Source organism: Ptychodera flava, chromosome 12, assembly GCF_041260155.1.
Source record: "Ptychodera flava strain L36383 chromosome 12, AS_Pfla_20210202, whole genome shotgun sequence".
NCBI lineage: Eukaryota > Metazoa > Hemichordata > Enteropneusta > Ptychoderidae > Ptychodera > Ptychodera flava.
In genome coordinates this window covers 33,597,623-33,741,801 of record NC_091939.1, presented here as the reverse complement: position 1 = coordinate 33,741,801, position 144,179 = coordinate 33,597,623, and the positions used below count along the sequence as shown (strand labels likewise).

At 37.6% G+C, this 144,179-nt stretch overlaps 6 protein-coding genes across 11 annotated transcripts; 3 read left to right on the top strand and 3 right to left on the bottom strand.

Annotated features, from left to right (window-relative positions):
• Positions 1-1,677: 1,677 nt before the first annotated feature.
• Positions 1,678-13,854, bottom strand: LOC139145695 (beta-glucuronidase-like). The gene is made up of 12 exons (XM_070717001.1): positions 13,592-13,854; positions 10,042-10,224; positions 9,164-9,339; positions 8,417-8,559; positions 7,324-7,520; positions 6,581-6,721; positions 5,488-5,663; positions 4,648-4,797; positions 4,014-4,101; positions 3,375-3,551; positions 2,303-2,438; positions 1,678-2,022 (listed from the first exon to the last, which is right to left on the bottom strand). The coding sequence occupies exons 1-12, from the start codon at positions 13,838-13,840 to the stop codon at positions 1,895-1,897; spliced, it is 1,944 nt and encodes a 647-aa protein (XP_070573102.1). The 5' UTR covers positions 13,841-13,854; the 3' UTR covers positions 1,678-1,894.
• A 501-nt stretch (positions 13,855-14,355) lies between these two features.
• LOC139145694 (beta-glucuronidase-like) lies at positions 14,356-25,102 on the bottom strand. Of its 3 annotated transcripts, none has more exons than XM_070716998.1 (12): positions 24,812-25,102; positions 24,232-24,414; positions 23,735-23,910; positions 23,042-23,184; positions 22,276-22,472; positions 21,637-21,777; positions 20,426-20,601; positions 19,726-19,875; positions 19,243-19,339; positions 18,617-18,793; positions 17,480-17,615; positions 14,356-15,387 (listed from the first exon to the last, which is right to left on the bottom strand). In XM_070716998.1, the coding sequence occupies exons 1-12, from the start codon at positions 25,028-25,030 to the stop codon at positions 15,257-15,259; spliced, it is 1,926 nt and encodes a 641-aa protein (XP_070573099.1). In that variant the 5' UTR covers positions 25,031-25,102; the 3' UTR covers positions 14,356-15,256. The 3 variants fall into 3 exon arrangements, with proteins under 3 accessions (XP_070573099.1, XP_070573100.1, XP_070573101.1); XM_070716999.1 differs by lacking the exon at positions 19,243-19,339 and adding an exon at positions 19,376-19,463 and having other exon boundaries at positions 24,812-25,036; XM_070717000.1 differs by lacking the exon at positions 24,232-24,414 and having other exon boundaries at positions 24,812-25,036.
• Positions 25,103-25,289: 187 nt separating this feature from the next.
• Positions 25,290-49,601, top strand: LOC139145693 (pescadillo homolog). The gene is made up of 14 exons (XM_070716997.1): positions 25,290-25,398; positions 25,712-25,791; positions 34,365-34,518; positions 35,636-35,745; positions 37,058-37,229; positions 37,675-37,764; positions 37,900-38,016; positions 38,628-38,792; positions 39,051-39,184; positions 39,930-40,055; positions 40,429-40,613; positions 45,379-45,650; positions 48,591-48,767; positions 49,251-49,601. The coding sequence occupies exons 1-14, from the start codon at positions 25,378-25,380 to the stop codon at positions 49,326-49,328; spliced, it is 1,881 nt and encodes a 626-aa protein (XP_070573098.1). The 5' UTR covers positions 25,290-25,377; the 3' UTR covers positions 49,329-49,601.
• Positions 49,602-67,813: 18,212 nt separating this feature from the next.
• Positions 67,814-93,914, bottom strand: LOC139145691 (phosphatidylserine decarboxylase proenzyme, mitochondrial-like). Of its 3 annotated transcripts, XM_070716993.1 has the most exons (8): positions 93,784-93,914; positions 85,883-86,013; positions 83,334-83,536; positions 73,688-73,924; positions 71,139-71,297; positions 70,222-70,366; positions 69,665-69,825; positions 67,814-69,061 (listed from the first exon to the last, which is right to left on the bottom strand). In XM_070716993.1, exons 1-8 carry the CDS (start codon positions 93,819-93,821, stop codon positions 68,834-68,836), a joined length of 1,302 nt encoding a protein of 433 aa, XP_070573094.1. In that variant the 5' UTR covers positions 93,822-93,914; the 3' UTR covers positions 67,814-68,833. The 3 variants fall into 3 exon arrangements, with proteins under 3 accessions (XP_070573094.1, XP_070573096.1, XP_070573095.1); XM_070716995.1 differs by lacking the exons at positions 83,334-83,536; positions 85,883-86,013; positions 93,784-93,914 and adding an exon at positions 77,313-77,592; XM_070716994.1 differs by lacking the exons at positions 83,334-83,536; positions 85,883-86,013; positions 93,784-93,914 and adding an exon at positions 74,090-74,484.
• Positions 93,915-94,080: 166 nt separating this feature from the next.
• LOC139145692 (macrophage migration inhibitory factor homolog) lies at positions 94,081-101,161 on the top strand. The gene is made up of 3 exons (XM_070716996.1): positions 94,081-94,346; positions 100,118-100,293; positions 100,922-101,161. The coding sequence occupies exons 1-3, from the start codon at positions 94,239-94,241 to the stop codon at positions 100,983-100,985; spliced, it is 348 nt and encodes a 115-aa protein (XP_070573097.1). The 5' UTR covers positions 94,081-94,238; the 3' UTR covers positions 100,986-101,161.
• Positions 101,162-130,199: 29,038 nt separating this feature from the next.
• On the top strand, positions 130,200-143,379 carry LOC139145690 (fructose-bisphosphate aldolase C-like). Of its 2 annotated transcripts, none has more exons than XM_070716990.1 (7): positions 130,200-130,335; positions 136,764-136,896; positions 137,529-137,740; positions 138,249-138,464; positions 140,302-140,560; positions 141,398-141,597; positions 142,548-143,379. In XM_070716990.1, the coding sequence occupies exons 2-7, from the start codon at positions 136,782-136,784 to the stop codon at positions 142,638-142,640; spliced, it is 1,095 nt and encodes a 364-aa protein (XP_070573091.1). In that variant the 5' UTR covers positions 130,200-130,335; positions 136,764-136,781; the 3' UTR covers positions 142,641-143,379. The 2 variants fall into 2 exon arrangements, with proteins under 2 accessions (XP_070573091.1, XP_070573092.1); XM_070716991.1 differs by lacking the exon at positions 130,200-130,335 and adding an exon at positions 132,221-132,461.
• The last annotated feature ends 800 nt before the right edge of the window (positions 143,380-144,179 follow it).

Genomic DNA, 144,179 nt, shown 5'->3' with positions numbered 1-144,179 from the left:
CGGAATTTTGAATTTTTGGGGCAACTTTGCGAAACTTTCAGTTTTACTGGGATATCTTTCATTTTGTATTTTTAAGATTTTTTTTTGGTAATTTTATACCTACTGGAACTAAGAGTATATAATGTGGTGATTTAGTAAGCATTTGATATGGTAAACTGTATTTGGTGTTGAAATGTAAAAAAATCCTGGCAGATTTTGAAAAAATTCCAAACAAATGTAAATAAAAAATTCAGCCAGAGAAGGTTTGACAAAAAGAAAAGGTGGAGATTGGGGAAAAAAGAATGTACAATGGATCAGATAAAAAAGATAGTGTACCTCATCGATCTTCCAGACACCATCCCTTATCAAATGGTCCACCCCGATGTATTTGTGTGCACAATTAACCATGCAGTGTATTTTATTTTAAGATGTCAAGTTAGGTAAGGATTTGAAAGGAATAGTCAAGTTCACCACAGTTTAACTTTATCTCTTGTGTCATCATCCTTGTGTAATTGGTTAAGTTTGTAAGTTGTTCCAGATGTGGATGTACCAGCTGTTCTGGAAGAAAACAATGTTTACTTTTCCTGTAGGGTTTCTGAGTTGATGATTGTATGTTGAAATTTCTCCATGTATCTGGTGTATGGGCAAAGTGTAAACATTGGTTGCATGTTACGTACTTCAGTCTATGTCAAATATTGTAAATGAAAAATCAAGAACAGTTTACTGTGTGCTTGTAAAAGATAACATATTTGTCAATACATAAACTGCCTTGCAGATTGATTGTCTTAAATATTATCACAGAAGTAGAAAAGGAAAAGAAACTAATCAAATTGCTGTAACATATTCACTCTCAGTGCCTGTATAGGCCTATACTTAACTATTTTATCATTACATTCAGCTGTTTGTTATATCTTTATCACTCTCCATGGGCCAAGGCACACTTGGGGTCAATGTCATCACTCTGTGCCAGTCTGTGTATGTCAGTCTGTCTGTATATGTACAGTGCCATGTTTCATACAATTGTTGACTTGTTTTGATAACTATATGGGAGCGAACAGTGATGTTGTCACCAGCCAGTTTTTTATCAACATTTTGGCAAAAACCTGACAAAACTTGACAGAGGTATATTTTATAGGGGCAACAAAAATTGACTTTGGCACTCAAAGGGTTGAGGAGCTGTGTTCACATTGATACACACGCAAGCCGCCCATATGATGTTTGTTCTGTATCATTTTGCCTGGAAATATTATTTCACTGAAACTCTCTCTTACAATGGAGGCAACTGAGACAATATTGTTGTGACAGCTTGTGTAACTTAATTCACAATTTTCAAAAAATATAGGTCACAGTCCCTCCAGGAGGGACAGTGATCACAAACACTAAATAGTTTCAGCAAATATTTGAAGACAGTCTACTGTTCAGTGTTATTATAACCCTGTAAGTACAATGAGAAGCAGCCAATCACGTATGGTTTGCCTTTTGCAACCTGGGCAGTTATTGCCATTACACTATTCAGTAACAAAACACATTCACAGTTATCTAGTTTGTGTTTCAGACACACCTACAGTTCACTGACAAAAAAAACCCCAAAAAAACAAACAAACATCAGCACATATATATATAAATTTGAAGCTTTGTTTACTAATTACAAAGATAGTTGTATTTACATTTTAAAAAATTACTCCTTTGTGCAAAATATACATTTTTAATGGTAGCTTTTATTATTACAAGTATAATTTCATTGATATAAGACCTTGACCTATGACATTTATGGCCATGACCGACAAGCTTCCTGACCTAGATCTATGAGTACAATGACTCTGATGAATTTAAGTCTTGACGCTGCCACCGAACTTCATACTTTTACAAAAATCTATTAACCATATAAATTGACTCTTGCATAGTATAATTTCAGTCAAGGATACTGTTTAGTTGTAGCGTTTATGAGAGACTTATAATGTTGTCGGAGGGTGTATGCTGCCATTTTGGGCTGACGCTGTCGTGTGAATACTCCTTTTCTGTTTCCAACTACTCTTGTTGTACCTGATGGAAAAAACCGAGTAAGACACTACTGGAATAGGCTAGACAACAAAATAAAATTAACCATCACTAAACATATTACCAAACAGCCACATGCAACTTTATTACAATATATATCTGTCAGGAACTGGGTTTGGCATAATAATGAGACTAAATGTGATTTACTTCAGCTAAACGTATTTGATTTACTAAGTTAACAGTAATCTAAGATTATGAGTTAACTCAAATTTAACGTAGATGTATAGTCTTGTTTACTGATAAGCTATTGTAGAAACAGAAGTACCTTGAATCGTCATGAAATCTGCAAAATTCCAGACCATTTCTCCAACAAGGAACTCAGATCGTAATTTGTTGAAAATCTTGAAATGTTCCTCCAACACTTCAACTTGATAATCTTCAGTGAAAGCCACATCTGGATCCTGGAACACAAATTGTCTGTTATTATTGGTGAAATTGCGAGTATGACATTTTTATTAACCTGATGCTGTCAAAGATCTACAAACATGGTCTTTCTGATACCCCTGTCAGTAAAATGGAACAGCCCAATTCAACAATAACAGGAAAGATTAGATCACTTAATGGTGATGAAGGAGCTTGGCAAAAACTCTGCTTCATTGATTTCAATCTGTCTTTCGGACTGACAAGTCAACTTGGTTACAAAATGCATACCCCCTGTCAGTAAAACGGAACAATCTCCACCACACAGGACAAGAAAAATTAAATTACATAATGGTGATAGAGGGGGGTTCAGAGGCAAAAAATCTGCTTCATTTATTTCAATCAGTCTTTTGCACTGACAAGTCACAGTTGGTTAAAAGATGCACCAAAATGTTGAGATACTGAAAATTTCCAATTGTGTTTGGTAGAAAATTCTATGACATTTGCAACTATGGCAAACAATAAAATGCAATGTACTGGGCTTCATATAATTCATAATAATATTACTTGCACACAGGACATTTCAAGAAATATCTTTGAAGACAAAGGCTGGTCTCAAAATATGAAAAGATAAATTGTAGCTTTAATAGAACTACGTTTAACAGACCACAATAGTACTACTCCAGAATAAAAGGGACGAGTTTTGTTCCACAGATCCAGTACGCCCAAGAGATCATGTGATGGCGGTACAAACAAACCCATGTATACAAAAGCATACGGAAATATACATACCGGTATTTATGTGCGTGTTTGTGCACACGGGTTCTTGTACCATGGTCCATTCAAATTCTGGGTTTGACCCATTAGTTGAGAATTGAGCAATGAGTGATCCTCATTAAAATGTTTGGTTGAGGTAAATGAAAAATCTTCTGCCCTAAAGGCTACAATTTCAAATGTTCAAGAGAATGACTGCTTACCAAGTGTATTCCAACAATGCTACCAGCACCATACTCAGTCTGTATGATTGGTTTGTTGCGTTTCTTAAACCACTGTCTCAGATTGTATTCCAGTTGAAGCTGTATGACTTCTGTATGGCCAGTGTCAGAGTACCATCCATAATAGCTGTTCAGACATACCACATCAACAAACTGTGTCTGTAAATATGGGAAGATGATGAGTACAGGTCAATTCATACAGTTTCATAACCATCATTAGCATTGGAATAAACACTGAATTTTCCTTTGCAAAACTTCTGACACAGTTGGAAAAATGTGAGCGTTGAAATGAAAATCAATACTGACAATGATAGCACCAATGATTCAAAGTTTGAGAAATCTCAAGCTCCCAGGGACAGAAAATGTTACCGTACAATCATGGGTTTAAAGGTCGAAGGTCAGTGATCACTACTTCCTTTATTCACAGTTTTCAATCATTTTCTTACCACAAGTCTTGGTATGCAAAGTAAAATTTACAGTATGAATTTTAAATATACACAGCAACTTGAAAATACCTAAGAAGTTTGAAAATATAATTGTAATTGGCTTGTGGAAATCTAAATATCCAATACCTATGCAGCAATGGCTAAGATGTAATTTTGGATTCCTGTTGATACTTACAACATGATCTACATCATAACCATGGTTACAGACAAAGGTCACTGGTCTTGAGCTGGGATCAATAGACCTGGTGTGGGAGATCACAGATCTGGAAAGACAGAATGACAAACAAAAGAATTCAGGATAGCTGTCAGGAAGTCCAAAGTTTATCAAATAAAGTCTTCAAAGTTCAAACAATCACATGCATGAAATAATCCAGGGAAATAATATGATCAAAGGCTGCTGATATCATAGTATTAAATATTAGGAAAATTTTTTTTAAACTTAAAATTGTCCATTTCTAAAATAAAGTTTGAACACATCCTGTTATGAAACTTCCTAATCTGCAAAGCATTCATTTCCCGATCATTTCAAGTTAGACATGAAAGGCACATCAGATTTCAGAACACACTATATTCACCACTGGTGGCGCTATAACTTTACATCTTTCCAGCATGATGCTTGTTCAGGGTTGCTTATAATAGTAATGACTTCAGTCTGTGTAGAAATGTGAGTCAAAACCAACCTAGCCAAACAGAAATCCTGTTACAGACATCTTCATAGTTTAGAACATGTCAACAACAAATAATACAGTAAAGTGAATGTGTGTAAAATTTGGACTTTGAACCCACAGCTTAGCGTTTATGGATCTTACTTGAAATAGGCCTCTGCATGGGGGGAATTGGAGGCTGGTTCATTGGCAACTGACCACATGATAACTGATGGTCTGTTTTTATCTCTTCTTACTAATTCCTCCATCACTTCAAGATGATGTGTCAGCGACTTGTTACTGAAATTCTCCGAGCTGAATGCAAAGAAAAAACACAATGTAAAAACTGATCCAATGTTTGCCAACACATGAAGAGACCTGTTTTTCATAGTAACAATCAAAACAAAAAAATCTTGTCCCAGAAGTTGTCGCACATTCAAGACATTTAATATTGGTACATTCTTCAGTTAATTTTTAATCAGATTAATTATCTTATTTCAGTTGAGGTCCCTGCCCTGTTCCCTCACTGCGCCACAGAAAGGGTCAAGTCAAACTGTCAAAAACCTACACTGAAGAAATTGATGTTGAAGATCAAGTGGGGTGAAACAGTTAGACCAACTGCTCTTGATTAAAATAGCATGTACATCAACAGTAAAACCCTAAACTTTTTAATCAAGAGTTGTGAAAATGCAAAATCGTTCTTTTTCATGTACCGTCAAGAAAAAAGATAAAGTCACCATGCAAATTCTCTTTCAGTATGCATAGTACATCATATTTACAGGATTTCAATACCAAATTGGCACCATTTTATAAATTGACTCAGTGAAAAAAAATGTATTTTGATTTTCACAAGAAACAGATGGTGAAAAATTGAAGTCTATATACATTTAAAAGTGACTTGAAACAAGCTTTCTGTCAGGCTGTCCTCTGAAGCATTTCACCTTAACATTGCCACAACTCTGTGCAATCAAGCCAAACAATGGCCAAACAGATTTCAATACTCACTCTGTAATTCCCACTCCAGGACATTCATCAATGACAACAATTCCATGTCTATCCGCCATATCCATGATTTCATCAGCATACGGATAGTGACTGGTGCGGAAGCAATTGGCACCCAACCATTTCAGCAGATTGAAGTCTTTAGCAATCAATGGCAGATCAACTCCTTTCCCTCTGAACTGCAATCAATCAATCAATCAATCAATCAATCAATCAATATTGGCACCCAACCATTTCAGCAGATTGAAGTCTTTAGCAATCAATGGCAGATCAACTCCTTTCCCTCTGAACTGCAATCAATCAATCAATCAATCAATCAATCAATATTGGCACCCAACCATTTCAGCAGATTGAAGTCTTTAGCAATCAATGGCAGATCAACTCCTTTCCCTCTGAACTGCAATCAATCAATCAATAAACAAACATAGTATATTTAGTCTTTTCAATAACATATTTCCCATCACAGATCTCAAGACAAAGTTGCTTTTCTTTTTGGGATTACTCTGAGAATGCTGGCACAATATTAGGATGGTTGGCTCTTTAACATTTACAACCTAAGATATTCCCAATCACCAAGTTGGGGCTAGAGTCATGGATAGGGTTCAAGTAAGTGTTTGGTGAGTGCCTGGGTCCTGCTCAAGATTCGTAAGTGTATTTAACTCTTTGAGCAATGTTTTACCTGTTTTTATCAATTTTTCTGTAATTTTCTTGAAAATTTTGGACAAAATGGATATGTTTTTATTGGCTACAGGTTTTGCTCAAAGTGTGGGAAAAAAATTTGACAATTGTCTGGATCTAAAAAAAGTTGTTTGGATTATAATTTATTAAGTTTACAAAAATTGTAATGGGCACTCCAAGGGTTAAGTCTACATTAAATCCTTTCACCACCAAGGTCTGGCACAAAGCCATTGTTATAAATGGTGATTGTGTACCCTTTTTGAAGAGAATTGGGACGTAAAATAAATATCACTGGACAATATTGAAACCCAACTGTCATCGTACCTCACGTACAAAATCTGATTATAGCTTAGGTGAGTCTATAAATGGAGAATGGGGTGTAAGAACCAGGAGCATTCGTGAAGTCAGTCATTCTTACATCTGAGTCTTCATGTTTTCCAACTCCCTGACAGTAGAATGGTTTACCATTGATCAAGAATTCAGTGTTTGTAGTCTTTACAGTTCGTATGCCTACAGGTAGGCGATATACATCACTGCTACTTCCAGATGTGACCTCAACCTGTGAAAAAATAGGAAAAAAGTTTGTAACTCCCGGTAAGCCTTGAAAAATCTTTTGTCATTTGGGAACAAACTTTGACTAAAGAATATTGATAGAAATACTTTGTCAGCTTGCTGGCATCCGTATTGTGTGCTTGTTAAATATAGTATCATATACACACACAGCTAACACTCTTGGCACAGAGTAGATTTGGAGTATACAGTATGTATTAATCATAATAGGCACACACAATTAGAGTAAAAATAGCCTGCTATCTACTGCGTTTGTCGTTTCAGAAACACTGGTCACATATAATGTAACGGTAACAAGTCCTCTGCCCTTGATATATGTAATATAAAGTTATATTCTTTTTATTTTGTTTTTGTTGTTTGTTTTTTAACAACAGAACTACAGCTATGTACAAAAGACGCCAGCTATCAAAAGCCAAAATCTCTCAATGTGTAACACAGCTAATTATCTTGATTAGCTTCTGTCAGTGTCACGCTTTGGGTCAACAGGTTGTCATGGAAATCATCAGCTGGTACTTGATACTTCACTGCTATTGCTTGGTCATTGGCTTTTTGACATTGTCTAAAAATCTATGGTGAAAACTGTTCCCTTACCTTTAGTGTGTAGAGATATGCTGAATCATTGCTCATTGTGTATGGCCACCAGAAATGTGCCTTGGATACTGACAACTGATCTTGAAGACCTTTCTTACTGGATACAGTCTTACCATCTCTGTCAAGAAGATCAACTTGACAGATCACATCATTTCCATCTGCATCACCACCAACTTTGATGTTATAATTAACAAGACCTAATCCAATCAAATAAGAAATAATTTCACTTCATAACAACAGCAACATTTATACACTTTTAATCATATCAATTGTACTGGATTGAAAAAATCTTTTCAAAATATGAATTTTTCTGCTGATTAGTTCATATTGTAAGTACAATTAAACAGATCTGAAAAACCTTGACTTCAGTCTAAGGTAATTATATCATTATCAATGATGAAGATGATAAGATCCTAATTATGGGTGACAAGGCAGGGTAAATTTATGTCTTTCCACACCAAATCCAATTGGGTATTTTAAATTGTCCTGAATGAGTTCTCGTTTTGTCTTTCTCATGTTTTTACCATCTGAGATACACATTTGTAAATACCGTGAAAATATGGTTATCACAGAATACTTGGCACAAGTATACAATGGCATCATGACAGGTGTATCATCATTCTCAGAGCCTTCAAATATATTTGGAATTTTATCTTCTCAATAACTTGTTTCTTCACAAGGTATTCATACAAATAATGACCGTCCTTTTTAAGGTTATAATACAAATAATAACTTCCTTACAGTCAATTGAACTTTTGATCTCAACACGCTAGATTTTAGTCACTGAAATTTTCGGTTGCAGCACTACAACCTTCGTCAGCAGAATAACCCGATCTCAATGTCGTCATGACATTGAGATCCGCTTATTCTGCTGACGAAGGTTGTAGTGCTGCAACCGAAAATTTCAGTGACTAAAATCTAGCGTGTTGAGATCAAAGTTCAATTGACTGTAATTTTGCTACCAACACAGATGAATTTCCATGCAAATAATTACTTCCTTTTTAAGGTCATAACAATTTCAACTCCCGAGAAAAGCAAACAAATTTACAAGAGGGTATTAATTATGCATTGAGTGTAACAGTACTGTGTCTACCTGTACTTGCTGATATGTCAGTGATGACTGTGATGTCATCGATGTAAACTCTAGGTGTGGTGTAGAGTTTTACTGCTCTGTGAATTCCAGCATAGTTGAAGAAATCCATCTGTAAATCTTGCACAAAGTAACCAGCTGGATACCTGTGGTGAGAAACAGTTTGTCGGTGTACATGAAGTGACTGCGAACTTGATCAATGGTGATACATGAGCCATTTTCTTAATTGATCTTATGTGAAAATATGACTGATGTCTATAATATGTAACAAACCCTGACTGTGTAGAGGTAATCTGATTGTTTATCTTATATTTCCTTACAAAATGACATCACCCAATCAACCTTACGTTGTGGGTGGATCTACAAAGAGGAACAGTTACACCATGAATGTAGGGTCCATACCACTTGGCTTAAGCACCTTTGACATCACAATAATCAATATTTATGCAATTCCTAATAGAAAACACATATACCGGTATTTCATACTTTGTGGCCTTGGCCATAAATGTGACTTTCTCTTCAATTTGCAATGGATTTAAATAATAACGCAGCAAGATCTCATCCCAGTTTGACTGTTTGTTTCTTTCAAAACACTTATTTTCTGTCGACGTGACACCATATCCTAGCTGTTTCTGAAGGATTTCTAAGTAGTGTCCTACACTGTCAATTATGAGTAGTTACAGATACAATACAAATCACTGTTTATATCAAGCATAAAGAGAATACTTAGATCTTATTATTTGTTAGTACCTGTTCCTATCTGACTTATACTTGATAGTTCCAGGTGGCAGGGTGTGTGGTGTGAGAGTATTGTTGACTGCTGCAGTTATTCTGTTACTCTGACCATATACTAATTTATCGGTGACTTCAATTTCAAACGGAAGATGACCTCCATCATGTTCCATTATCTCTTCACCATTCAACCACTGTGGAGACAGTTCATAAAGTTTTATCAGTTTCAAACCATACACACGACCTAGAATGACTGTAACAATATTTGAGTTTTGCAAAGTTGATAAAGTCACACATTCTATCATATCACAATGCAAAAATATTCAGGAACTATAATTGTAAAATATTATATTCCCTAAGCGATAAATCACACCCAGCGAGGTATACCACGAGATTTGACCAGTTCACTCCATATATGCATCCGCTATCGCTCGTGCATATATGCCGTGAACTGGTCAAAATCTCATGGTATACTGTCGCTGGGTGTGATTTATTGCTATTACATCATAAATTCTAGAGTGGAATTTCAAAAACGGATTTTTGCTTACGCTGAGAGCTCGCACGTATGCCAGCCATGGTATATCACCAATATACCACGATTCTTTTCATGTCTCGACCAATCAGATTGCTGTATTTGTGCGTCAATATACTAGAATGATATAATCTCTAATATTACAATGTCTGGAGATTGGTTTCTTTGGACAAAATATTCATAGTCATGATGAACCTTGCTCTGAGAAATTGTTTGGCATTCATCCACAGGACTCCCTGACAAAAACAACACTTTGAAGAGAGTTTCATTTTCACAATTCATATCATAACTTATATATTATTTAAGTCTTGAGTATAATACAAAACAGCACTAATTGTGTTGGCAAGGAAGAGTATGGACTTACCACAATGGTATAGTAGTGAGCACTTTCAAATCGAAGGACAACTCTCTGTTTGAGGTTTTGCCAGGAATATGGAGGATAGAATTCCCTGTCATACCAAACCCAGCCTACAAAATCTCTGAGTGACTTGTCCTGGGTGATATCATTGTAACTGGATGGCACTGGCATGTCAATCACTCCACCTGACTGGCAGATAAAATTGGGAGAAAATAAATACTATGATTCATATTATAAGGTCATTCACAAATTACTGGGATTTACACCGACTACATCGTGAAGTGGAGGTATTGTCAGAGACGTGCTGTCTGAGATGCGTAGTGTCAAGGACAATTTAAGTATTTTAGGGTCATCAGAGTTCACATCAGATGTGCGAGTTGTTGTGTGCACTAAAACAAAGGATAACTGTGATATAGAAGGGAGAATATTTGACCAAATGAAAATTTGATGTGTGTTTCTATGACCAAAACTACCCTATTAAAATCCCTCCATGGCTTAACCTTTTTTGTATTTTTACAAACCACACATGCTTTTGCCAAATTTTACTTTGTTTATGAGTTACCCCTTCTCGACCAGCCAAACACAAATCCTGAAGAAGTACATCTCTGTGGAAACAGCATTTAGGGAGCTTTTTTACAATTGTCAGTAATCAAACGACACAAACCATCAGCTGAGACAATCACTGGGAATCCAGGTTGTTAGTTATTAATTTTAATAAAAAATAGGAAAATTATTGTTATTTATAATAATTTTAATACAAATATGAAAATTATCATTGTCATCATCATCATCATCATCTTACAGCAAAAATTCTAATTAAACAAGGTTTGCCAATCTTTACGTAAAATACTCTTCCCTATATCCACACTTTTCCCAGGGTGTGTATAGGGAAGAGTATGTGGGGAAGAGTACTTTACATAAGGGTTGACAAACCTTTGTTTGAATTTTTGCAGCATGATGATGATGATGATAATAATAATTTTCATATTTTTATTAAAATTAATAACTGCCTGGATTCCCCGTGGGACAATTTTAACAATATTGCAGCTTGCCTTTAAATTATTCCTTTCTTACTATTTACATTATTTTATCATGAAGTGGCACCTGGACAATAAGGTATTGGTTTCTAAAACCATAAAACCATCAGCTGCTTAGTTTCCCTTGTCATTTTTTATGCTTCCGCTTTTTTTTCACAAATTAATCTGTGTCTGATATTATGAAGTCTTGTCCTTTGGATGGATAACCACATATATTATATCAGTGTTTACCATTGGCTTCAAAAAGACATGATCAGATCTCTAGACTTGATAATGTTCTAGAATGATAATCCATGTTACCATATAAAGCTGTACCACTGATCATACACAGATTGTTAGTATTGCTGGGGAAATGTATGCCATCATGCACATTCAGAAAGTTTACTCAATCTTACATCATTTTCACATATGTTTCATGATAAGGAAGAACCGAGAGACTAATTAACTAGCTAGTCTCACTTCTCAAATCCTTTGACCATCAGACAATAATTTCTCATCATTTTTTACTGATACTCTTCTGCTTTTGTGTAAATCCATCTGTTTCTAAAAGTATGATGTTTCATCCGTTGATGATATCCGCATACAGCATTGTATGCCTTTCCCAAGATAGTTTGGTAACTCAAGACCTGACTAAGATACCCACATGATATTCTATGTGGCCATCTACAACTGTCCCACTTGCACTGATTATACAAAGATCAGTAATATAGGTTGGGCAATCTCTGCAATCTTGTACATTTGGAAGTTTACACCATATCAAAATAATATTCCTTTCTATCCATCAAAAACAAAAATCACTGTCTCTAACATTGCCTACACTGCACTACATCATGTTACATTACCAACAAGCGACAATTAAACTTCACTCTTGAAAACAATACTGTAGCACGTCACATTCTTGTCTCATCAGAGATGATCAAACACCTTTACAGCACCATTGTTTGTATCTTTTGGCAACTTTTTGATAGATGGTTTGAAATCAAATGCAACTGTTAGGTAATATGTAAAAATACTTATTAATGTGTGACCAAAGAATGTTGTTTAACTATGGTGACGAACAATACGATTTTATCTTATACAACTAAACAATATTCGAGTTGCAACTCAAATATGGCCACAACACATATGTGCGTGTAAGTGTGTGAATTTAATTGACTAGGTCAAGCACCATAGATTGGAATAATGATATTTTCAGAGACTAAATGGCTTAATAACAAGAACCTACCACAATTCCGTCAAAATTGGATGGTATATCTAGCTAAATGTTGCTTTTACTCAAAATGTACACATGATCTTTTGCATGGATGTAATTGTTAGATATTGAGACATTGACACTCCGATAAGGGCCAAAAATTTACAAGTGGATGTCATATACTACTGCTGATTTTCACTTTTATTCCTCAGTGCCCAAAAGCCAACGATAATAAAACTGATATTAATAGTAACTTTAATAGTCCAATTAAGATAATTGGAAAATTGTTTTACGCTCCACCAAACATTGACATGGAGACAAATTAACAACACACCAAACTGTCATAGCACTTATAAATGACTGCTAAAGACATTTAAAATGGCAATTCCGTCACTGCAGGTGGGTTGGCCACAAACGTGTTAATTACTTCCTCTAGCCTTACAATGCACAGAACAAATGCCTCACCAGCTGGGAAAAGGCATTCATGATTTTGAGTGCAGAGTGTGACATGGTATTTTTCCTTCCTTTCCCACAAATTTGCATGATATTCCAGATTCTTGCTCAGAAATGACGATAATTTGATGTGTCCCCATTCAAAGTATTCATATTTTCAAATTCCATACTACCTTACAACTCTGATATGTGCAAAAAAATTCTTATTGTATCTGAGTCATTATCAGTGAAACAACACTACACATCATCCTCAAACTATCAACTCCATTTGATTTCCCCCCCCCCCCCCCCCCCCCCCCATGTACAGGACTTTGTCGGATATAATTAGAGATTGAACACTTCTGTTTCATGGCGTAATGTGCTGCGTAAATATCCACATATTGTTACCGACAATCGGTATGCTTTTTGACCATGAATACACTTGAGGCAGTCAGACCGCCACGCCCCCTAAACTTTGAGCAAAGTTTGTCAGCAGGGATCTCACAACAATGGATTTCCCATTGGTGCTCAACTCGCCACGAAAAAAGGCCTTGTGATACAGAAATAAAATAAGTTCTTTTAGTTATCATTTTGATAAAAAATGCATAAATCCTGTGGGTGTAAATGAGATCTATCCTGTTTACTTCCAAGCACCATTGCCTGAGCACGATAAGCACAGAAGCACAGTCGTGTGCATGTAGGTGGAAACACGGCGGTAGCAGTGTGACTGTACCTCTATGATATGCAACTTGTAAGGAAAGCGTTTCCTGTCCAATATTCAAGTTAAGTTGAAATCGAACACCGACGGAGAAATGGGTCGTTCGTTTAAACGCCTCTAAATCTACAGCAATATCTGAAATTTCGCTCTGCTCTCGATTGCACTTGTTGAACTTACTTGTGACAAAGCTTGCTTGAACCACTGCTGTTCGAAGCCAGCATTGCGGTTACTCGAGTTGTCGGACCTAAAATTCCACATTCCGGATAAGTCTTTGGTTTCCCTTGATTCACTATCCCTCGGGTACAGCATCCCGCCATGAATGGTGCCATGGCAAACTTCCTGGAAATACAAAGTACAGACTAACATAAAACGGAAGAGGGTTTCCATGTTGACGAGTGACTGTGTTGGAATATACCGCCAGTTCATATATCACATGGATTGTGGGTAATGGATGTACCATTCGCCGCAGGAGGGGTCAGGGCTGTTGAGCCACGGTTTAATAGATCACAACAACAACGCTGAACACTTGTTACGTACACTGGGTCAGTTGTCCTTAGTGTCAGCGTCAACCGAAATGAAACTTTCGGCAATGATGGTGTTTCACTTTCAACTGGAAGCATACATTGGAGACATTTTCTCTCACATCATTATTTTTTCCTAACTTTTATCTGTTAAAATCACAATGGTATCAACCATTTATTTTGTTGACACAGTTGTTCACATCAAGTTGTTTACAAACAACTGACAACACAAGCGAACAATTTAATATGACGCAGATGTTTTTTATTTCTATCTCCTCTCCATACCACAATTTCACACAAAATAGTGAACAGATAGAGGGCATAAGACCAAAGTAATTATTAATAAATTTCTTTGTTTTGCATTCACTCAAAATTTCAAAGGTGGGTGGGGTTAAGATTCATTTACACACACAGAAAATCTTACACACATGTTTTTATTTACTTGAATGTTTCCATGAGTGACATACTGTTCAAGAATCAAAGCAGGAACTTTATTTTCACCTCTGTAATTTAACGTCATATAAGTATGCTTCAAGCATGCAGGCGTTTGAAGCACATTTTACAAAATTTCTAAAAAAGGTTTGAAGGCAAAAAAAATACAAAGCAGTGGAGTCCTATTCAAATACAATGTGTTTTTTCTGTACGAAACCTCAAAATGCCAACAGGCACAGGGACACAAAACAATTACCTCAGCCTAAACTTTATGAATGTACCAGTATAGAATCTTACTCTCTTAATAGCTTTTCTAGAGCCCTGCTTGCTTTCATACAATCATCACTTAACTCTGATTGTTTTGGCTCAGCCTCAAAAACTTGAAATTTTCATAATTTATAGAGGATGTAAGTAGTACTGTTAATCTTGTAAATTTATCAATTCTTTCAAAATATTCTGTTTACTAACGTCACTGAAATTTAATCACAGAAAACACATCCAGTAAAATGATAAAACTAAAAAATGTTGTAATATGCTCATATATTTTGTCTGGATGATATAAATTGTGCAGGAGACAACACATAGCATCAGGAGAAAAGCACATTAATTGCGTTTTTGGCTTTGATAACTGTACATCGTATCTTTAGGAAGTAGATAATGCCACTTTGTTATTGTCCATAAGCTAGCATGAAGCTTGCAAAAAAAGAGTTAGCGCCACAAGGTTTATTTGATCTGAATCTTGAAAGAATTTTCAAGCAAACAACCAAAAAGTAACATGGAAAATCAAATTGAGTTTGCATTGGTATGCATAAAAAAATAAAATAAAACCCTATCTCAAACAAGGAATATTCCAAGTTGCATTCATGCACAAAGCTTCTTTAAAAAATATTTATTGTCTGCTATGTTGAGAAGTAGAATTGATGATAGATAGGTAATGTTCCCTCAGTATGTACGCCGCCATCTTGGGTTGCCTTTGTCTTGTAAACACTCCCTTTCTGTTTCCAACCACTCTGTTAGTTCCTATGGTAACAAAATAAAAAATTCATGAGAAATTCTATCGTTGTAATACAGATTGTGATGAGTGAGATGACAAGGCAACTGATGAATTAAGTTCTCTTATGCTTTTTAAACCCTTTCATCTCCATGGTTTGTTTATAGGGAATTGGGGGTGGACAGATTAACATAGCCATAAGGAATATTCAACATGTCTCTATATCTCTATATATCATTCTCTCCTCTCTCTCTCTCTCTCTCTATATATATATATATATAAAAACAAATTACTTCAAGTACAAAATAATGGCATCTATCATATAGATATATAGATTTCATTACTTTGTACTTGAAGTAATTGTTTATTTCTTTATAACGCTCTGCTTTAGCATCAAGCACTGTAATTTCCCAGGAGGACATCTTACACTTCGATTATATATATATATATATATATATATATATATATATATATGATATATATATATATATATATATATATATAATATATATATATATATAATATATATATATATATATATATATATATATATATATATATATATATATATATATATATATTACAGTGTTGCCGCCAGGACGCGCCCTTGCGACAATGTCCCCCAAACGAGACCCGTTGTCCCGCATTCTTGCGTCCTGCGGGTCACCTCGGGCGCACTTTTGAGCCACTGTGTGACGGTGTCATCTGCAGGTAATATCTGACACTGACGGCGACCTCTGTTTTGCATGTTTCTTTTGAGGCTTCTCTTTACGCACTTTCAGAGCTAATTAAAACCGTGCACTTGATATTACAATTTGCTTTGATTTGTAGTCCAACAGAGCACTGATTGGAGGCAGATACCGCATACTGCTACAATTACTTCCGCAAAATTCAATCGTATTCGGCCACTTGACATTTTTTTGTGAAACAAATAAGTTGCAAAATTCAATCGTAGTCCGGCCACTTGACATTTTTTTGTGAAACAAATAAGTTGCAGAATGATACCAATTTGATTTACGACTGATGCATTTTCTTTTCGTTCGCTGAAAATTCCATTCTATTGCCATGCATCGACAGTTGAACGCCATTTCGGTCGGCAAGTTCAATATGGCAGGACATCAAAAGCGACTCGGAATTACATCATTTTTCACGAGTCCATCTCGGAGTTTGTCAACCGATCGCGATCGGGACGCGATCTGATTGTAACACATGACACAGTGCGATCCACCAGAGTCGAAGAAAAAGAAAACCACGGAACGAAAGTTTCAACAGAGTTGGAGGAAAAATGAAAAGTGTTCTAACTGGTTGGAATAAAAAGGTGGAAAGAAACATATACATTGCAAGATTTGTCGTGAAACTGGCAAGCAAAATATGTTTACTGAACAGTCTGGATGTGAAAAATTTCCGTATATCAACATTAGACCGCTATATGCGCGGTAGTGATCACTTGCAAGCAATTGAAGAAGTTGCCTTGCGTCGAAATTTCGACACCGCCGTCAATCGAGCTCTGTCAGAAAGCGATTAAGAGATTAATGCAGTCGGTTTATTGGTTGGCAAGGAGGACACTGCCACACGAAAATATGAATTACTTCTTGAAACCTGAAATTGCAAGGCGTTCAAACTGTGGATAAGTTGCGGATCGGACAGAATGCAAGTTACACCTCCCGACAAATTGCCCAAGAGATGCAGGATGCCATCGTAAAAGTGATTGCTAATGTTTATGTTGTCCCAAAATATACAAATGTCCCCAAAAATAGACAGTAGCGGGGACACAGTGTCCCTGGTTTAAAAATCCTGGCTGCAACACTGTATATATATATATATATATATATATATATATATATATATATATATATATATATATATATATATATATATATATATATATATATATATATATATATATATATATATATATATATATATATATATATATATATATATATATATATATATATATATATATATATTATCGTTTTCAATCCATAACTTAACCATTCCATTCCCATTCACAATAACCATTATCAATTAAACACATCCACAGGTCATATACCATGTAGATGCTACCAAAATCGGTCTAATGAATATTCATTTCAGTGCAGTATATACCGTATACCATACCTTGTGCAGTCATGAAATCTGCAAAATTCCAAACCATTTCCCCAACCAGGAATTCTTTTCTTAATTTGTCAAAAATTTTGAAATGTTCTTGCAGTACCTCGACTTGATAATCCTCTGAAAATGCCATATCTGGATTCTGTAGCATGGGAACCAAAACAGTATGAAAGAATAATTATGACAAGATAAAAGTCAGAGAAATATGAACATTTTGAACAATCCAGTCTACAATCGTAGTTATTTTTGGATGAACTTTCCATGAATTTTGTATATTTTTGGAAATATGATTTGAAAATAAAAAGGTTGTTTAAGTCTTTGTTGCTTTTTTCCAAAAATGTGATATCTCAAGACACAGGACAAAGTCGGCCATTTTTCATGAATTTTGTTTGATACGAGATACTACTTATATTGTTTGACATGTTAAAAGATACTGAATGAATGGGTGACCATGCATATATTTGATCCCTGTTTTAGACAGGATACACGAAAGCATCGCGAAAATGAATTAATGGTCATGACCATTAATTCATTTTTGCGATGGTTTCATTTGTCTAAAACCGGGGTCGAATATATACATGGTCACCCCATTCATTCAGTATCTTTTAACATGTCAAACATATTAGCGGTATCTCGTATCAAACAAAGGTCATGAAAAATGGCTGACTTTGTCCCTTTAAGAATGTTCCTGAGGGAGAGTTACAGAGTTAGAGTGATTTTCTGATAGACAGGTAGAATTTTGGTTTACTTGTAACTTTTACCTTGAAAACCTGTCCATAATACAGAATTGTCCTGACTTAAGAGGTATCGTTATGGACAGATTTCATTTTATTTCAATATCCCTGCCACATCAAACATTCTGATAAGATTTCATCTGAAACTTTTTTGCCACGATGAAAAAAATGGGAGAAGATCATGGCTTTTTTGCAGACATTTTCAGTCACTGCTGTTTGCTTGGGCAAAAATGGGTTGTACAGAGAGAGAAAAATGGGTTGTACAGAGAGAGAATAAATGGAAGAAATACAGAGAGAGCTTGGGCAAAAATGGGTTGTACAGAGAGAGAAAAATGGGTTGTACAGAGAGAGATTAAATGAAAGAAATAAAGGAAGAGAGAATAGAGCAATTGAAGAAGCAACAGATTACCAAGTGTATTCCAGCAATGCTACCAGCACCATACTCAGTCTGTATGATTGGTTTGTTGCGTTTCTTGAACCACTGTCTCAGATTGTATTCCAATTGTAGCTGTATGACTTCTGTATGGCCTGTGTCAGAGTACCATCCATAATAGCTGTTCAGACATATCACATCACAGAATTCAGTCTGGGCATGAAACAAATTGATGAAAAGAAGGCGCTGATCAATAAATGAAATTAAACCGGAAAATGTAAGATTGTTTAAAAAAAGTTATGCGGGAGACTGAAGAGATGGTTCTGACTTTCTGTCATACTCTCTGCTCAGTCATCCATTTTCCTCCATTCCACATGTACTGTTTGATGTTATAGATCTCATATTTTCATTGACTGACTTGAAATAGTGATCAGGTTCAAAAATATATTGAATGCTTATAGACTCGTTTCAAACATCTCTCATATATGTCCACTTCATATGCATTGACAGATTATTAAGCTTTCTTCATTTTAGATGCAGAGAAGTTATATTGCTACAAAGAAAGAAATAGCTGGGCCACTGAGCAGCATGGAATAGAAAGATTTATGATATCATGTTTCTGGGTGACTGCATGTTGTAGTACGGTAACTTAGTGAACTCACAGCTTCATCAAAAATTCTCTCAATGTCCATGCCACCATTGAATACAAACGTCACTGGTCTAGTCGGATCAAGCTGTTTTGTGTGGCTGATGACACTCCTGAGGAAAAAGGGAAAGAAGAGATTGTGAACTTACAGCAATATCAGAATCATAACCATGGTCACAGACAAAGGTCACCGGTCTTGAGCTGGGATCAACAGATCTGGTATGAGAGATCACTGATCTGGAGGAATGGAATAACATACCATGAAATTCACAGACGAAGCTTTACAGAGTGATAATCAAACAATGAAAAAAATAAAATTGAAACAGCTGTGATGTAACTTGCTAGGCTCAGTACAGCTAATACCATCACACATCATACTTGAGGAAAATTTTTACATGACATTTAGGAATTAATTAAAGACAGAATAATATATCTCATAAAGATCAATCTTTAAAATGAAGTTTGGTGAAATAGGCAAACTAGACTGATTTAAACTCACTTGAAGTAGTGTCTAGCCTGAGGGAATTCAGAGGCTGGTTCATTGGCAACTGACCACATGATAACTGATGGTCTGTTTTTATCTCTTCTCACTAATTCCTCCATCACTTCAAGATGATGTGTCAGCGACTTGTTACTGAAATTCTCCAGGCTGTGGATAAATTGAGAAAATTGTTAAAAGAATATAATTACTTTCATTTACTATTGCCATGGATCTTGTCCTCTCAATCACTGATCCAGATTTATTTCAGATGCTATGTAATTTTCAGTTAAGGTGGAAGATTCACCCTAATAGAACATCACTAATAAGGGAAACCATTTTTGATTATCTATCACCATTTGGGTTCTAGGAAACAAGAAAATATTCTCTCTTCAGTATGTTGAGTATTATTTTAAAGTATTACCATAATTAGCTTTGCAGACACAAGCATTACTGTGTACAATATGCAAATTCAGTTGTCAACAATAACATACGTGATATGATGGACATATATTTTACATTAACAAGTTGAACACTAAACATTTCATGATGATTTCAGAATAGAATCGAAAAAAGAGACTATGTTTTACAAACGGAACAAGAACAATGGGAAATGCATCAAACATTCTTGTTTATGAAACTTTGAAGACCGTCTAATAATGTTTATCCCTGCAGTGCAGACAACCATTCCTATGGAACATTAACAGAATCCAACACTCACTGTGTAATCCCTACTCCAGGACATTCGTCAATGACAACAATTCCATGTCTATCTGCCATATCCATGATTTCATCAGCATACGGATAGTGACTGGTGCGGAAGCAATTGGCACCGAGCCATTTCAGCAGATTGAAGTCTTTAGCAATCAATGGCAGATCAACTCCTTTCCCTCTGAACTGAAAGTAAATCAATCAATCAATCAATATTGGCACCCACCATTTCAGCAGATTGAAGTCTTTAGCAATCAATGGCAGATCAACTCCTTTCCCTCTGAACTGCAATCAATCAATCAATCAATCAATCAATCAATATTGGCACCCAACCATTTCAGCAGATTGAAGTCTTTAGCAATCAATGGCAGATCAACTCCTTTCCCTCTGAACTGCAATCAATCAATCAATCAATCAATCAATCATTGGCACCCAACCATTTCAGCAGATTGAAGTCTTCAGCAATCAATGGCAGATCAACTCCTTTCCCTCTGAACTGCAATCAATCAATCAATCAATCAATCAATATTGGCACCCAACCATTTCAGCAGATTGAAGTCTTTAGCAATCAATGGCAGATCAACTCCTTTCCCTCTGAACTGCAATCAATCAATCAATCAATCAATCAATATTGGCACCCAACCATTTCAGCAGATTGAAGTCTTCAGCAATCAATGGCAGATCAACTCCTTTCCCTCTGAACTGCAATCAATCAATCATCAATCAATATTGGCACCCAACCATTTCAGCAGATTGAAGTCTTTAGCAATCAATGGCAGATCAACTCCTTTCCCTCTGAACTGCAATCAATCAATCAATCAATCAATCAATCAATCAATCAATATTGGCACCGAGCCATTTCAGCAGATTGAAGTCTTTAGCAATCAATGGCAGATCAACTCCTTTCCCTCTGAACTGAAAGTAAATTCATTAATTTCAGTTGGTCACAATCAGTCTTCGATTGAATGTGGTTTTGTATGTGATTTCTTGACTAAAAGTGACAGTAGTTAAATATTGAAATTTGCTTATTCTAAACAATCTGTGAAATACAACACAGTTGTGTGTGAGTGTTCAACATAATATTAACAATGAAAAAAGGTCACATGGAGAATGATAACAAGACAATTAACTATGTCTCTGTCTAAAAAAATGACTTTTCAGCTTTTATAATCATCGGCAGTGTTACCCTTCTCAATGAAAATTAAATTTATTTTCATTTACATCTGAATCTTCATGTTTGGCCACGCCATGACAGTAGAATGGTTTATCATTAATCAGAATCTGTGTGTTTGTAGTCTTCACAGTTCGTATGCCAACTGGTAGGCGATATAAATCACTGCTACCTCCGGATGAGATTGACACCTGTTGGAGAATTAATCAGAGAAAACAATAAAATATTTGATCTTTCCTGTGAACACCTGGAATTGTAATGTTTGATGCAGAAATGATAAAATAGTCACATCTGTCAGATATAACTAGGCTGTCTGTAAGTTGGCATAAAACATTTGATGGATTTGAAGCAGATTTGGATGAAAGGCATGAAAAGAAGAGATTTGGATAAACTGGAAATGGAACATTATCAACAGACCAGGAGTTGAAAGTTGTCAAATATGATTGTTAATTACTAAAAAGACAAAACAGCTTGTGATCAGAAAGGCAGGCCAGTTTGTAAATGAGTTAATGAAGAGGTGATCAAAATGTATATCCCTATGAGCTAAAATAAAGGGAGATTATGCATTTTAAAAAAGTTTTTGACAATGGCAAAGCATAAAAGTATGTTGCTAATTACTCAGAATTACATTGGTATATGTTGACTTTGATATGTTTGACCTCGCCTAAAGTTATCAGAGCATTTCTTACCTTGAGTGTGTAGAGATATGCTGAATCATTACTCATTGTGTATGGCCACCAGAAATGTGCCTTGGAAACTGACAACTGATCTTGAAGACCTTTCTTACTGGATACAGTCTTACCATCTTTGTCAAGAAGATCAACTTGACAGATCACATCATTTCCATCAACATCACCACCGACTTTGATGTTATAATTGACTAAACCTAGTAAGATAATACGAGAGCAAATGTTGATCACCTTAATAATGAGATGCATGATCCAGATGCAGTATCTTCTCTTCAATAAATATTGTAAAAAATTTAGATATCAGAAAACAGTAATTACTTTACCTAGCAATTTAACATATTAAAATTATAGGACTTAAAATAGTGTGATTTTCCTAAATTGACATCATTTTTGGTGTCTTATTATAATTACTTTCAAGAGTAAAAGGGGACTTGTCTGGCATACACCCAAGGTATTATCATTTTTTGACATACTCTTTTTTATTGCAATCAAGTCATTTGTAACAGTGAGCATCACACATATACTTCTTTGGGTCAAATGTTGATGTGTCAATTCGAACTTTTAGTTCTGTTTTGCTGAAAATTAAGTACTATTTTCCTCATGAAACAAAGATAAAAAATGCAATTAACTACATAATACTTCTGACAGAATGAAACTGACATTTACAAATGTAAATAACACCAGGAAATAAAACTGTTGGTAAGGAACTACTCGGTTCAATAATTTACCAAAGTGATCACATTTGATTTAAATAATAAACGCCTACCTGTACTTGCTGATATGTCAGAGATGACTGTGATGTCATCGATGTAAACTCTAGGTGTGGTGTAGAGTTTTACTGCTCTGTGAATTCCAGCATAGTTGAAGAAATCCATCTGTAAATCTTGCACAAAGTAACCAGCTGGATACCTGAAAGACAAAAACATTTCACAAGTAAGATTTTAAAACAGAGCAATCACAGAAATAGAAACTGACTGGTTGACACTGGCTTAGCAACATGAGTTTTCATTTCTTTGGACAATAAAAGGCACACTGACAGACTATAAAAAATAACACATACAAGATTCAAAAGTTATTTATTTTGCTATGTATTGAAGTGAGTTCAACCATTGATTCATTTCCTTACACACGTAAATAAAAGCAAAGCTTTACACGCATATTTCACTGCTCTCGAAAGGGCTTGATTATACTTATACCATTCTCAAGAGGGCGCTGATTGCAAGGGAGAGTTTTCCTGGTCTGTATGCACTAACAGATTGTGAACAATGATGTAAACCTCCAGCAATCAAAATGGACCTCAGTTAGTATTATGACTCGTGACTCGGCTTTACTTTTCTTTTTTTAAGTCTATCGCTTATATTAAACCTATACCCTTTTATCTATCTTTCATTTCAAATGACTTACAGGTTTGTTACTTGGAACTGATTGAAATTATAAATATTTAAATATGTGTGTATACTTGTCTGTATTTGTCTTGTACTCTATAGTTCCAGGTGGCAGGGTGTGTGGTGTGAGAGTATTGTTGACAGCTGCAGTTATTCTGTTACTCTGACCATACACTAAGTTATCAGTCACTTCAATTTCAAACGGAAGATGACCTCCATCATGTTCCATTATCTCTTCACCATTCAACCACTGTGAATTAACATAAGATCAGACATTCAGGCATTCCTGGTGATAGAAGAAAGATGGCTATACTCCCAGAGTGGTTTTAAAAATGCTTTGCCAAAGTTTGCCTTTTGATATCATATTTTGAAAAGATTTATGATGATATAGTTACTGCCACAAAAGTAGGAATACATTGCAGCACTTTTTAAGGACATTTAAAACTAATATACTTAAAAAAAGTTTACTGTATATTAACTCTCACTGATAAATAGGGAAGTTCTTTGTATTACAAACATAGTAAATGAAAATTATTCTTCTCTTTAAAAATTTCAATATTCTAAAACTTACCACGATGGTATAGTAGTGAGCACTTTGAAATCGAAGGACGACTCTCTGTTTGAGGTTTTGCCAGGAATATGGAGGATAGAATTCCCTGTCATACCAAACCCAGCCTACAAAATCTCTGAGTGACTTGTCCTGGGTGATATCATTGTAACTGGATGGCACCGGCATGTCAATCACTCCACCTGACTGGTTGGATGTGACAAATGAGAATGAGATATTATGGGAAGAGCGTGAAATTTTGACAGGTTGTTTGAGTTGAGAGAGAGAGAGAGAGAGAGAGAGAGAGAGAGAGAGAGAGAGAGGGAGAGAGAGAGAGACAGAGAGAGAGAGACAGAGAGACGAGAGACAGGGGGGGGGCGGGTTATTACCTAATTTCCGAAAATTGTAGTTCTTACGTAATGAAGCAATAATGTGAAAGGAGAAAAAGTATTTTCCTCAATTTTTTTCGTACAAGAAATACTGATACACTAACTATATTAATGTAGCATTGATAAGTTGGATCTCTTCACGGAAAAAAATAGTTTCAAAGTTTAAACATCGACATGGAGTTCAGAAAACTTTGAAAGTTCGAAGTTCAACTCACTCGGAATAAAGACTGTTTGAACCATTGTTCCTCGAATCCAGCGTTTCGATTTCTTGATTTGTCAGCTCTGAAATTCCACACTCCGCTCAGATCCTTGGTCTCCCTTGTCTCGGTATCCCTTGGATACAACATCCCGTCCTGAATGGCGCACCCGCATCCTCGGAAGAGGAGGACACTGAGGACAAATGCATGGAGCACCATAACTTTCTGAGTTCCCATAGCTTAGTGCGCCAACTAGCGACCAGACTCATAAAAGTGACTGCTCTTCCTTAGGAGGGGGTGGCCGGTTACGTTTTTAAGGGGAAATTAAAGAATTAAAATTATTGGGGTTTTAAGAATTTTTATGACTTTGAGAACCACAAGAGTATGAGTATAACCTTCACTAGACAGTAATTTTGCCAAAACAACTTTAAACGTTATGAAAATTTAGAGATCTCTAAGGGTGAATGGTATCGCCCGAATGGTTGAAAGAGTTGAGGTCGTTTAGGGGTCACACTTCCGTAAGTCAAAGTGAGGCTGTGTGCACATGTGTTGCGATCAACGATACAACTGGGTAGAGCGAAATCATGGGCAGGGAAAAGAAAAAGGTAAACCGTCCGCATATGTTAGTTTTACGAATCTATTTGTATGTTAGCAAGCCTTTGATTGCTCCGTAGAAATCTACACTATTCATGTCTGTCTCGCTCAGGCCAATGCAGGTCTGCTTTCGTGGTAAGTCAATGTGCGTCACTGTTGCAGATGTACCCATTTCGCTGTACCAGTGTACAGACTTGATAATTAGATCAAGACTGTAATTGAAAATCTTGTGTCTACTCACAGTCCAGTGGTCTACTGTACAAATTCCAACTGTAGTTGATTATCACTCTCAAAAATAACCACAAACTCATTCCTTTTTCTTAGTTCCGAAGTGGTGCAGCGACTGCATTCATCACTCGAAATCAAGCCATCAGACGACTCCAGCTGTCTCTCGCTGATTTCAGGTACACTCTTTCTCACTCTTTTCCTATCCTAGTTTCGATTGCATTTAAAGCAAGTATATACCTGAAAGAGTCCAGGTTATACTAATATAGTCCGTGGGCTGGAGGGCCCACCGTGCACCCCCCCACATCCCTACTTCTTGGGTATTTTTTGTTCTTTAGGACCTGCTGAACAAGAAAAAAGATGTTAACATTGGATATTTTGGATGCACTACCTATCTGGGCTGGTTTTTGATTTGCATGTACCGCAAAAAATGGCGAAAAATGGGTAGGGGTAGGGGTACTATATCCTCCCCTACATTGAGTAAACTAGCATGAAATAGCACAAACCATACATTTTTGGAAAGCTGAGATTCTGCTCTTTATGAAAAACACCAACTTTAGCAAATTAATTTTGTGTACATAGATCATTATCGGACGACTTAAAATGATTTTTTTTGACAATTTTGAAATTTTTTACCCAAAATACCATGTAACAATTGTGATTTACTTGTTATTAAGCAAAATTTTGACAGCTTTTTGTGTTTGAATTATTTATTCCCACATATTAAACAAGAAAAAAAGTGTTAACATTAGATATTTAACTATACACTACTTCTCCTGAGTCAATTTTGAATTGCGTGTATCTGTATGGGGTGTGCAAAAGCTAGGGGTAGGGGTACAACATTCTTTCCTTGATGAAGTAAACTGGCTTGAAATGCCATATACCTTATAGTTTTAGAAAGCTTAGATACTGGTCTTTCTAAATGCATAAAGTTTTAGTGAAAAATATGACGTCATAGAATTGGATAACTTTAAATCGATTTTTTCTGGTAATTCAGTATTTTTAACCGGAAGAAAATACGATAACTATTGTTTCCTCCTTATGAAGCAAATCAAACACATTTATGGATGTTATTTACTAATTGCAATGTGCTGAAGAAGAAAATAAATGTCAAAATTGGGTATTTACCATGCATTATTGTCTCTAGTCACTAAAATAGCAAGTTTTGCTACATTGGTATATCGTGAATGGGCATTTTATTGTTATGCAATGAACTAATGCACAGCCTTAAAAAGAAGACTCGAAAACGTGCACACATAGTCATATTGCCATTTTCTCCTTCAAGTAAATAGATTATTGACGACTGTTTATTGTTATAATTTAATTTTTAAATATTTTTCTATAAAATAATTTTGTTTAAGGCGTATATGGAAAATAGTCTATGCCTCCTTATCTTACTTTATATACAGCAAGCATTACTAACAATCTATTAGGCCGAGGCTAGAGGGGCGTCTACGTGCACCTCCCCCTCACCCCACAGGATAACAAACCTGTAATTTTCAGAAGCCTTGGATCCCTAGAATAAGAAATGGGATTTTAACAGACAAAATATAGGGACTCAATAGCTGTTACGGTCATGTTTTGAAGGGTACCACAAAATCACGATTTTGTGACCCACGTGGATTTTTGTCAAACCTGTCTTCTTGTACGTGATCTGCTGAGCTTACTGTTTAACATGACCTAAGTTATGGGGTATCATTAGAAAGGTAATTTATGTTTCTTGAAAATGGTATATAGCAATATGCAATATCTTCTATAGTTTTCATGAAATAGGGCCATAATTTACCCCATACCCCAAAGTTTTATGTCACAAATTACTGTCAAAACTAATCTAAATTCCACCAATTATTTACCTATACATAATACAAAAGGCAATACTGTGTATGAACTTTGTGTTATTTGCTACAGGTACATGTTAGAAACTTGGAATAAACTTTTAACAGAAAAAATATTGGGATCCTGTAGCTGTAACAGTCATATTTTGAAGGGTACCGAAAAATCACAGTATTACTGACTCGCATTCGTTTTTGTTAAACCTATCTTCTTGTAAGTCTTCTGCTGAGCTTATTTTGAACATGACGAGGCCAATGGGGTACCATTAAAAAGTTAATTTACTCTTCTTTAAAATGATATGTTGCAATATGCAATATCTTCTATAGTTTTTATGAAATAAGATCAAAACTTACCCCATACCCCAAAGTTTTATGTCGCAAATTACTGTCAAAACTAATCTCAAATTCTACCAATTATTTTCCTAGACACATTACAAAAGGCAATTCTTTGTATAAAATATATATTTTATTTGGTACAGGGACATGTCAAAAATATGTGTTAGACTTTAAAGAGACAAAATATTGGTATTGAATGACTGTTACTGGCATGTTTTGAAGGGTACCGTGAAGTCAGAGTATTACCGACTCGCATATGTTTTTGTTAAATGTGTCGTCTTGTAAGTTTTCTGCTGAGCTTACTTTTTAGATAGCCTAGATTATGGGCTGCCATTGGAAAGACAATTTATTTGGCTTTAAAATGACATATTGTAATATGCTATATCTTCTATAGTTTTCATGAAATAGGACCAAACCTTACCCCATACCCCAAAGTTTTATGTTGTATATTACTGTCAATACTAGCATTTAATTACGATAAATTCTATAAAAAACAAACTTTGTATGAAACCTATTTTATTTGACACAGAGACATTTCCAACTATGAAAGATACCATTAACTGGATAATTATTGTGATTTAACAGCTGTTAGCATCATAGTTTGAAGGATAGCAAGATATATGTTGCTGAAACCCGTGAAATTTTATTAAACAAGTTTCCATGAAATTTATCTGCCAACCTTTATTTTATCCGTAACACAGATTATAGGGTATCATTACAAAGCTTTTATCACTCTTTATTTTAGCATATGATAAAGTGCATTATCATCTGAAGTTGTAATGAAATGGCAAAAAACTTACCCAGCCCTTAGTTTTATGTGCAAACTACATCTGTTCGAAAACTTTGCAGTTTGCGAATTTGGGATATGGGGTAAGTCTGGTCCTATTTCATGAAAACTATTAAAGATATTTCATATTACAATATGTCACTTTAAGGCAAAATAAATTTTCTTTCCAATGATAGTCTATAAGATAGGTTAGAGTAAAAAGTAAGCTCAGCAGATGACTTACAAGATGACACATTTACCAAAAACACATACGAGTGGGCAAGACTGAGACTTTACAGTACCCTTCAAAACATGACAGCAATAACCATTCATTCCCAATATTTTGTCTGTTAAAAGTCTATCTAATATTTTTAACATGTCTCTGTAGCAAATAAAACAGATTTCATACAAATCATTGCCTTTTGTAGTATGTCTAGGTAAAAGTTTGGTAGAATTTGAGATAGTAGTGATAGTAATTTGCAATATAAACTTAGGGGTGTTGGGTAAGTTTTGGTCTTATTTCCTAAATACTTAAGAAGATATTATATATTACAATATGTCATATCAAAGAAGAAAAAATTACGTTTCTAACGATACCTCAATAGCCGGGTTATGTTACAAAATAGGCTCAGCAGATGACTTTTAATAAGACAGGTTTAACCAAACGTATGCGAGTTGGCAATTCTGTGAGTTTGTGGTACCTTCAAAATATGACTGTTACAGTTACAGCATCACAATATTTTTTCTGTTAAAAGTTTGTTTCAAGTTTCTAACATGAACCTAAAGCAAATATACTAAATTTAATACAAATCATTGCCCTTTATATTATGTCCCGGTCAATAGTTGTCAGAATTTGAGATTAGTTTTGACGGTAATTTGGAATATAAAACTTTGGGGTATGGGGTAAGTTGTGGTCCTATTTCATGAAAACTATATAAGATATTGCATATTGCAATATATTATTTTAAAGAAGAGTAAATTACCTTTCTAATGATGCCCAACTTGCTACATTATGTTAAAAAGTAAGCTCAGTAGAAGACTTACAAGAAGACAGGTTTAACAAAAATGTATGCAAGTTGGCAGTACTGTGATTTTGCAGTACCATTCAAAATATGACTGTTACAGCTAGAGCATCTGGATATTTTTCTGTCAAAAGTTTATTCAAGTTACTAACATTTACCAGTATCAAATAAAACAAATTTGATACCAATCATTGCCCTTTGTATAATGTCTAGGTAAATAATCGGTAGAATTTAAGATTAGTTTTGACAGTAATTTGTGACATAAAACTTTGGGGTATCGGTAAATTATGGCCCTATTTCATAAAAACTATAGAAGATATTGCATATTACAATATGTCATTTTAAAGCCAAATAAATTGTCTTTCCAATGGCAGCCCATAATCTAGGCTATCTAAAAAGTAAGCTCAGCAGAAAACTTACAAGACGACACATTTAACAAAAACATACGCGAGTCGGTAATACTCTGACTTCACGGTACCCTTCAAAACATGCCAGTAACAGTCATTCAATACCAATATTTTGTCTCTTTAAAGTCTAACACATATTTTTGACATGTCCCTGTACCAAATAAAATATATATTTTATACAAAGAATTGCCTTTTGTAATGTGTCTAGGAAAATAATTGGTAGAATTTGAGATTAGTTTTGACAGTAATTTGCGACATAAAACTTTGGGGTATGGGGTAAGTTTTGATCTTATTTCATAAAAACTATAGAAGATATTGCATATTGCAACATATCATTTTAAAGAAGAGTAAATTAACTTTTTAATGGTACCCCATTGGCCTCGTCATGTTCAAAATAAGCTCAGCAGAAGACTTACAAGAAGATAGGTTTAACAAAAACGAATGCGAGTCAGTAATACTGTGATTTTTCGGTACCCTTCAAAATATGACTGTTACAGCTACAGGATCCCAATATTTTTTCTGTTAAAAGTTTATTCCAAGTTTCTAACATGTACCTGTAGCAAATAACACAAAGTTCATACACAGTATTGCCTTTTGTATTATGTATAGGTAAATAATTGGTGGAATTTAGATTAGTTTTGACAGTAATTTGTGACATAAACTTTGGGGTATGGGGTAAATTATGGCCCTATTTCATGAAAACTGTAGAAGATATTGCATATTGCTATATACCATTTTCAAGAAAAATAAATTACCTTTCTAATGATACCCCATAACTTAGGTCATGTTAAACAGTAAGCTCAGCAGATCACGTACAAGAAGACAGGTTTGACAAAAATCCACGTGGGTCACAAAATCGTGATTTTGTGGTACCCTTCAAAACATGACCGTAACAGCTATTGAGTCCCTATATTTTGTCTGTTAAAATCCCATTTCTTATTCTAGGGATCCCAAGGCTTCTGAAAATTACAGGTTTGTTATCCTGTGGGGTGAGGGGGGAGGTGCACGTAGACGCCCCTCTAGCCTCGGCCTAATAGATTGTTAGTAATGCTTGCTGTATATAAAGTAAGATAAGGAGGCATAGACAATTTTCCATATACGCCTTAAACAAAATTATTTTATAGAAAAATATTTAAAAATTAAATTATAACAATAAACAGTCGTCAATAATCTATTTACTTGAAGGAGAAAATGGCAATATGACTATGTGTGCACGTTTTCGAGTCTTCTTTTTAAGGCTGTGCATTAGTTCATTGCATAACAATAAAATGCCCATTCACGATATACCAATGTAGCAAAACTTGCTATTTTAGTGACTAGAGACAATAATGCATGGTAAATACCCAATTTTGACATTTATTTTCTTCTTCAGCACATTGCAATTAGTAAATAACATCCATAAATGTGTTTGATTTGCTTCATAAGGAGGAAACAATAGTTATCGTATTTTCTTCCGGTTAAAAATACTGAATTACCAGAAAAAATCGATTTAAAGTTATCCAATTCTATGACGTCATATTTTTTCACTAAAACTTTATGCATTTTAGAAAGACCAGTATCTAAGCTTTCTAAAACTATAAGGTATATGGTATTTCAAGCCAGTTTACTTCATCAAGGAAAGAATGTTGTACCCCTACCCCTAGCTTTTGCACACCCCATACAGATACACGCAATTCAAAATTGACTCAGGAGAAGTAGTGTATAGTTAAATATCTAATGTTAACACTTTTTTTCTTGTTTAATATGTGGGAATAAATAATTCAAACACAAAAAGCAGTCAAAATTTTGCTTAATAACAAGTAAATCACAATTGTTACATGGTATTTTGGGTAAAAAATTTCAAAATTGTCAAAAAAATTCATTTTAAAGTCGTCCTATTCTATGTACACAAATTAATTTTGCTAAAGTTGGTGTTTCTCATAAAGAGCAGAATCTCAGCTTTCCAAAAATGTATGGTTTGTGCTATTTCATGCTAGTTTACTCAATGTAGGGGAGGATATAGTACCCCCTACCCCTACCCATTTTTCGCCATTTTTTGCGGTACATGCAAATCAAAACCAGCCCAGATAGGTAGTGCATCCCAAAATATCCAATGTTAACATCTTTTTTCTTGTTCAGCAGGTCCTAAAGAACAAAAAAATACTCAAGTAGTAGGGATGGGGGGGGGGGGGGGGGTGCACGGTGGGCCCCTCCAGCCCACGGACTAATATACTGAGGCAACGATTGAGTTGAATTGAATAGAGTTTTAAGTCAACATATTTCTCTGCAGGCATGCTCTGCTGACTCCGAATTGTAGTGCAATATTCAGTCCCGTATGAATTTGTCCGTGTAACTGTTTTGCCATGGACGTTTCAATAGGGTGACCGGACGATTTTTAAAACTGAAATTTTTTGCCAAAATCTTGATGGCACCTGTTGAAAGTGTTGGTACAAAGTCCAAATCTGAAAAAATAATTTGGCTAATTAGCATGATCACAATTTGGCAGCCTCTGGAAAATCAAAGTTTCCAAATTCTTTCCCTGAGAATATTGTAATGAGGAATAATGAGACAATATGACCAAAAATCGGATCAAATATTGTTAAAATGGCTCAAAGATGACTAACTGTACAATAATGAGTCTGGTGAAAGGTGCATTGATAGTTTCCAAATTATTTCTGTGAGAATATTGTATGGGTTGATGAGTCCCAGTGAAAGAAAATGGAAGATTGTCCTCACGCTGACCTTTGTGTTTACAGTATCATGGATACAAGCCATTGTTTCTAGTCAGAGACAGGTGCGCACCGGTGAAAAAGCACATTGTTCAAGTACGAGACTATTGCGAACTTTACTTCCTGCTTTGGATAAACCGTGGGCGCTAATTTGCGCTGCATAGCTTAGCTGTTTTAGAGCACAAAACAAGTAGAAAAATATCTAAGGTACAATTTGCCCGCATGGCCATTCCTTCCCTCCTGGAAAATGATGCCAAAAGTCATAGCCGTTTCAAATTAAAAATTTCGTCAGCAGTTTCTCGGAAGAAAAAAAGACCTTTTAAGGAAATTTTTGCACTCATCTTGACTTCCTAGTCTTCACAACCTTCACTGTGAAATGCAAGTATTTCCGTTCACGCGATCTCTCATAGTGACCATTCGCGTGCGAGTAGACGACTTCCAAGATGGCGTCCCGTCTGACATTTGTTGACAAAATGTGTTCATAAACTTCAAGATTTTCACGTCATTACCTTGTTCATAGACATAAATGTGCAAAACTGTTGCATACTTAAGGTGAATTTGTACAATTTATCACTACCTGGGTCCCCCTTTATGCCTTCGATTTCGAGCATTCACTCTCAGAAAACTTGTGTCAGCCCATTGTAGGGAATAGGGGGGCTCTCGTCCGGTCACCCTAGTTTAAAAGAATTCCATGGTTTTAGCAATCTGGGTACAGACAACACAGTAAAAGAGGATCACATGAAAACGTCTGAATTTGAATGTTTATCTAGAGAGAACTGGAAGACTGGATTGAATGAAAATATGGATGTAATATTTTAAGTGCTTAAAGTGAGGTTTAAATAAAGCAATGCATAAGATTTTACTTTATCCTTTTATTGTGGGATATTTTCTGATGCTATGGAGTGATGTGTTTATTGCATAATTAACATAACATTTACATAATTATTGTTATGCAAATTAGCCAGTTCTGTTCAGAAATTTCTGGGGAGAACACTATACCGGTATATATACATTATATATATATATATATATATATATATATATATATATATATATATATATATATATATATATATATATATATATATATATATATATATATACACACACATACATACACACATATATACATTGTATATATTATATATACATTATAGATATAGATAGATAGATAGATAGATAGATAGATAGATATGGAGTCTTCCCAGGAAATATAAGTGCTTGATCCAAAGCAGAGATTGCTTCAAGTACAAAGAACATTGAATAATATTTGTGACTTAATCTTCACGCATTCCTGCAATTGGACCATGCAGGTAATAGACTGAGTGCTTTCTTCATGGTCAGACATAGGCAGCTCAAAATTGTCTATCAATAGTGAACTTGAACGGTGTCTGATTATTGCAGAGATACATGAAACTTGTGTCACAGATTGTAACAATGTACACAAGATTTGAGTGTGTGTGTGTGTGTACACACACACACACACACACACACACACATATATACATATATATATATATATATATATATATGTGTGTGTGTGTGTGTGTATATATATATATATATATATATATATATATATATATGTGTGTGTGTGTGGGTGTGTGTTTGTGTGTTATATAAAATTTGTGTGATCAAACAGTTGGACAAGGTCATGTCATAACCTTACATCTGTTTTCAGGAGACTATGTATTCTGAAGGGTATTTATCCCGTGGAGCCAAGGCATCGAAAAAAAGCCAACAGAGGCAGTACAGCTGCCAGAACCTTCTACAGAGTCAAAGACATACAGTTTCTGATGCATGAGCCGATTATACAGAAATTCAGAGATTTCAAGGTGAGTGTAATAAGTATAGATTAATATGAGGTTATTACAAAAATACGCAAAGGATACACGAGAACATTGGCGCAGCGTATCACCCGACGCGAAGCGGAGGGCGATGCGCGGCGCCAATGTCCGAGTGCATCCTTTGCGATATTTTCGTAATAACCTTATTGTTATACATCTTACATTGCTGACTGTGGCATCAAATTGTCAGAGTAGTGGCCGTTTTCGTACAATGTCAACAATTTTTCTTCCGATTTATAGTGCAAATGTGGAACGCTATCTCGGACGCGCTTCTGCAAGTTCTGGATAGTGTGTGTGCACACTACACACGTACGTAAAGAGCGCGCCAGACATGTTCTGGCACTCGTCAAATGAGTCTTTTGAAACCGTTCAACAGTGAACGCGCAGATACAGCCGCAGGGGATGGGGTGCCTTGAAACCGTACGTGTTACGGAACGGGCGTTCCGTACGGCTTTTTTAGCGCACGCAAAATTCTATTGTTCTCGATGGTAGATTTATAATAATTAAGAATTATCAGCTGCAGGTACATGTAGCAGCATTTTCACACGAAGCCAAAAATACTGAAAGAAAATGTAAATGACATGAAATGTATTTCTTACACAATACCACAAGAAAACAGCCAGTCCGGAACAGGTTCCTACAACAACCCGCTGAGGGTGAACGAACTATTTTGTTTTTCACTGAAAACAGAGAGAAAAAGAATTGCCGCAAAATATATGAGTTTCAGGCAGACACCAGTCAAATTGACCAGCTATTATATCATCGAAAGCTTCAGTAAACAGGACACTTGTTACTCGGTGTCAATAAAGTCTCTCACAATATGAAAAATCATATGACACCATGCCAGAAAACTTGTGTGCTGGGGTTGTGGCTTAATGAAATTTCAATTCCCTTACAGTGAGTTACTGCTTGAAAGCAAGGATGCATTGAGCAAATACTTGGATACCTTACTGTAATTGATGTGTGAACAGTCTCAGGCTTTACACCATTAGAATATATTTTGAGAAGCCATACAAGAGTCCACACAACAGGGGAGTAAAATTGGCATTACATTGACACTGTATATTCTTCACCAGCTAACATTTCCTTTCTGATTATTTTTCAGGTGTTTATGCGCAAACTCACGAAAGCATATGGCAAAGCAGAATATGGAGCAGCAGAAAGATTGAGAAAGAATAAACCGGTGTATCGATTAGATCATATAGTCAAAGAAAGGTAGCGTTTACATTCCAAGATTCGTACTGTGACTCTTGCTCACCAAACATGACAGTTGTTTTCTCCCAATATGACATGTGTACCGATTTGATCATGCAAAATACAGATGATGGTTCTGCCCAAGTTACATCAGCTGATCAACTATCCGTCACCTGTGCACTTTATTTCCCATTAACCCTTTTTCTGCAAAGTTCATATTTCACCATCAGGTCAAGTTTATTTCAACCACTAAAGCACAATATGTCCCATTTGGTGCATTTTAACAAAAAATTTAACATTCGAAGACCCCTGAAATCACAGATACTGTAAACATGATTTTTATGGACTAAAACTATTGGAACAGACCAAGCCAAATGGGTGGAAATATGTATGGTTTTGGTTCCGTACCATTTTCACTGAGTTTGCTGATGGGGAACTTGAAGTGATACTGTTTTGCAGGGAAAGGGTCACAGGAACCATACTATATACCCATTTACAGGTCTTCCAATGTCACCTCACTGCATCAAGGACTTAAAGTATCTTCCAGGGACATTTCCCCCTTTGCACCATGTATTCCTGTTATTTCTGGCTGAACTTAATCTAAACTCTGAAATGTGCTTCACAGCCATCTAAATGTTTCATTGTATGAGTCTGACTGATGAAATTTATCAAAATGTTATCATGCTTCTATAACCAGTTTCAGAAGTTGTTCCAAACTTGCCACAGGAGTGGCACTGATTTGTTGCAAACTGCAATGAAAATCAAAGAGTTGTATATCAAACCCATAATGAAAGACACTCTGGAGAGTATACTATCTGGTACACTTCAGATACAGAGAATCATGTTATTTTACCGCTCATGTGACATTGCATACCAGTTGAATAAGAATCAACATGTCTTCTGAAATAAAGACAAATGCCGTCCATTTTTGGAAATAATGAAAGAAAATTAAATTCAACTTTGAACATTTGGTCATGTGATCGTTACTAAACAAGGAATCGGTGATACTGAAATGCAAATGGACATAAATAATTTCAAGAAAATTTTACCACAAACAGGGTTAAATGCACTAATCAGTTCTGACCAGCAATTGGATTTATCATTTTGACTTCGACAGTTACAGTAGAAGCCTACTGTAAAACAACACTATCATTTGTCAGTGTTTGCCACAACTAAACTAAAAGTTCTGATCCTGTAGTAAATTTTTAAACCATTTCACAAAGCGATGACAGAAGTGTGATAATATTCAGATCAATTTCATCAATCATTCTCAAATGTCAACCAGTGTAAGTCAGTATATGCTAATGCCATTGTGGTTGCTCTATCATCACAGATATCCGACATTCATAGATTCCCTCCGAGACTTGGATGATCCGTTGACGATGTGCTTCCTGTTTTCAACATTACCCAGATTGAAAGTTGTTCAGGTAGACCTCATACAGAAGTGCCAACGACTGACTGTAGAATTCATGCACTATGTCATCACAGCAAGGGCACTAAGAAAGGTCAGTTTCTATGAGAGTGTGAAGGGCAGTATTGGAGTATATTTTACTCCGTACCCCAGTGATGTTACCAGGCTTGCCCGTTGCATATCAATGCAATCATATTGTAGGACATTAGAAATGGGACTAGGGTTCCCAAACTGTTGCATAAACACTGTTTACTGGTAATCATTTTCTTCGTTTGTCTTTGAGTATTCCTCTTTCTTTGTAAATATAACTATTTCGAAAGAGCTACATAAAAGAAGCATTGCCAAAACCATAAAATAATCGCAATAACGTCCCTCCCAGCCCATACTGGACTCAAGCAAACTTTGCACTCCATAATGAACGCAGCTACACCTGTCATATCGCTTTAAAAGTTTGGAATTGGTCAAGTAAATGACCCTGCGACACTATCACATCTGCATAAAATCTGAATATTTATTCTACTTGTATATCTTTCCTGCAGGTTTTTCTTTCAATCAAAGGCATTTACTATCAAGTTGAGATTCAAGGCCAGACTATAACCTGGGTGACACCTCACAAGTTCAGTTTTCAGGTAAGTTCCTGTGTGAATACCAATTGAAAAGAATTGTACAAATTTTATATGCATTGACACCCATCACTGTGTGTCATATCTGGCTCAATCTGCTGTCTTTGATGTTTGCTAATGTACAAATTTATTTTCATTTAGGATCCAGAAGATGTTGATTTTAAAGTCATGGCTACGTTTGTCCAGTTTTACTCCACCTTGCTGGGCTTTGTGAATTTTAGATTGTATCATTCACTGAATCTGCACTACCCTCCTAAGGTAAGCTATGGTAATTTTGAAGAGAACTATCAGGTTGTCATGATGACGGACAGTAAAGTTACCGGTAGTATCAAACTCATTCATGCTACAATTGCAAAATATTCAATTTTAGCAGGACATTGGCCAAACTGAGAAGCTAGTCACTGATTTTGGCCCTGCCATATTTTTTCACTAATTGAGTGGTATTTACCGACTGCTAAGTCTCCTTTCCCCAAACAAACACCAATTCATGTAGGTTTGCTACCTAGATAAAACTGAATAACGCTTGGACCACACGGAATGATTTTACAAATGAATATAATCCTGTTGGTCTCAGTTGCTAGACTAGGTCATGACCACCCCTCCCCCCAAAGAAAACGAACAAACAGCAAAACTAAATCCAAAAAAATTATTTTTTGCATGGGAGTCATTGTTGTGCTGTCATCTGTTTGAATTTTTTTTGAACAATGTGCTGTGTAATATATGTATTTTAAAAGTGATTGCTTCTCTTGGTTTTTTGTAGTGAAGTTAGCATTGTATGTATATTCAGAGTGTCTAGTGTTGCCCTTGAATAAAGGGAGAAAAACATGTACCACAGATAACCTTAGAATCTTGTCCTGTTGCTGATACAGTTGGCGTTGATGGAAGGAACCAGCAGGAAAGATGATGACAAGACATACTGCCTAGATACAGAGGATACTGCAGAGAGACTAGCTGCTCTTTCACAGAGCCTAGTAACCGTCTCTAAGGATGCAGCTGTAGATGACGTAGAAGGTGATGAATTCCCTGCGGGAGGAGTAAGTATATCTGAAATAAAAATCAGGCAATTCATGAGCATATTGATGATAAAAACTTTAATTTCATTTTGTTTAATATTTTCGTTAGATGAACAGATATAATTTGTTTATGGTCCTGTTTTGAACTTTGAACTTGACATAAATTGTGAATATTGACATGATGGATTAAACATTTATAATTACTGCGGAAATGATAAACAATGACTATCAGGGTACTCTATTTTGTCAAACTGTCATGACCCAACCTTTGATTTTCAGTCTGAAGATCCAGAACTGATAGAGAAAGCCAAAGAAGAGGAAGAGAAGCTGAAAAAATTACAAAATCTTTTTTCAAATTGTAAAATATTCCTATCGAGAGAGGTTCCTAGAGAGTCCCTCACATTCATCATAAGGTAAGACAATACTTTCAGTCATTTCTCCAGTTCTCATTGTGTCATTTTTTCTGCCACTTAAACTTCAACTTTCACAAAGCTTTGATTAATTCTCTGCCACATTTCTGAAGAATTTCATTGCTTTCAATGGTCTCACAGCGTGTGTATAATGGAGAAATTTCAATGAAGATGTTGGTGTAACAAATATCAGTGAAGGGACAGTGACCACTGGTGGCGCTGTTTTCAATAATATATTTATATTGAGAAAGAACTGTTGACAGTGATGTCATCGGGTTTGTCCTTATGAATTGCTGGTACTCAATGTGATTGTATGCCAGATATTTTTTGTCAACAGTATCTGAGACTAACAGTTTGAAAGCTCTTGCAGGTTTTCTTTCGGTCTTCAGTCTTTTGCCCATGGACTGTGAACATATAATGCATAAAGAGTATGCACAGACACTTGTTTGCACTCATGAAACATTATTTAATTGTACAGTCTTGTTCATTCTGTAAATGCCCTAAAGTGACACCAGTTAATTTTTGTTTTACTATGGACACATATTTTACACATTGTTGGTAGTAGACCTGGATATTTGTGTCGGCCGGAGTTGTGCAGATACACTTGTTTGCTTGTTCCTGATTAATGACACAGTTCTGTATTCTACTCATTAATTGTGGGCAGTGCTAACATCACGGAATATATGCAATTTTGTATAGTCTACATTGTTTGACAAGTGTCAGCATTCCACTTTGCTTTCATCTTCAGGAGTTGTGGAGGTCAGTCGTCTTGGGACAAAGTACTCAGCATGGGTGCTACGTTTGAGGAATCTGACGAAAGTATTACACATCAAATTGTTGATCGACCAAAACAAGACAAGCAGTACCTCTCCAGGTTAGTGCAGATAACAAGGTGCCTCAGTTCATCTCAATTCAACCTGTTCACCCCAACGCCCTGTGGACAGGTCCACAATCACCACTTATAACAATTGATTTGGGCCAAACCATGGTTATGAAAGGTTGAAGGTTTCACAATCAAATTGCATTGGGACTGTTGTTTTCTTCAGCAATGTGAAACATCCATGGGAAATGAGGATGAAACAGTTGATATTGAAATTTAAGATATATAGATTTTGTGACAAACTGATAGAGGATAAGATTTCACTAAAAAAATGAGTATTTTAATTTCACTTGTACATATCATCGATCACAGAAATACAAACCCCCATAATCAAAGTATCTTTGCTCTGTTGTCTTTATTTCTTCAGATATTATATCCAGCCACAGTGGGTGTTTGATAGTGTCAATGCTGGTATGCTCCTACCAGTAGAAGATTACTTTCAAGGTGTGGTTCTACCCCCTCACCTCTCCCCATTTGTGGAGGAGAAGGAGGGAGATTATGTCCCTCCAGAGAAACAAGCACTGCTTGACAAACAGAGGGGAGTTGATTCAGGTAAGTTGATTTCTTTTCCAGTGCGTATAGACAAGATTTTCAAGATGGCATGTTTCCTTGATAACTTTCACAAAACACTATTTTCCCTTAAATTTGTCTTACACCCATGGCTATTCAACTCTTCATTCAGCCAAAGCAAATCAAGGATACTGAAGGTGATCAAAGGGCATTTCACAGTGGACTCACTGTGGTCAAAATTGAGATCATATCATGTACAATATAGTTCTTAGACACGCAATGTCTGACGTCAGGCACCACTTTGGTACATCCTACATCATATGCTAATATATCTTTTAATTGCCTCTTTCGCTCACTTCAAAGCACCACTACCGTAATATTCAACATGGCAGAATCAACATTTGGATGACCAAATGTACAAACCCAGAAGAAAGCCATTTTTATATTATCACAACTGGAAGTTGTGATATAGAGGTGGTTTCAACCGGTGTTTGATGTCGTCCATTTCCGTAAACGACAAAAAGTCAAAAACTGCTGAACAGACTGCGTTGATATTTGATACCGATACATAGACTGGTTCCAAGGTTCCAATTCCGGAAAATGGAGCCAAACGGAGCGCCGGTTAGATAGTTTTGGGAAATTTCTAACCCCCCTTTTTATCTAATTGATTTTAGGGGTCTTTCATATATGTAGTTTTGGAATGTACACCAATCCTGCATTGTGGACTGTTTTATGAGTTGTTGAACAGAAATGAGGTTTTGATGAATGTTAGAAATATGCAGGATGGCTGATTCGAAGTATAAGAGATTTCTATGGTCTTTTGGGCATCAAAAGCATTAAAAAAAACATTTCATAGTTTAGATTCTCACTTTTGAGATGACCCTAGGCATTTGTTAAGTAAACATCCTTGAGTCAATATACAGATTTTGACATTCCAGAGATTAAGTATCCACAACCTCACATGTTACAGTCTTTCACTACAATGGTATGGCCCAAACCCATCGTTATCAATAGAGGTGTGGACCTGTCTACAGGAAATTGGGGTGAACAGGTTAGACAATGACGTTACAAGTTGTAGGTTAGTTATCAAGGTAACACCAGCATAGAGTCCTGAGCATCTGTCCATGTGTTCTCACAGCAAATTACAGGGAAAAAAATTATTTGAGAAGTTTCTCTCCTTTAAATAGAAGTATATTACAATTTAAACCTGTCATGGATAGATTGCTCTCAAATGATCTGAAACACAGTTATTGCCCATTAGCAACAAATCTATAGCAAGATTTATGTAAAGTTCATGAACTTACATAAGGTATTAGACAAAAGATGAGCATGACTTTGCTACTTTTCAACATTTATTTCAATCCGATTTCCCCAGCTTAGTGTATAATTTTGTAATCTTAATTATTGTCAACTTAGCTTTACTAACTTATTCATACCTCATTATTCTTACACTACTGTTATACCTTATAACCACAAAATTTCAAGAGATGCATATATGATTGTCACTTAACAAACAATTTACAAATATGTCTTCTGCTTTTTCTCCGTATACATATACATGTCTCTTTTCTCATAAAAATGAGCTTAAAATCGCAATGTGAAAAATAGTCTTTCAGCTATATGTTGCTCATTGACTTCGTGGTCTGTCTAATTCACAGTGAGTGTGGTTGTTGATAAATGCCGATAATACTAGGCGGTCATTATGTCCAAGCGCCATTGGCGGTATTTTTTAACATAATGACCATAGGTCATTATTAGTCCCCGCGGACGAAGTCCGGCGGGGACTTATAGATTGGGTCCCGTCCGTGTGTCCGTCCGTCCGTCCGTCCGTCCGTCCGTCCGTCCGTCCGTCATCAACAGTTTCTCAGACACTGCCAAACCAATTTTGTTCAAACTTGGCACAAAGGCATAGCACTATGACCTACAGATGCACATCGATTTATTTTGCGATACGATCCAATATGGCCGCCAGGCGGCCATTTTATTACAATTTTTTCATGTACGGAGCCATAACTCAGACATGTTTCAACCGATTTTATTCAAAGTTGGTACAAGGACATTGACCAATGTCATAGATATGCATGTCAATTTGTTTTGTGATATGATCCAATATGGCCGCCAGGCGGCCATTTTATTACGATTTTTTCATGTACAGAGCCATAACTCAGGCATGTTTCAACCAATTTTATTCAAAGTTGGTACAAGGACAATGACCAATGTCATACATATGCACATTGATTTGTTTTGTGATACGATCCAATATGGCCGCCAGGCGGCCATTTTGTTTCGATTTTTTCATGTACAGTGCCATAACTCAGGCATATCTCAACCGATTTTATTCAAACTTGGTACAAGGACATTGACCTATGTCATATATATGCATGTCGATTTGTTTTGTGATACGATCCAATATGGCCACCAGGCAGCCATTTTATTACGATTTTTTCATGTACAGCGCCATAACTCAGACATGTTTCAACAGATTTTATTCAAAGTTGGTACAAGGACATTGACCAATGTCATATATATGCATGTGGATTTGTTTTGTGATATGATCCAATATGGCCGCCAGGCGGCCATTTTGTTATGATTTTTTCGTGTACAAAGCCATAATTCAGGCATATCTCAACTGATTTTATTCAAAGTTGGTACAAGGACATTGACCTATGTTATACTTATGCACATTGAATTGTTTTGTGATACGATCCAATATGGCCGCCTTGTGGCCATTTTTTTTACGACTTTCCATGTCCTGAACAATAACTCAGACATGTATCAAGCAAATTTATTCAAAGTTGGTACAAGGACATTGACTTATAGTATACATAAGTACATTGATTTGTTTCTCGATATGGTCTGATATGGCCACATGGTAGCAATTTTGTTATGGTTTTTTTCATGTCGAGAGCCATAACTCTAGCAAGTCTCAACTGATTTTATTCAAAGTTTGTACCTGGACATTGACTTATGTAATACATATACGTGTTGATTTTTTAAACAGTAAGATCAAATATCGCTGCGTGGCGGCAAATTTGTTACGATTTTCTCATGTACTGAGCCATAACTCAGACATACCGGTATTTCCACCAGTATCATTCAAAGTTGGTACAAGGACATTGACCTATTTCATACATGCTCGTCAGTTGTTTCACGTCATGTAGCAGTATCATGTCAATTATTGAAGTTTCATAATGAGGCTGATATGTCAAGAAATACTGCATCAAATTTCATGAAACTTTGTACAGATGTTAAGCTCACATTGCTTTAACAGTGAAAAAGACATTTATCAGTGTCATTTTAATTAATTTGTAATTGCATATGTAATGAACTTTCCTAATTGGAGTGATATATCCACAAATACAACGTCAAATTTGATGAAACTTGATACAGATGTTGATCTCATAGTGTTGTAAATACTACATTAAACTTTATGAAATATGGTACCGGTTATCTATTAGTGTTAGGATAGAATGAAAAAATGTTTTGCAACATCCTGTCAACTAATTCCCAGTTGACTCATTTAATTACCTTTAGGATAGTGGCCTACATTGGTTTTATGTTTTTCATCACCATGGAACTCATTCTTGGCCATTGAGTGCCATCTGTATCAAAGTATTTTTATCACAGAACCTGTAATCAAAGTACCCATTAGCAAGCGGGGACTGGTGTCATCAACGATGACTTGTCACATCTGGAAGTTGTGATATAGGGTTAGCTTCAACCGGTGGTGTACAGTGTCCATTTTCCGTAAACGACAAAAAGTCAAAAACCGCTGAACAGACTGCATTGATATTTGGTAGAGATATTCAGACTAATTCCAAGGTTCCGATTCCGAAAAATGGAGCCAAACGGAGCAGCGGTTAGATAGTTTTGGGAAATTTCTAACCCCCCTTTAACTAATTGATTTTAGGGGTCTTTCATATATGTAGTTTTGGAATGTACACCAATCCTGCATTGTGGACTATTTAATGAGTTGTGGAACAGAAATGAGGTTTTGATGAATGTTACAAATATGCAGGATGGCTGATTCAAAGTATCAGAGATTTTCATGCACTTTTGGTAATAAAATTGATAAAAAACAACATATTTAATGTTTTAGATTTCTCACATTTGTTATGACCCTTAACATTACAGACTTGATGACATAACTAGCTGCTGGACCTGTTTACTGGCGCATTGATTTAAAGACAAAGATCGTTTTATTTTGTAATAAGGACGTGTGATTTCGTAAACATAGTCTATTAGCCTGGAAATGTGATTTTTGCGAATATTGCTACCCCACTGACAAACAGTGTGGTTTGAAAATGGCTGGAATTCACTACTTCGGGACTTTGTTTTCTGTGTGCATTTACAGACAAACTCCAAACCCGCAGCACCTACCCATTCAGTATTTCATGTACAGGTGTACCCAGAGATAGAGTAGTTTCACAATGTGCCAGTTGTGATCAAGTGCCATTGGCGCTATTTTTATATTATCATGCATATGCTGCCAATTCAACAAAGAAATCTGTCTTTGGCAGCTGAACTGAATTATATATCAGTGTCCTCTTGCTGTCAGCTGTGTTGAGCATTGCTTCAGTCCTCTGACAAAGCATTTCCTGAGACAGATTATTCCCAACCGAGAAGTTTCTCCTAAAGTCTTTGATATGGAAAAAATATGAAACTGGCTTATAGGAACTTGATAGAAAAAATGTACTTGAATGACAGTCAGTAGTTGATTTCTTTTGAGCACACTAGACCTTGTCACTAGACCTTGTCATTAAGACCTTGTCATTAAGACAGTAAAATTGTACTTTCTTTCAACCAGGAATTTCCCGAACTGAGTCCTCCGAGTCTGAAGAAGAGGAAGAAGAAGAAGAAGAAGAAGAAGAGGCAAAAGATGAAGAGGTTGATGATGGAGATGCAATGGAAGATGAAGATGAGGATGAAGAGGGAGATGATGATGATGGTGAGGAGGAGGAGGAGGAGGAGGGAGAAGAAGAGGAAGAGGAAGAAGAGGTTGAGAGTGGTGATGATATGTATACGGAATCCAAAAAACAAAGCAAGGAATCAAAAAAGAACAGAAAACGAAAATTAGAGGTAAAGATTAATTTGTAAATCTTTGTTGCTGAACCTTGTTGATCATCAAATGTTGTACCGTAGATGAATTTCTTTAAGTGTCCCCCATTTAAAAGATGATTTTAACTTTGCCTTTGTAGATTTCTATACACCAAAGATAAACTGATTATAATATTTCCCTCAGTTTTTTTGCCAGTGATTCAGAAGTGTACAATCTGGTTGCTATGTCCTACCGCCACAGCAATTGTTGTAATAAATCCCTCATACCATCAAGATGTTCTTTAAAAAGCGATGTAAGCTGACATCAGAATAAGACCAGGTTGATTGCCATCACCAACTAATACTATGTGGTTGCCCTATGACCAATAATATTTTCCAGATTAAAGCATTGCATAATGGGGAGAGTATCATATAGCCTTTATTTTTACACTCTTTTTCATCTATCATCGAACGCGCAACTTCATGTGAATGTTGATACATCTCATGAATTCATCAGTGTGTTTCCTTTGAAACTTCATGAGTTGATAAGGAACTTCCTAGGAAGATTTCAGACGCCGCCACGCCGCGCTGGCAACAAGTTTACAAGTTTATGTAAACATAAGATACACTGTACGCAAACGACTGACTTGAACGTCATATTCCTAGCTACTTGAATACATACCTTTACATTAGCGATTCATGTGAATTGTTCAAAAACAATGGGCGAAGTTTTAGCCCGGTAAAGTGTATGCTTGAATTTCATTTCATTACGACAACTAAAATGCGAATAACAGATCGCGGTTACAAAAATAGTTTTGGCGGCAAAGTTGAGGGTTGCTGCAACATTGTACAACTGCCGTGCACAGTATAGTACACACTTCCACAGACAAAATGCAACATGGTTTTCCGACACCATTTCTGACGCAAAGACGCATCTGAGAACTTCACTTGAAAGGCGTGACTTGTGGTAAAATTGCATCGACGACCGGAGTGTCTAAATCAACAGCGCACAGTATCTGCTGCAAATACGAGAGAACAGGCTCCCTTAGTGATAGACCAGCGCGAGAACGTACTAAAGTTGTCGACAACGTTCTCCAACATATCGAGCTATACAAAAGGCGGCAGCCAAGTATTTACTTGTACGAAATCAGAAGGTAGCTTCTTGATGATAACGTTTGTACGGCCGAAAACGTACCATCGCTGGTGACAATCCACCGAGCGATATCCGAATACCTGAACATGAGTCGAAAGAAAATATCAAGTCTTGCTGCTGAATCAATGACTCCAGCTATCGAACAATATACACTGGATTTCATAGAAACTGTTTCTGATTACAATATAAATCAAATTCATTGGTTTGATGAGTCTTCGGTGATCCGAACTTCAGGCAATCGTCGTTTTGGACACGCAGAAATTGGAACACCGGCAGTTGAAATACAACGGCATGCATCGAACGCTACATACACGATCAACATCCTTGTCAGTGCTATACGGGTGTCGATCATTCCGATGTGATCGTTGGAACATCAAACTTGCTGGAGTCATTGAACTTTTTTCGATGAGGCTGTTCGAGTTACTGATAATTTTGGAAATCCTTGTTTGGCCGTCGGTGACTGTGTAATTATGGATAATTGCGGTTTCCACCACGCCCGATATGTTGAGCAAAATCTCCAACGACTATTGCAGGCGAGAGGGGTTCGACTGATTTACCAGCCACCATATAATCCCCAGTTCAACGTTTGCGAGCCGTGTTTCAACAATATAAAGAGCGAGCTGAGATCTCATCAAGATTTCGCCTACAGGTTCACTGAACTAGCAACCGCTAATGCCATAGCAAACATTACTCCCGGTGCTTGTCGTTTCTTTGCGAGAGAATGTGGTTACATTTGAAAATGGGACCGTCATCATTCATAGTATCGTCACTACACGCACGTATATTTGTGCCGGGGTGAGGAAATGAGCTAGCGCAATGTTGACTCTCAAAACGAACCTGCGCGATGTTGATTCTCAAAAGGAAAGTTCGAGTACATTTGTTTCTCTCTTGAAATGTGAATCTTTCCTATTTCATAAGAGTGTAAGAACGTTTCTCTGCCCGAAACTGGTGGCGATGTCCCATCCTGAACGTAAATCTTCGCCTTTAAAGTTCCACCTCGGCATTTTAAACTTTCACTTACTAGCTTCCATTCTCATGAATTCATCCTCTTTATGTACACGGGTGTTATCTTTTGTGCACCATAGTATTGGAAGTGAACATTAAACACAAATTCTGATGACATTTTCATTTACAAAACTCATCAGCACCATGGACAAACCAACAAAAGTTTGGAAAAACTCTAACACCGCAGAAAGCATCGAGCGTTTCAGCGACAACTGTGCATGCTCTCAGCGAAAATAATTGTGGCGCACGCGCGTTGTATGCCCCAGCAAGTTTTATTTGTTGGCGCCGACTTGTCTGGCAAGTCTGTAGCAATATTATTAATTACATCGTTGAGGCGAAGAACTCTCTGAGGAAGTTCCTTATCAACTCATGAAGTTTCAAAGGAAACACACTGATGAATTCATGAGATGTATCAACATTCACATGAAGTTGGGCGTTCGATGATAGATGAAAAAGAGTGTAATGGTCAGCAGACACAACTTTTGGCACATTGCGTATTACGGTATCACAATTTGTTTGATGTGTAATAGTTTACCTTTGACCCTTTCACAATAATGGTTTGGCCCAAACCCATTGTTATCAGTGCTAACTTTGGAACTGTTTACAAGGAATAGGGGTACACAGGTTCGACCTTTCACAACCAGACTAAATGGTATAAGCCTGTTGTTTTCGATAATGTGATGAATCACATATGGCTGAACAGAGTAAAGTGAATCAATGGTAATATTTTATGCAATGTACAAATTCTGTGGCAATAACTCCACGTCAGTCTTTAAGTTTTCCAACAGTTCATATTAATACAACCATCTTTGGTTTACTCTCAGGTGCAGAATCTCAGCACGCTCTCCGTGGAAGCTGGTGAGGTGGAACTGGAAGATCCAAAAAGAAGGAAAGACAGACAACAAATGGAAGAGAAAAAGTTAGCTGTAATGATGATTCCAAAGAAGAAGAAGCGTCTGTACAATAAAATCATGTTCAAGAGAAAAATGCAAGCTAAAGAGGTATTTTCATGGTTTATGAAAATTCTAGATTTAAAGATTTCATGTTAGTTTTTGCATGATATACATTTCATTTGTGTTATGCATGAAATGTACAGAATTGACAATATATCTGGAGTATTGTTAAGAAAAGTTATACCAAACAAAAACATTTTATTTCCAGCAGTTTTATTTTGTTTCTTTCTTTCTATCTTGTCTTCTTAGAATTGTGTTTCCTCTTACAGATGCTTTAAACAAAAGCTGTTCATTTTCTTCTTTACATACATATCCGTTCTGGAGAAATCAGAACTATGACAGAATCATTTATGAAATTGTAATTCTGGCTGCTGTGTACATTAATAGTATGGATGCCATTGTTACAGATTTGCATTGATTCTTTGGTTACTGATATCAGATGTTCCCCATTTTTGAAAAGCTTCACAGGTTTAGTTACTGAAAACATCAGCTCCCAGTCCAGTAATTGCAGTGTTTTGCTATTTGTTTCAGGCAAGGAAGCTAACATGGAAAAGGAAAGAGTTTGATAAAACCATGAAGAAGAAAAAGAAGTCAAGGACAGATAAATAGGACAATGAAACCAAAAAACATGACTTGATTAGAGATCAGAAACTTGACTTTACATATTTATAACACTGCTGCTCCTTCCCGATGCACAAGTTCTCCTGTTTTTGATAGGAGAAGCACAATATTTGCAAAGAAGTTGGGAGACAGCAAAATGTTATCAAGCTGGTGTTCAGAATGAAATTTGTTTATGTGACAAACAGTATAGAAACATCATGTACAAGTTGTTTTATCAGAATCATTTGGAAGTAACCTATAGAATTAAAAGACTTACTCCAACTTTTGTCTCATGTACATTTAGTGTGATTATGTATGTCAGATTTTGCAATATCTCTTCAGGGATGTGCAAAATTCATCAAGCATTTTCACTGTACTCATTTTCCATTGAATGTGTGTCGGTGGTTCATTGGATCATAGGAATGAAAAATTTGATGACCAAAGGACAAATTTTGAACCAAAACTCTGACCATTTGATTTTCCAAGCCGTTCTTATTAAATTTTCTCGTCTGATGATAATCTACATTTATGTGACGGTCCAAAGTGAAGTGCCAGTGTCATTGAGTGCTTAGACATCCCATAATACTTTTGCAATATAATAGGAAGGGCAAAACAAGGTGGTGACGGACAGTGTTGAGAAGTTTTGTAATGGGGAAAGGGTCTGTTATGTCAGAGGTTTTGAGTGCTGATGAGATGTTTTGAAGCTGGTGGATGGGCAGGGAAGCTCTGAAATCATGACAAGATTGCAGTCATGAATTGCTTTCTCTTTCCTCTCCTAATTTAATTTTGTTCACAACTCTTACAGAAGTTTGTCAAATATTATATATAATTGCCTGAATACATGGGTTTATGTGCTTGAGAGCAGACGCCAGGAGGGCAAATTGTCTCCTGCTGCGAAGGTACATAAACCCATGTATTCAGGCAATAATATTTTTATTACATGCCTCTTCACAGATAACGCTATTAGTTACATGCAAGGCAGTCTTAAACAATTTTACCATTATTGACCAGCATCAAACATATTTTAACGAAAGTCAAAATAGCAGTGCGCGCATGGATATTTTACATCTAGCGTTAAGCGTCTACTTTGACGTCGAAAACGTCGAAGGGCTTCACCGGACCGGGTAACTATGGAAACCAGTCAGTACATCGTTCACACAGCCCGCTAACTCCCCAGATGTTCCTATTCAAATCAATGCACTGATTTGCGCTCTTATCAAGGCATATGATAAAGATGTTTAAACATCTTGTTACACAATTTATTTGGCAGTTTAAAAAATTACCTTGCTTCCTTTGAATTCCTTGAATTATATTTAATCAATTGGTTTGAAATTTGCATATGTAAACTTGTGGGTGGGGGGGGTGCCTCAAATTGTCATTTTGTGCAAAAATTCTCTTTGTTAGTCCCCACGGACACCGTCCGGGGGGACTTATAGGTTTGGTCATGTCCGTGCGTCCGTCCGTCCGTGCGTGCGTCCGTCCGTTCACGCAGATATCTCAGAGACGCCTGGAGCGATTTCGTTCAAACTTGGTACAAGGATAGTACCATACCTCATACAGATGCACGTCGATTTGTTTCACAATGCGATCAAATTTGGCCGTGGTAGAGGACTTTTTAGTTTTCACCTCCATAGACTCCCATGTATAAGGCAGACCATAGACTCCCATGTATAAGGCAGACCATAGACTCCCATGTATAAGGCAGTCCATAGACTCCCATGTATAAGGCAGTCCATAGACTCCCATGTATAAGGCAGTACATAGACTCCCATGTATAAGGCCAAGAAAAATAAAAATTTAGTTTCTCATCGTATTCATATTGCAAAAAGGATGCAGTGACACAGTTTTTAGTCTCCACAGATAAAGTCCAGGGGCTCATAGATTGGGTCATGTCAGTCCGTGAGTCCATCCACGTGAGTCCATCCGTTCACGCAGATATCTCAGACACTTTGAAAAAATGTCATGTGACCTCGGTGACCTTTGACCTCGAATATACTAGAAACAAAGCAGCAAATTTGATAAACCTTGGTATAGATGTTGATCTTGCAGCATTGTAAAAGCATATATATTTTACCAGTATCATGCCAATTTGCATATTTAAAAAAATTTTGTAATTAGGGTGATAAGTCCAGAAATACTGCATCAACTTTGTACAGTTGTTGAACTCACAGTACTGAAATGATGCAAAAAGGCGTTTAATGTTACAATGTCAATTAATTGATAATTTGCATATGTAATGAACTATCCTAATCAATGTGATATATCCAGAAATACTGCATCAAATTTGATGACACATGGTACAGATGTTGATCTTTCAGCGCTGGTATAGCGTGCAAAACCATTAAGCATTATGTCAGTTAATTGCTAATCTGCATATTCTTGGTAAACTTTCGTAATTAGGGTGATATGTTCAGAAGTTCTGCAGCAAACTTGATGAAGCTTGGTACAGATTTTGATTTCACAATGTTGTAATAGAATGCAATGACATTTAGTTGTATTTTAGAATGAATGTCCAGAAGCACTGCATCAGTGTCACGAAACTTGGTACAGATGTTTATCTTACACTGTTACAAAAGCACACAAAATCATTTAGCAACATCCTGTCAATTATTGACCAATTAACATATTTAATGACCTTTCGTAATTAGGATGGCAGGCCAGATTGCCGTACTTTTTCACCACAAGGGTATGGACCAACCTCATTGTTTTTAGTCCTCTGGGGGACTTATAAATTTGGTCATGTCGGTGTGTCCATACGTACGTCACGTCGTACGTCTGTTCATGCAAATACCTCATAGATGCCAGGAGTGATTTCATTCAAACTTGGTACAAGGATTACTAATAATGTCATTCATATGCACCTTGATTTGTGTTTTGATATGACCAAATATGGTCGCATGATAGCCACTTTTGTTTATAAATCATCAACCATATGGGATCAATGTCATTGACAGTGACTTTTTAAAAAAGAACTCTGTATTTTCCTCATATCAGTAGGCAGAGAAATAATGGATGAACATATATTTATCCTTTTCAATGGCATACTAGGAAGAAAGCAATTAGGTAACAAGGATTGCAATTTGATCGTTTGTAGAACCCAGTCAATTTGAAAGGCAAAATCAGGTGGTGAGAAAGAGCTTTAGGAACTATTGTAACGAAAATAGGACCAGATGTGAGGTTTCCTACAGGGCCCTGGATATCAGTGGGCGGGAGGGAGGGAAGCTATCATCAAATCATGACATCATGGTAGTTGTGAAATGCTTTCACTTCCTCTTCAAATTTTGATTCCGTTCAAAAACTCTTACAGTACATTGTAAAATGAACATGTAAAATACCTTTGGTTTCAAGCAATTTCTCAAAATCGGATTTTCAGTTTTCCTTGCGGTGACTTTCTTCATGTTTGACCAAATAGTTTTGAAGTTTGTGTACGTGAATTTTGTCTTTTTAGCCAAAGCATGTCTGTGTCTAATGTATACCAGTTGATGATGACAATGCACGGAGCAGCTTTTACCGACATAATTTCCTTTAAAACGTTCAAGATCTGTATTGCAAGTGTTGCATATAATGGTAATTTTCCAGAAAGATGACCAATCTGTCTGAGGCAGAAACCCCAAGGTGTTGAATTGCAGATTTTACATATAGTCCCTGGGTCAGACCATAAGCCTGCCATGACATTGGCCAGCAAATGTGCGTCTCACAATGAAGAGGATTGTGCTCGATGTTTCTGGAATACATGAGTGTCTCATACTGTGAGAATAATTGAAAAGTGTTTGGTCACTTTGCAAGATATCAACTGTGAGAAGTTTAAGCGCTCAGAATATAGTCGTGCTTGACCAGTCCCATTGTTCATGTCGGCTAAAATTGCAAGAACACTTTTGTATGCATGGACGTGTTCCAGCTACATTCAAAAAAGGAAGAACAAAAACCTGGTCGCAGAGTCATACCCCGGCTGTTCAACAAACCATTTCATTTCCATATTTGTCCATCATAATATCAAAGAAGCCATTTATGTGGGCGAGGATGGCATTGTGAATGGGCAAGTCATTGAAAGGTGATTGTAATGTCATGGACCATGGAGTTTAAGTCGAAACTTATGTGGGTGGAAATACCTGTTTTGGACTTTCCAACTTTCTGTTAGAAAGGGAAGCTGTAACGTGTACCTACCAAAAGATTCTAATGATTACATTAATACAGGATGACAGTGCCGTAACTGCCGTGGTTATCTATTTTTCCTAGAGCTCACGTGTGCGGAAGTATGACAAAATAGAGGCCAGCCCAGGCAGGTGCGTTAATTAATCAGTGTAACATAATGCTCAGTTGAAATCAGCAAAATTACGTACCGATGTAACAGTTATGCAGGCAGTTGAATTAATGGGGAATTTTTATAAATTGATTTTCTTCAAATCTAAAGGAGCGTATTTTTGTATCTCAGAAATTGTATTGATAACATCAGGCCTGATGAAAGATTATAATGCTTACTCCATCAGTTTCTATCCTCAATTATCAGTTATTTATGGAAGTATTTTTAACGCATTTTATACAAAAATGTGGCGCAAGTTCATGATCTCTTTCCATCGCAATTTGATATTCCGAGGTGACACCTGTACTTGACCTGCAGCAAATAATTAGTAAAGGGTAGCTTCCTATTTGCCATTTTCACAGCATCAAATGTTTCATTTATACAATTGTTATATCTCAAAATAGTACAACTTCAAAGCTTGAAAGCAAAATTAGAGATTCTTTGTAGAAATATTACAAAACTCATTCCAGAAGGTGTAAAGTAATTTACAAAAGTAGTATAAATGCTCTTTTTTGGTCACTCCAATTACACAGTGTGCAAATTGAAATGACACAAATGTGAATGGAGTGTCCAGAAGGAGGCTGCCAAAGATCAGAGATTTCACAAAGAATACGTCGAATACGTACTACATTGTCAATAAGACTATGGGAGTGAAAAATATTTTTGACATTAAAAAGACAGCGTGTTTGCATATTTCATCATCAAACACCACATCTTTGTTCTGGAAATCCCATTTCCTAACTTCTGTACATCGCATAGTTGTAAGTTAGAAAACAGTGAAGTCAGCGATTTTTAGACTAATAGCAACTTTAAGTTCTTTCCAAAAGAGTTGTTGACCATCTTCATTTTCCGTCCAGGTAAAATAATGGGATGTCCTTAAGATCTGCTTCAGCACTCGCGAAGTTTTTCCATCGGGAATTTCTTCCAACAACACCAGGAGAAGAACATTCTTCTTTTCGTCGAACAGCTGAGTCTGTGCCATTCTCATCTGAAAATAACACCACTCACTCTCTGCAAATTTGCATATTTCATCATCACAACCACATCTTTGTTCTGGAAATCCCATTTCCTAACTTCTGTACATCGCATAGTTGTAAGTTAGAAAACAGTGAAGTCAGCGATTTTCTTTAAAACAACATCTATCACTAAGTCGAGGGATAAAGTTCAAACTTTACAAGTTTACAGGCTAGTTATCTCAGCTGGGATAGCACAAAGCTCCAGAGTTGAGTCAAACAGACTGATAAGTGAGAAATCCTTTGGCTTGCAAACTTGAGGTTGATCCGTACATGTGAGAGCGAAGGTATTGATAGTCTTGAAATAAACACTGCTGGAGCGATCCCAAAGTCTGGAAGTACACCTGTCAGTGACTGAAAAACTGTGCCGTTCCCTATTTATACTCAATGATTCGATCTAGAGAATATAAGAACACTCTAGAACTTCTATTGATATGCTAATTACTGTTCTAAAAATTTCTTCACTTGTAGTAAACACGACTAATTAAATTTTCAGAAAGTTCTTAACATGACTAATTGAATTCAAGGTCATGGAGGAGAATGACCTTAAGAATGTTCTGGACTAATTAAACTCAAGTTATGGGTGGGGGAAATGACCTACCTTACAATAGTTTCTTGAAGTCCTTTACTTCTCGGATAATAGGTATCTTTGAAATCACAAAGGATGCATTTTAGTTGATTGACATAATATCAAAGCTTAATTAATAACCAGGCCATGCATCCCAGCTACCTAACTTTGTGTTTTCGAGTGAACATTTTAAATTATTAGTTGAGGCAGTACGAAGAAAGATTATACATTTTTTATTTTTTCCACAGTGATGCATTCGCCGTCCAAAATCTGTGGAATCATGATTGATGTCAAAAATTATTGCTCTTTTTGTACACTAAAGTCTCTGTATTACGTCGTTTTATGCACAGGCGCTTGGTACATTGCTGGGATAATAATCGTATTTAATATGTAGAATGTCTGTATACGACTTGATTATTCAGTAAAAGAATCACCGTACGTGAGATATTAGTGTAGGCCTATAGGCCTACATGTTGACTGGCATTATACCGAGTGGCTTATCATGGCTGCCTGGCTCGGACCAGGCGAACGCACTGCATAATCATCAATGTGTAGAATGTCTACATGACTTGATTATTTAATAAAGAATAACGGTACGTGATATTACTGTACATGTCTGCTAGCTTAACCGAGTGGCTGTAGCCACAGGCGCTTGGCACATTGCTGGGATAATAATCGTATTTAATATGTAGAGTTGAATATTTAGTAAAAGAATCACCGTACGTGAGATATTAGTGTAGGCCTATAGGCCTACATGTTGACTGGTATTATACCAAGTGGCTGTGGCTGCCTGGCTCGGGCCAAGCGAACGCACTGCATAATCATCAATGTGTAGAATGTTTTCATTACTTGATTATTTAATAAAGAATAACGGTACGTGATATTACTGTACATGTCTGCTAGCTTAAAGGTATGGAAATCGATCCCAGGGCCTAGGAGTGGCACATGTAAAACAGTGTGTATCTTTGCGTCAGAGGCGGAATAAATCTATTTATCCAGGAAATCTTAATCCCGACTGCTATGTTTGTACGCACATAGAGCCAGTCGACGTTAGGGACACAAAAAACAACATGAGGAACAAACAGGCAGTGGTTTTGAACAAAATCAATGTACCCGGTACTTCACCGATGTCTGTAACTCAGTACATGAAAATATTCGTAGCTTGACGCACTTTGAACATAGCTCGTATAACAAGTGACAACGGAAAGCCCACAGAACTACGTGTACAACTATAACAGCCACTCATGTAGTTGGCGCTCAGTGAAGATTTTTCGATCAACAACTTTGACGGATGATGGACTGACCTTTTCTACCGCAATTGTTATCTCCCTCGATTCAGCACAAAATTTTCGTATGGACTATTGATGCGGTGTTTACAGTTGTTACGTAGTGGTAAATCCTAGTCGTATTTACGACTGCTGCCTAAACAGTCACTGAATAAATTTTGCACGCATTTACGAGCACTGGATATTACTACCGTTTTTAATCGAAAACCGTCCGTATACGCACATGACAGTTGTGACAAAAATAACACAAAAAATCTGGCGTACATTGTTACTGCATTACTTTGACCAAAAAATCACCCAAATGCCGAACGGTGATCATACAGAACTCTGCTGCAGGTTTCTGGACTAAACGACCCCAAACCGACCGGGTCCCAGTGAACTGTGCCGGGCTCGACGTCTACTCTGTAACCTCCACAAATGTAATAATCTCCACAAATGTAATATCAACCACAATTGTAATAAAATGCACCCATAAATGTAATATCGCCCATAAATGTAACAAAAATCAACCATAAATGTAATAAAAACACCAACCACAAATGTAATAAATGGTAACCATAAATGTAATAAAAAAATCACCCATAAATGTAATACTTGTCAACCATAAATGTAATAAATCTATTTTCTCGTTGCAATTGAGGAATTAGCCCTTAAATATTGATCTATGTAATAAGGAAAGCAACTCCACACATTATTCATTTCTTAATTGTTTGCGTTTAGTGTGTTTTGAAAGTGTATTTTACGTTTCCCTGTTTTGTGTACAGAACTGACTGGCCATGGCTAGACACAGCTGTAATCTGAGTGTAAGTGCAGTCTCTAGAGTGGGGAAGACTGTATAACACTACGATTCTTTAACGCCGTTTTTTCGAAAATTGCCGTACTCTCTTAATCAATCTCCTCAAATTCATCTTCAGTGGATAAATTGTGTGGAATAATCGATAGATTGTCTGTATTCCTATGTTGTCCCACTTCAAGTTTGTTCGTTCACTAGGGATGCCAGGATGTCTAATTTTGTTCTACTGTGTTCAAGGTAGTGTTCGTATTGTTTTTTACTAGATTGAAATATATGTTCTCGTCAACATGTTTTGTGTCGTAAGTTTCTGTTATAAGGTTTTTATATTTCTCTGTTATTTGTTCTGAGTCATCTGTCATAAACTTTGTGTGGTAACACTGGTTGACGAGTTATATTGACGCTTCCTTATTATGTAATTATCAGTGTCTAGAACTGCTGGTCCACTTCCATTATCTAACGGTTTGATCAGTACCTTGCCGTTTTCTGATAGCGTTCTCAAAATATTCTATTCTGTGTTTCGGAAAGGAAAGACCTAGTTTCAGGAAAGTATGCAATAACATTACACTAGTCTTATTAAAGTTATTATTTACTCAGGGCATTGATAAACAAATGATCACATATGCAAGTTCAAGTTTATTACATTTATGGTTGAGTTTTATTACATTTATGGTTAATTTGTTTATTACATTTGTGGTTGCGGGTTGTTACATTAATGGTTGACTATTTTATTACATTTGTGGTTAATTTTATTACAATTGTGGTTGATATTACATTTGTGGAGATTATTACATTTGTGGAAGTTACATACTCTATCAGCGTCAACTCAAACTTTCACTCCAGAAAACTTTACCCCACAAACTGGGAATATACTAAATTTACCTTGAAAAAATTTCAAACTTTGTATCGTATTGAAAAAATCTTACCGGGGCCACGGAACAAATTAAAAAACCAACAAACCCCAACAGAAACAGTGGAATGATCATTAGTGTGCAAGGTCGCTGTATTATATGTCAGGGTGAAAAAATCTAGCTTTGAAATTTCTGGACTGTACAAACGGCGGGGCAGAATTAGACAAGATTACGACCAATGTGTTACCGCCGATGGTACATAACGTATGCTGTTGATAGCAGGTAGTTCGGTGTCCAGTGAGAACACGATTCCGAATATATCACGGCTATTGATTTGAGCTGCCTCCGATCGAAAATTTTCAACACAAAGACATGATATCAATAATTTTGCGAGATTATAAGTACCCGCTGTCTTCTCGCCAAATAGCTGCGATCAAGATCATTATGATAGAAGCAATTGACCGCCGAACACCTGCTTGCTGATCTTATACACAACGTGTAAAAATTGATTATTCCTGCTGAGAAATACGACAGCAAATATTGCAATGTGAATTTCTTACTATCTTCCTCGCATGGTTTTGCAACTGTGTTTATTTTATCACGGTCACTGGACCATTTCTGACGATTTTTACTAACAAAGAATCAGTTCACACTCATCGACGGAACACATTGCAAAGACGTTCACAAAATTTTCATCACATTCATCACATTACCGTAAGGGTCCCCGTTTCAAAGACGTAGGAAATGTATAATGATTTGTTTATCTTGAAAAATCCCGAACTGAAGCCTCTAAATACAAAATGATTTTTCTTCTGAACAACTTCCCGACAACTTTACAATCACACTCTGGTCATCACATGGCGGTTGTAACCGTACATGTGCTGCTGCCAATGGAGTGTCATGTTTCTATAGTTTGTATCGGTTACTGTAAATCTTCATTCTAGTAATTCGCCAAATTTCAACATTTCGCCACTTGGGCTTGAATTCCCACGATTTACCGGAGGTGTAATTCTTCAAAATTGGCGGCAAATTTACATTTTCAAGTCTCTTCTGTTTAAATTCAATGGCAACGCCATTCCAGGCACCCGCATGTCTCGTGAATTCCTATGATTATGCATGAAATGTCTCACGCAAGGTTGGACAATAGAAAGACAATGTAGTCGAACTTTTATCAGAACTGTAGCTGTTAAGTATCGCTTTTCATATTTTCACAGCTTGGATTTAAACAATGGTGTTATGACATTTCTCTTGCATACTATGTATTAATCATTGTGAAACAAGCGTTGGCAAGCTTTCTTGTCGACAAAGTATTGTAAATTTGGGAGTCGGACTTTGGGGGCCTTGGAGTGAGCATATCTCCAGGCTCTCGGAGCTAAGGGTTGCCCCAGGCAGCCATCAGGCTGACCTGGGCAAATAAAGTTTCGAGCGCAACGTTAATTCCTGTATCGCCTGATCTGTATTTTATACTCCATCTACGCGCACTGTGGTCTGAAGAAGTTCCCCTTAATCGTGATTCGAACAGCAAGAACATTCTTTTACGATTTGATATGGTGGAGAACTAAAACCCGGTTGCAATATCGACCAAATGTGGTGTTTGGTCGAGCCTTGAGCTACAAAGCGAGTCGTTCTGCCAATATCTGAGCCGCATGATTCCCCGAAAACGAAGAAAACGAAGCCTCTCACAGCAAAGCTGAATTGAATTTCCCGATAGAACTTCGAGAAGCGAGTCGCTCCCGGACACCTGAGTGAAATTCCCCGGATGACATAAAGGATGGACAATGCAGAATTCAGACCGAAACAAATTACAGGAGAAGGTGATATTTACAGAGGCAAGCTGAATCATTCAACCCAAGGAAGCCAGCGAAGAACACGTCAAGGCAGATCAACCATGAGAAGATAAGAGTATCAACATTTTGAAGGGTGAGCAGATTCGAGATTTGCCGAAGTTGAACAAGAGAACTGTGTATGATCGTTGGAACTGCGTCTTTTGTCTGCGAACTGAATTTGACAATTGTTCGAGGCGTTTTTGTGGTCAAATAGTTAGTATAGTAGACTCGCTTTGATTCCAAATATGTGTATTGTTCAACAGAGAAATCTAATTATTTATACTCGTTTGTGTTTTTATACGAAGCTCATCTACGCGGGTTGGTTTGGGGTTGGGAGTGGGTTTCTTTTTTATTAAGTGAAGATAATGATAGAGCTACGAGAATTACCGACGCTGCAGTGCTACGCGTAAGACGTCTCCGATACGAAGGGTTGGGGGGTTGGAGAGTTGAATAGTTAGTTTTTAAATTTGAACATCGTCAATATGGTAATCGAAATTGTTCTAGAAACGGATCTCACTGGGAGAAACTTTTGATTACAAACTTTACCGCGGACATTGCCCGATACAGCTTGTATACATCTGCTATCAGCACTGCAACACATACATTATTCGTTTATTTTCAAATAACGATGTCATGTTTCTAATTACAAACAAAAAATTGTACTTTCCACTTGATGTTCTTCTGAAATTCTGTACTTTCCTTGTGTATTTTGTGTAAATGTAATATTTTTGTATTCTATCCATATTTGAGACACCTTTTATAAGGCTTGAGGGCAAGCCTTTGTGGGAGAAAGAACGATGTCATGTTTCTATAATTTGTATCGGTTACTGTAAATCTTCATTCTAGTAATTCGCCAAATTTCAACATTTCGCCACTTGGGCTTGAATTCCCACGATTTACCGGAGGTGTAATTCTAAAAATTGGCGGCAAATTTACATTTTCAAGTCTCTTCTGTTTAAATTCAATGGCAACGCCATTCCAGGCACCCGCATGTCTCGTGAATTCCTATGATTATGCATGAAATGTCTCACGCAAGGTTGGACAATAGAAAGACAATGTAGTCGAACTTTTATCAGAACTGTAGCTGTTAAGTATCGCTTTTCATATTTTCACAGCTTGGATTTAAAAACAATGGTGTTATGACATTTCTCTTGCATACTATGTATTAATCATTGTGAAACAAGCGTTGGCAAGCTTTCTTGTCGACAAAGTATTGTAAATTTGGGAGTCGGACTTTGGGGGCCTTGGAGTGAGCATATCTCCAGGCTCTCGGAGCTAAGGGTTGCCCCAGGCAGCCATCAGGCTGACCTGGGCAAATAAAGTTTCGAGCGCAACGTTAATTCCTGTATCGCCTGATCTGTATTTTATACTCCATCTACGCGCACTGTGGTCTGAAGAAGTTCCCCTTAATCCTGATTCTGAACAGCAAGAACATTCTTTTACAATTTGATAGGAGAATCAAAAGACTTCAAATCAACAGTCAAAACGTACGGAAAAGTATCAATATCCAAGCAATGTAAAACAATAATTTTGATAAGGTCAATTTATTGTATATTATAAAAAATCTCCAGACCACTCGGAACAGCGTAAGATTGTGATCTCACTCATTCGAATACTACACTCACACGGTAGGGTAAAATATGGGAACTCAGATCGTTATATACTGCTTCCGTCAAACGAGTCCGCTTATCTAAAGACGGCAAAAATGGTAAAAAAGACGGTAAAATGACCATAATTATTATTGCTTGTCTCTGTAAATTTTGCCGACTATTCGTTAGTAGTTGTCGAATTTCTTGAGTTTGTCCGAAAGCTATTTCAGTGAATGACGTAAGTTTCAAGACACCCGAGTGCGAACGCAATATCGATATGGAGATAGCAAAATCAGTCACAGACAATCGAGGAAGAACATAAGAGTCTATTAATCTGCGATTTAATTCATCCTAGGTTACCATGAAAGTAAAAAAGGTAATGTTTGTGCCCTGGTTGGGAAAGAAAAGTTGATTAAGTTTTCAAAAAAACGTCAGCTAATACTCGAACAATTTAGTAAAAAACTAGCTCAGAAAAACGTATAGAGAAGAACGACATCACCGATCACGGCGATCTTCAGATCTTTTATCATGTTTCAGTCTGAACGGTCATCATTTGATGCTATAATCTATGTCAAGTGCCTCTTTTTGGTCAAATCCGACAGAGATGAATCAATCACGATTTAGTTTCATCGCCCCGACCCGACAGGAAATAATGAAGCTCATGGGCACCTGTATACATGTAATCGTGGCATGAACGTATCCAATGCCCGTCCACTGCATGAGCCATTGACCGTGCATCGCGAGCAAACAACGGTTTTGGATGTCCCGAGAGCATTTTTTTTCGCAGTCTGTGAGCGGTTGAGTGGTTTGGTAGGCTGCATACATGTAGATCGGAATCGAGTTGATTTCGGCGGAAAACAGTTAGAAAGTAGTTTTTCGTGCTCCGTCCAAATTGGATCCGCATGTTGCCGGTTTTGTCCATGGTAATCAGCAGAGCTGTGGTGGGAGGCCGTGTAAACGCCGGGAATACACGTCATCGTACGCAGAGCTATGCCACAACATACTTCCAAAGGCGATCTATCGTAAAATATCGTACTGCAGGTCAACAAAAACATCACCCATTCATAGGCCTACAGGTACACATATCAACGAACAAAAAGGGAGAGGCAATCTGCTTGAAACCATGAAGTAGTCCGTTTGTGTCTGAATTCATTGAGGCGCGTGTTCAGTAACCGTTGGTCAAGTTTTACGTTCAGTAGTAAGAATCGTTTATTCATTGTTGACATCGTAATCGATCCGATGTAGCCTACACAACAAATGTTTGATCGTTTGCACCTTTGCGCGTCCCCTCGTGATTGGCAGCTGTTTGAATGCTTTCATCTATTGTTCGTTGGACGCTTCGAACACAGCATCGAAGCAGTTTTGGCATAAAAAATCAAATTAAAATGGAAAAAATGAGAGAATTTCGCCAACAGGGTGATGCCACAAGTATTCACAAAACGTAATATGTTGGAACAGAGCTTTAATGTACACCATGGTTGTTGAAAGATCCAGATTTTCGGGAGCATTCGTTGACGTTGTTACCATGTGCCACTCATGTTGGATTATGAATCCCCAGGGAGATAGGGGTATTTATAGGCTCGCCCTGTCTTTAATTGTGTTTAAATCGAAGATGATAGTGTCTATGTTACTGAGATGTCGCAACGCTTTATTTGGAAAACATGTAAAAGCGTTTTGATAGAGGTTCAATGATGTCAGGTTTGTGAGATCTAGGAACAAGTCATCTTCAAGTCGGGCTATGCCGTTATATATGAGATCAAGCGTCTGCAAACTGAACAGTCCACGAAGCGATACCTTGGATAACGTAAGATGGCGGTTCATGTCAATCATGTACAGCTCTTTTAAATTTGCCAAAGGAATAAAAAGTCCATCGGGAATTACCTTGACAGGATTTTGCGAAATGTCCAGCGTTTCCAAGTTCGAAAGGTCCTTGAAAGCCGTTGGAGCGATGGCAGAAGTACGATTCGTCTGGAGGTTCAAAAGTTTCAGTTTATACAGACCATCGAGAGACTCAGAACCGACGACTTCGATGGCATTGCTCATGACGTGAAGGATCTGCAGTTCTTGTAATCTGATGAAGCTGTGTGCTGGTACAGATGCAATACGATTGGATGAAAGCTCCAGATATGTCGCATACGACGGTAACTTCTCTGGAATGTGGCCCAATCTTCTGTGACTACAATCAACATGTGTAAAGTTGTAGACTTTGCATAAAGTCCCCGATACGGATACAGATTGGTGAAGTACCAACACAAGCAACAATGTCGAGAAGTAAAACAGCATTGGCTGTTCTGAAAACATTGTTCTTCTAGGGGAAGCCACAAGGAGAAGACTCACTCTTATACAAATCATACAGCAGGCGTGTTCAGCTGACAGCTTCAAAAGCCAATACAATGTATGAAGTCTGGAAACAGAAGGTCCTTTTATATGTTTGTCGTAATCTTGCATGACAAAGAACCGAAACTTTAAGGCGTGTTTGATCATTAATGGCGCCGGGGGTGTTTGTCAGACGACATCTTTTGAACTCCTAAAAAACATGTGACTAAATCAGGAAAGAACGAATAGAAATGTTTGGCGTTTCGAAACAAGTTAGCATGCATGTCCTTATCTACCTGTGTCACACATGATGCTGACTCATTGTAGCATGTTATGCGATTTTCCATACGAATGCTCTCACTCCCAGAAAACATATCGGCAACAATATTCACACACTTTCTAGCCGGGCTCAAGACGCCCGCATAAACCGCCGCGACATTAACTCGTATGTCCCCTAAAGTTTAAAAAGATTGAGTTTCAAAGCAACCTATTTTGCTGTATACTGCAACGAGAAAAGAAAGAAACACCAGCGCTCTGACAAAACGTTGTACCATCTGTACTAGACTTTTTTCTGAGAATATGGTAAATGTTCATGATATGAATTTAATCAATAGGCCACTCAGCTCAAACTTTCAGCGTAACTAAACCTAGGTATGACCACTGTGTCTCACAAGTCTGATTACAAGACCCATGAGGTAGGCCCAGTGTAAGGGTTGTGCCTACACATTGGCCAGAGAGTTGAGGAAGAAAACTGAAAACTCGTGGAGGATTGAGGAAAGCGCCCCCGTGCAACATATCTTACAACTATGTCGGTGGATAGATTGAATAGACTCCTCTCCCACTACCTCTTTGTCTTTGTCAGCCTTTCTAAATTACAAAATCTACACTTCTTGTAATGGATGAGAAAATTAGTGAACTCTCTACAGGTAGCATGTGCCTCAAAAGTTGAAGATTTGAACTTTTGCTCAAACTTTCCTTGATGAAACCCGAACATTTCTCTCACCAAATCAAGAATAAAAAGGTCAGAGTGCAAAGTGTGAAACAACTTACCTAACATGTACCAATATTGAAGTTCAAAATGGCTGCCATCCCCGTGTGTATTCCATGAGTAAATAGAATTTTAAATTTTCAAAAAACTAAAACGATATTCTGCTTTACTCCCAGGGCTTAAAAAAGTGGTCAATCAGAAAAAGAATTTTAAAAGCTTGAGATTCCGAATATCTGTCCCCGAGGCACATACTTAAAAATGATCACAATTGTTAACAAATCACTGATTAATCGATGCATGCTTTGGAAGTCCATTTTCAAATACTCAGACATGGTGAATTGGGGAGGGGGTAACTTTCTATATGCAATCTGGAAAGCCTTTTGAAATATTGCAAGGAAAACCTACTTTTTAAAGATATGATACCTGTTTAACCTTGAAAACAAAGTTCACAAATTTGTATCATCTGTGTAATAAAATTGTGAACTGTGTTCAACTGTCAATCCACAATGTCTACAAAAAGTAATCATGAATCATGGGGACAGTAAAGACCGATTTTTCAAAGGTCGATCAACCCTCAACCTGACCATGTCTGGCCTCATTTCAAATTTTCCATATTGCATCCCAACGTGACATAGAAGTCCCCTCCTATATTCAATGCAGCCTATTAAATATAGATATTACCAACACGATTGGAACTAATTTGGATAATTGGATTTTCATAATTTGCAAATTTCTCACAAGTGTTAGGTGCCATATAGCTGAATGTTGCAATATTGCAAATTACTCATAAAAACAAGTGTGTAATATAAAAAGAAAAGCAGATGAGATAACATTCGTAGTTAAAAACTATCTACTGTTGATTGACCAATCAGAGTGCTCAATTCAGGGTGTTTTATTTACTCGTAAAGCCTTGGTCACCAAATTCCAGAAACGAATGACAGCGCCGTAGTAAAGTACTGTCCAATCAAAAGTGAACATGTCATATTCTGTAGACATCTGGTACGTTTTAATATTCAAATTTGGTAACACAGCGGAAACCAGCTGCAACACAAAATCTGGTGTGCCCTAGGGCATTTATAGGATGTTCCATTACATTGGAAGGCTATTTCACAAATAAAAGTTTTAATTCATATCCTAAACATGTTACATTGACAAAGAGGACGGTTGACGTAAACACATTGAAAACGAAAATATATCAGTTAGGGGCGATAGTTTTTAAGTCGGATAAAACCCTCGTACTCGGGCTCTTCTGGTATATAAAGTCCAACCCTACGATAAAATGTCTCAGCCTGCGGCCTGGACATTTTATCGTTGGGTTGGACTTTATATACCAGAAGAGCCCTCGTACTCGGGCTTTATCCTATACATAAAATCGACATTACTTCACCATCCAATTATCCCAAATTAGTTCCAATCGTGTTTACCCTAACTGGCATATAGAGACCAATTTTACTTGAGTTGTCACATGTAACCGGCATATAGAGACCAATTTTACTTGAGTTGTCACGTGTAACTGGCATATAGAGACCAATTTTACTTGAGTTGTCACGTGTAACTGGCATATAGAGACCAATTTTACTTGAGTTGTCACGTGTAACTGGCATATAGAGACCAATTTTACTTGAGTTGTCACGTGTAACTGGCATATAGAGACCAATTTTACTTGAGTTGTCACGTGTAACTGGCATATAGAGACCAATTTTACTTTGAGTTGTCACGTGTAACTGGCATATAGAGACCAATTTTTACTTGAGTTGTCACGTGTAACTGGCATATAGAGACCATTTTACTTGAGTTGTCACATGTAACTGGCATATAGAGACCAATTTTACTTGAGTTGTCACAGGTAAATTAGGGTTTTTATACAAAACCAACATTCTATGGCTTTTTGAACACTGACAGTGATATCAAAGTTGTCTACAATGTTGTCTACTGGTTGCAGGTTCTCAAGGGCAGGACCTTATCAAAACATTAATACTTCAGATTCTTTGATGATCACTTGCACCTGATAATACCCGGAGGTGCATTATTGACAACACGGTCAAACCAAAGAAAACAATTGGGTGGACACCGTGTGCCAAAAGGAATGCATTAGAAACATGGTGTGGAAGCAGAAATAATCAAAAAGGTGTATATCCAAACTTGTGTATGCTGTACACAAACTCCATGCTTCTTAAAGGGGAAGTTCACCAAGGATTATTTTTACATATGTGCTAGCTTTGTGGTCACTTACAAAGGAGAAGCTATTTTTGCCATTTATAACTCATGTGATTTTTTACAAAAACCGATAGAAATAGTACAGGAAGTTGCCCATGTACTTTGAATCATGGGAAAAAAGCTTCAGGCTTGAAGCTTGCATCACGTAATATGGAATGACAATTTAAGATTGCTGCAGTGAAGGAAAAAGCTGTTATCCTTATCTACCGGTATATGAAAGCACCACCTATTTCATTACAAATGCTTGCACGAGGTCCAGACTTTGGTAAAAGTGTAGGTTCAGCCATGCATGGTGACAGAACTTGGTTTTAGTACAGAACATGAAATGTTTCACAAATGTTTAATCTTGTCGGATCTGATATCAAGCAGAGTTCATCTTGTGCACAGTTGTTTCAAGAAGTTAAACAACACAAACTAACTTCATCCAGCAAAGCAAAATTCGGGAAAAAAGGTCATAAAAGAGAGAGACTTTGTCCCTTTACTGAACTATCATGGGATAGTTCCATGCTGGACGACAGCCTTCAGTACATCCTCAATTTATAGTATCATCAACTTACAAGAACTTGTTACAAGACAATCATCCCAAACTTTCTAGGCATACAAGCCTTTTTAAATTCAAAACAGTCCGGTTCTTGTACACGCACTGGTAAAACACACTTATACAACAACACTGACGGCAGCATTGGAAACATGGCATGCTTAATAAAGAATGTATCTCCTCAACCCCTAGAAAAGCAAAACACTCATGAAGACGGTATCAAATATTTTTATTACCTTCTTTACATATTTAATACTGTAATAGTATCAAAATTATTGGGCAAAACAAAGAATTCACCACCAGCGTGTCCATTCAGTTCCACATCCTTCAAATTATCAACCCATCTACCTGTGCAACATGGCTATCTCTCAAATTCTTTGCACTTCCCGAGAGAAGACATACACAATTTATTTTGTATTTCCACGTTGTCACCAAAATAATCAGGAAAATGCAATGTCATGGAAAATGGTAAAACTAAATGAAACTCATCAGATGTCAAGTCATACTCTTCTCAATTCAAAATCCTCACACAAAATTACAAATTCTGCTAGATGATATTCAAAATTCAGCTAGCAGACATTCTCAAAACCTGTTTATGATTGGTCCCTTCAAAACCTGTTTATGATTGGTCAATCATATGAACACGTCTAAAAGCCAGATGATGATTGGGTTGATTCAAATTGGTACTCAAGATGTTTGTTCTGGAAGCAGAGTGGCTTTCGAGTTAAGAGGTCACATATCTGTAACATCCATGCTTTCCATGGTTGATGTAACCAGACCTTTCTTGAAGCTCTTGTTGGGTGGATCTCCTTTAAATACTATCATCCCTGTTGTCTTTTGATCCAACCCGCAGCATTTACAAAGCTGTGGTTGGACTGTAACATTCAACAATAGGGGTGACAGGTCAAAATGATGGCTCCTTTACACGTCTCTCATAGCACATGCGTCTGTTCCCATCGCTGGGTCCCTGCTCCGAAAGCAAACTTAAATCAATAGACAGCAAGTCTGTGATTCAGAACTGTCCTTCTGGGCATCAAAGTACCATGAGACCTGCAAAACATACATCCTCATGATGTAATGATGATTTCTATCTTTCTGCCCTAGTCTCAGGTCACCCTTGAACTGTTGACGAAAGTATTGCTTGTTTTGAAGGTTTGTTTTAGCGCAACAGCAAAAGGGTGATACCCTTTTTATTTGTTTCAGTGTTTTGGTCATTTCTTCAGTGGCAGCGTCTACAGGTTGCCAAGTTTCTCTCCAAATCTGATTTTTTGTCCAGGCTCAATATTAAATTCAAAGTCCTTTGGCGCTTCAAATACAAGGACTATAGTTGAACCCAGATTAAACTCTCCGAGGGGCTCGCCTTTATGCATAGGTATTCCTGCTTCTCGGTGCTTGCACGCTAGACTCCTGTCATGGAAACTGTTCTTGTCAAACTTGCCTACCATATTGGTCGATAATTCCTAAAATTTGAAATAGAAATGAAAAACGATTAATTTATGAAACAAAAGGAATCAGACTTTCCACTAATGCAACAAGATTTTGATGATAAAAGTAATCTTTTGATTACAGGACAGAGAGGCTGTTAACTGTTCAGCTTTAAACATTGTTTTGCATGACAAGCAAGTATTTATAATCAATTATCTAGAGGAAAATGACTTGGTGATATTTGATCTAAGTTAAATGTCTGCTTATTTGGTGAACTGCGACTGATAAATTGTCTGGATGACTATGCATCTATGAAACTTCCATGTGTTACAGTTTGCCATAGTTAACATCTCATGACTGAAACACGACTACATGACGGCCTTCTGCAAAACCTTTCAGTATAGTTTCAAAGTACCAGTTGCAAGCAACGGTGATTTTCATATTAACAATGGGAAAGAATCAACTTAAAACAAACTGGTTCCATTGTATTTGCGTTAAAGTAGAATATCACAGATGAATGACAGGTTTTTCACTCAGTGGAAAAACAAAGGCATGTAGAGTGTTAACATAGGAAAGGTACCGATAAACACACAATAGAGGTACACTACAGTAAGGAATATGTGCCTCCCTGTTCTTACCTTATCACAGTATATTCTGATTGACCCGACATTGGTAGCACCAACAGCAGCCATGGAAAAGAATCCATGTTTCCAGTTTCCATACAAGACCACTCTCTCATTGTAGTTGAACAATCCTTTGATCCATCTTGCTATGCCCGGAGACACTGAAAATAATTCACCTGGAAGGTGGGAAGATAAAATATTTTTGAGCTCTAATTATTTGTTGCAAATCGTGTAATTTGTCAACTGGAACCGATGATCAGCCATGCATGTAATGCCATTTGCCCTTGGCAAAGCTTGCAGTACCGAAGTCTAGCGCCCTCACAGGCCACAATCAAGCAACAAGTGTCACCGGTTTTGTTTCTTGTGAATAAGTATTGAATTTCATGAGGATGTGGTACGTACATATGTCCTTTATTTTCCTCTGCTCTCATTGATGTTGCAATCAAAATATTTTTAACACTTAAAGTGGATCTGAATCTCTTTGCATCTTTCTTGACTGGCTAAAGCAAACAATGAACTCTCTATCACTACCAGACTGGCTGCAATCTAGGGGTGTAAGCTTTATCACCCACCTGGAAAATGTCTTCTGTATGAGATGTTCCAATCTGTTGGTGAGTGAAAGCGGTGATAGTCTCCCGGTGCAAGGTAAACAATACAGTGGTACAATTCATTGCCAGGCTGAACAGCTACTGATTTGTGGTATTCCTCATCTGACACCTGCAGTTTACAAAATTTCATGGATTAGTATTTACCACATTTTTTCTTGTAAAAGTTTTTGACAAAGTGGTTCACAGAAAGATATTTGAATGCAAAATGATGGAAAAATAGAGTTCAGCTATATTTTGTACATTTACTTCTGACAATCAGCTGGGTCATTTGATTAACATTACTTAGCCATTTACCACATTTTTTCTTTCGAACCTAACGCCATCACTTTGGGAAGAAGAAATGTCAGTTCTTCCAAACAGCTTTTGCTACTAATGCATTACTTGCGTACCTAAACCTTTGCAAAATACACTTCAATTCAAAACAATTGTTCTGTCCAAAAATGAATGGCAATGCTCTACAACATCAAGTGATAGCCATAAGAAAAGTTTGCTACAGGAATGCTTTGTTCATAAAATAAATAATGTAAGTAAATAATGTCAATCAGACCTAAGTTTCTGCTGGTACAAATTGGTTCATAATATTGATATATTCATCAGTAGGTGTTTTAAATTTCACTTAATTTTTCTTAAGCATCCATAAAATTTTCTAGATTCCTACAACATCAACTACAGTGCAATAAATGCAAGACTTGCTTTGATGGGCTATGTCATATGGTGAACAACGTTCGGATTTAATACCATCTTTCAACTTCAGCAAACACAGAACAGGAAGAGAAAATTTCTGTGTGAGGCATCAGAGCTCTACGTCAAAAAAGTTTCCATAAACCTATTGCAGTAAGCATTTATGTTGATAGAAGCTGTGATTATATTCTGCTACTTGCCTCTACATCTGCCGAGTAGCCTGGTCCAGAGTACTGATTGTCAGTCCATGTGTTTGGTCCAAGAAACACTTTTAATGAATAAGATACTCCTTTTACTTGTTCTACATGACTTCTTTCAACTTTGCCAAAATGTAAAATTTTGCCATCGGCTGGACTCACCTGCAAAAGACCAATGAAGAATGTTACACGTTGCTAGAACTGTACAGAAGAGGTTGAATAAAATGTGATCCATGATCAGATTGCAAATACAAGACAAAACCTTTTAATAGATGGAAAAATATTTCTTAATTTTGAAAGTCTCTGATAGATTTTAATATGTAGCTGTTTTTTACGTGTTTTTTTTAAAGAAGGTGTTGCACATATGAACTTTTTGTATTCATATTTTTCTGACAGATGCATATACTGGACAGTGTTAACATGTTCCTTCATGTTTTTCCATATAGCTTGTGCATAATGAAAAACAACAGCATATTTCTTTTTCAAACCATGTTGGTGGCGCACTTCTATTGCCATCTGTAGCATTTAAGATTTTTTTGTGTAAAAAGGAAAATCATGAAATAGATCAAATCTGGGTTGGTCAAATCCGTTGAACAGATTTTCTCTCTCTCCAAACACATCATTTTCCTTAGATGTATGGGAATGTGTTGATACAAGTATCAGGTCATTACATTGATACAGCAGAATAACTGAAAACAATGCTTGTATAGGCAACTACAATGTCATGCAGGTCACGCCTTTTGTTTCACTGAACACACAAACTCAATGAACTGTCATTAAATTTGTATGAAGCTGGCAAATATTCAATAGACTCTTTGTAAGGCATGTCAGCATAGAGTGGCCATCTGTAATACAAACACCATATGCTTCCTAACACAATATGTGTTCTTACTGAGTCAATAGGTTAGACACTATACTCATATTAGTCATGTTTTGTAATTTCAAAATTTGAATGATTCCTGACATTTTTCACCACAAAATGAAATATTTCTGTAAAGTCTGGTTATGTATCACTCCCATGCAGGCTGTTCATCCCAAAATCCATCTATTTTCCTCATTATTTTGATAGAAACTCTGCTACGAGTTCTTTCCCCTGGTCAATGACACCTCATCTCTATCCCCTTCCCCCTAACTGATAATTATCTACTGATCTGATAAAACAAAGTCTGACAATTGTGACTAAAAAAGGTCCTAGACCTCTGGACCCAACATTTGTACTTTAGACAGCCCTAAAACTGCATCATACAATGCAAACTACAAGGTGACCTTCAGTAAGAATAAAGATGTCCATTGAGCACGTTATGTACTTTGGAATGTGATGCAACAGTACAGTAGACTGTGTACCCAAGGTTATTAGGAACAAAGTTGACACATATTTTTTGTCTCCTTCGTCCTGTTACATGCTGTCATCACCTGAGTCCAACCTCAGTTGTTTACAAAACAGTCTTGTGGTCATTAGACTTGCAAAGACCTAAGTGAACCCTGTAGATGTGAAATTTATATTTTTGAGTGAAAAGAGACCATTGCACTGATCTGTAGCGGTCAATAGAAATTTATTTTGTTAACAATGAAATGATCGTCCTTCCAAGATATTCTACAATGTCCACTTGCACATCAAATCTTAATACTTTTACATGAAGAAACTTATCAATACAGTGGATCTAATCTACATGCATGGGCATATCTGGTCACAATATTCTTCAATAAGAGTTCATTGCCAGAATGCCATTTCTCTTTAATGATACATTTAGAGTGACATTAATCTTAGTGCAATTTCTCTCCTACTTTTTATTCCCCTTCCAACGATATAATTCCTGATTTTGTCATGACTTACTAAAATCAACATCAAATCAATGAAAAGTACTCTAGCTGCATTTTACTATGTGACTTATTTGCGGTTAACCTGAACATGTGGTATAATAGGAACATTTTGTTTCATACAATGATATTTTTAAAGCATCCAGTCATTGCATGTACAATGAAAAAATACTTCAATCTCCAAATGTTTCATGCTTTGTACATCAACACTAAAACCTGTCAACATTGACAACTTTCAATCTATTAGAGTATTAGAGAGAGTAACCTCTCTTTGCCAGTAATTCACCAAATCTGAAATTCTCTCCTAATTGACTCTTAGAATGCATAAAGAAAGTATTTTCGAAGCAACAAATACACAAATACTTTATAACAAAACCATGAAGCAGTTGACATTCCACACTTACATGTACTGGAGAAAAAACTTTGTGACATCTTTCTCAATTATTTCTAAATGAAACAAGATTTTAATAACCCTATTGATACAGCTTGTGGAGGCAATCTGTTGTTTACAAATTTAGGTTTTGTAATATGCATAATAGAGCCTGCCAACAAATATAACTCTCCAACTGAAAGCTATTTTTAAAATATACAATTATAGACATTTTCAAGGATATGCGGGAAAAACAAGTTATTAATCACTTCATGTTAGTTCAACGATAAATACTATATTACTATATTACTTACAAAGGCCTAAAACAGAAAAAATAGAAACGTTTGATGTTTTCATTACTTACAACACAGCGTTCTTTATCCACAGGTCGAACACTTGGCTTAAGCTGTCTGCGAAAAAATTCTTGTAAATTTTTGTAGTATTTCAGGTCTTCTATGGCTGCTTCAGATATGTTACAGTTGAAAAGCCAGACGTAGAGTTGATATATGGGCATTCGAAGCCATTCAGGCACTTCAACATTGTTTACCTGTCCCCAAAGCCGTGAGAGAAAGCGCAATGGAATTTTCCTGTAAAGGTTTAGCTACAGAGAAAAAAGTACAGAAATAAATCAGTTACACATGAGAAATTTCAAATAACTAGCACACTATTGAATATTCCTGTTGAATTCTCTTCCAAAATGGCCATAAATATAAATAAACATCTATTACACATAATTTGTTTTTCCAACCGTTTGGGCCAATCTTACCCTTTGCTTGTCTGTACCTCTCACTGCTATTAACAATATCTTTAACTGTCTGGCAGAGAGAGCTGGTTTGGGACCAAGTCCGTGCCTCCACTTTTTCAAACGGTTCACAGGCAATTTCAGCACTGATCGATTGAGTTTCAGAGACTTTGGTAATTTCATCTTCTTTGGAGTCATTCTACGGCACCATCTTGCTGCCGTCGACAGCGGTTTCCTCCAAATTTTCATTATGGAAGAGTGTCACACATTTCAAATTTAGTCACATTATGAACACAATTTAGCATGTGCGTCAAAGTACTATTCTTGATATTTTAAAAAATAGTCATAAATGACACATATGAACAGTTGACAAGGACAAACTCCGCCACTGTTATGTATTTATAGAAAGTCTATAAAAGCAATTCAAGCCCACACAATCAAAGATCACATAATTAACATACAATGTGAATTCACCACAGACACTGGAAAGCTTCACAGATCTATTCACCTTTAAAATTTCCCTGCAAAATTACTTTAGCATATTTAGAATATCAACATAGAAAATTCAATATCAAATGAAATTCTGTAAACATGGCAGGAGGTTACAAGCTCTCTTTACAAAATGTCCCTCAATACAATGAAAAGTAGCCGCCCCTGGAACACAATGGACTAGACTGCTACATAGGTTTCCTGGTTAAGTGCATTGTGGGTGCAAAGATATATCGGGTGATGTGTGACATCACAACTCCTCTGACCAGAGCTTCATGCATACATAATTAATAAGTCTACCTAAACATCACCTGATTCTTGAGTTCACTGTAATCTAACATGCATTACATCAGACTATAGAAACCCACACATAGCAGAAAGCATACAAATACAAAATAAATTCCATACATATTTCTAACGGTGGAGAAAAGCAATTATCAAAATTTGAGATTAGGAACTTATAGAAAAAATTTAAATTCATGACCCCTAAAGAAACCTCAGACACTGTGGAAACACTTCGTATAACTTATCAGATACACACAAAAACAGCAAGTTTGTTTCCAGTTTCAAATACACCATAATACACTGAGACATGAGTGCATAAAGATAATTATTACTCAGTAATTTTATCAAAACAAGTCTGATCTAGTTCCTGTTATAGAAATTAGTTGTTGAAATTAATTCCGGTGATAATCTCAGGTTGGTAAAATCAATCAAAGGGGACAAAGGAGTTTCACTGATAATTAAACTGGATACAAGACTAGAATAAGTATTGCTTTGATTGCATATTGAATCTGCCTGCACTCCTCCTGATTTGCTGGGAGATATCCAGCCTGCAGTTACTCTATCATAAGATTTACTGTTCAAAGTTCAATAGAGATATCCAGCCTGCAGTTACTCTATCATAAGATTTACTGTTCAAAGTTCAATAGAGTAAATCACGGGACAAATGCATGCACCATGAACGTCTGATTAGTAAACAGGTTTGAGGTTAAGGCAAATCAGAATGGAAACTATTACATATCAGATATGACCTTAAGATAAGATACTTGGTGCTGGCTATGACAGATTGAACCAGTAAATCATGAACAAAACATCAATCTTCCACATATTTTAGGATCCACATGTTGTCTAGGAAACTAGGTACTCTTCGCTAGATATCACATGTCGTGTAACCTGACAAACAAGCTTGCCACTACATTTTGAAACACACTCCTTTACTTAACAATATTGGCCATTTTGATGGCAGCTTCTCTGTGGTATTCTGCAACATCTGTTCAAGACTGAAAATTGTTGACAAACTTTTATTCATTCATCGAGGAATACAAGTGAACAGACCGAAAAATATATTGGTTACAGGGCAGTGTGTGCAAATGCTAGTAACAAAGTTCATCCTGGGATCAGAAACAGTTGAACAAAAACAACACACAACAACGCTGATATTGTTATCCTCTGTCACTAAATGCCATCAATTACACCAACCTGTATCTCCTGATCTATGGACAGTTGACAGAAAATGTGCAATCTGTGGTTCCCTAGAATGATACATGTTCAAAACTACTTCCTTTCCAGCTCCTGTACTGAAAAAGCTGAGAACTTTATGACCTGCAGATATACCTAACCTAGGAACAGTAACTTTGGCGGATACATATACTGAGTGGGTCAACTCCTGGAAGATTTTACATTCTCTCACAAATTTCTTTGCTTCAAGATAAAAAAAAACCCAACTGTACTGATCTATCATCCTGTCAAATTCTGTACTCAAGACTGAACATGCTATGAGAGTGGTTTTTCAATGTGTTGGATGGTAAATAAATAAAATACCAAATTGTTTTCCTTGATTGACACAACATAAAATAATAAATACTGGTCAAAAATGTATCCTGGGGCCTTCAAAGAAGTTGCAGGTATTTCTATAATTCACAAATCACAGATTCTTGTTCGGATGAGTTATCACGTTGACAGCAGCTTCACTGTTGACAGTAAAGATACAACTAGGTAACACTATGAAATGTTCAAATAATTACAGCAACTTTAAAAACCGGTACATAACTTGAAGTTTTACAAGTTTTGCATCCTGGTTGCACGTTACTATCACTAGCACCACTCATCAATTCAGTTAAAACCACCTGATCAGAGCAAACTGTTCATCATACAGATTTTTTTTCATCATTGCACCTAGGGCTGATGCAGTAGTTCAAAACACCCAACGATACGTGGAATTTTCCCTAGCACGACTTGAAAATGCTACCTAACCAAAATAAGGTGAACGTAAAATTCAGCAGTTAAAAAATTACATTTTTAGACTCGGAAACCCGAAAGTCGAAAACGGTCATATAGACCTTTGCGAGAAAAAGGTCGCTGTTTGGGTTGAACTTCATAGATTGACAGTTCCTATGAATCTGCATGAAATCCGGAAAAAAATTAGTGTAAAAACTCATTAAATATCGAACATATTTTAGCTGAGCCTTGACTTTGGTGAACGACTGAAAGCGGTTGACTGGAACCGGTGGGACAGGGCTACCTTTTTCGGAAATTTCCGTCTAGATGTAGGAATCATCTCGAACGAGGATGCAGCAGCCCTGCATATCGTATACAACCTACAATATTTCCAGTCCCGTTACAAGATCATCCCGCCTCCTCCTCCAGGGAGCCTTGCTTACGAACCGGTGTTGCATGACTTGGATGGTACAATTACAGTTCATGAAACGAACGACTTTGCAAAGGTGAAAAAAACTGAATATGTTAAAGCGCGAACCTGAAATCGTGACCATTCCCATAAGTTCCATAGCTTGAGTACGAGTACCGTCGGCAGCACGCTCGTCAAGGTAACAGCAACCGTCCACAGGTCTGGGAAAATGTACTCGATCAGCGATAACTCCGTCATCATGCAGTAATACCTAACCCATGAGCGAAATGTCAAAATGTCAAGAAAACACTTAGCGAACGGCCGGCAATTTTGACAAGAGCCCCTTCCGATGTTAACGCCTTCCTACAGACGAGAGAAGCAACGCCGCTCTAATCTTATTTTCCGGTTGACAGTCTGTGATGCTTTATTTTGACCAAGGCGTTGTACAAACTAACCGACTGAGGGCGCACTCTAATAGGTAACGTCGCGTCACATGCGTCACGCGTCAGTTCGTTCACACTCACACATGACTTGAGCACACGGAGAATTCTGGCTCGAATTTTCATGTGCATACTGAACAGAAGAGAAAATCAATAGAAAAGGAAACTACACAAGTAGATAAACCAAAAAATACCGCAATTATACGATGTCGCTTAAATTTGATCAGAATTGGTACATACCAGTATGGGTACCAAAGATCAACAATAAATGTTGTTTCTATCTGTTCAGTGCAGGAAAATTCTACGTTGATGTTATGACAATGATTTCTGCACAGTACATCCAGAAAACACAAGAAATATTTAAACAAGAAAAACAAGAATGACAAAAGTAATTAAGGTCTGAAACTTTAGGTACTGGAGGTCAACTTTAGCAACATGCATAGCAGAAAGGCAGCTAGCCCCCTTACTGCCTTAGTTTGACCATAGACGGTCTTCCTCCCCTCTACTGACAGTCTTCCTCCCCTCTACTATCTATGGTTTGAGCAGGACTGTTAATATGTAACAGTTCAATGACAGTGACAGGAAATTTTATTTATTTATTTATTTATTTATTTCACATTTCACATCGAAAGGACTCAAGTCACGGTGGAGTAAGCTTATTTCAAGCCTGTTTCAGAATTTCGCTTTTTCTTACCTCATTTGCACATTTTTGACACTGATGTGTTCATTTGAACAAATTCACATCTCAACCCCTACATCTACCTGTACACCAAATACTGAGACGGTAGCTTTGGCGGTATGGGAGCCTTTGTGTGTGACGGACATACATCCGCACATACCACAAATATACAGACATTTAGACTAATCATATAAGCTCTTTTTGGTATTTATATATAAAACCAAATATGACCAAAAAAAGGAAAGCTACATTATACAACATAAATCGATAAAGTATACCACAGGGTTCCATGGTGGATAACCATTTTTGAATATTGTTAGTCTCAAGAAGACACATCTAATAGTCCGCTTTCAGCTCAGTCATGTGGCTAATATTGCATTACATGCTTACTATTTCTGAAAATCTGACAAACTAATGAAAACCATACACTAACACCATCACCATCATGTAGTTTATTTCAAGCAGCCAGACCGCAATACATGTTTCCAGTTTGAAATTGAAACATGTAGACAATAAAAAACTTTTAAATACTTGAGCTTTACACTGACTTTCAGTATTGCATTTCTTTTGTCATTTCATGTGTTTTGAATAACCATCATCATTTTTCGGAAAACAGTTCATTGAACTGCTAATCAAGTAAAAGTTGATTCAAGTCATTTGCCATAAATATGAAGCACAAATAAGACTGCAAAAAGCTACAGGAAAAAACTACTTATTTATCAAAATAATGCTGTCAGAATACATGTAATACTCCTGTAAGTCCAAATGTCATATTTGTTACGCAACTTAGCTAATGATAAAGTAAAACATTGACTATACTACCAGTAGTATTTGTCACATATTAAATGAAGGTCATGATGTAAGCTGTTGGCACTCATATCTTTTCAATGTTTAACCATCATTGAGATTCTCTTGTAAAATGTGAGAAAAACACACACTTGTTATATTGGTATATTGCAGAAAGAACTACTTGTTACAGCTTAAATAATGGTTCAACACTTGTCAACGTCAAAGCATTCATGCTTATTTCATCAGATTTGTGACTGAGGTTATTTGATGATGGTGAGGTCATTAGAGTTAACTAAAGATACCGTATTTCTTTCCTAAAGTAGCTGGTTTACAGAAGCCAAGATCATTGATGAGATAATAAATCACAGTATTGTGGGGAAGTTATTGAAACCCTTGGTTCTGCAATGGATGTCAAAACACACCATTGAAAATGAATGATACATCTAAGATGGCCGTGCTGTTGATACATCCATAACAGTTTATGCCTGGTACGTATAACATTAACCAACTGTCTCCTTGCGGTAACGGCGGAAGGTATGACAACATCATTTTACACAGCACTGCTAATAGTGGAAATAATAATAATAATAATAATAATAACAAGGCAGTATTGCTGAAGGCAATGAGTACTTGGGCCGTGATAGAGTAATTTTGAGGACAATATATACTACTATTCAAATATGGTCTTGAATTTCCTCCTGTCAATTAGGCATTTGATTAACTGGTTATCACTTTTCTTTCTTGCCATGGATGTGAGTGAGAAATATACGTAATACCAGACTGACAAAAAAAAAATCGCGCCTCGGAAATGTCGCCACTTATCGCAGAATGAAAATTGTTACATTTCTAGTATCAGGCCATAGGAAGTAAATTCTTTGTAATGCATCCATTCACAATTCGGTTCCAGGGCAACTCATACAGAAAATTAAACAATGCCTAGTTAAATGCAATGCATAAGGAAAGATTTGACTTAAAAAGCGTAAACGTGATGTGTATTGTAAATGCCGTGTATTTTTCATGAAATCTTTAAAAAGAAAAAGACGTACAACAAAGGACTTAGTTTACTTTGCCGTTTCGGTTCAAGCGAGGTCGCGACCTCAGAGAACGACATTCTGCTAACATTTTAGTTTGTGTTCTGCAGCTCCAACTCTCAATAATTTATCTCCTAATATCATGAACGTATGACTTGCACCTGCAGTATGATAGTCGCTCCATGCCGGTATGCCCCCTTCAAGCATTTGATCCAGCGTGACTTTGAAAAGTTTCCTAGGACTATATTGTTCACCACAATAAAATTATTTGAAACGGCGTTGAAAACGATTTTGAAAATTGTGCTTTTATCGGCGGTTGAACTAATCTGAAGTGTGAGAATGGCGAAAATGATATCAAAAAATACACATTTTTTCATGCCCGCAGCCCGCAACCCGCAAAATAGCGCATCCGGTTGACCCCTAGCCTTGCGTACGATGCTATGTGCTACAGCTAACACACAGCATCGTACGCAGGGCTAGTTGACCCCAAGTGAAAATGTGTTCGCGATCAAATCTTCCTATATTTTTTTCAGAATTTTCGACAAAATCATTGCTTCTTAAATCTTTTGTAAAATATAAAATACTAAAATAAAAATGCGATGTGCCATGTCTCCAGATTTCTAAAACATCGTTCGTTGACCGTTCGACGGAATACTCATTTCGCAAACTTGTGACGCAGTTGAAATTCAATACTGACCGACAAATAATCTTAATGAGACGAGATCAGTCTAGACCCCGTTCTAGACATCCTCCAAATTATCCAACCATTCGCGTTAGAGTTCAGCTCGCTTAGAGTATCATAACATTCTTCGGCCTTCGTTTAGATCAACCCTAATCTCTCCCATTTACGAAATAAATACACAAGCTACCTCGACAAAACTTCGTGCACCATCCAGGACCAAACGCACTACAAATCTGTCTTGACGTCATCATCTCCTTACATGGTAATCGGCATACCGTATTTTTTAGCAAAGGAGACACAGAATACGTCGGAGTATTCAGTTTCAAACGTATTACATTGTGTGATGTTGTCAAAAAAGGTAATGTTACTGCAGTGGTATAAATTACAAAACACAAAAGTTCAAATCAGTTTATTTTGGACTGGCTTTACCCAACATTTCATATTGTTTCTTATGCCAGATTTGACCACGTACTTACTGGCGACCCCTTTACATGCAAATTTTGTGTCAAATGGTGTGTTCTCCTGGAAAAACAAACGTACGATTTCTATATGAAGGAGGCGAAATTTGCCCTCAAAACTCGAAACCACCCCTTTATGGGGTGTACCTAGTTATTTTGAACGAGCTTCTCGAATCTGCAGCTCTATTTCGAAATGATGGTCTGGTTTTCTCAGCTCAAGGATAAGTGTTCTCCACCGCTGTGGGCATTACTATTCTCAACTGGGGGTACAGTTTCCAGTCGTAATCTTTTTTCATTGTGTCCGGGATTTAAAACCTTTCCTTTTCAAACTTTCACTTTGATTACACTAGTCCACATCTTGTCAGTGATTAAACATGTTTCAAGTTTAAATGTTAAATTCTGGTCTCGAGCCCTCCTGTTCGACCAAACTGAAATTACCCCTCCCACTTTGGCTCGTCCAGTGGGTGTAGCAAGGGTCGTGCCATCGCTTAGGAAACGGAGGGTGCATTAATTGTTGCATTTCGATGCACATTTTGATTATATTCAGAAGATTTTGTGGCAAAAACTCAGATAGAGAAGCATTTATATTCACATCTCACTTATTCATGACTGGCTGAGAGCAGCACTTCCATTAAGTTAGCATCATTACGCCATTTATTATGCCAAGAAAGATGAAGTCAAGACATTTTGCCCTCCCTGGTCTCAGCCAGAAATGGTTATACCTTACAGAGTTTTTTCCCACGGAATGAAAACAAATGTACTTGGGCTGAGGCCCAAGTACAATAATTTATTGTCATATATATACGCTATTGCACATACAATGAAATACATCTTGGTTTTGCGAAAACAAAAGGTCAGACAGTGAGATAAAAAAAACAGGGAATAAAAGAGCAATACACAAAATAAAAGAAACAGAATAAAAATAAACATGTTAGAATAAAAGCGCCGACTTCAGAAGTACAAGTGTAGGAACTATGAGAGACGAGATGTGTGAGCTCTCACAGTACTCGATTTACATTCATTTAACATGCGAATTGCTGTAGGGTAAAAACTGTTTAGGGACCGATTAGAACTTGACTTGATTGAACGGTAACGTTCACCAGAACGCATAAGTTGAAACAAATTGTGTGCAGGGTGGTACTGATCATTGACAATGGAGACAGACTTTTTGAGAACACGGTCCTCGTAAAGACTGTCTAGCGATGGAAGATTACAACCAATAATTTTACTGGCGGTACTGACGATCCGGTTGAGTCGTTTCCGTTCATTCATTGTGATATTGCCATACCAGACAGTGATTGCGAATGTCAAGACACTCTCTATCACTCCGCGATAGAACCTAATCAACAAGTTCTGACTAACACGAAAACTCTTCATCCTCCGCAGAAATAATAAGCGTTGCTGGCTTTTCTGAACTATGAAATCAGTATTGGTTTCCCATTTCAAGTCAGCAGATAAGTAGACACCAAGAAATTTGAAAAAAAATCACTATTTCCACTTCGGTACCATTTATAGTAAGCGGCGTAATTTCTGATGGATTTTTACGAAAGTCCACTATTATTTCCTTTGTTTTCTTGACATTCAGTTCCAAGTTGTTATTGGAACACCATTTAACTGTATCGTCCTCTTGTTTCCTATATAATGATTCATCAGATTCAATAAAACCGCCAAGGGTAGTGTCATCGGCGAATTTTACTATGAAATTGTTCTCCTCAGAACTCACAGCACAGTCATGTGTAAACAAAGAATAGAGTATCGGTGACAGGTTACAACCCTGGGGTGTACCGGTGTTTAGAACGATAGAGTTTGAAAAGTTACTGCCAATTTTCACGACTTGGGAGCGATTCAACAAGAAATCGAGAATCCATTTACAATTGAGGGATTGAAGATACAAGAAGCTGTGGAAGGTGAGAATGATGATAAGCAGAACAGCAGCTGAATGAGTCACAGCGCCCTCTATAGCTCAACGTCAACTAACAACATAATGCACAATCCTGCAGATATCCCATGATTTTGGGTCAGGTATCTGCCCCTTAGATGTATTCTATTTTAAAATCAGCTATTTCCTCACCTGAAGTTCACTTGCCAGAAGTTCTTCAGGATTTTCAATTTTCTGTATTTTACGCCTCTCCCTGTCTCGTATGTGTCCGTACTGTTGATAGCATATGTATGCAAAGCCCACACCCAGTGGAATAGGAACCCATTTCAATGTTGAAATGTAACTCCTCAGACCATTGACTGATCTGGCTGTCCAACTTGAGGACTTCCTTGACCCTGTCAAAAAATTCACATGAATAAAATGTCATTACCATGACATGTATGTATTAACAACAACAAATTATACCATAAACATTGAAATCAAAATACTGATAAATAATGTATAATGCAAAATGTGAGGTAGATATGAAATTTCTCGCGATTCGCAGTAAAGCGGGAAATTATTGTCTTGTCAAGATGTCACATGCCAATGTGGGGCCAATTAAGACGTTTGAATGTGGTTCAGTACCGGTGTTTTATTGTTATTATGGTGTATTTATAAAGTTTTGAGAGCTATGTGATTTCAGTCTAGCAGTGCTTCTCTCTGTGCATGTTTAGTTTTTTCTTAAAGTGTAGTTATAAACGACATTAACATTGCAAGGTTTATTATTTTCCCGCTGTAGTTATTAATTTTTTTATTTTGTTTCGACCTTTTTTCTGTCATGTCAATATTACCGTTAGAATCTTGGTCCTATTTTTCAAGATTATACCCGACATCTGTTGCCAGTATAAGTATTTGGGTACAGGTTTCCAGAGTTTTTCCTAATTTTGCTTTGTATTTAGGGTTTTACCTCTGGTTTTTCCTGGATGGCTATATGCCCTTTTTTGTAGTTCACTGAGTGTTTTTTAAACAGGATAGTTTGTTATTATGAGATTTGCATGATTTCCTTATATGGTCATTTATTTCTTGTTTCTTTAAAGTTATGTTTTTTTCAATAAATGGGGGAGCTTGTAGTCAGTAAAGGAGCACCACATCATCCATAGTATGTGTGTAGTTTGGTGTTTCTTATTTGCATAAGAGTTGGGATAAGATAAATATTCTACATTGGAAAGGAATCATTAGCATAACATTTTAATACCCACACAATACTCATAAATATAATTTGCATAAATAAATACAAATCCAGCATACATCTCACACTAAGGGATGAAAAAGGGGTAAAATGTATGTATATGGACTTTCAATCATGGCACGATTTTCAGAGGAATTTCTCTTCGACAATATTTTAAAGGTGTACCATCACTGCTGCAATGTGGTAACAGGTTGTAGCACTTGAACTATCTTGATTCATGTATGGGAAATTCAAACATTTTATCGAACTTGATAGCCACTCTCTGCTCCATAGTGACAAATATGGAGGTGATATTTACGTATGTTAAATCTGAAATTGGTTGATTGCTATTATCCTTTGATTGAACATTCACATGACTAACACTTGAGACATATAAATACACGAAACAAAATTGAATAATATTTGGATGCTATGCATGTAATAAATTTCTGACATTTGAGATTTCAGTTACTATCAGACGACACATTTACAGATACATTGGTTTCTTCTCACAGGTTCAGATATGCGCCCTCAACGAAAGACTGTAAAATATATAAGAGACCTGGTGTGGCCTTGGTGAGGTCATAGGTGGCTGCGGAAGCATATACTAGTATACTGGCAGTGTGCAGCGTCTCAGAAGGCTATATCTGATTGGTCAATTGTTGTCTAAAAACACTTAAGGAGTCTGAAAACTGGGACTATATTCTCTCTCTGATTGGCTGTATGGGCATTATTGAATGAGGATGATGGGTGTCAGCTGACCAACTGATAAAAGAATTTGAGATGCTTCTCATAAGCCTACCATACAAGATACAGTCCAGAGTAAGAAAGTTGGCTGAGAAGGGAGATGGAGTGAGAAAACATATTGCTGGTGTCAGCCAGGTTTTTCAATCAAAGAGAATGATTCAAATTCAAGTACATGTACCAATACTTATATAAGGCTTTGGTCATGTTGTTGTTCAGGGTCAAATGTCGTTGTTCATCATTACATTTTGTCAAAACTATTAAATATATACCAATGTATGGCTACAGCTGCCACACAGAGAATCTACCACTTGAAAAACTTCAGGAGATGATGATGAGTGGCCAAATGACAAGGTAGAGAACAAGCGGCACTTTGTCTTTTCTTTTTGAGGAAACACACAAACAAACAAAGTAAGGGCAGTAGCATTTCTGCTGGTGAGGAAACTGTCAAGATATCCATATCTTGAAAATGGAAAACGGGTGATATAACTTACTTTTTAAAGGCTAAATGGGAAATGTTCCAGCTTTGTCTTTTGGTCATTGAAATTCAAAAGAATGAGAAAATTTTAGGACACCTTGCAAAATGTGTGCTATCGACAAAAAAGATTTTCTGAATCACTCAAGAGAGGAATAGTATACTGTAGAATTGTAAATCAATGCAGAAAAACAGTAATAATAGTGGAAAGTCCTTAAAATGAGGTGCTGAGAGGTTAGACTGAATTATAGAAATAGAAGTATTCTTGAAGAAAATTGTAAATTAAAATAAAATCTGTATTTCTTCACTCACCATATCTGACTGATTGGTAAGAATGGAAGTATTTACTGGTTTTGCCATTAAACCTGAGATTTTGACACATGGCACTGGTGGCGTTTCCAGAGAAGAGGCCATGGATCTGATCACTATGGCTACCACACCTCCTGAAAGGGAAAACAATATTTATGAATGACATCAAAAATTAAGTATGATTATCACCCTGAACAAGTACCTCATTAGCAGCTCATAAGTTACCCCTATTATAGGCTGCTAACAAGTCTGGGCAATAATTTCTTGGTGATCAGTAGCATAAAACTAATTAGGGAGGGCAGTCACCAGCTATGAATTTTTTTTTTGAAATACTATACAAAAATAGCCAGCGTGTAGCACTGCGTACGATGCTGTGTGTTCCTGGGATTATACAGCCTTCCATCACAGCCCTGCTGACTGTCATAGACAAAACCTGCAACTATACAGTCCTAGTTTGGACCGCGCACAAAAAACTACTTTTCTAACTACTTTTCAGCTGAAATCAGTTCGACTCTGATTAATGCCTACCCTAATGACTCAACCGCTCATCAGTGATTGCAGAAAAATTGCTCTCATGATGTCCCAAACCGTTAGTTTGCCAGCGATGCATGGTCAAGGGCCCAGTGGCCAGCCATTCCTTGAATGAACGTATCTAATGGCACGGCGAGCCACAGCTGGGCTCGGCCCTTGACCATGCATCGCTGGCAAACTAACAGTTTGAGACGTCACGTAAGCAATTTTTTTTTTTTTGCAATCTGTGAGCGGTTGAGTTATTTAGGTAGGCATTGAATCAAGTTTATTTCGATAGAAAGTAGTTAGAAAAGTAGTTTTTTTGTGCGTGGCCCAAATTAGGACTGCAGTTGCCAGTTTTGTCTATGGCAGTCAGCAGGGCTGTAGTGGGAGGCCATATACCGCCAGGAACACACATACACAGGACTAGCGAGGGTGAAGCTGTGGGATTATGGCCTTAGGCACACACATAACACTTGTTAGGTTTGTGTGATAAATGTTCTTCAATTTTATTAGCAAGAACAACAGCTGAACAACCAGATGCTGTACAAAGACCTCGACTAGACTGCCAGCGTACTCATAACACAGTGTGTAGTATGCAACCTCAGGCGCGGGGAGTGAACAGTGTAGAATTAGAATAATAATAATAATAATAATAATAATTTATTTATTGCCATATGCATTAAAATACAATGGAAATTGATTTTTCACGTGCGCATCAGTGAAAGAATTAAAAATATCATAAACTGGAATAAAAATACTAAAAATAAACACTCGTTAAAATACAAAGACTAAAAATACGAAATGTGAAACTAATATATTACATTTGATTTAAAATTCGAACTGCTGATGGATAAAAACTCTTGCGAAAGCGTTCAGATTTTGTTCTGATGCATCGATAGCGACGCTCAGAAGGTAAAAGTTCAAAATATTTATGGGCTGGATGATTTTCATCATTAATGATAGATGTGGTTTTCCGAATGGTCCTGGAAAGATAAATTGATGGCAATGAAGGTAAATCTGAACCAATGATCTTCTCTGCAGTGCTAACGACTTTTACTAGTGAATGAAACTCTGCAATAGTGATATTTCCAAACCAGACTGTTATAGCATATGTTAAAATACTCTCAATTGTAGTGCGGTAAAAGTTAATCAAAATGACACGACTCATGCCAAATTTCTTCAGGCGTCTCAAAAATACAGGCGTTGCTGAGCTTTCTTATTAAAGACTCTGTATTTGTCTGCCAAGACAAAGCATTAGAGAGTTGGATTCCAAGATATTTAAAAACAGACACAATTTCAACCTCACTGCCTTGAATCACGATGGGAATAGTTGGCTGACTGACTTTCCTAAAGTCGATAATGATTTCTTTTGTTTTACTGACATTGAGTTCAAGATCGTTTGTATCACACCATTCCACTAAGTTAACGATTTCTTTTCTGTAATTTGACTCCTCATTATTATTGATCAATCCAACTGCTGAAGTATCATCTGCAATTTTACCATTACATTTCCCTCAAACATATTTGTACAATCGTATGTGTAAAGTGAATACAATAAGGGACTTAAGACACAACCCTGAGGAGCGCCCCTGTTCAGAACAATACAAGAGGAAAAACGGTCACCAATCTTGACCACTTGGGGTCTTTGGTACAAAAAACTTAAAATCCACTTGCATAATGAAGGATCTATTCCTAGATCAGACAGCTTTGCAACTAATACTATGTTCAGACAGGGAAAAATTGAAACGCTTCTGCAACACTATTTGTGATTTGTAAACACAGGGGATTAATAGATTGAGTCTGCTTGCGTCCACATGTTTAAGACGTCTTAATGCGCCCTCTCGTGTTCAAAAGGTGTGCATGGCCAAGCATTGTTTGTAACAAGATGGCTAAAATGGACGACCTCGTACTGGCTGTAAAGAATGTGAAAGAGGCTCCCCACCTAACTATCCAAAATGTTTTTGTGTCGAGTTTGTTTTTTATTCGTTTCTAAAATGTGTTCCTACATTCTTATCCGATTGTTTGTGTTGATAAAAATGTTTGTTTCGCCTCGCCATTCGCTTTTCCCATACAAACAAAACATTACCGTACACACTAATCCAAACTTCCCTACAAATATCCGAGGCGAAACAAACAGTTTTATTAACACAAACAATCGGATAAGAATGTAGGAACACATTTTTGAAACGAATCAAACACAAACTTAATGACTCAATCGAATATTTTTGTTCCCAATTAATAAATAATAGACAATCTCAATTCTCGGTTTATGGCATTTTTTGTCGACCGATAAAAGTCTTTTCATCTTCAATATTCCATTCTAATTTCACCTACGGTATATAATATCCTAACCTCCTGTGACTTTCCTTCTAAACGTTGATTTGCCTTGTGCACCAAAAGAGATGCTGTATTTTATGCCAAACGATGAAAAAATATGTGAAGAAATAACCATGTATCAGTCAGTACGGCATGCGAAACCCGGACGGCCATACCGATTGGGGACAGAGCAGAGTAGATCGAAACGCAAAAGGGGTGTTATTATAGGAAAGGCGGTGACTTATTTTAAAGCTGAATAAAATGCTGTCTCTGGTTGTGTAAGTCTGTTGATCGAAATATATATTTTGTTCCCAGTTGATTAATCATGGGGGATGGCAGTCTCGATCTCCCCTTTATGGTTCGATATTTACTGACTCGTTCCCTCTCATTTTTGTCATCGATGAAAGCATTTTCGTTTTCCATATTCAATATTACTTTGACCGATGTTACATCCTGACCTATACTGTCATTAGTTTTGACCAACGTACAAAGACGTTGCCCATGCGTCCGGTTGATGAGATATTTTGCAAAACGGTGAAGAAATTGGGGCCCGGGAGACATCGATGTCAGTCTTTCCGGACTGTTTACATGTAGCTTAGGGGATATCAAAGGAGATGAATCAGTTAGTTGAATAAAACATAACTTTTCGGACTTATTTTATGTCAATTTTGTCAATGTCGGACTTTTGATTCGATTGAGAAACCAGAATCACCTACAGAGATGTCTATATTAAACACGGACGCACAATTGGGAATAGTTTGTTGTGCTACTGTCGGTCTCAGTCGTGGTGTCTCTTCCATAAAATTTCGAAGCTATAGGTCTACACTTGTCGTTTCGATTCACAGGTAGCGGTACACCGATGACCAGATATTGTACCGTTCTTAAAACTAGTCTGAGCAATTTTACGACACTGCACTATTTGCCATCGTGTCTCCCCGTGAACGTCCTTGAACCTATGGACGTGACCATTGTTTTACTGTGCCCATTAGAGTGTAAACGGGCCCTGCTCGTTCCCAGCAGAATACTTTTTAAAGTTCTGTACATCAGTGTACACTGTGTGTATAAGCCCTAAACTTATGGAAAGGTATTAAAGAATAAAGGGTCGTTACAGTTGCTAAAATTGCGAGAAAAACGGCACTTTTTACTCAAATAGAATAGTCCTATCCACAAGCGCTATTGTTTTAAATCACGTCCAGGGTGTGCTGTTGATTTTCATTCTTTCGTGCAATTTCATTCGTTTGGAGCACATATCCTTTCATTTGACCGCTCTGTGGGACTCTTCTGGATATGTGTTTTGGATGAAAAGAACTCTACAGTGAAAGACATAAACTTCGACGGTCACATAGGTATACAATATCGATTCGATGTGCAAAGATATGCAGATTACAAGTTATTTTAGGAGTTCTCAAAACCAGTAAAAATAATTCTGCGCGCCACTTATTGATAGTTTCTTCTTGTGAACGTCCTTGAATCCGTGACCGCGACCATTGTTTTCGAAGTGTTCGACGGTCGATGATCGGTAGATTAATGAAGATATATGTTACTGAACTATCGTGTGATTGTTTAATAGCATGGTTAGGTAATAGACGGTGTAGTCTGTAGAGGCGATACGGCGAAATTCCACGGCCCAAGGGAGCGTACATCGCATGGTTTCTTACAACGAAAGAGCCGTCGGTTTCCATAGCTACTACGTGAAATCCGGCCTCACCGATGTCCCGGGCCGATGTCCCTGTCCTGATTCGGAGAACAACTTTCAAGCTGCGTGTTGAGGTTCAGATGTCCGATTTTTTCATATTTAAAAGGCTTATTGATTTACAGAGAACGCCCGTCTTGTTTTTAGCTTTAACTTAGCACATGATGGCAATTGAAAATTCAAAGCCAAATAGCCAGTGGGAAAAAATTAGACGACTCGCTCTCACCAGCGGTCGAGGTCGCAATGAAAAAAAATCGAAGTCTCATTGCTCCGCCATGTTTATTGTTGGTTGTACGGCCAGTCTAAAGTCACAGACTTTCTTCAAGGTAAAATTCATATAATTGCCATACCGCGAAGTTCCCTGTGCATTTCAATATGTCTATTTGGAAGCAAAAGCGCCACGGACATTCGATCGATGGTGATGAACTTTCTCCAGGCCGTGACATGTCACCAGTTACGAACTTTACCGGTTTTCGATACGAAAGATGCAATATATTATCAGCGTTGTTCACGTTGTGTTTTGAGTTTGATATAGAATATAACAGGAAAACACTAACGATTAGAGTGACGATAGAGACCATGCCCGATATGGAAAAATTGACATCGACTACTTGCATTGAGCAGTGACCTGAAACTTCAGACTGATAAATAAATGTCGACAATATAAAACATTGAAATGCCGGAGAAGAGAGGGAGAGAGAGAGAGGTTTACGCTGTCGCGAACTGATTATACTCTTTCGGATTTGACTTCGGTTTAGACGATACACAGACATCGAAAATGTACACCTACTTTCCAGAAATTCGACTAATCTTATAATAAAGAGTAGGACAAATCCAAAAGTGTTGGTTGAAGTAAATCTTCAGATGTTGGTTTTCTAAAGTTAGATAATACTTACAGAAATATGGTCGTCATAGTCTTCTCTTAAAAACTATTATCTTCAACACCACGTTTCTTATGATGGGTGATGTCATTTTTTATTATTTTTACAAACTTTCAATGCATCAAACGCCATAAGACTATCTCATCTGCCTGTCAAGGAGTTACAATATATTTCCAAGGGCTGGCACACGATGTCAACTTACGTGTCGTCCGTCGAGCGGCCGGTTGCAGTGTCACAGATTGTTCCGTCTGTAATCGCGGCCACTTTGATTTTGATGTGACACCAACATGCGTTTGAGGTTTTTTTGTTACCTAATTTGTCGACCTCACAAAATTTCACAGTCCATGCTTTGAAGCAGTCTCAACATGGCAAACATGTCTCGCTTAAATTTCATCCTCGTCGTTCCAAATTAAATTCGACCACTAAATTATTTCGGCAGTTTTAATTTCCTATTAATTTGACGTTTTTCAAATCGTAATTATTTTTTTCTGGTCGAATTGGTAGGGTTTTTGGTAGCAAGCTTATCTCTTCGTCGGACCAGTATACCGCGAGATGTAGTACTGTGTTCGGCAGCCATGGCGAAAGAAAATATTGTATGTTGGTTGTTGTTTGTTTTATGTTACAAATACCTGTCGCGTGAGGGCGTTTGAAACGCTTCTGAAGCGGCTCAGTCTGTCCACACAGCGATTTGCGGATAGAGTTAATCCCTACAACGGCTCTGGTCGGGCCGACTAAACCGTCTCAAATCTGAAACGCTTCAGAACCACTTCGGAGTGTCCACACATAACTTTCTGTGTCAGTATTGGCCCAGAACCGTTTCAGAGGCGTTTCAATGGCCTGTGTATGAACGGCATATAATTTCAAAGGCGATATTGTATTGAAAGCTGAACCAAAATCAATAAACAGAATTCTGGCAAATGAATTTCGATTATCAAGGTGAGCTAATACAGTGGGAAGTACAAATGACACAGCGTCCTCAATAGAGCGGTTGGCACGATACGCAAACTGATATGGATCAAGAGATTTTGGCAATATGGACTTGATATATCTTAACACTATACATTCAAAGCATTTCATAATGACAGATGTAAGTGCAACGGGACGGTAGTCATTCAAGCACTTTGGTTGTGATTTCTTTGGAACTGGAATAATGATAGAGTTTTTGAAACATGAGGGTACGATGCAACGGGAAATGGATGTATTGAAATATCAGTAAAAACACTCGATAACTGATCGGCACAATGACGAAGGGCGCAAGACGGAATGCCATCCGGGCCAGCTGCTTTGCGAGGATCGACCCTTGAGAAGCACATTTTCACATAAGACTCTTCGATCGTAAAAGGTGGCTGTTCCGTGGCAGTCTCCAGGGTTAAATGAGGCTCTGTTTGTTTCTTGTCAAAGCGGGCATAAAACTCATTCAGAAGATCTGGAAGATTGACATCGCTATTCAAAATACTGTTTGATTTCTTCCTGTATGAGGTTACTGCGTCGGTAACTGGTCGTTTCGGCACCAAGTCGTTTCGGCCCAAGTCGTTTCGGCCTCGCAATTTCCGTCCCAAAGTCATTTCGGCACCGCAACCCAAGACGTTTCGGCATCCCTGTTTCGATTTGTTTGCAAACTATTTAGTAATTGACTGACCAGTCATATTCGTAAGCGTGACCTTTGCGTTCTGACCAGTACTTTTCTGTGCATTTGTGTGACATTTGCCGTGCTGTTTTGGAACCGCTTTCAAACATTTGCCGTGTCGGCGGCTATTGCTATCGATAAACTTGTGTCACAGATTTAAAAACGATATGAAGTTTTTTTCTTACGGTCTCTTACTATGTTCTCACGAAGTGAAGCACGATGTACATGAATGTTATTTGACACTTACTTTTTTAGTGCTTTGATTTGCAACATTACGCTCCAGCACTAGTTCCCTCAGATAGCCCTGAGCAGTGCCGAAACGTCTTGGGTCGCGGTGCCGAAACGACTTGGGGCCTGAAATCGGGAGGCCGAAACGTCTTGGGCCGAAACGACTTGGTGCCGAAACGTCTAGAAACCACTGCCTCTATACCTTGCCACACGCGCCGAGATTCTCTTTCTTTAAACTGATTCTCAAGTTTGCTTCGGTAGTGTAGTTTAGCTGACTTAATGGTTTTATTTAGAACAAGACGTGCAACTCCTAGAGTCCAGAGACTTGCGTATAACTACGTTGATTTTTATTGTATCAGTATAAAGGGACCGTGGTATAACGCACAGGTACCTGACCGTCGCGTCGGTACGGATTTACAGTAGAGGGAAGAGTGAATCAGTACCGATCGCGAAGCGACGGGTCAGGTGCCTGTGAATAGCGTGATATAACGTACGAGCGACCAATCGGACAGACTAGTCTGTCAGCCGACGAGCGCCCGCGGAACACGTGGTCTTTATCTTTAATTCGAATTTCCCTAATATCACTGATCAGTTTTAAATGACCATACGTCCCCTAAAAACATAATAAGGGGAGGACTTTACTTACCTCACTAAAGCACGCGAAACTATAATGGGGCTCGCCATGTTTGTTTCGTCACATCGACTACGAACTATGACCTCAGCAATGTTGCCAGAAATAGGGCATTGACCATTTAATTTCTGGGGGTAGGGATAGATAATCATTGGACTATACTGAGGAAGATTTTCTGACTTTTGAATTTCAATATGTACTTAAATAAAATTTAGATTTAATATTTATCTTTAAACTTAAGGGCAAGAAAAAAACTAGCTAATTCATATATTTCATTCGGTAAAGAAGTGGACCATTCTATGTTTGAGCCCCTCATCTGAATACACTAGTCTGAAGCGTGTCAAACAAGGACGTCGACCGGACATTGGCAGTGCATTGAATAGCGACAGGTCCGATCTGCAGCTTGGTAGACAACCAAGAAGTGTAGATACTATTCTTCGAATTTGTACAGCCAATAATATCACGCCAAAATGCCAATGTGTACAGTCACTACCAATTTACCAAGGGAAAAAATTGCAGACGACTTTGCAACTTCTATGTCAGCCCTTCTGGCGAAAATCCTGGATAAACCTGAACAGGTCAGCGCATCATAGAATTAGAAAAGATACCATGATTTGTGTTCGCAATAGCCGTGCGTACGATGCTGTATGTTCCCGGCGTTATACGGCCTCCCATCGTATAACGCGGGGAACAGACAGCATCGTACGATTAGGCTGCGCCTTTGAGTAGGTATTCGCCTGACAGTCCCCATAGGGGGTTGCAGAAATATCCATCCCCAGGGGTGGGAGCAAAGAGTAGGGTCCTGGTCTCAGCACAGGTTTCTTCTTGCTATGGTTATTTATAGAGCTTATAAACGACAAGCGAGGGTATTTTGTTGCTGGTATAAGACCTCTGGGGTGAAATTAGCATATTTGGCGGGAAATAACCACCTTGAACACACCAGCAAGGTATAACAGAAGATACCTTGCTGATTTGTTCGTCATTGACTATGTCAAAGTTAATCTGGTGATAATCTCATGACAGTGTCCACTGATTAGTAATTTACCCTTACTTACTTTGGTGCATTAGGGGCCATGGATAGTTAAAACATGCGCACGGTAAACAAAAACTAAGTGCGTTTGTCCTCCCCCTCCCTTAAACCATGGATGTAAAAAATAGAAGGATACAGGACAGCCCTATAATCCCTTTCACACCTATTGTTATTTCTTTGTCTACGCTGGTCTTTGAAGTTGTGGCATGGTTGCCGCGATCAGGACGGCTCGGACACACCCACTTCACTCACAATATCGTGTACATCAAATTATTGTTGCCAAATTCATAAAAAAAAACTTTCAAACTTGTGAAATTGCTTGTGTTGAATGCCCAGACTGAACAGAGCTCAAACAAACCAAAGACTGAGAAAATCGACGCATATTTGACCAAGTTATGACTATTCTTTCGAACCGACTTGGATAAAGTCCCCTGATCGTAAAATTACTCTAACTTACAAAGTATCTAACCACGGAGTCTGATTTTTTATTAATTAGGAGGTTCAAGCTATGAACGCTTAAAAAATGTTTGTCCTAAGTGCTGGTTCGCCTGGCCGTTGAAGTTATCGTATTCTAAAGTTGGGCTATATTTGCGGTACGCCGATAGTTCGTCCCCATAGGATTGCGTGCAAATGCGTTCGTCGTTCATGCCATGGTTCACCCGTTTGAAGTCACGTTTCCAGACGTTCAAAGACACTGCTGAAAGAACTGTTACGCCAAAACTAAAGTCATATATATAGACTTTCCGGTCTGGTCATGTTTATCGATCAGAGTACCTGGCCGAAAATTCCCTGGTGATTTTTTCGCCGAAGTTCATTGCGTCGCGTCACCATTCTGCATGGGTTGACGCATTGTTCAAGAAGGGGAAAGGTTATTACACATGCGCAGTTCTTGTTATACCGTGTTTACAGGAGACAGAAATTGAGCCAGGAGCTATGCAGTCGATTGTTTTCCTCCTCAATGAGCTGCATATCATCGTTAAGATAGAAAAAGGTCGTAGTATTGCTACAACAACATTACTGGCACGAAAGACGCTATTTTTACGCTGTCTGTGGTAATGCACGGAAAGACTCGACGTTTACCGATGACAACCCGAAGGCACGCTATGAATAAAATAACACGCTAATCCCGTTACGGGATTACGAGATAACGAATCGGCGGCAACTATCCCTTGAACAAAGGATCAAAGGACTGTCCTGTATCCTTCTATTTTTTACATCCATGCTTAAACGAAAGTTTGGAAGAGTGAAAATCTAGTCAAGCCTCATTCTGTATCTGCATCCAACAATCAGTGATTACGCTATCAAGCATAGTTGCTTCCGACCGCCCCCCTCCCATACGCCCTCTAAAATCAATCTCTGTTCAGTGCCAACTCAACAATGACGCAACCAATAGAATGAAATGAAACAGTGCACACAAAATTATTGTTACGTTATTTTACTCGTGCACCCACTGCTTCACATGTATGTCAAAAGAATGCTGGTGCCGGTGCCAGTGCCGTAATGGTCTGGCCAAGCAATGTAGTGCGATATTTTGCGATATAGAAAAACATGTAGTGAGAATGAGATGTTGCGATAGGAAAACTTGTAGTGCGATTTTTGTGCACGGTAATCAAAATACAGCCAAATCCCTTCCTCCTCCTCAACACAGAAGTTGCCTTTACAGTGCACGTGCTTTATAATTATCCACAGCCACTTAGGCAATCAAGCACATCAGGTAATAGATGCAACACAGTGACAAAACTTCAGGTAAGATTGCCAAAGGTATCCTTTAGTGAAGGAGAAAAACAAATCGTTACAAAACAAGTGCTAATATAAGACCACGACATCGAAGGCTGGTAGTATAAATCTTTATACTATCATACTCAAATGTATAAAAAAAATAAACATTAGCACGAAGAACCCTGTGCTGAGTCCAAGACACCCCTATTCCTGCCCCTATCCCTGGGGACGTACATTTCAGCTACCCCTATGCAGTCCAATGACTTGAGAAAAGAGGTCGGGCTCATACACATCTGGCCAACCCCTATTACAAAAGACTTGGGCTTGAGATCGAGTCATGGGTCCGTGTGCTGCAGTGATCACCTAGCCCGGCCATGCATAGCCCAAGTACGATGTTGTGTGTTCCCATGCAGCTTATAAGGCGTCCCACCACATTGAGGTCACATAATGCTGGGAACACACAATGTTGTACGCAGGGCTAATTGGCCATGCAGAGAGCTAGCTAGCTCTGCATGTAGATTTGTTGCATGTTGTCGCAAGGTTTTGCCTACCTTTGGTTTGACCTGTGCCGTTCAACCAAGAACGCAAGTTACTGTACTGCAGCAACGTCGCAACAACAACATTCAGGGTTGTATGGTTGGAGGGTCAGCTCTGCATGCGCATGCCACAATGCTGGCAGGGATCTAGGGTGGGGTTTTGCAATTCGCCATGCGCAGAGAGCAGCACAGCTCAATATATTGTGAAGTAGCCACAGGCACTTGGAGTTGTCAATATGGTACACAGAAAGACACTCCATGCTCCCATGTGCTATACCATGGAGGTCTCCATGGCTGTACCTACCAATGTAATTCATACATGCACATATATGATATAGGCCAATCCTGTATCCATCCCAGTGGCCATCCCAGTGGCCAGGGATGCCCATCAAAACTAAAAAAATGTCTTCCAGTTTTCTCTCAGACAGAAAGTATAGCTACCAGGGTATATCTCCTCTCCTACACTTATCAGTGTATGTATGGCAGTTTTGACAAATGATTAAAGAGCGCCAGAGCTTTCAGCAAGAATTATCTCAACCATTGCTTGACAGACTGAATCAGTCAGCCATTTTATTCCTGTCTCTTTTTTTTGTACTTCCATTCCATGACATATACAGGCTGTAAAGTTTTATCGTAATGTACATGGAAGTGAACGAATATTTGGTCTCTAGCAAAACTTTATTATCATAAAAATATGTTCTTTTTTGTCAAAGAGGGGTCAGATGTCAAAAGTGCTCACCATACAAAAAATAACAAGTCATCTAGCAGGTTAAGACATGTTGTAGATATTTTTTTGATAGGAAAGAGTCCACATCAGTGAACATGTGCTTATATCAGTTCTGGCTGTTACTGCTGGTGGCATACACCATTCATGCTTCACTTTGCCTGATAACTAACAGCTCAACTGCCCAGACAAATGTTCTGCTTGACCTAAACAAGCAAATATTGCCCAAAATGTAAGTTTGCAAGTTTTATCATTTCAACATATCAGAGTAAGGTCACCCCTAGGAACCTGCATACAAATCAATTACACAAGGAGATGCTAAGATGAAGATTTTTGATATTTTTTAACCAAAAAGGCAAAAATTGTCTTCATACTGTTCCAACGCAATCTGATTAATTGTTTCAGTGGAGGAGATTTTTTACAAATACGCAAATTTCACCATGATTTGAACAAACCTGAGGTCAATCCAAGTAACCCACACCAAGTTTCAAACCGTTTGGTCAAGAGGTTACAGAGGAGAAGATTTTTGACCAAAAACAGCAAAAATTGGCCCAAAAATACAAACATGAAAATTTCAGCACAATTTGAACAAACCTGACTAAGGTAACCCCTAGCAACCTGAATACCAAAATTCAAAAGCAAATGGACAAGCAGTTTCAGAGAAGAAGATTAGAATTATTGTCCAAAATGGGAAAAATTGCCCCAAAATACAAATATGCAACTTTTCACACAAATTGAATAAATCAAATTTAAAATAGATCACAGTAACCTTTATGTCAAAGTTCAGAGCAATTAGACAAGTGGTGTCAGAGAAGAAGACGTTTTGACCAAGAATTGGAAAAAATTGCCTCTAAAGTATAAATATCCAAATTTTGACATAATGTTAACAAATGTTATTAAGGTCACCCTAAGGTTGCCAACTTGCCACCCAACAATATTGCCTTTAATTAATACAGGAGGTTACAGGACCATGGGCACAAAACAAGGGGATTACTGATGACGTACATGTAAGCCGCATTCTGACACAGGCCTTTTGAACGGTGTCGACAATGTTGTTTTGAGAAACTACAGTAGAAAAAATGTTTCAGAACAGTTAGCAACGGGTGTGCAAGGGCAAAGATTTACACCGGCGTCAGCAGTCAGACCTGAAATGGCACAGAGGCAAATTCCTCAAAACAGTATGTGAGAATGCTTGACAGGGGTGTTGAAAGCCCTCTCGCGACAACATTTGTCTATATAACCACCTCTGGTGTTGACGTTGTACCAAGATACTCCACTATTTCTGATCAATTCTTCTACAGAACTACTACAAAACTATCTCCATTCACCCAGAAAAAAAATCGCGATTTGAATATATCTAATTAATTGAATATTAACACCGCTGAAATCATTCAATGGTCCAATTCATAGGACCATATGAAATTTACGCGAGACATGTTGTTTTTATGTGGAGACTGCCTCAAAGCATGGATAATCTAACTTTAGCAAACTTGTGAAACCAACATCTCAAGAGTAACTTTAACACTTTTGGTTTTGTTCTACTCTTGTAATACAATTAGTCAAATTTCGGTAAAGTATCTATACTTTTTCGATATCTGTGCAGCACCTATATGTGCAACCGACACCACATCCCAAAAACCATGATCAGTTTGTGGCTGCATATACCTCTCGCTTTCTCTCTCTCTCATAACAAGTCTAGCCATTTGATGTTTTATTTTGCCGACATTTATTTAACAATTCAGGGTCACCGCTCAATGATGTTGTCAATTTCAGGTCTCGGGTATGGTCTCTGTCATCACTCTGTTTTATTCCGGCCGTGTTCAATATCTTGCTCTCAAATGCAAATGCTGGTAATATTGCATCTTTTTCTCGCAAGCCCAGTAAACAATTGTCGTGGTCGGAACTAGTTATCACCATCGAAAGTCTTTAAACAATTTTGCTTCTGAGCAGATGTATTTACACTCACGGGCAACTTCGTGCATAAAACATGGAATGGCAATATCATGAATTTTTGATCCCCATGCAGTTTATCTTATTAATCATATTCTATACTCAACGCATGAAACCAATTCATGGATGTATCGGTTAGGAGGGAAAAATCATTACTTAGCAATGCTTTAATTTATATAATCACTATTTTCTTATGCTTGCCAGTTCATATATGAGTTTTTTATGTATAAGGGAATTGTGTGATGCAGATATCTTTAGGGTTATTTCACCCCTTTTGAGTTCACCACCAAAGATCTGAATAACTTCCCTTCCAGTGAATTTAAAGATTTCCTGGCAATAATCAACCATCTTTGTTTTTTCTTGTTTGTCTTGGCTGATGTAATCATGCAGAGAGTAACTATAATAGTACACACTGGCATTCTCGTCAGCTGCGCTGGAAGCTTGGACCCAGCCATGATTGTCCAGTTGGGCAGCATTGACAGGTTTGGAGAGAATAGAAACAACCAGAAGTATGCTGATGACATATTCAAGTTTGTCACAGAGAAGACAGGGATTCCTTTCAGCAGGTAAGCAATGATGAAATGAGCATTTGAATCACTTGTACGATATGAAGCTCAGTCAAAGCTTGAAAGACTTTACGACCCAAATGTACATTCTTATACAGGCATAAGGAGTCATAGGAGATATTTAACACAAATCATACAGTCTTTCCTCTTCTGTAAATGTTCTTAGGCAAAGCTGAGACTATTTATCATTTACTTAGGGTACTTTAAGTCAATGTATTTACAGTAGTCATTATTATGTACATTCACTATGCAGAAATACAGAGTCACAGACTCACTGGTACAGCGTAGTTAAGAAGATTCTATTGCCATATGACATGTGGAAATAAAGGACATTTTTTTCCTGTCATTATTTCTGAAAATTTCAAAATTTGATTTTCCCCCAGAGACTTAATATAGCTGCCATTTTGACTTCCAAATATCAATAAATTTATTTGAGGTAATTCAATTATTTAAAATCCAAAGTTTGCATGTTGATGGCTGACTTTTATCCATGATTATAAAAAAAATAGGTTTGAACTTCCCTTCAGGAAAATTTGAGTGAAAGTTACAAATATTCTGTTTCATGGTAAATATTCCCCTGCAAGTGTCTTTTTTTGACCAGAAACTTTTGTCTTTCTCGAATCCACAGAATCAGAGTAGTATTCACTGATATTCCAGGATATATGGTAGCAGGTCTACCAAGTGATCAGTAAGCCAAGAACACATCAGAGGCAATCTGCCAGTAACCAACTTCCACACCACATCTTCCATCTTACCGTTGGTCTGACAATCTGTAAATGGTTTAATCAAAACTTTGGAATGAAAACAGTAGTTTTAAATATTTTAGGGCTATTTTATTAAATATTTAGAATTTCAACATATCGAAATGTGAAATTTTAACGAGGAATGTCAATGTGTAGTACTTGCCAGATAATCTGTAATTCTACATATGCTTTTAGACATAGATTGTTAGCCGTGTGGGTGTGATATTTTGCTGGGTATGGTAATTATGAGGTTTTTAAGCAAAACCTGCTACATATTTTTAAAAAGAGCATCATGGTCAGTGACAGCCCAGCAGTAGCACTGTCTGAAATGCAGAAAAATCACAAGATCCAGGGAATTTATCGACTGTTGTTTTTAACAGCTATGCCACTTACAACATGAAAAACCAAGATGTAAATTAATAAAATGAAGATTATGAATAGACTGATATCAATTCCATTGAACCTATGGAGTTATTAAACCAATTTGAGAAATTCAGGTATCGTGGTGAATGAACATCGTTTAACCCCCAGTGTACACTCAGTGTAGCGCATAAATGCCACAGTGTATAACGATCAACAAGTTTGCTGCCACCCGCTAAAGTGGGCTACAATCTTTGAATGGTGAAATGCAAAATTTGTTCAAGCTGATAAAACATGTAGGTCAACACAGCAGTAACTCACAAGATTGACAACAAGTAGTGTTTTCTCAGGTGATCATGTTTGCAATAAGGCCAGGAAGAATGAATATCTTGTTCCCAGAATCACCTCTTCTACTTTAGCTGATTGCAAAAAAAAACACCATTTGAGGTTGTGGAAAATACAAACTTCTGCACTGCAATTATTCTAGTGGTGTCGGTTATGACTTCGTCAGTCCCTTGAATTTTTCGTGCCAGCTGGAATAAGACTTTTGCATGGAGTCGGGCAGGGTAACTATAAAAAAGTTGAATATAGAGTCAGCACATTCACCTGGTATGCAATTGGAGTTGACTTTGTCTTTAAGTTGATCAGTTTGTAAATTATAGACTCCAAGTCATCAGTAGCAATGTAACTAGTGGGAGATCCATCTGGTTATTAGTAAAAAAAACACAGAAAATTGCCCGCTGCCTCTGTAGTTTAGTTAAAAAATCAAAGGAACGATGTTTTTTTCCTCTGGTACAAAAATAAGGCATGTGTAGTTTGTAATTTTATTTTTGCATGTTACACATTTTCTCATTATGTGACAAGTTTGTCATTTTAATAAACTTCCTGAAATTCAATCTGCTGGACTCGTATTTAATATTAACAATCATTATCCAAAATCATACGATTACGAGCTCAATATGTATCAGGAAAACAGAATGAAGAGCTCTGCAAAAGAGCAGTTTGGTTTGTCATTCCAACCGTCCTTCTAAGGTTCTGTGTATTACATTCTATCATTCTGTATCTAAGATCCTGTATTAGTGTAGAAAATGGAGTTTGTGGAAATGTTATTGTTCACACCAAATCTATATTTTTGCCAACAAGAGTACTGACCAAGGTATGGTTTGTACAGCTGGCAGACAGCGTAAAACATTTTCGAAACCAGGACGCAATGACTAAAGTGTTGAATTCGTGGCCTTGAACGCGACAAAAGTGTTCAAATTACTGAATTACTGAAATTATGATAATTAACAACTGAGTGTGTCGTGCACGTATCAGTAAAAGCCAATCATTCTCATCATTCTATCGTTTGCTTCATTTCGAATGTCTTTATCTGAGCTATCTTAAGTTTTTGAAATTAAAAAAGATGTTGACTTCATCAAAACGAAATTCATCAAAATGGCTTTCTGTAATATATTTTACGGTAAGTGAATGTGTCCTGTCTACTGATGTAAAGAAAATCTAAACCTGTACGTGAACCGACCAACTAATTGTCACGATCCCGATCCTTAAATTAGCAGCATTACAGGGTTCACTCTTATAAATAAACAAACTCGTGTGTTTTCTGTTTTATGTTTTGGCTAAGGTAAATATTCTGAACATTTCGTGTTCTTACATGTCCAAATAAAATAAAGGAACATACATTCAGCGGAAGCTACGAACCGATGAATGGATTTCCGAATGATTCGATTGCCTTCCACTGAATAGAGTGCCTGTTGCCTAAATATGTTCAACTTCAACGGTTTTCTGTCAAATATTCGATAGATGGTGCAAGCAGACACATGTCACCGTCACGTGACAAATTATTTACATACTTCCACTTTACAGTCTAAACCACAGCTAGGCAAAGTCCAATTTAGATCGTCCTTGAAAACATTAAAAAAAGATAGGTGACATAATGCCTCGTTGCAGAACCTCGTTTTGTAGATAAAATTAGGAAGAAATGGAATTTCCCAAGCAAATAAACTGAGTCGAATACCAAAAGAAGAGCAGTCGTACAGTTGAAAGTGGAACATGTCGACTAATAATTTCTTTTCATGAACGTGTATGATGAACCCTGTCAAGTAAGTGCCTTTTTGACATGGAGGTGTTACTGTAACATTGGTCATTCACTTTGACATCATTAATTCTGTATTAAGGTCAATGATCATGAACGATGTACGATAGCGATACAGAATGTGAGAAACCTAACAAGTAAATAATTATTCTGGTGTTTATGGTCTTGGCCGTTGATATGAGCGTTGGCGACAAATACGTCATTACTACGGAGCGACACTAATGACGAGTTTGCATTTTAACTGCATGTAAATAACATGTACAGATTGTATATAGGAGGTGTCTTTAGGCCTACGAACACAAGGGCAAAAGGTAGAGGGGAGCAGGGAGATACCAGGTAGGAGAAGGGACAACACCTGGCAGGATGTAACTTCTTGGTTTACGATATAAACGGTGTTAACTTTGAACACTTTGAGCCTCTACACTGTCTGTATGCCGACGTCCTCTCGTTGGCTTTCCCCAAAGGGAGACAGTGAATTGTAAAACAAGGTGGAGAATCCGATATCGATCTCGGTATATAGGAGGTGTCTTTACGAACACAAGGGTAGGGGGCAGGTAGATAGCAGGCAGAAGAAGGGACAACACCTGGCAGTATGTAACATCTTTGTATGAGAAATACACGGTGATATCTTTGAAGACTATAAGCCTCTACACTGTATCTAGACGTCGTCTCCCTAGCTTTTGCGCGAAGGGAGACGGTGAAATGTAATACATGGTGTAAGAAATACACGGTAATATCTTTGAAGACTAAGCCCCGACATTGTTTCTGTATCCCGACGTCCTCAACCTAGCTCTTCCCCGAAGGAAGACGGTGAGAAGTAATAAAGAAAACAAAGAAACACTGAACTGTAATTTGGTTCCTTTTAAAAATAAGATTCAAATGAAAATGCCTTACTTCGTTTGAAGCTTAACTGATTATCAGATGCAGTTAAGTAGTATTCACAGCTATTAAAAAAGAACATTTTAATAACTTAAATGTACGCTAGTCAAAGCAATAGGTCCAGGAAAGATCACGTGTCTTATCTTTCCCAAGTGGAAAAAGAATAATACTGATGGGTTGTTAGGAACTTAGCCATACACCATCATTTCAGAAAAAAAGAGCAAAGTGTACAAATAATTTGGAATCAGCATACGTTAGGCACTCAAACCATGTCAACCATGAGATTTATCTGATTTAAGTTAGTTTTCGAGTAATTTGGCTTATTTCCTCAAAACTACTTGGCTAACAATTTACACACAGAGTACATGCCAGTGCTACACGAACATTTGAACTGTGTATTGAATTCTTCAAAGAGTTCATCAACTTACCGAAATGGACATTCCACATTGCGATATGCTGGCTACCATCCGCATTATTTTCACATTTACAGCTTACCATACCATTCGAATTTCAAACAAAAGGAAGATGGCGAAATGTTTTTTTTTCTTACTCCAAGAGCTTTGAAAATGAGCACACATCAAAAAAACTTTGTTGATTTTAATGTCCCTGGCCGTGGTCTTCGAATTCGTCCATCCACCAAATTACTTCTTGGTAGGTGTCACATCACAAGGGCATAAGGATAAACTATGGTTATCGCACCTTTTCCATTTCTGCTTTATTATGATGGAACAAGTTTTCCTCCGATGCCCGCTGTCTTGCTTGGTCATGTGAGTCTTTTAAACCCATCTTCAAATTTAAAATAGTAAAGTCCTTGTCTGCAATATTTATCATTATCATTTGCAGAGCTCTTGTAGGTTGGGAAGTCTGACCCTGATATTTAAACAGTTGTTTCATCCCCTTCAGAGTGGCCACCATAAACGAACTTCAAACATCAAATTCTAAAACCCTCTTTCTGGCAAATGGAAGTATTTTCTGGCAATAATTGATTTGTTTGTCTTGGATGATGTAATCATCAAGAAGATGAACATTATGCTTTATTTTGTATTTGTTTACAATCCAATGCAATATGGGCATTCTATACTCAACACATGAAATCCATTCACGGATATATCGGTTAGGAGGGACAAAACATTACAAAGCGATGTTTTAATCTTTATAATCACTACTTCTTATGAATGCCAATTCATGTGAGTTTCTTAACGATGCGACTCAGGTTCAAAGGTCAATTTTAGCAATTTTTTTTTTATTTCAAATTTCGAACCACTGACACGTGGTCTTTCTTTTGGGGAAAGGTGTTGGGTCACATCGTACCGGGAAATTCCTGAAATATTACTAAATGGCAAACTATCAGCTACACCGCGTGCCATTATTTCCCTTTTGTCTTAACGGTCGCGGATTACCGACCACGATATCTTTGATAAACACGCAGAGATTATGTATAGCCTTTGCGGTATAGTGCGCATGCGCTAGATTCAACGTTATGCTCAGCGTTTTGAACTCCGCATGTATCGGTACGGCAAACACGTCGAGCAGACCAAAGCCGGCGCTCGCGCTCCATACCGTCGAAAAAGCAAGCGAGGTCCACAAAAGCGGACCTGAAAAAGACGGCAACGTGCGCAAAGGTCGATTTAAATGTAAAACAGTCCGACTTTGGCTCATACTCCCTGCAATAACGATCAAGAATGCAGTGAAGAGTCAGATTTGGCCGAGGACGCAGACGATAACGGAGACAACTATGAAAGTATTTGACACGCTGTTTTTCGAACATATTAGGCTATGCTGATTGCATACCCGAGTCCAAAAATTAGCCTGAGCGAGATGAAACTTCTGTTAGTTGCGATAATTTTATCACTCTTGCTGTACATGCTTGGTGTTAGTATCGTGTTCTTTTAATTTTATATTTTTAAACTCGAGTTTTCTATCGTGCAGTCTTTTCGTGTCTGCTGAGAAACCTTGAACAACACCGTACCCGACAACAAGTGACATTTATGTCAAGGAGTTTCCCAAGCCAGTGCAGGAGTTCATACACTCATAATGTAGAGTCACAAGAGCAAGTTCACCGATCTGCTAATTTTTCGGAACGAAATGCAAATATTTTTTTTTATTTCATGCCTTTTCTTTCTTTAAATATAACCCAAAAATTAAATTACGTCAAACATGAATTGCGAGGGTTCACAAATGATTATTGTGTGCGTGTTGTCTAAACTTATCAATTACCCGCAGACTCCACAGCTGCTAGCTGGACCTCAACACTGAACGTAAAACAAACCCGGCTCAACTTCTAGAAGTGCCGAAACTAGCAATTTTTGCTATATGAGGTCAGTCATCGAAAGTTTGACTAAAAGTAAAAATCTCCGAAATAATTATGTGTGCTCTGGTATTGCGCAAGTCGAGTGACTCCACTGTAGACTAGTCGATACTCTGTCTCTCGGAACACGCTGTCGATGACAGCCTGCACTGTTTTACGCTACGGCGTGATTATTATTAGTTTGATAAAATCGGTACAAGAACACATAAATAAAGTTTGAAAAAATAACACGAGTCAATCTCTCCCGTCGTAACGAAGGGCGACAAGTTTGCAGTGCGGTGCAAAAGCTAAGAAAATACGACAGACATTTTATGTTGTCAAGAGTTACATGTGTTCGTCTCATCTTGTATTGAGGTAGGAAAACTAGCAAGTGACGTCCCGTTCGCACAGTGTCGGCGCTAACATGAACTTGACAATCACTTTTCACAAAGAACATGCATAAATTGCCGATCGCGAGACAGGAAGTAGACAACTTGAGTCAAGAACAAGTGAATGCCCGACGCGATCGCGCGACGACAGCACACAGGTCTCGATCTGATAGACTTTTTTACACAAGTTTCGACGTCTTCGTCTTGACTGTGAACACTGGTAACCAGATTGTAACCGTTGAGTTAACAGTATACAGTTAATATGCTAGTTAAACGTTCCAAAAATGGATTAAATCGCTAAGTACCCCTCTGTGTTTGTTGTGTAAATACCACCCACTGCTGGCACGAAGCATTTGCCAATTCAGTGTATAATTTCTTTCTATTTTCACACGATCTGCAATCCTAAACATATTCACAATTCTCAAAACTGACTCTAAATACTTCAACTTATTCCTGGTATAAGAAAATTCGCAGAAAATAGTGCGCGAGTCGGACTTCTTGGTCACAATGTGTGACGCATAGGTCGTTTACACAAATCGTCGATTTTCTCAGTTCCGTTTTTGGCAGTGCGTACATTATTCAAATAAGTATAAGTCGGCGGCGCCTGGACAGACTAGCCTGATTTTTCACCTGTGGACAGTGAATGAATATATCTGAAAGACCGTGTCTCAGATTTCCGATAAAGGGCCTGGAAGTGAAGATATCCTGACAAACGTGAATAAAGGCCGATAATTTATGCAAAAAACGTCAAGTTGACACTTTGAAGGTGCATTGTGCGAAAACAAAAGCGAATTTCAAAAATCGGGGACACGGTTTTTTGCCCAGTATACCCAGCCGTCGATTGCCGTAAACAGATCACCAAGGCCGATTGGAGATTTGTACTTACACTTTTTTGAGTAAAAAAACTAAAAAACACGTGTTTTTGAGTAAAACAGCCGTATGCGCACTGTTTTTGAAAAACTAACAAATTTTCTGAACTCTTCGGTGACCGAGCAGATAAAAAAAGTACCACATGTCGGGTGTGTGACCACGTCTTCTTTGTGAAAATGAGGATTGAAAATAAGTGACAATGAAACTGAGTCGCTACCTTAAGTATCAGTGAAATGTGTGATGCAGATGTTTTTAGGCTTATTTCTCCCTTTTTGAGTCACCAGCAAAGATCTGAATAACTTCCCTTCCAGTGAATTGGAACATTTCCTGGCAATAATCAACCATCATTGTTTTTACTTGTTTGTCTTGGCTGATGGAATCATGCAGAGAGTATCTATCATAATACACACTGGCATTCTCGTCAGCTGCGCTGGAAGCTTTGACCCAGCCATGATTGTCCAATTGAGCACTATTGATAGGTTTGGAGAGAATAGAAACAACCAGAAGTATGCCGATGATATATTCAAGTTTGTCACAGCGAAGACAGGGATTCCTTTCAGCAGGTAAGCAATGATGAAATGAACATTTGAATCACTTGTACGATACAAGCTCAGCCAAAGCTTGAAAGACTTTAAGACCCAAATGTACATTCTTATACAGGCATAAGGAGTCATAGGAGATATTTAACACAAATCATACGGTCTTTCCTCTTCTGTAAATGCTCTTAGGCATAGCTGGGACTATTTATCATTTACTCAGAGTACTATAAGTCAGTGTATGCGCAGTAGTCAGTATTATTTACATTCACTCTACAGAAATACAGAGTCACAGACTCACTGGTACTGCTTAGTTTGGAAGATTCTATTGCCATATGACATGTGGAATTAAAGGATAGTTTTTGCTGTCTTTATTTCTGAAAATTACAAAATTTGATTTTCCCCAGAGACTTAATATAGCTGCCATTTTGAGTTTCAAATATTAATAAATTTATTTGAGGTAATTTGTTTATCTAAATCCAAAGTTTGCATGTTGATTGCTGACTTTTATCCATGATTGTGAAAAAATGGTTTGAACTTTCCTTCAGGAAAATATGAGCAAAAGTTACAAATATTTTGTTGCACAGCAAATATTACTCTGCAATTGACATTTTTGACTAGAAACTTTTGTCTTTCTCAAATCTACAGAATCCGAGTAGTATTCACTGATATTCCAGGATATATGGTAGCAAGTCCACCAAGTGATCAGTAAACCAAGAGGCAATCTGCCAGCACCCAACGTCCACACCACATCCACCGTCTAGACTGTTGGTCTGACAATATGTAAATGGTGCTAGGGTTTAATCAAAACTTATGGATGAAAATAGTAGATCTAAATCTATTCTATTAAATATTTGGAAGTTAAACATATCAAAGTGTGAAATTTTATCCGAGGAAAGTCAATGTATAGTACTTGCCTGATCATCTTTAATTCCATATATGCTTAGCTGAGCGGGTGTGGTATGTTGCAGGGTATGGTAATTTAATTATACCCTTCATAAGCAAAACCTGCTACATATTTTTGAATAGAGCATCATGGTCAGTGACAGCCCAGCAGTAACACTGTCTGAAATGCAGAAAAATCATAAGATTTAGGGAATTTATCGACTGTTGTTTTTAACAGCTATGCCACTTACAACATGAACATCTAAGGTGTAAATTAATCGAATGAAGATTATGAATGGGCTCATATCAATTCCATTGAACCTTTTGGAGTTTTTATACCAATTTGATAACTCTAGTTGTTGCACAATGGTGAATGAACATCGTTTTACCCCAGTGTTGTGCATAAATGCTACATATATAACGATCAACAAGTTTGCTGCCGCCTGCATAAGTGGGCTAAAATATTGTGTGATATGTGGTAGTGATTGTACGAGCGTGAGTGCTTTAGATCTCTACAACGTGTGGAGTGGTTGCAGTCAGAAAAATGTAACAACTTAGCCGGTTATTGAACCACTCTTCTTTAAGAGTGGGGATTTGGCAGAGCGGTTCCGTCTGTTGCCTCTCCACTAGGCGACTGGATGCCGTATGTTGTGAGTTCAAATCCGATTGAAAACAAGCCTCTTAGAGTGGGGATTTGGCCGAGCGGTTCTATCTGTTGCCTCTCCGCTAGGCGACTGGATGCCGTATGTTGTGAGTTCGAATCCGATTGAAAACTAGCCGTATTTTCTACCCTGGGTTGATAGCTCTGCTGGTGGACAGAATTGTCCCCGAGACTGTCTTTCGCCCAGTTTAAGCGATGTATTCATTGCTTCGATAAAGTTTGTGTTTGCGATGTGTGATAGTGAGTGTACGAGCGTGAGTGCTTCAGAACTCTACAACGTGTGGAGCGGTCGCAGTCAGAACCAGATATGAACTGAAAATGCTCACATGTTTCATCAAATATTGCTGTTTTGTGTACATTTTTAAACCTTTGCTACATTTTTGCAACTTCATTGAAAGTGTTCATGATCAACATCATGAACAATGTTCACCACATCATCAGATATGCAATATACATCAAATCAGGTCCAATAATCATTATCATTCGAGGTAACTATGAAATTTACCAGGTCCAAGAATATATCGAAATGACAAAGGCAATGGGTCATCTTGACCACGAAATTGTGGTTACCTGACACGGAAATGCAAAATGACTTTCAATATTGATTTGTCTGGTATCACCAATGTACATTGCATGTTTCACTAACTTTGATCAAGTAAATTCTGGTATATATCCCTAATTAGGAAAGTTCATTAAATATGCAAATTAGGAATTGGCTGAAAAAAATGCTAAATGACTTTGAATAATGTAATCATAGTGTCTTCAATGTACAAAGCAAGTTTCGTCAACTTTGGTCTAGTCAATCAACTTGAATCAAGATATATATCCTTCATTAGGAAATTTCATTAAATATACAAATTAGGAATTTGCTGATGTAAAAATGTTTAATGACTTTCAATAATGTTATATCATATTATCTTCAATGTACATAGCAAGTTTCATCAACTTTGGTCGAGTAAATTCAGATAAATATTCTTAATTAGAGAAATTCATTAAATATGCAAATTCGGAATTGGCCGAAGTAAAATCTTAATGGCTTTGAATATTGTTGTATCATAGTATCTTCAATGTACGTAGCAAGTTTCGTCAAGTTTGGTTGAGTCAATCGATATATATCCCTAATTAGAAAAGTTCATTAAATATGTAAATTAGGAATTGCCTGAAAATGCTTATTAACTTCCAATAATGCTATATCATAGTATCTTCAATGTACATAGCAAGTTTCGTCAACTTTGGTCAAGTCAATTCAGATAAATATCCCTAATTAGGAAAGTTCATTAAATATGCAAATTAGGAATTACATTTAATGTCGTCCCTTGATATATTTCACAGCTGATATATGTTAATGTGATCAACATTTGTAGCAAATCTCATCAAATTGTGTGAACACGTTCTCAATGTATATCCGTTTTTTCTAAATCATTAATTATGCAAAGGAGCAAAAAGTATGCAAGCCACACCTACTAAAAACTAATCTGTTCTTGCCATTTGCTAACTGGATCTATGTACGAGATTTTATTCTGATCTAATCAGCAGTTTTTGAGATATTGGACCAACAGAGAGACACAAAGACAGACAGATAGACAGACAGACATCGCTGCGACATAAGCTCACGTGTGTGAACACGTGAGCTGAAAATGTAACAACTTAGCCCGGTTTGAACCACTCTTCTTAGAGTGGGGATTTGGCGGAGCGGTTCTGTCCGTTGTCTCTCTGCTAGGCGACTGGATGCCGTATGTTGTGAGTTCGAATCCGATTGAAAACGATCCTTTTAGAGAGTGGGGATTTGGCAGAGCGGTTCTGTGTGTTGCTGCTCTGCTAGGCGAGTGGATGCGGTATGTTGTGAGTTCGAATCCGATCTAATTACTGCGAACGTCAAAATGAACCGGAGACCAACTTTGATAAGCCCCTATCAATTTCCCTCGCAATCTTCCAATATCCCTTGGAAAACACCGAGGTACTTTGGTCTGTATATACACTGCGCCTGCTGTGCTATCTCCATTCGATCTCCCTATGCAAGCTTCTGCATAGATCAAACCATTTTGCGCCAGTTTACAGCTATGGCTGTTTGATATCAGTGTATTCAACGAAGCTCATGGCACACTTGTTATATACCACAAAACAATGGAAACGCTGGAGTTCCCGAGACAGAATCGTTAGGAAAATGACACGTTTTTCCAGTACTTTCTTGATCCTTTGACCCTGCCCACCCCCGTCACCTAAATAGTATAGTTCATTACGCAGTAACGTCCGCCATTGTTTATTTTCATTCACGGACCACGATGTTAGTTGAGTGTTAGTTTTCATTCTCTGGACATGAAGTGTATTAGTTTTAAGCAATTATCCTTTCATCTGTGAAGAGTTTTACTGGTGACTATTACAATTTTCACTGCTATGTTGTTGTTTTCACAAGATGCAGACTGCTTTTCCGTGCAGTCAATCATCGACAGGTTTTCTACTCTCTATGTAGTCCATGGCATGAGTCAATAAATGCCAGTTCACACGTGCACTATGCTGCTGATCGGCACATGACGTCCTCATGTCAAGTTTTAGGATTTTTTTGATGCTGAAATTTCACCAAAATGCCATTTCTGTATCCAGAGATTGTGTAATCACTTTGATTTAAAACAGCGATATAAAACACTGTGTCTGTTAATCTCGGAAATTTTGGCTAAGTTTTGCTGTCTTATCTATGGTTGGCCGATCAGTATGTGCACAGGCTGCATTAGGGCCAGTATAGAGAGATCAGTGTATGCCAGTTCATAAGATCGTGAGAATATTTTTTTTTCTGTCGACGTCAGTTTGCCTTACAATGGATTTTTAGGCAAGAAAGAGCATCATAGAAAAATGGTTAACATGGCGTTTCCCAAACCAGTATCGCCACAGAAATGCATCGCATGCTCAGCACTGTGAACGATGTCATAATGAAATACCGGAGAACTGGGCATTTCCACGAGTAGAAGTTCACCGGCCGGCCGAAAGTCAAATCAGGGCCTCACTCAGTACAACGACATTGTCTGTCACTAGATATACCAACTGGCTGTATCTCAGTCGTTCCGTGTGAATGTTTCTAATTTTACCATGGAACTCAACCTGTACTTGAAACATTGCCATTGCCCATCCATGTGCTCTCACACTGACATTTGTTTACTTTGCAAGCTCATGGAATTTACTATTCAAGTTTGGGTAAAGTATGTCATGTGACATGACTGCATACGGGAAATACTTCACGATAACAGGATAAACGCACGTAACAATGCAAAACAAGTTCTGTGAAAAATCGAGTTTCAAATTAATATTACAATTAAAGGTCTTAGAATCGCATGCTTTATTTCATTTCTTGTCAACCACTTTGGGCTTCAAAATGGTTTCTTCCGGAAAGGGAGCCAGAAATAGAAGGGAGATCGAATGGCGGTAACACAGCAGGCGTCTAGTATGTTTATTGGCCTGTTTATCGGCAACACTGACCGAAGTACCGCGGTGTTTTCCAAGGGATATTGGAAGATTGCGAGGGAAATTGATAGGGGCTTATCAAAGTTGATCTCCGGTTCATTTTGACGTTCGCAATAATACTAGCCGTATTTTTTACCCTGGGCTGATAGCTCTGCTGGCGAACAGATTTGTCCCCGAGGCTGTCTTTTGCCACAGGGTAAAGGAGGCAGTCCCCGGGGGTGGGGAGGGATGGGGTTCTTTGTGCACGCACGGGTTTATTTTATTTTATTTATTTTGACTGTGATACTTCAAGTACAGATTTTGACTCCAAACCGTCTGACTTCTTCTTTATTACCTACAAGTCCTCATCGCCTCTCCAACTTTTGTACATAACACTGTAAAAACTTGCTAATCGGCTATCCGTATCAGCGGATTAATTGATTAAGTCAACACCACAGCCGTCCCACACACAGTAAAATACTTCCAGGAAGAATGAATAACTTGTTCACAGAATCACCGTTTCTACTTTAGCTGATTTAGAAAAAAAAATGAAGTGGTGGAAAATACAAATTTCTGCATTGCAATTATTCCAGTGCTGTCGCTTATGGCTCCTTCAGTCTCTGGAAGTTTTTGTGCCGGCGGGGAATGAGACTTTTGCATGGAGTCCTTAGCAGTGTAACTACCAAATCTGCCATTCCGTTCTCTGTTGAAAAGGAAAAAAGTAGACATTTCAATATGTAATCTGCTATGTCGTGATATCATGCTTGATAATTTTGTAAGCTCCTAAATTACAAGTAGTTGCTAACTTTGGTAAAATTTTACGCATGACTGTATACAATCAGACCAGATCGAATACACCGACAAATACTTCTCTACGAAACTTGAATGAGACTTACTTGAAAATAATCAGTGCTGGATTTTTTTCTCCGTTAGCACGTGCACTCAAAGCCACCGTGAAACCTTTCTTCTTGGCACGTATTGAACGCTCCCCTCTAACGTTGTTGATTGATGATGGGCAACTGTCGAAACGAACCATCGTTTCATCCATGTTACCGATGTTATACATGGTATAATCGTGCCGACGTCTCAGATCGTTTATATCTTCTCTGAATGCTGTCAGATGCTCTGTGTAGTCTTCTGGCAACTTCTGGGAGTCATTTGTACCTGAGAAAAAATACACAAATCTCAACATCAGTATCGGATAGGCATGTCGAGTTAGGCATGGTTAACTGAACATACAAGACTTCTACAATAAAATAGGCTGATTCGGTTTTTCATAGCTTTGCTTTGCCTTGTCTTTTAAGCATTCATTTCTCCGTTTCATTTCTAGTAAAATGCGATCTTTTCTGCTCAAATCACTGTAATGATTCTTACCCTTTCGAATGCCAACGTGAAATCGTGCCTTCCATCTTCTCAGCCAGCCGTCGGACGCCTTGAAATCGAGATTGAGAACTCGTCCCCGCTCAGCTGCAAAGGACTGTAGCATTGTGTTCGTTACGACTCTGCCCTCGACTCGCTCTTCGTTGAGAAATTCGAACACTTCGTGGTCGATTTCAGAACTAAGAGGGGGGCGCCCGAAATGGATCCTCCTTTTCTTCTTCTGGCCACCAACACGAAACTGTTGCAGATCGTTGCGCTTTCTCTTCCAATCGCGAATCTGGTTTCGACCAATCTTGAATTGAAGAGCTGCGACATGGAGACTGAGACCTTTATCTTCGATGGTCTTCAAAATATGAAGTTTCTGCTCTACGGTGTAGCTTCGTCGGATAGATTTCATCTTCTTGATTGTCGGGAATTGTACGCAATGTGTAGTCTTTTTGAAAGATTTTACGATACCAATGATATATATATTTTTCACTGGTTACTTATACGGTAAAGTTGAACGTAAGAGAAAACTTGCAGCTATTCACAATGATTACAAAAGATAACTTACCTGATAGAAAACTGTCGAAAAAATCTTTAAAAGCACACCATTTAAAGAATAACTTTTTCATGTGCCGCAGTCTTTTGTCTCGATAGTATGAAAACAAAAGTGTAAAAGTTGAGCGACGCAAGTTCAAAGCTTTGTGTCATTCACACATCCCAAATTTTCTATTGATGACGGCGACAAAAGGATTCTGGACATCGTCTGAGGATCCTATAAAAATGCGTCGATTTATCGTAGACTTTATTTTCTGACAAGTCATTAGACAGTGCACAATCGTCATGGGCAAGAAAAAAGTAATTATTCAAAACATTCTCGCTGTCGGCATGCCTTACTACCGTCGCAATCAGCTAGAACTTGGTTTGCCGTATGAACTTCGCCGTGATGCAGACAACATACACGACCGAAATGCTGTAGCCGTTGTTCAAGATGGTCGCAAAGTTGCAAGTTTGAAGCGAGATGCAGCACGGTTACTTTCAAATATCATCGATCGTGACTTGTCAGTCAACAAGAAGTACTACTTGAAGGCAAAGAAGAAAGCATTCATCCATTCTCCAAGAGTTGGCATGGCACAGAAATGTCACGTCGGTTTTTTGGCGAATGATGCGGCCGTACCTCTGCAAAGCAATTAGTCCGAGGTACTGTTTTCACTGTACATATTCAGTAAAACAGACAAAATCATGCCGTTGACCAAAAAATGAAACGGCCCTTTTTAGGGCCACAACAGTCTCCAAAAAGAGAACTACCGATACCCAAACTTGTTTGTGTTTGTGTGAGTGTAAACTGTGGTTGTTTGATCGTGATGAAATGAGCGAATCGTACTTGATCGACACGTTCAAAAACCCGACTATCGTAATGTTCATGTTATGGTAGCCAAATGGCATCGAAATATTCGATACGTACTAGATCAAGATGTTCAAAAATCTGCTTATTTTGACGGTAGAAAAATGACAGTAACGAAAAGACGACATTGTACTAAATCGAGATGCTAAAAATCCGACTCTTTTAATGTTCATTTAGGTAGCGAAATCGAAGTGTAGTTTTATCGCCAGGAAGATAGAACCGTTCCCGATTGACACGTTCCAACACCAAACAATAGTGTGCTTGTTTTGAGTTTGATACTTCACTTTGGCACTCGTTTGTGACTTTGATAAGCAGCGCAGGTGTCGCGGATATCCTTGTCTCATTACATGACAAAGGCTCTATTGTTCCAGTCAGAATACGGGTGTACCCCCCTGGGGGGTCTTATAAACGAACTAACGGCCAATTACGAATCGATAAAATAATCCTGGGGGGTCTTATAAACGGGCGGGGTCTTAGAATCGGAGGAACACGGTATCAACAAGTTGAATTGTGTATTTTCACGTGGTACAACGCAGTTGGAGTTGCCTATGTCTTGAAGTTAATCAGTTTGTAAATAATAGACTCTAAGTCATCAGTAATAATGTAACTTAGTACCTGGTAGATCAACCAGGTAAGTAAAAAGAGGAAATCGCCTGGTGCTTCTGTAGTTTAGTTATAAAAAATCAAAGGAACAATTTTTTTTTCACTGGTGTGAATAATCATTTCAGTCATTCTGCTGTTCCACATACTCATGTGTACTTTGTAATTTATACTGTCCAACACAACATTTGTGTCTATTTTCACTCGGATATCGTCACCGTGGAGCAATGAAAATGCATCATATTCATTTATCTTGTTGGAAATATTTATACTCAAGTCAATCAACCAATCAATCAATCAATCATCAGCACTTTATTTCCCTAGTTTGGTATGTACAACATATCAGAAATACATTTACGTTTGTTCTGGGTTTTGGCTGACCGGCGATTTCAAATTACAGAGAATCTTGCTCTCCAAAATGCTTACCACATTCCTTTAGGTCGTAGGGATCCTAAACAAATGTAAAATCTAATGTGCTTTAAACAAAAATATTGCTAATCGTAGGGTTTTCGTCTCATTCACTTTGACTGTTTATGATTTTAAACATTTATATAACTTACGTTTGAAATGTGATTTATCGATATTTTTGTTCGAACCGAATGTTTTCACATTTTCTTGTTGATCACGTACTTGTTGCTTTTGATTACAGACAAGTGCAGAAAAAGATTATATTGAGGAAGAAACACTCGAAAGCATCAATCATGATTGACCAATGTTCCCTTTCAAATATAGTCCTCTCTAACTGATATCCATGGCCTCTGTAAACAAAAACAAATCACACCATTTGCGTCCAGGTATTGCCATTTGCCCTTGAATTTGTGTAAAGTGACTATGATTCTGACATACCTATGATTTTATTTCAATGTCGTTTTGTCATTGAACTGAACCAAAAGACTAGGTGATCCTGCTTTAGGAATTGTATGGGAATATCTTATTTCCAAAAACCCGTCACCACATTACTAACAATCAACAAGAAAATCCGGCTTTGCTTCTAGATAAGGTCGTTCTCTATCTTAATTGAAAATACCTTTTTTCTGACAGAGGCACCGATGTGGTATCAGTAAAGATTTCGATGTATTCTGCTCTAAAGACTGTTTCTGTATTCCTCCCATGTTTTGTATTCCTCCCATGCTTTGTAGAAGTAAAATCACACTTGTAGTCCATCAAACAAAAGAATATACTTGGTATGTCTTTACTAACACGAGAGTTATCATATTTCAAAGATTTTAGTGATCAAGTTTATTTTTGAAATAAAAAAGCTCATAGATAAACAACTCATGGTACGATGAATAAGCTGGGTGTTATTGAGAAGTTTAAAAAGGAATAATTTGTGATGCGCAGATCATAAAAACATTTTTTTCTATCAAATATGACTGTCTATGTGTATATTAACACAAATGATAGCATCAATACGATGGATAAAATAACTAACTCTTTAGAGTAAATACAGTAGTTAGGGCACTCACAATTCGATTACCTACTGTATTTCGTTTGCCTAAAGTTTATGTCTCTCACTTGCAAAGGTTCTAATGACGTCTTTGAGCGGTATGGTCCATTTATAAGATGGATTGGTCATCAAATCTGTTGGCCGCTTCTACTCTAAACAGCAGTGCAACAACCTCAACGTTAACACAGATTTGAAAGAAAAAAGTACTAAAGCAGAGTATTTATTCTGCCTCTCGTTCAGCAAAGCTTTGCGGAGTGATTTAACATGTTATCAAACGTACCCAGCATGCATATACAGTATGCGGGAGTGAAAGTTTCCCTGACGGTTTAGTCGTGCAAACCCATAAGAATACCTGCCATCCATACTCCTGCCATCTAAACTCCATCCATTGAGTGCCAAATACATATACTTCCTGCAACCATTTCTACTGGCTATACACTTTGCTAGTCCCTAGCAATTTATAAAATCATTGTCAAACTTAGTTGTACTTGCAAGTCTGCCAATTGATCGTATGACGAATATAATATGAAATTGAACTTGTAAAAGATGTTTCTTCCTGATTTCCCTGAGCCGTTGGCAGGGCAAAGTATAGACTGAATGTGATATTTTATTTGCATTAAACATTGGCTGATATGCATATGCATATTGCAAATGCCAAACAGAGTAGAGATGGTAATGAGTATAGATAGCAGAACAGCAGCGCATTGGTTAGAAGCGAGAGTTCTAATCTGGTTGGGTCCTGCAGCTGCACGCTGGGAGGGTCCAGTAAAGTATCTACTATTCTTCTGTTAACAGCCAAGGAAACCACGCCAAAATGCCTATGTGTACTCTCACCACCAATTTACCAAGGGAAAAAATCGCAGACGACTTTGCGACTGGTATATCAGCTCTTTTTACGAAAATCCTGGATATGCCTGAACAGGTCAGTGTATGGTACCTGCAGTACAGTACAGTATCTCAAGGTTTTGCCTGGGTATGAGGGTCGGATCGGAAAACTAGATGTACGACCCACATAACCACGCATGTATGTCACGGTTAAGGCATGGGTCTAGACTTTTGACATCTCAGATTAGGTAATTCAGTAAATTTTCGATCTGATGAACTCAAAACTTACGGCACAAAGTCACCTATAGCGAAGACAACACAGACAAAACCGCTCGGCCAAATCCTTATCCTTGAAAAAGTGGTTCTATAACCAAGCTAAGTTGTTACAATTATTCTGAATGCGACATTTCCACACTCACACTCACATACTCGCTATTACACATCGCATGAAAACTTTATCAAAGCTATGAATACATCACTACTTACCTGGATGAAAGAAAACCTGGGGACAATTCTATCCAGAAGCAGAGCTATCAAGCCAGGGTGGAAATTCAGTAAATTTAAGGATCAAAATTTTATAAAGTTCTTATCTTAATGACTTGAAAGTTGGCAACAATATATTTCTCAGCATGTATAAACGAAATTTTCGAAAAATTTTAGATTTTGATCGTGTTACGTGACTAACAGCTAATATTTTCCCGCCAAAATTATATATGGGAATTTATTAGAAAGTTTGACTTCAAGACAAAAGTTTATTTAAAGTAATTTGTTAGTTGATCGATAAAGTAGCATAAAAGCTCATGTAAGAACCACTGAATAATTCAATATAATTTTTTACAATTTTTTTACAAAAAAACTCTCCAAAGAACGTTTTCTTCAAAATCCTTAAAAAGTCGAGCAATATCTTACATTCAAAGGACAGTTTGAAATATTTGAAATATATGTCAAATAATTCAATTCGGGATATGGTGTCTGTTATTTTAAATGATAGTTACTTTTTCAAAATATGCAGAAAAACAGGCAAAAATTTTGAGCTTAGAAGTTGAAATTTTACCTCGTTTTAAATGTATGAATTTGGGCAAGAAAATGTCCATTCTTTGTCTCGTGACTATATCTGTAAACATTTATCACATTTTATCTGTTAAATATAACAAAAAAGTGGTTGACCAAAGTTCCTGTCAATTTTGACAATATCCCTCGAAATGATACAGTCTGGTATGTTTTCTAGAGTGACCAATTTGCACAGGCAAAACCTCTAGCTGCAGTACTGCAGCTTCATGTAGAGTTGCTCCAGTACTATTCCTCAAGGTTTTGCCTTCAGTTGGCTGCCGTCCAACCGACAACCCAAGGCAAAACCTCTAGCTGCTGTTCTGCAGCAGCGTCGCAAAATGCAGGGTTGTTTTTGGTCGGATGCACGCCGCAGTGCTGGCAGAGAGCTAGCGTGTGGGGTTTTTGCAAGTCGTCGTGTGCAAACAGGGCACGTACTCTGCTGGACTTAGCAGTGAAGTGGTTTTGACAGTTGATTGAAGACAGCTAAAGCTTTAAGCAATAATTCTCTCAACCATTGCTTGACAGACTGAATCACTTAGCCATTTTATTCCTGTCTCTTTTTTACTGCCATTATACAGGCTGTCACGTTTTATCGTAATGTACACGGAAGTGAACAAATATTTGGTGTCTGGTAAAATTTCAATTTCAAATAAATGTGAAGTTTTGTCAAGGACGGTCACGTGTCAAAAAGTCTTCACCATACAAGATATAGATACGCTGTGATATGTTGTGATATTAAAGATATGTTGTAGATTATTTTTGAATGGGAAAGAGTCAAAGTGGTACTTATTCAACTGACTCGACAACCAATGGAGATTTTTGATTTTGATTTTTGAACGTGTTCTGCCTTTCCTTTTCATGCATTCCCATTTATTTTTATCCAAATAATTTCATTTCTACATTATTTTATTTTCTGTTATAGTTTTTTCTGAGATGAATTCTATATACACCAAATGCATCAAAACACATTAACGGATGCATCGATTTTAGAAAAAAGAACAAATAAACCATTATTGTAGCAATGCTTAATTTCTTCATGTAAGTCTCTGATGTAACAGGGAGATATCTGATGCAGATATTTTGAGGTTTGTTTTACCCCTTTTGAGTTTTCACTACTTAAGATAATTCAGATATTGAACTGGATGACTTCCCTTGCAGTGAATTGAAACATTTCCTGGCAATAGTCTACCATCTTTTTTCATTCTTGTTTGTTTTGGCTGATTGAAATCCTGCAGAAGATAAACATCATGGTGCACACTGACGTTCTCGTCAGCAGCGCTGGAAGCACGGACCCAGCCATGATTGTCCAGTTGATCAGCGTTGACAGGTTTGGAGAGGATAGAAACAACCAGAAGTATGCCGATGACATATTCAAGTTTGTCACAGCGAAGACAGGCATTCCTTTCAGCAGGTAAGCAATGATGAAATGAGCATTTTATCACAATGCAAAATATTATTTTGGCCCGAGATTATGATCCGAATGCGCATGCTTGTACAGCCACATGAACACATAGGAGATATGTGACACAACACATACGGGCATGTCTCTTCTGAAATTCCCTCGAGCAAAACTACCAGGGTGGTTCTATGTAATTTTACTTCAGGTACAAATCGAACGTTTTTACTCAGTATTTAGTCACAATTACAGTGGAATTTGATCGAGTGTCCGTTTTGCCTTGCAGAGCTCGACAAGTCTACATGTTGCTTATCATTAGAAAAGTAAACATTTGCAACAAATTGAGTCTTTTATGCCGTTCATACACAGGCCATTGAAACGCCTCTGAAACGGTTCTGGGCCAAACTGACACAGAAAGTTATGTGTGGACACTCCGAAGTGGTTCTGAAGCGTTTCAGATTTGAGACGGTTTAGTCGGCCCGACCAGAGCCGTTATAGGGATTAACTCTATCCGCAAATCGCTGTGTGGACAGACTGAGCCGTTTCAGAAGCGTTTCAAACGCCCTCACGCGACAGGTCTTTGTAACATAAAACAAACAACAATCAACATACAATATTCACTTTTGCCATGGCTGCCGAACACAGTACTACATCTCGCGGTATACTGGTCCGACGAAGAGATAAGCTTGCTACCAAAAACCCTATCAATTCGACCAGAAAAAATAATTACGATTTGAAAAACGTCGAATTAATAGGAAATTAAAACTGCCGAAATAATTTAGTGGTCGAATTTAATTTGGAACGACGAGGATGAAATTTAGGGAGACATGTTTGCTATGTTAAGACTGCTTCAAAGCATGGACTGTGAAATTTTGTGAGGTCGACATAATAGGTAACAAAAAAACCTCAAACGCACGTGGGTGTCACATCAAATCAAAGTGGCCGCGATTACAGAGAGAGCGATCTGTGACACTGCCATCGGCCGCTCGACGGACGACACGTAAGTTGACATCGTGTGCCAGCCCTTGGAAATATATTGTAACTCCTTGACAGGCAGATTAGATAGTCTTATGGCGTTTGATGCATTGAAAGTTTGTAAAAATAATAAAAAATGACATCACCGATCATAAGAAACGTGGTGTCGAAGATAATAGTTTTTAAGAGAAGACTATGACGACCATATTTCTGTAAGTATTATCTAACTTTAGAAAACCAACATCTGAAGATTTACTTCAACCAACACTTTTGGATTTGTTCTATTCTTCATTATAAGATTAGTTGAATTTCTGGAAAGTAGGTGTACATTTTGCGATGTCTGTGTATCGTATACACCGAAGTCATATCCGAAAGAGTATAATCAGTTCGCGACAGCGTAAACCTCTCTCTCTCTCTCTCTCTCCGGCATTTCAATGTTTATATTGTCGACATTTAAATATAAGTCTGAAGTTTCAGGATACTGCTCAATGCAAGTAGTTGATGTCAATTTTTCCGTATCGGGCATGGTCTCTATCGTCACTCTAATCGTTAGTGTTTTCCTGTTATATTCGACATCAGACTCAAAACACAACGTGAACAACGCTGATAATATATTGCATCTTTCGTATCGAAAACCGGTAAAGTTAGTAACTGGTGACATGTCACGACCTGGAGAAAGTTCATCACCATCGATCGAATGTCCGTGGCGCTTTTGCTTCCAAATAGACATATTGAAATGCACAGGGAACTTCGCGGTATGGCAATTATATGAATTTTACCGTGAAGAAAGTCTGTGACTTTAAACTGGCCGTACAACCAACTATAACATGGCGGAGCAATGATACCGACAAAGAGACTTCGATTTTTTTTTTTCATTGCGACCTCGACCGATGGTGAGAGCAAGTCGTCTAATTTTTTTCCCACTGGCTATTTGGCTTTGAATTTTCAATTGCCATCATGTGCTAAGTTAAAGCTAAAAACAAGACGGGCGTTCTCTGTAAATCAATAAGCCTTTTGAATATGAAAAAATCGGACATCTGAACCTCAACACGCAGCTTGAAAGTTGTTCTCCGAATCAGGACAGGGACATCAGCCCGGGACATCGGTGAGGCCGGATTTCACGTAGTAGCTATGGAAACCAACGGCTCGTTCGTTGTAAGAAACCATGCAATGTACGCTCCCTTGGGCCGTGGAATTTCGCCGTATCGCCTCTACAGACTACACCGAGTATTACCTAACCATGCTATTAAACAATCACACGATAGTTCAGTAACATATATCTTCATTAATCTACCGATCATCGACCGTCGAACACTTCGAAAACAATGGGGACGGTCACGGATTCAAGGAGTTCACAAGAAGAAACTATCAATAAGTGGCGCGCCGAATTATTTTTACTGGTTTGAGAACTTCTAAAATAACTTGTAATCTGCATATCTTCTCACATCGAACCAATATTGTATACCTATCACCGTCGAAGTTTATGTCTTTCTCTGTAGAGTTCTTTTCATCCAAAACACATATCCAGAAGAGTCCCACAGAGCGGTCAAATGAAAGGATATGTGCTCCAAAAGAATGAAATTGCACGAAAGAATGAAAATCAACAGCACATCCTGGACGTGATTTAAAACAATAGCGCTTGTGGATACTCTAGGACTATTCTATCTGAGTAAAAAGTGCCATTTTTCTCGCAATTTTAGCAACTGTAACGACCCTTTATTCTTTAATACCTTTCCATTCCATAATTGAATTAAACTAGGTTTAGGGCTTATACACACAGTGTACACTGATGTACAGAACTTTAAAAAGTATTCTGCTGGGAACGAGCAGGGGTTTACACTCTAATGGGCGCAGTAAAACAATGGTCACGTCCATAGGTTCAAGAACGTTCACGGGAAGACACGATGGCAAATAGTGCAGTGTCGTAAAATTGCTTAGACTAGTTTTAAGAACGGTACAATATCTGGTCATCGGTGTACCGCTACCTGTGAATCGAAACGACAAGTGTAGACCCGTATAGCTTCGAAATTTTATGGGAGAGACACCACGACTGAGACCGACAGTAGCACAACAAACTGTTCCCATTGTGCGTCCGTGTTTAATACAGACATCTCTGTTGGTGATTCTGGTTTCTCAGTCGAATCAAAAGTCCGACATTGACAAAATTGACATAAAATACGTCCGAAAAGTTATGTTTTATTCAACTAACTGATTCATCTCCTTTGATATCCCCTAAGCTACATGTAAACAGTCCGGAAAGACTGACATCAATGTCTCCCGGACCCCATTTCTTCACCGTTTTGCAAAATATCTCATCAACCGGACGCATGGGCAACGTCTTTGTACGTTGGTCAAAACTTTGACAGTATAGGTCAGGATGTAACATCGGTCAAAGTAATATTGAATATGGAAGACGAAAATGCTTTCATCGATTGACAAAAATGAGAAGGAACGAGTCAGTAAATATCGAACCATAAAGGGGAGATCGAGACTGCCATCCCCCATGATTAATCAACTTGGAACAAAATATATATTTCAATCAACAGACTTACACAACCAGAGACAGCATTTTATTCAGCTTTAAAATAAGTCACCGCCTTTCCTATAATAACACCCCGTTTGTGTTTCGATCTACTCTGCTCTATCCCCAATCGGTATGGCCGTCCGGGTTTCGCCTGCCGTACTGACTGATACATGGTTATTTCTTCACATATTTTTTCATCGTTTGGCATAAAATACAGCATCTCTTTTGGTGCACAAGGCAAATCAACGTTTAGAAGGAAAGTCACAGGAGGTTAGGATATTATATACCGTAGGTGAAATTAGAATGGAATATTGAAGATGAAAAGACTTTAATCGGTCGACAAAAAATGCCATAAACCGAGAATTGAGATTGTCTATGATTTATTAATTGGGAACAAAAATATTCGATTGAGTCATTAAGTTTGTGTTTGATTCGTTTCAAAAATGTGTTCCTACATTCTTATCCGATTGTTTGTGTTAATAAAAATGTTTGTTTCGCCTCGGATATTTGTAGGGAAGTTTGGATTAGTGTGTACGGTAATGTTTTGTTTGTGTGGGGAAAGCTTATGGCGAGGCGAAACAAACATTTTTATTAACACAAACAATCGGATAAGAATGTAGGAACACATTTTAGAAACGAATAAAACACAAACTCGACACAAAAACATTTTGGATAGTTAGGTGGGGAGCCTCTTTCACATTCTTTACAGCCAGCTGAGTACGACGTCGTCCATTTCAGCCATCTTGTTACAAACAATGCTTTGCCATACACACCTTTTGAACTCGAGAGGGCGCATTAAGACGTCTTAAACATCAAAACAATGGCTTAATTTTGTGTATGTGGACGCAAGCGGACTCAATCTATTAATCCCCTGTGTTTACAAATCACAAATAGTGTTGCAGAAGCGTTTCAATTTTTCCCTGTCTGAACATAGTATTGTTGTTGTTAGATTATACAGCGCGCTCGGCGAACGTTACCCATGTCTAGTGTACAATCTAGCCCTGCGTACCGTGCTGTGTGTTTCGGGCGTTACACGGCCACACGTTACACGGTGGGGGCCGTGTAACGCCCGAAACACACAGCACGGTACGCAGGGCTAGTCTACAATCATGACAGTCGTTTCAGCATGCCACTCATGCACAACAAGCTTGACACCGCACTATAGCTATAGCACATCATCAAAGTTTTCTGTCAGCTATTTGTGTACTTTGATTTGGGAAATACAACCCAGACAAAACTCACTGGCATATTTTTCGAGTGTCGGATCTATATCTCGAGGAAAGTCCTCAACATCAACCGGATTGACTCTGGGCGTTTTATTATAGTAGAACATTGTATTTCTTCAGCAAGGTAAAGATATTTTGAAGGCAGAGAGATATCACCGTCCCTTCCATGCTAACCCGTTGCCGTGTATGATGCCGTCCGGGAAATTAAGTGCCAAAATACAGTGAATTATTTCAGAAACACTGGGTGTGTTATTCAATGGCACAAAATGTACCGTGTTGATTGAATTGCACTTGCATGTGCAAAATCAACACTTTTCTTCAAGTCTATTTTGTAGCTCAGAGAAGTGTCAATTGAGAAAGTTTCATTTAGCTGAGACAAAAGAGAAAGCGGGATTAAAGTTTCATGCAGGAGTGTTTAGCATTTTCTGGTTGACAATATTCAGTGTTGTATCGTGTCAAACTTGTCGATAGAGTAGACTGCACTGGCAATGCTACAGACTGCATGCTGAAGGAACTGTTGTCGTGATTGCTGACATCGAGAGGAGAAGAAAAGTACTTGATTCTTCATAAAGTTCCCAATTTAAAAGTAAACACCTAAAAGAAAACTGGTGATGTGCATGTAGTGCAGTGTTATGCTTGTTGTGAGTGACATACTGAAACGACTGCAGTGATCGTGACGAGACAGTGTATGGGAAAAGTTTGCGGCGCGCTGTAATCTAACACCAACCAAAGACGAAGACTCAACTTGTTGCAAATGTTTACTTTTCTAATGATAAGCAACATGTAGACTCGTCGAGCTCTGCAAGGTAAACCGGACACTCAATCAAATTCCACTGTATTACAAACTGTGCCGAAACTTAGACTCACATATGTCCGTTGACAGTGCTCTACGTCTGTCGTGGAGATCTACTCCTCTGTTTGGCCATTGCCACGGCCGTAGAGCAAATGTGTACAGAGTCGAGGGGAGTAATACGGCTAGTTTTCAATCGGATAAAGTAAAGTAACATGCAGAAAATGACGTGGTGCAGAGAATAACGGGCTCATGATTAGATTTGTCGTTTGAATTTTTGTAAGCAATATCACACGTCACATTTTATGTTTTCGACGGGTGAAAGATTGAATGTGAAAAAACCTTGAAAGTTGATCCTTTCACACCCCCCTCCCCCCCCCACACACACACACTATAGGTGCGTGCAGTATTGCCGGGATAGACCTTCGGCAATTTGAAGTCCCTTAGAGCGCCTTGTACGGCCATGCGAGGCGAGACCATAGCCGAGCCGTAGTTGTAAGAACAGATCTATGAGTATATTAACACAAATGATAGCATAAATACTATGAATAAAATTACTACCTCGATAGAGTGAATACAGTTGTCCAGGCGGTATTGGACAGCACAAATCGAACGGACAAGGCTGGAATGGATTTTCTCTCTTTCAAAGTATCGAGAAGTGAACAACTTGCTCAACTTAGGGAAATGATTCATGGGATCCGCTCACATTCAAAAGGGAGAAACCTTTTGACACCCTCGTTTGATTTGGCACCCTTCGTAGGATTATTACATTGCAGTAATTTTGTCACCCCTTATAATTGTTACATATAAGGCCAAAAAAGAAAAAAAACGTTAAAAAAATTCAGTTTGAAGTGTGTCGGAGGTAACAAGACCAAGGGGACACGCCCTTCAGTTTTGCGATATTCCGTACCAACAGGGAAAATGGGAAAATGTAATTTTACTGGAAAAATAACATGTAAATAACATGCACAATGACCCCTTACCGGTGTTAATTCTTGTTTGTCAATTTCAAGATTTGTTACAAAAAAATCAGTCATGTTTTCAGACCGAGGATGGACTTTGCCATAAAACAAGACTCACTATTCACTGTCCAAATTTGCAAAGAAAGTAACCTACGTGCATTTCTTAAAGTGTCATATGAAATATCTTTCCTGAACAGAGAAGTTTCAAGAGACCCCTCTGAGCCCTAGTTGCTAAATAAATGGCGATGCCATATAAGCTTCCCCATTACACCGTGGCTGAGTGTCCTTTTAACCGTTGCTGCATGTCAAAGGGATAGTTTTTCATTCCACTCAAATGTTATAATACTTTTTAGTCTACTACTTGTGTAGATAGCCGCCATAGCTTTTAGACATAACTGTTTCTTTAATCCTAAACTTTCTATTTGCACCCTGACCCTTTTTTGTTTTTGATGTATGAATAAAAACATTTCCTTTCAGAAAGTTGAGAAAACAGTTAATAATTTACATTACGAGATAAAATTACCTTACGACTGACTTTTTTTCTAACCAGAAATTTATGTCTGTCTCAAATCCACAGAATCAAAGTGTTGTTCACTGATGTTCCACTATATATGGTCGGACGTCCCCCAAGTGGTCAGTAAACCGATAACACATCGGAGAACAGTCTGCCAGCACAACCAGCTTCCACACCTCAGCTGCCATTTGTTGTAGGGTTTAATCACAACTTGCAGGCGAAACCAGTAGTTTTTGAAATGCGAAATTCTAATCAGAAGTCAATGTCTTGGACTTACCTGGTCGTATGTAGTTCCAGATATACTTTTAGGCATTAGATTGTCAGCTGTTTGGGTTACAATTGTTAAGGACGCTAATATTGTGATTTGTATAAGCAAAACTGTAGTTCTTATTCGGTAGAGCATCATGCTGACAGTGAAAATTCTGTTGTAACATTCTCTGAAATATGGAAAAATGACAAGATGACATCACAAATCATATGATTTTGCCGACAAGCTATATCGCTAACAGGGTACGGTCTGTACATTTAGCAGGCGACATATACAATTTCTGTGACATTGAAATACTGTACGACTGTTGACTCTGTTTAATAATGCATGTTTTACCATTTTGACGACGATTAACTGCCTTCATAGTTTCCATTTGTAGCAATTAGAAAGTATTGCATACATGGGTTATGAAAGATCAGGATGAGATTCCAACTTGAAGGCTAATTTTCGTGCTTTTAATTTTAGGATCTTTCATTTTAGTGGCGCCAGCAGTAGCCATTTACTTACTTTCACTGCAGGGTACAAATACATTGTGTAATCTGTCAAAATTGTACTTTTAAAAATTCTAGCGAGGTGAAATACATGGTTTTGAATAGCCTGTCATAATTCATATTTAATTACCAACTATATTAATTATGCGAATATAATGTGGTAGAAAGACCTATGAAAGTGTTTGATAGTTTTTACTATGTAAAGGTTACAGTCAAAATAGTGTATGTTAAATGATGCTTGTCGTTTTTAAGATGCAAAATGTGCTTTTATCACATATGTACTGTCTAGAAAAGAGAACGAAATAAAATAGGTGAAATCGAAAGTGTTTGTTTTCTCAAGTGAATGAACTGTATGGGGTACCTCATAAACGAGTGACTCAAGATATAATACATCTTCCAAACTATAATAACCATTGTGTTTTTCTTGAAAGTTTCCTTTTCAGCAGACTGATAGATAGAAAGCATAAATAACTAATATGCTGTTGTTGTCACAAAGATCTTGTCCATGGTTCAGGTCACAGGGATCAAACTCACCCAGCGGGCGTTACTCAATACTGTCACTTTTTCAGCTGTAATGACGGTAATGATGAATATCACGTGTAAACCATACAAGCAAAGTTGCTGGTATCCGATCCTGAAAAGTTTTTTTGTTTTTGTTTTTTGTTTTTTGTTTGTTTGTTTTTTTTGGAAGAATGTAGACGAGACCAGTATAAATTCAGTCTGAGCAATGGTGTCAGTTTCATTTTTTTAATTTCGGATACATCTGCAAAGATAAATAGGTTTCATGTTTCAACAGGCTAGAACAATAGATTGGTTCATTGCTTCGACTGCAATCTGCATTTTAAGATGCATTTTAATGTATACTAGTATCACACAAAATATCTTCTACCGTGCTAAGGTAGTGTCAAGCACTTTGAGGGCGCCCTACAAAATACTGACTCGAGTAACTATCAATGAGATCGAGGCTGCCTTCCATGACGTCATGCGCTGATTTCTGTCCGCTATCCTTCCCAGGTTCAGCCGTGGTACTTGTCGGTACAGTGAGTCGAGTTCCGTGTACGTTTCAGTCGGTAAGTACCGTAATTATGGTCAGAATCAGCAATGTTTAACTTACAATATCAACACTAAATATATTCTTCGAGGTTTCGTCTGTCCTGTATAGTAAAAATGTGCAGGGCTTGCGATATGCAGGAAACGAGGGGTACAGTAGTGAGCTTAGCTGTTCGCCTGTACCTGCAGAACCTCGACAGTCCGCCAGCTTCATTCAGGGTTCAAAGGTTCACTGTCGCTCTGCCACACGTCACGTAGTAGCGTAATAGACAAAATCTCGGCCAACGCCACACGTTGATGTCAATCCCAGTTCTGTTCGAAGTCAATTTAAGACAATATATCACTACAACACAGCTAATGTTGCTAGTTTGTGTCTGGTTTACTGTCAATTTTAGCAGTCTACGGTATACCGTTTTATGCTAATTGATCGTACAGGATCTCAACGACTGTATCACGAACAGAGTTGAACGAGATTTTTGTTTCCAGAAGACAAATTCACTTCTTACAATGGTATAATAACATTAACCCATACTTCACAATGCTCCCTAGAATATCGTGGCCAAAGGTCATGGATTTACGGTCGTTTCAAACAATACATTTGGAAGAGAGGCCCAGCTACCCTTTTATTATGATTAATGATTCTGCTATAAAATGCAGCGTCTCCTTCAGTGATTTGTATGAAACTTGAAAGACTTTAGATTGAACGAAGATGTGACTTCTGAAATCTGTACATTATTGACCCAGCAAAGAAGAAATATCATTTTAATATGACAACGTGTGATATGCCGGTACATCGCAAATGTTACAAGCAAGGGCAAATATGGATGCCTCCACTGAGAAAAATCAAGGCCCGTGAAAAGTCCACGCATGCCATTTGCAGCGTCTAGGAATTTGCCCGAGAAAAATCCTTGTCTTAACGATACTGAGGGATACTAATCAGCTTCTTCAGACTATTAAGTTAATGACTGCATGTATGCATGAAGTGAAGCCAATATGGATTTTTTATTTAATAGTATTAGATTGTGAGTTTACAATCTTGTGATGAAATTATGTTCTGTAAATTTGAGTCAACGTATTTTCATGTTTCATTGAAGGACAATTTATGATTTACAATGACTGATCTACATTCTTTTGCACTAACTATGTTTCTGAAATAAGGCCAAGAATATTGATCATTTGTAAAAGCCCGATATATCCCTGATACTTTTGTTCATTATTTTATAGTATATTTACTTGGTAGTAACTGGGTCCACTCATTTTTATCATGTATCCTTGGTAAACATAATATCAATGGTAACTAGGTTTATATCAGATTTGTACTGCTAAAGAAATCCATTTATTACGTCTCAAGTATAGGAGTCTGCGTTAGGACTGTAAAAAATGTAGACAAGAAGACAATAAACTATGTACAAACACTAAACCCAAGTACGTGACCTCAATATTAGTTTAATGTTTCTGTTAAAATGTCTGTGACACTTGCCTGGCCTTTGTTGCGTTATAATAAGTCTGTACATAGTCAGGGAAATTTTTTTTCAGAATTCTGGAAATTTTGGTCAACAACCTGAAGAAGTCGTAAGGGCACAGTTATTTGTCAAATCACTGACATGCATACAGTGCCCAAGGGCATGGCAGTGCAGTGCAGTGCCACATCATCATGAGCAGTCGTCATTGACCCCAATGCAATAGGGGTGCCCTCCCTACCTGTAATGGATAGGTTCTAATTTAAATATTAGTGTCGGTATTGACAATATCGGTTGTCTTGTTATGACTTGGGTATCAAATTAGTTTTTAGTCGAGTGATATAAGGACATTTTGGGTTTTACAAGATTTACGCAGAGAATGTGATACTGTTCAGCTAGTTGAGGGTGTCACCCCTCATGTGTCAGTAACATGTGTCCAAATATCAGCTCTGTGATTGGCTCAGCTTTGGAGGTGTGGTGGAGGTTTGTCTCTGCCAGCTGTAGCAATACCATAGTTGTGTGGAATCAGAGAAACAAAAAGGAATAGTCTGCTGTTTGGAAACTGAACACTGTTGGGCATCTGAATTAAGCTGTGACCTTGCATTGTGGATTTATGTAAAGTAGGCATCAAGTTCTGTTTAGCCACTATTGTAAAAGAAGTCTGTTGTCCATTGAAGCATTTCAAGGTAACAATATCACTTGTTTTGCTAATCATATCTGAACATAAATGAATGGATTTTTGTGACATATTTGCATGGTAAAACATTTTCACAATGCTAACAGGATTGACAACATTGCATAAGCTCTAACTTTCTTTGAAAAATAGAAAATATGCTACCACAGGTGAAATATTCAAATCTGACAGGTGAAAAAATTACATATACGGTAAGTCTTTTAATGAACTGCATCGTTAAAGGTAGGATATATCACATCTTTAAAAAGCAAGAAAGATTTTAGCAAGACAGAGTCCTGCGTGAAATGATTTTCAATACCTTTACTCTAAGTAAAACTGCAGTCATCTTGTACTACTACTGTTTCAAATATTACTGAGTGTAAGGTAAAGTCTGCCCTCAGAAATAATTCTGCCCTCCGAAAGCCATTCTGACTCCAACAGTTTTGCCATGTGAAGGAACAAGGTGGAAAGATTTCTTGTCAGTGTGTTGAATATTTGTGTATTAACCCAACATCCTCTTTGTACCAGCAGTTTTGTGAAAAGCAAACAGCTTGTCAGCACAACAATGGAATTAGCATTGAATAATTGCCCTGTTTATCTGCGGGTGTGCAACGGGTGTTGGCCTGTCTGAGCACTCTGGTTGGCTGGTAGGATGTCAGGGCAAGAGGTCAAAAGTTTATATTTGCATTCAGGCCATTCTATGTAAAAGCAGGCAAAAATAACAAAACATTTATTCATTGCACTGAAAACCAACCTTTTTTTATTTCCTGCTTCCCACATTTTTGAATTTTTTTGTTTTCATCAAAGCATGATATTGTAAACATGTTTCACCATTTTTGTTGAAAGGTGAATTCCTCTGAATTAAATCTCAGTGAAATGCTATAGTATTATAATGAGAAATTCTTTTGTTTTAGTGACAAATTAGGGAATTTTAATGAAATGGAAAATGTCTCAAACATCAAAACAGTGAAATTAAATCCCTGTGAAAATTACTGATTTTACAGTTGTCCGTAAAAACAGAAACCACTATGCAAACACTGCATACAGCATGTCTTGTTCTATAAGTCCTGTGATGTAAATTGTCATGCCAAATGTACCTGTCTGGTTCTTGCTAGTTGAACAGTGTTCTGATTCAGATTAACATGGAGTAGATATTTCACGCTGAGCATCACAATGAGTTATGGTGTTGAAAACGTAGTTTGTAAATTTAAAATATGTGTAACAGCCCCAATTTTCAATGGAATTGATTAACTGGGGGAAACTGCATTAAAAGAGTAGATCTAAGAGAGATTTGACATAAAAATGTAACCAAAGCTATCTTGTCCTCATTAAATATTCATTGTTTATATCCTCTTGTCCAGTCCTATTTTTCAAATCAACTATCTGTGAGGCATATTTATAAAACCTGTAGATTTGTGACAACACTTTGGATCTGTACTACGATCAAACCGTCTCAAGTCAAAGGTGAAGTGAAAATTTAACCAGTTATACAGAACATTTTCATGTTGTAGTCAGCAGTGCAGACACCAAAGAACTCAGTAATGTGTGAGATTTGAGGTAATAAAAGTTTGTATAATAGATATGTGTCAGGGATTAAGTACCCTGAACAAATCAAGATTTTAAATGCACCTGTTACTGAACATAATAATTAAATTTGAAGAACAGTAGCATGTTACCATGCATGAACCAATTCAAATTTTACAAGTAAAAAAATAAATTTACATTTTAAATACAAATCCAAATCTAGCCATGAGGAATCTCATTTAACAGCCCTGTGATGATTAGGATGCTTCTGAGAACATTATAAATTTTGAATTCAATATAGTTAAGCTATTAGTGAGTGTGTAATGCTTTGAATTGAAAAAAGGTTTCTCGATGTGTCAACTGCTTTAAGGAGACAGATCCATTGGAATGCTGTTAGTTTTTGTTCCCCTAATATGATATAATTTATGGTAGACCCTTTGCAGTTTGTTCAGACTTGCATGGGTTTTGTCAGGTGCATATATTTGTTGTACAGAGATTTAAATCTTTAGGGCACACAACACTGTGCAACAGATCAACCTTGAAATGGGGGTGATATATTTGAGGTCACCAGTTCAGTGACCTTTGCACTTTGGATATCAGGTGATCAATGTAGGTTCAGTGTTATCTGCTTTAGGTCACAATCACAAAATTAATGGTAAACTCAAGTTGGTAAAGCCTAAAGGCTGACATGAGGCAGCAATGCTCTTTTTTCAACTAAAACAATGTAGTGTCTGTGGTTTTCATCAAATTTATATAGAATTTGATTGACTGGGCTGATTCAGAACCACATGTACATGTATGTAGTAGTATCACAGAAGAAAGCCCCTATGAATTTGAAGAAATATTACAACAGGCAAGTCATGGCATTTCACTGAGTTAACAGTCGTGAAAGATGTTTTACGTCTTATTTTGTCAAGCCTGTTTCTGTAACTTTGAATGTTGTTAAACAGTTGTTTTCTACATTCGACAAAACAAATGTATTACAAATTCAAGTTCAAACCCACTTGCATGATTGACCTGCTCTCCCCTAATTTCCTGTAAAGAGATCCACATTCACCATCAATAACGATTGGTTAGGGCCAAACCATTCTGGTGAAAGGGTTGAGCATAATTTTTTTAGCCAGGAACACCCATATTTATAAAAATAGACATTGAATGGATGAATTGTCAAATGAAGTGAACTTTGAAGTTTGAAGTTCAAGTTCATCAACCGGGCAATTGTGCCTTGTAACCTCTTGGGAGAAAAGATCATCAGTTTTGACGTGATCCTGGCATCTGAATGAGTCTTTTCAAACCAAAGATTTTATCAACTGCATTTTACATAGAAATTAAATGTCAGTCACACATATTTTCACACTGTCAGTGGTTTCCCTGGTTTGTGCATGCCAACAAAATAGCCAAGATGACAGACGTGTTTGAAGTCTGAGAAGAAATATGCACATTACGTGTGCTGTATACATGATAAGTGATACAACTGAGCCTGCATATAAATCTGAAAAGTGTTAAGAAAACTGTTTTCGTTTTAGTTTTGTTGCATTTTCTATGTTCATCAGATGTGTCAAATTTATTAAAACAATTTTTAGTTGCTGTGCTTGAGAGAATTAGGTTTGTGGAATGTATGATGGCCGTAGAAGCATGATATAATGAGTATCATGAAGTGTGGTGTATCATCTACTTTACACATCAAATGCCATGAGTATCAAAGCTACAGTCTGTGCTACTGGCTTTTCAACCATCCATGGAATGTCTGTCTGACCTTTTCGTCTGTTGCACTGCATCCAGACAAGATTGTCTCCGGCACAGTTGTTTGCCATGTAAATCTTCCTATCCTGAAACCCTAGAATTCCGTATGATCACCTATGACCTATGAGATGAAATTTACAGAATTTCAGAGTTTATCCTGCAGTCTAGCACAGCCTAGTAAACTTCTGTTAAGATAACTTCAATGTCATAGTGACCTTAGGATGGTGACCCTACTGTATTATTTATCCTGCAATGAATATTCAGCTATTGTTAGTCAGCAGACAGGATTTCTCCCATAGTATTGTTCTGTATTGTTTCCTGGTCTATTTTCTCTTTATACTCTTTACATGACTGCCAACAATGTGTTTTATTCACTTTCACGTCTAAATATCAGTTACTATAGAAAGTAGGGGGAAGGATGTCTTTCATTTGTGAAGTGATAGATTTTCATAACTATGTGCTGTAAAAGTATCATTTCTTATGTGCACTGAAATAGTGCCTGAACCGGACGATAAACAGCTTTCTCAGACTGAATTAAAATTTGATGCATATGCTGACAGTACATGTCAAACCGTCTAGTGCTGAAGTCCCAATTCGGCAATTATTCACTCCAGCAGTGTCACTAGTATGAACAACAATATTTTCTCCATTGCATTTACTAATGGCACCCAAGGAAAGTTGCAAGAGATTGTCCAGTGTCATTAGTCCACATATAAAAGAGGTCTCTACATCATGTTCATACATTGACTTTGAGATTGATGCAGATCACTTGTTCACGCCAGTACTTTCACAACTTCCAAGCAGCAGAGTTTGGCCAAGCCATATTGATGAAAGACTAGAGAAAACCCTGTGATCATGTTTTCCCAAGTCACACAATCTCATGACCTACCATATATATATATATGTATATATAGAGAGAGAGAGAGAGAGAGAGAGAGAGAGAGAGAAGAGAGAGAGAGAGAGAGAGAGAGCGCACACAGGATAATTATGTTATCCCAAGTAACACAATCCAATGACCTGCCTATATCTGTTTTATTGAATTCACCAGATCTAACAACAAGTCAAGATGTCTCGTGAAATCCCAGTCTACCTGACCCGCGAGAAGCAGAAGGAATTGGCAGATATTGCTAATGCTATTGTTGCCCCAGGCAAGGGTATTCTTGCTGCTGATGAAAGTACCGGTGAGCTGACAATAATTTGATTTATGACTTGGAATAGTAATAAGAACCATTGGTGACCAAACAAAATAGATAAAATATTGAGTTACATAAGGTTTTTTGCTTCACCCACAGTATCTTAAAACAAGATGTTACATAATCATCAATACTGGTGCTCAAAATAATTTGACATCCACATTTCTCATGGATTTTATTCCTGCCGGATCTGAAACTTATAAAGCAGTCCATAAGTTTTCCTGTAGAAACTTGTGTATGAGTATTATGACATGAAATCATCGCGAAAATGAATTAATGGTCATGACCATTAATGCATATTCGCGATGATTTCATGTATCGTGTCTCAAATCGGGGTCGAATATATGCATGGTCGCCCATTCATTCAGTATCTTTCAACATGTCAAACAATAAATAGTATCTCGTATCAAACAAAATTTGTGAAAAAATGGCCGACTTTGTCCCTTTCATCCAGCAGGTCATACAAGCAACAATTCTCAAATCACTTAGTTCACACAAAAACTACAGCAACGTTGGCATCATGGTCAGTTGCCCGTTATGAGATTAATACTTCACCGTTTTTGTATTATGAAATGTTAATCTTAGTATCTAATACAAAGTGTGATCACTGAATATTTCAGGAACCATGGGCAAGCGTCTGAGTAACATCAGTGTGGAAAACGTTGAAGAAAACCGCCGCCTGTACAGACAGCTGCTGTTCTCAACAGACAATGCAGTGGCTGAGAACATCAGTGGTGTCATCCTTTACCATGAAACGTTTTACCAGAAAGATGACAATGGTGTACTTTTCACTGAAGTGTTGAAGAAGAAGGGAATTATTCCAGGCATCAAGGTAGATATGATCAATGCGTGCGTATTTCATTATAGGTGAGCCTGTTTCCCATGCATGGTAATTTGTATATATCTGGAAGATACCTTAATCATTAGTAAATAAATAAATAAAAAAAGATTTACTCCAATGCTTGATCTTGCTTTCCTTGTGTAATAATTTATCTTCACTAGAGAAAAAGACTGTACCCAGTGGATATTGTCAATTCATAGTACGGTTTTAATATCGTAATCCATTGTACAGCTTAGTGTAATCTTCCGTCTTGCCGACATACTTTCCTGCCGGGGAGATGGACTTTCAATTACGAAGCCTCTGGATTATTAAAATAAGGCAACCAGCTCAAAAATATGATCCTTTTGATCTCAATAATGATCCCAGGCAATTTGTAAGTAGCCAAAAAATGATACAAAGGTTGCATCCCAACAATTTTCACTAATGGGACTATGCAGTTGTTTTGCAAGAATAACACATACTTGTAGACGTCATGTTGGAACACATATTTCTTTCACAGGTTGACAAGGGTGTTGTTCCTCTTGGCGGTACTGACAACGAGTGCACAACTCAGGGCTTGGATGGCCTCGGTGAACGCTGTGCTCAGTACAAGAAAGATGGTGCTCAGTTTGCTAAATGGCGTTGTGTGCTGAAGATCCAACAATACACCCCATCCTACCTGGCTGTTATTGAGAATGCAAACGTCCTGGCACGCTATGCAACCATCTGCCAACAGGTACAGTTTTGCTTCACTCTCCAAACTTTTCCTACCTGTTTGTCACTATGCACACATTGTGTGTTTATAATGATAAACTTGATAGTTCTGGCTACTGTGAATATATTTTGATTTGTGCTAGGGGCAAACTACATATTGCAATGCATTATTGGTAAAAAGTTGACTTCTCACAACAGCAAGAGTTTTAAACCGTGATCTAATAACTTGTTTTTAACATGAATGTAAACATTATCATGCCAAAAAGTTCTGTTTAAACGCATTCATCTTTTCAACTTGTTAGGCTTTTTGTTGAATGAAATTCCTGTATAACCTAAAACTTTACTTTGGCTTCTGTTATCTTATGTATTTTACCTGTGGACATCTACCATATTGAAAACATGGTCAACAGCCTAATTAGACTTTTAAGATTCACTTAGGTGGCAAAATCATGTTTACAATACCGAGAATTGCAAGTTCACCTTGGTGTCTCACAACTCATTGTCAAAAATTTCAGAGAGTTTCAGTTAGTGGTATCTATTGAATGTAGATATGAGCCAGCAAAACCAGCCAGATATTTTGCATTTCCATACAACCTTCTTTTGCTCAAACAGAAACGCTTTGTTCCATTCCTCTCAAGTCTATCACGCCATTCCCATGCCAATTCAACTGACAGCATGAGATTTCTCCCTTCATTTCCCTTCCCTTAAAGGGGCACTCCCACTTGGTAACATTTTTAAAACACATTTTTTTAATGCCAACGGTCGATATTTGATGTGGCGACTCTGCGCGGATCGCGAGATATTGATAAAAACATGTCATTTCCTGAGCGTATTTTTCACATCCCGAAGTTTTACGATCGTTTCTGGTTATGACGCGAAATCCCCCGAAAGTGTGTTGTTTTGCTTATTGACGATATTCTAAGGAGTCCAAAAACATTCGAATGATGCAATTAATTTACCTCCTACTTCGATGACTTTATATACATCATTATCAATGCCTTTACCTCTGGTAATTCTTTTTTAAAACTTCTCCTTAGTTTTTGTCGTTTTCATTATTCTCAATCAGTTGTATTAAATTTTTAAACAATACCACATAGATATCAGTTTTTACGTGTAAAATATTAGTTGCCTCTGATGACTACATTTTGTCGTCTGCCACACAGTTACGCGTGGTTCGATACATAGCAGCCGCCGCGTGTGGTATGCGTTTAAAAAGTTACCAAGTGGGAGTGCCTCTTTAATCTACATCTCTGATCTATCAATGATATTTGTTGGAGTTAACCAGCAAAAAAACAAGTACAAAAAGACTGTACAGTACTGCTGATGTTCTATTAGTGAATATGACTGACACACTTTTTCACAAAATATAGATATAATATTATGAAACTTTGTAGTGACGTCATAGCTGTAATTCTAGGCCTTACCGTGTCTGAATACGCTGCTTTTGAAATTTTAAATATTTTAATCAAAACAGCACGACTGGAATCAGCAGACTTTTCTAGCTGTGTGAGTCACAAAAGTGAATGCATATTAAGGTTATATCATTTGTGCAACATGCTTATTTCTTTGCTAATTATCCATTGGCATTTTGATGGAAATCTGTACTCCTGGGATAGTACACTTGTGTCACATTATCGTCAATCACAACAGATGATGCACCTTCTAACAATGTACACTGCAATTGTTGTGACATGTGGGTACCATACTGGATATTCCATTTTTGACTCAACATTAACTCCACCACAACTACATGTATAATAAAAGGTAAGGTAAGACTGAACTTTGACCCCATGTACACACATCCTACACTCAATATCAGGGTAAGAGCTCACAAACCTGCATTTGTGTTGTCCCAACAGAATGGTCTGGTGCCCATCGTTGAACCCGAGATCTTGCCAGATGGTGAACATGACTTGGCCAGGTGCCAACATGAAACTGAGAGGGTGCTAGCAGCAGTGTACAAGGCCCTCAGTGACCACCACGTCTTCTTGGAGGGTACCCTTCTCAAACCCAACATGGTGACACAGGGCCACAGCTGCACCACAAAATACACTCCACAGGATATTGCATATGCCACAGTCACAGCTCTGTCACGTACAGTACCCGCTGCTGTTCCAGGTACAGACTGATTTACCACAAACTGAGCCTTGCATGGAATTTCTACTATGGATCTCCACTTGTGAAGCCTCCTTGTGCATTCTCTGTTCTTCCTCGACTGGCAATTTAAATACCAAAGCTGAATGCCTTTTTTACCACTATAGTTCCACCTTTCATAGCTGTTTATGATGAGGTTTGTTCACATGAAGGGAACCCACAGATGCAGTGGTTGGCTATGGTAAGGTTCCTTCTCATCACTAGTTCAGAAATTTGCCAGAAATGGACACTTTCTCGATTGTTTAGCAAGAAGCATGCGAGAATACATACTATCTCTCACTTAATTTGCGAGAATTTTGTTTTCTCGCAATCAACCAGCGAGAACTATGTTTTCTTGCTCTGCATCTGCCAGAAATTGAATTCATGTAATCAATCTGCTAACTAATTTCTTGCTGGTTGATTGCAAGAATTCAATTTCTTTCAGATGCAGAGCAAGAAAACACAGTTCTTGCTGGCTGATTGCGGGAAAACAAAATTCTCGCCTCACTTCTCGCCAAAAAGCGTCCATAAAGTGTCCGTAATTTCTCGCAAATGTATGTACAAGTGCGTGAAGAGGAACCCACAGATGCAGTAGATTGTTTTCAAGTATACAGTATTATATGCATATACATAGAATAGGAATATTAGCAATGGAAAACATACCAAAATTGACAATAGGCTTGATACTACGGAAAGATTAGCTATATGATTGCATTTTGAGTGCAGGTCTTGGCTGCTAGGTATGCAAGTAGGTATGCAATCCCTGTTGTTTTTACACCAAGACGTTACTAATCTGTTGCCATCATCTTTTGTGCATTGCAGGTATCACCTTCTTGTCCGGCGGCCAGTCAGAAGATGACGCCACTATCAATCTTGATGCCATCAACAAGTGGCCAGGCAAGAAACCGTGGGCTCTGACCTTCTCTTACGGCCGTGCTTTGCAGGCTAGTGTACTCAAGGCTTGGGGAGGCAAACCAGATGGTGTAAAGGCTGGACAGGATCAACTCCTGAAGAGAGCCAAGGCAATTGTTGTTCATTCATATCAAAACAAAAATTAATTGACTGTCTTTTGTACTTCATTGTGCTGATGTTTTGCTCCCTATATCAGGATTACCGTAGCTTTCCCTCTGAGCTGAAGAGATGCACTCAGACTCAAGAAGGTTCATCTCTGAAACAAGAAAGCTTTCATGTAACAAGTTAAACAAGCACTGGTGTCAGACTGATGCACTGTCATTTCCACCAAAATTGACTCAAAGAGTTCAAGAAATTCTAAAGCTAAATGCCATACCTAGAGATTTAGAACCACTGCTTCAGAAGAGAAGTCTTCTTTGACTGTACATCATTGCTTGTCCATTTTATCAGTTAGTATTGGCAAATATAGCACAAAAGCAAGCCACTAGACAGGCCCACTAGATATTTATTTCATCTGGATTGGAGGTCTGCCAGATATTACAATAAAAATGTACTTACTGTTGCCAATGATGCATTTGATCTCTGTTAACTCATCCATTGACAAGTGTTTAACTGCAGCTTCACATTCGTACATTTTAATTTACAGCGCTTGAGATATTTAAAAGGATGTTGAAAACAGCATATTTGTGTGTTGATAGCCAAGTTAATCCCCAAAGAAATAGAAAATCATTTTCAATGTTTTCCCAGCCAGACTTGCCTTCTATATATATCAGGTCAATTTTTTACCTCATTTCTGCATTCAGTGAAAACTTCAAAATAGTGTGAAATTGATAATAACAACCAACTTTGACACATGTGAGACTGGTAGTAGCATTATAATGTTCTGCATATTGCATGAAGTAATAATACAGTTGCTGCCTGGAAGTCACCAACCGGACATTTCCCTCCTACCAATTCAGATAGGGAAAAGGCATAGGATAGGTGTCCTGGCCCAATGTATGTGTCCCAGAACTATATTGCCTGTCAGTAATGTTTCTTTTTTGATTTCCTTTATCTTCAGGCCAATGGCAATGCTGCCCAGGGCAAGTACGAAGGTGGCGTATCCAGTCTCAGTGCTGGAGAATCACTCTACGTCGCAAACCATGCTTACTAAAACATGACGCTAAAGAACTCAGCAGTAGCACGTGCTCATCATCGCAGATGTTATCAGCTCTCTGAAATCCACTCCAAGACCAATGAGACAACTCTAAGAAAACAGGAGAGAGGAATTCTGTAGATAATATACCATGTACAGGAGTTTGATTTTTGTCATTTTTGTTTCTGTAGTATCAAGCTAATTACTACCATTTCGGTTGGATGGACGTGATCTAAGTAAGGATTAAAGTATGGTGACGATAAATATGTTATTTCATGGACGGAGTTATTGAGCTTAACATATTTTCAGACAATGGTGTCTGAAATGTGTACCACATGAATAATGTATGTTAGGAGGAGATTTTTTAATGGTAAATGTAAAAGATCACCAAATAAGATTTTTTAAGGTTAAAAAAATGGGAGCCGAGAGATTTATATTATTTTGGATTCTTTTCTGCAATTGAGAGTATTGGTATGTTTTGCTTAATCAGTGTTGATTGTCTATTTCAAGGGAAGGTGCTAACATTACTGAGGCCAAGGTAGACCCATGAAGAAAGTGATAACCATCTTGTTCAAGATCATTGTATTTACACTCAGCACATTTCAAAACTTTGTGTAATGCCTTGTAGTCATGAGCCAAGCCTTGCCATCATTTACAACTTTGGCATTAAAGATTGCGTATTCAAACTTGCTGCATGTCTTTACATATATATTATTAATCATAAAAGCAATACAAATATTAAACTTCCAAAAAGCTACCTACAGATTATGTGTTTCCATCTTTTCCTCCTCTTTCTACACTTAAGCAGTATGGTAAAGCCCCCTCTCTGTGATTAAAAGTTGTGAATTTTTCACCTTGTTCATTTTATATGCGGAATGTGTTCAATTTACAGATATCCAAAGTGATGGTTGAATCTTGATATGAAAGATGAAAACCATTTCAGATGCTTAAAAACCGATTAGGAATGTTTATCTGCTTATCTGAATAAATATTTTCTCCCTCCCAAAACAAGTGTGTAGTTTCATATTTTTGATACCTCTTCTGAGCCTGGAAGTAAACATAGCTCTCATTGCTATAAATTTTGATCACCAAAGTTATAAATTTGTATATACCGGTATATGTCAGTCTACACTTTCAGAATCCATAAGTAGTGTTTGACCCATTGATTGACGTTCAGCTCAACATGGCAGAAAGGGTCTACAATATTTCATCAGCCATGACCAGGCCAAGAGAAAACTCTTACAATGGTGTTTTATCTTTATTTGTACAATCCATAAATTCCTTCACCGTCCCTCCACCCATGGGTTATGGAGTTGGTACAAGTGTCATACCCAAACCCTTGCCACCCAAGTGCTTTATGCATTTGCATAAATTGTCCAAATAAAAATTGACAGTCATGCGGATAAAACCAGGCTGTAGTGTTTTTCAGAGTCCATAGAAGGATGCCCAGACATTCAGTTGCCTGTCTAAAAACCACAGCAGACTACAGAACTGCTTTCTGGAGTTGCTGTGCAAAATCAGATATATCACTGTGTTTGCTGTGTTGTCTGTTGGCAA

Bases quoted from the DNA above. Each gene is read 5' to 3' on its own strand.
- LOC139145695 (XM_070717001.1), bottom strand. From the start codon at position 13,840: ATGAACTGGCGGTATATTCCAACACAGTCACTCGTCAACATGGAAACC. The intron at 10,225-13,591 runs GTAAGTTCAACA...TTTATCTGCCAG, and splicing joins TCAAGCAAGCTTTGTCACAA to TCAGGTGGAGTGATTGACAT. The intron at 9,340-10,041 runs GTAAGTCCATAC...CTGTCTCCACAG, and splicing joins CTCACTACTATACCATTGTG to TGGTTGAATGGTGAAGAGAT.
- LOC139145694 (XM_070716998.1), bottom strand. From the start codon at position 25,030: ATGGGAACTCAGAAAGTTATGGTGCTCCATGCATTTGTCCTCAGTGTC. The intron at 19,876-20,425 runs GTGAGTGTTGGA...ATTTATCCACAG, and splicing joins CCTGGAGTAGGGATTACACA to CCTGGAGAATTTCAGTAACA. The intron at 17,616-18,616 runs GTAATCTGTTGC...CCCATGCTACAG, and splicing joins GCATTGCTGGAATACACTTG to AATCCAGATATGGCATTTTC.
- LOC139145693 (XM_070716997.1), top strand. From the start codon at position 25,378: ATGGGCAGGGAAAAGAAAAAG. The intron at 38,017-38,627 runs GTAAGCTATGGT...TTGCTGATACAG, and splicing joins ATCTGCACTACCCTCCTAAG to TTGGCGTTGATGGAAGGAAC. The intron at 48,768-49,250 runs GTATTTTCATGG...TATTTGTTTCAG, and splicing joins GAAAAATGCAAGCTAAAGAG to GCAAGGAAGCTAACATGGAA.
- LOC139145691 (XM_070716993.1), bottom strand. From the start codon at position 93,821: ATGGCGAGCCCCATTATAGTTTCGCGTGCTTTAGTGAG. The intron at 86,014-93,783 runs GTAAGTAAAGTC...TTTCCCTTTCAG, and splicing joins GTTTCGCGTGCTTTAGTGAG to GAGGTGTGGTAGCCATAGTG. The intron at 70,367-71,138 runs GCAAGTAGCAGA...TGTAAACTGCAG, and splicing joins GCTACTCGGCAGATGTAGAG to GTGTCAGATGAGGAATACCA.
- LOC139145692 (XM_070716996.1), top strand. From the start codon at position 94,239: ATGCCAATGTGTACAGTCACTACCAATTTACCAAGGGAAAAAATTGCA. The intron at 94,347-100,117 runs GTCAGCGCATCA...GTAATCATGCAG, and splicing joins TCCTGGATAAACCTGAACAG to AGAGTAACTATAATAGTACA. The intron at 100,294-100,921 runs GTAAGCAATGAT...TCGAATCCACAG, and splicing joins ACAGGGATTCCTTTCAGCAG to AATCAGAGTAGTATTCACTG.
- LOC139145690 (XM_070716990.1), top strand. From the start codon at position 136,782: ATGTCTCGTGAAATCCCAGTCTACCTGACCCGCGAGAAGCAGAAGGAA. The intron at 137,741-138,248 runs GTAGATATGATC...TTTCTTTCACAG, and splicing joins GAATTATTCCAGGCATCAAG to GTTGACAAGGGTGTTGTTCC. The intron at 141,598-142,547 runs GCAATTGTTGTT...CTTTATCTTCAG, and splicing joins AACTCCTGAAGAGAGCCAAG to GCCAATGGCAATGCTGCCCA.